Raw genomic sequence first — 144,179 nt, 5'->3', positions numbered from 1 at the left:
CTAAATAATAAGTGCTTTGTACACTTCAACACGTTGCTCCAAAACCTGTATGTACCCTTTCAGCATTAATGGTGCCTTCACAGATGTGTAAGTACCCATGTCTTGGGTACTATTAGATGAGCTCGGGCCCAGTGAAGCCGGCGGCGTTTCTGGGTGTTGTTGATAAATGGCTTTGGCTTTGCGTAGTAGAGTTTTAACTTGCACTTACAGATGTAGCGACACACTGTAGTTACTGACAGTGGTTTTCTGAAGTGTTCCTGAGCCCATGTGGTGATATCCTTTACACACTGATGTCGGTTGTTGATGCAGTACCGCCTGAGAAATCGAAGGTCACGGGCATTCAATGTTGGTTTTCGTCCTTGCTGCTTACGTGCAGTGATTTCTCCAGATATATATATATATATATATATATATATATATATATATATATATATATATATATATATATATATATATATATATATATATATATGTCTTAATAAGGTTATCCAAAAAATAGTGCTCGATACCGTAGTAGAGCGCAATATATATACACATACATATATATATATATATATATATATATATATATATATATATATAGTGTGTACATATTATATTAATATGATGAAAATAAAATATAATTAATATAATGGATGTCATTGGATATTAAGAGTATGTAAAAGTTTGACTCCTACCTTGTTTACTTCCGTAACGACCTCCTTAAAGTATTGTAATCAATCAGAAATATCAAGCAGCTACATGCACTCTAATGGATTTAAACTGGTGTAATTTTGAATTTTTTTTATGGTGTTTGGATGTTTTTCACAATATCCACAATGTTCAGTGAGCAGGTTGTGTGTTGTGTGACTGTGAGTTTTGATATATATATTTTTTTGCACCATGACTATGGAAGGTTGTTTGGATTGTGTCATATAAGTAAAAGCTGTGCTACCATAATAATGTATTTTTAAGGGTCATTGATACGGTTTGCTCACATTATCGACAAGATGGCAGCAAATATGTAGCATTCAGAGACAACCTGGTATTTAGGATACATACATACGGGGGTGGTATAGCTCGGTTGGTAGAGTGGCCGTGCCAGCAACTTGAGGGTTCCAGGTTCGATCCTCGCTTCCGCCATCCTAGTCACTGCTGTTGTGTCCTTGGGCAAGACACTTTACCCACCTGCTCCCAGTACCACCCACACTGTTTTAAATGTAACTTAGATATTGGGTTTCACTATGTAAAAGCGCTTTGAGTCACTAGAGAAAAGCGCTATATAAATATAATTCACTTCACACTTCATTTTTAAAGCACTTTGCAGTGCGATGCTATGCGAACTCAAATTGAAGAGGCTGGCTGGCCGCGCTTGGATTGCAGGTCATAGTTTGGACCATACTTGCCAACCCTCCCGGATTTTCCGGGAGACTCCCGAAATTCAGCGCCTCTCCCGAAAACCTCCCGGGACAAATTTTCTCCCGAAAATCTCCCGAAATTCAGGCGGACTCAGATCCTCCACAATATAAAAAAGCGTACCTGCCCAATCACGTTATAACTATACAATGATGCAGGGCGAGTTCTTGGTTTCTTATGTGTGTTTATTGTTAGGCAGTTTCATTAACGTCCTCCCAGCGCGGTAACAACACACAACAACAGCAGTCACTTTTTTGTATACCGTAAAGCAGTTCGTCTGCCGTAAACAGCAATGTTGTGACACTCTTAAACAGGACAATACTGCCATCTAGTGCATGTGATGAAATGTAAACTGGAGCCTCCGTGTTTGTTATTTTGTAGTTTCATACAGTATAGGCGACATTTATAAACCCTCGGTTACACTTTTTTAAATAGATTCAATCTTGCACGTGGAAAGTTTAAGTGAGTGTTATGTATGTGTATATGTGTAAATAAATGAACACTGAAATTCAAGTATTTATTATATATATATATATATATATATATATATATATATATATATATATATATATATATATATATATATATATATATATATATATATGTATGTGTGGGAAAAAAATCACAAGACTATTTCATCTCTACAGGCCTGTTTCATGAGGGGGGGTATCCTCAATCATCAGGAGATTTTAATGGAAGCATTCACATACCATGGTTTATATAGGGCACAGAGTGGGTGGGTACAGGCTGGCGTAGGGGCGTGGTGATTGGCTCATGTGTTACCTAGGAGGTGTTTCCGTCTATGGCGGCATGTTGTTACAATTTCGCTGCGCTTGTTGAGGGATGACAGGTCTGGACGGTAAATAATAAACAGTTTCTCTTTCAAGCATAGGTTGCATCTTTTATTACCACTATTGTAAGGTGTGCTGGATGCAAGAATTTGCCATGTTATTGAATATTCAACATTATTGTCTTTGAGGTCCCAAATGTGTTTGCTGAGTTCTGTGGTATTTCGCAGGTTTTTCTTCCTGAAAGAAGCCTTGTGATTGTTCCATCTGGTTTTGAATTCTCCCTCGGTTAATCCTACATATGTGTCGGATGTGTTAATGTCCTTGCGTATTACCTTAGATTGGTAGACAACTGATGTTTGTAAGCACCCCCCGTTGAGAGGGCAATCAGGTTTCTTTCGACAATTACATCCTTTGTTGGTTTTGGGGTCGCTCTGTCTGAGGGCCGACGGCTCATTTGCAATTGTTTTGTTGTGGTTTGATATGATTTGTCGTATATTGTTCATGCAGCTGTAGCTCAATTTAATGTTGTTCTTGTTGAATACTTTTCTTAGGATGTTGTCTTTGGGAAAGTGTTTGTCAATCAGATTGAGGAATTTGTGTCCAATGTTCGTTGAGACGTTTTTGCTGTATGGGGGGTTGTACCAGATGATGTCGTTCCGTTTTCTGTTCTTTTTTGGCTGGTTTCCTGGCGTGGGTTCATAGGTGAGGGTGAAATTGTATCCGCTTTCATCAAAGGCTTTTTGGTACGGGGGGGTTGCTTGGTCAAATTCAGCTTTGCTAGGTATATATATATATATATATATATATATATATATTAGAGATGCGCGGTTTGCGGGCACAACCGCGGAGTCCGCGGATCGGGCGGATGAAATTTTAAAAAATTAGATTTTATCCGCGGGTCGGGTCGGGTCGGGCGGTTGAAATAAAAAAAAATTAGATTTTAAATAGATTCAGGCGGGTGGCAGTTAAACCAATTCGGAAATATATATACATAGTTAAATGTTGTTACCCACATACGAAAAACGAGCAGGCACCTGCTGCATATGCCACAACAGAAGAAAAAAAAAGAAAAGAGATGGACACTTTTACGGAGCGGAGAAGGCCCCCGACGCCTCGCCGGGGTCCGGGACCGAGGCCCCTTCCCCCGAGAGGGCCCCACCGGGAGCCGTAGCTGAGGCGAACCGCGAGAAGGGCCCGACGCACGTCCAGGGTCACCACCGCGCCCACCGCACCGACACCCCGCCTCGTCCGCTTTCGCCGCGGCCGGCGTCACGCGCAGCAGGTAAGCAGCTTACCTGCCCGCCACCCCCGTGGCCGGTGGCTCGTAACAGGGGTCACTCCGCGCGCTCCGCCCGCGCAGATTACCTGCCCGCCACCCCTGTTGCCGGGGGCGCGTAACAGGGGTCACTCCGCGCGCAGTGCGCTCACGAAAGGGGTGGGGCTCACCCTGGTTGATATAGACAGCAGGACGGTGGCCATGGACGTCGGAACCCGCTAAGGAGTGTGTAACAACCCACCTGCCGAATCAACTAGCCCTGAAAATGGATGGCGCTGGAGCGTCGGGCCCATACCCGGCCGTCGCCGGCAGCGAGACGCGCTTGGAGGTGCGCTCAGCGCGGCTCCCATATGATTGCGCACTGGTGTGCGTCTGGGTCGTGACAGCGTGGCACGCGAATGTCTGTGCTGCATTGGATCAGTCTCCTTTCTTTAACAGGCAAAAGCTTTATAACCTCACTAATGCCTTGCATCGTCTATATTAGATATATAACAACGGGCGGGTGCGGGCGGATGGCGGGCGGGTGCGGTTCTGATCAAATGTTAGATCGGGTGGATGGCGGATGGTTGACGACTTTCTGATGCGGTTGCGGATGAAATAATTGCCTATCCGCGCATCTCTAATATATATATATATATATATATATATATATATATATATATATATATATATATATATATAGCTAGAATTCACTGAATGTCAAGTATTTCTTATATATATATATATATATATATATGAAATACTTGACTTAGTGAATTCTAGCTGTAAATATACTCCTCCCCTTTTAGCCACGCCCCCAACCACGCCCCCCGACCACGCCCCCCCCCACCCCCCACCTCCCGAAATCGGAGGTCTCAAGGTTGGCAAGTATGGTTTGGACACCACTGGTTTAAAAGATATGTAATTGCATTCAATACATGTCTTTTTATTTATTTTATTTATTTTATTTATTTTATTTATTTTATTTATTTTATTTATTTTATTTTATTTTGTATTTATTATTTTATTTTTATTTCAATTTTTTTTCTGTCAAAATTGAATGATCAAAGACATTTTGTAAGAAAAGTAGTAGTTTCTGGACGCATATTATTTCTAGGCTTTCGCGGGCCACGTTGCATGAAGTTGCGGGCCAAATTTGGCCCCCGGGCCTTAAGTTTGACACATGTGCCTTACGTTCAAGATGGGGTTGCAAACTTAAAACAATGAAAATACAGTGTGGTTGGTAGTTTCAACACTAAGACATTTGAAAAGGTATCTCGGGGGGCCCCCCTTGAAAACGAGATGCTGCACTTTAAGGGCTATCTCAAATCAATTGAAAAATCTAAATCAATTCTGCTTCATAACACAGGTGCCCATCACTCCGGTCACACGTAATTATACATGGCAGAACCGAAGAAAGGCAAAACAGCAAGCGAATGCAGAAAACTGCCGACACGGTGGAAATATTAAAATATCTTTTTCACTGAAGTCACGGGGGGTTGGTGCAGGAGTGCGTTTGTGCTCACAGCAAGACCATTTCAGTTGGGATCTTGATTTCAGTCGCTGATTGCGCCTCTAAAAATTGGAGGTATGGAGCAGTGCATCTTCCACTTGCTATCGTTTACATATTACCAGAGGTGGGTAGTAACGCGCTACATTTACTCCGTTACATCTACTTGAGTAACTTTTGGGATAAATTGTACTTCTAAGAGTAGTTTTAATGCAACATACTTTTACTTTTACTTGAGTATATTTATAGAGAAGAAACGCTACTTTTACTCCGCTACTTTTATCTACATTTAGCTCGCTACTCGCTACTAATTTTTATCGATCTGTTAATGCACGCTTTGTTTGTTTTGGTCCGTCAGACAGACCTTCATAGTGCCTGCGTTTCAACAAATACAGTCACTGGTGACGTTCACTCCGTTCCACCAATCAGATGCAGTCACTGGTGACGTTGGACCAATCAAACAGAGCCAGGGGTTACATGACCTGACTTAAACAAGTTGAAAAACTTATTGGGGTGTTACCATTTAGTGGTCAATTGTACGGAATATGTACTGTACTGTGCAAACTACTAATACAAGTTCCAATCAATCAATCAAAAGTGTGAAGGAAAAAAGACCATTTTTTATTTCAACCGTACACCCCGTCAAAAGCCTAAAGACTGACTGCACAGTTCCTGTCTTCACAATAAAAGTGCCGCTCCATCACGCCTGCGCTTTCAAAATAAGAGTCTCCGAAAGCCTGCGCTAACAAGCTAGCAAGCTACGGAGTTTGCCGCCAATGTATTTCTTGTAAAGTGTATAAAAACGAATATGGAAGCTGGACATATAAGATGCCAAAAACCAACCACTTTCATGTGGTATTAGACAGAAAGGAGGAACTTATTTTCTCCTCCATTTGAAAACGTGGACGTTTGTCATCCTACTGTCTGATTCCAATCAATGCAAGTCATCAGAATCAGGTAATACACCAACTTATATTCTTGTCTTCATGAAAGAAAGGAATCTATATGTGTTAAACATGCATGTATATTCATTAAAACACTATTAACATGTAAACAAAAACGGCAAAAAAAATAAATATAAATTATATACTGTATATATCTATGTATATATATATATATATATACATATATATATATATATATATATATATATATATGTGTGTGTGTGTGTATATATATATATATATGTATATATTTGTGTGTGTGTATATATATATATATATATATATATATAAAATGATATGTGTGTGTATGTTACTCATCAGTTACTCAGTACTTGAGTAGTTTTTTTACAACATACTTTTTACTTTTACTCAAGTAAATATTTGGGTGACTACTCCTTACTTTTACTTGAGTAATAAATCTCTAAAGTAACAGTACTCTTACTTGAGTACAATTTCTGGCTACTCTACCCACCTCTGCATATTACTCTACAATAGGGTTGTACGGTATACCTGTACTAGTATAGTATTGCGGTACTAATGAATAAAAAACGGTACTATACTCTGTTTGAAAAGTACCGGTCACGGCGTGACATTGCTGGTTTTACGAGCACAGGAGCATGTTCGGCAGCGCACAATCACGGAGTACTTACAAGCAGACACAGTGTGTAGACAGAAAAGAGAGAACGGACGCATTTTGGCTTAAAAACTTAAGATAATGGTGAAAATACTTTAATATGGTAGCACAGCATTGACTTATATGACACAATCCAAACAACCTTCCATAGTCATGGTGCAAAAACATTTTAATAAATAAAAATGTAACTAACAAAAGGTCAACACTCACAGTCACACATAACACACTGAAACACCCTCAGGAAGAGGTGCTTTAAGACATGGCTATCTAGTTAGCGGCTAACGTCCGTCCGCAATCGGCAGTGTTTTAGCTACTAATAAATCACTAATCGTCGCCTCCATGGCGACAAATGGAATACGTTCTTTACAAGTATCATCCCTGCAGGACGAGGAATAGCTAAACATGCTTCACTACACACCGTAGGAGGATACGATAGATCAACGGCGTCACAATGTAAACAAATGCCATGGGTGGATCTACACCTGACATCCACTGTAATGATACCAGGTACAAAAGCGTATCTAGTCGATAATACTATGATTACATCGATATTTTTTTTGGCCAAAATTCATATTATATTCATAAACTCAGGAAATACGTCCCTGGAGGACTTAAATTATGACCAATGTATGACCCTGTAACTACTTGGTATCGGATCGATACCTACATTTGTGGTATCATCCAAAACTAATGTAAAGTATCCAAACAACAGAAGAATAAGTGATTATTACATTTTAACAGAAGTGTAGATAGAACATGTTAAAACGGAAAATAAGCAGATATCATACTTGCCAACCTTGAGACCTCCGATTTCGGGAGGTGGGGGGTGGGGGCGTGGTCGGGGGTGGGGCAGGGCGTGGTTGAGGGCGTGGTTAAGAGGGGAGGAGTATATTGACAGCTAGAATTCACCAAGTCAAGTGTTTCATACATATATATATATATATATATATAAAAAAATCTCCTGATGATTGAGGGAACCCCCCCTCATGAAACAGGCCTGTAGAGATGAAATAGTCTTGTGATTTTTTTCCCACACATACATATATATATATATATATATATATATATATATATATATATATATATATATATATATATATATATATATATATTTATTTATTTATATCTCTACATCCTGAAAATATGCAAACAAAACTGTGTTTAGATAATTGATACTTCAAAATTGCATAAATAAATATTAAGGAATATAACATAACTTGGCTTCTGAGAGCTTCAAAATGTAATAATGAATAAAATGCTAAAGTTGTTGATAAACAAGCAATTATTTTAATAATTGAATATGGTCATTTTAAATGAATTATTATGATCATTTAAAATTAATTATTTCAAATATGTTTATTTTAATGTATAATTCTAATGCCTGGATGTAATAAGGAGTCAGAAAAAATACAATTAATTTTGATGTTTTTAGCAAAATATAGTAAAAATGTATTTATTTTTTAAAATTTTTTTTATTAATAAATATATTTATTTGTAGGTAAGATAAACATAATAATACAATTTATCTGTAGTTTGGATGATTTATTTCTTGTCACCCAGTTGCCCTCCCGTCGTGAAAAAAGGCTGTCCTCACTCAGGTCCGCATGGAGCTGGAGGGGGCGTGGCCAGCTGAAAATCGGGAGATTTTCGGGAGAATATTTGTGCCGAGAGGTTTTCGGGAGAGGCGCTGAATTTCGGGAGTCTCCCGGAAAATTCGGGAGGGTTGGCAAGTGTGGCAGATATTAACAGTAAATGAACAAGTGGATTAATAATCCATTTTTACAGCTTGTCTTTACATACAGTACAGACCAAAAGTTTGGACACACCTTCTCATTCACAATACACTTGGGGCGGTATAGCTCGGTTGGTAGAGTGGCCGTGCCAGCAACTTGAGGGTTCCAGGTTTGATCCCCGCTTCCGCCATCCTAGTCACTGCCGTTGTGTCCTTGGGCAAGACACTTTACCCACCTACTCCCAGTGCCACCCACAGGTTTAAATGTAACTTAGATATTGGGTTTCACTATGTAAAAGCGCTTTGAGTCACTAGAGAAAATCGCTATATAAATATAATTCACTTTACTTCACAACACAACTGATGGTCCCAACCCCATTGATAAAGCAATAAAATAGAATACAAAACATGTTTTCAGTTATTTCACCTTTTTTGTTAAGTACATATGTGTTCATTCATAGTTTTGATGCCTTCAGTGACAATCTACAATGTAAATAGTCATGAAAATAAAGAAAACGCATTGAATCAGAAGGTGTCCAAACTTTTGGCCTGTACTGTAGGTCCAGTATGCATTGACGTCAATGCAAACCCAGTTTAAAAAAAAGTCTGTAAAACAGTCGTCCAAATGCACCATTCTTATTATTTGATGCTTTGACATAGTTCGATATTGACAGTCAAACAAGAGGAAAAGCACAATAAGTCAGCATTTATATTATTAGATGTCTGGATTATTTAGATTTTTGATTGTTTCTCATTGTCACGGTTTGGTTGCGGCTTACTGCGCGGTTCGTTCTCCCGGGATGCAAACGGACGACTCCGGACAGGACTTGCAGGTAGGAACTAGGGATGTCCCGATCCAGGTTTTTGCACTTCCGATCCGATCCCGATATTGTTTTTGCACTTCCGATCCGATACCGATACTGACCGATACCGATACTGACCGATACTGGCCTATCCGAGCATGTATTAAAGTTTAAAGTTATTTAGCCTACTTAGTTGTCAGAATCATGTTGAAAAGGGTTTTAGTACTCTTGATAACAACTAGCCAGCTGAATTAGGGGAGTTTGAATAATACACAATGGTTGGAAATGTCAAGACTGGGACTATGGCTTGGTTTGTTCTCCCGAGGTGCAAGTGAATTGGACTGGTCAAGGCTTGAAGGTGGGTACATGATTTATTTAAACTATCAAAAAAAAGAATAAACGAAAAGCGCGCACAGGGGCGGAGGTACAAAACTAGACTATAAACACAAAACTTGCGCCTTGGCAGAAACTATGAACAATTAAACAAAACACTAACTGTGGCTTAATAAACAAAAACTTACTTGGCATGGACATGAAGTGCGCAGAGGTGGACAGAGTGTGACAGGGGGCATAAATGCGGGGATGTCGTCAGGACGAACAACATAAAATGAATGAACTTAAATACTATGGACATGATTAGTGAAAGCAGGTGCGTGACTCAAAACGTGAAACAGGTGCGTGACGTGACAGGTGAAAACTAATGGTTGCTATGGTGACAAACAAGAGTGCACAATGAGTCCAAATGTGGAACAGGTGAAACTAATGGGTAATCATGCAAACAAGACAAGGGAGTGAAAAGCCAGAAACTAAACAAAACATGACTTAAAACAAAACATGATTACACAGACATGACAGGAAACTAGAAACTGACCTGTTTATTCAAGGATAAACACAAAATAGACAAAATTATACATGACAAACAGAAATGGCATCATTGATCTCGATATTTTGCCTTAGCCTTGAATGAACACTTGATGCATATAATCACAGCAGTATGATGATTCTATGTGTTTTGATTGATTGATTGAGACTTTTATTAGTAGGTTGCACAGTGAAATACATATTCCGTACAATTGACCACTAAATGGTAACACACGAATAAGTTTTTCAACTTGTTTAAGTCGGGGTCCACTTAAATTGATTCATGATGCAGGTATATACTATCAGATATATACTATCATCATAATACAGTCATCACACAAGATAATCACATTGAATTATTTACATTATTTATAATCCGGGGTTTTGAGGGGGGCGCCTGATGTAAGTATCAAAAAGACAGCCAAAAGAGTTTGATATGAGAATAAATCTAAAGTTAAAATATAGGGTAGAGATGCACCCATTTGCAGGAAATGTAGTCTTGATTTTCAAAATGTTCTTTCAATGCTTGCATGTCTACATTAAAACATTCTTCTTCTTACTGCATTAATATATGCTACTTTTAAACTTTCATGCAGAGAAGGAAATCACAACTAAAAAAATCACTATTTTTTTCATACGGTGTTGATCTGGAAATTTTTGCCTCGGCATTTTGTTGGTGTGGGCGTGTGGCACCGAATGGAGATAAGCGTCTCGACAGACGTCACAATATTTGAACAATGATGACGAAAACTGTTTTCTCTGTCGAAAATTGTTATGCGCTTATTTTTTTATTTGATTTTGTGCGTGGCATAGATTTGCCGTGCGCAGAGGACGTTTGAGCAGGCGCGCACCTTAGCGGCTGCGCTAGCATCACAGCTAACGTTAGCCATGTTGCTACCTCTCTGCTGGGAGAGGACGTATACGTATGTGACGTGTGTAAGAAGTTGCGCTTGCTGTCTGTGAGAAGGAGACGGAAGAAGGAGTGCGAAGAGCCTGTAGTGCAATGCCAGCAGCTAAAAGCAACTGCGTGAGAATCCATAGACCTGTGGATGTGTTGAAGGTGTGCTGGAAAATGCGGAACGGAAATAGGGAGCAGCAGAAAAGTGGAATGTATTATTTAAATAGGTGCGTTGGAAAACACGGACCGGAGTTTTGTTTAAACTGGATCTGGATCGGCATTTTCCCATGCCTTGCCGATAAGCATTTTTTGGCAAATATCGGCGGCCGATCCGATCCAAATATCGAAACGGGACATCCCTAGTAGGAACATGATTTAATCTTGAGACAAGACTCAAAAGAGGTACAAAACAGAAAACAACCCGACGGGACTAGGTGTCGATCGCACTTGAAGCTAAGTACTTAGCATGGGCTAGGAGGCGAACAAAACTTAGCACTGGAATCGTGAACTAGAAAACTTACTAGGTGTGGCATGAACAAACAAATCTTACGTGACAGTAGCGTGAAGCAAACAAAGAAGCGAGACCGACTGACTGGCAAAGGCAGGCTTAAATAGTGTCTCTGATTAGCAGCAGGTGAGCGTCCCGAACACAAGAGGCAGGTGAAAATAATAGGTAGCCATGGCAACCAACTCAGAGGTGCACAAACAGGAACTAAAGGAGTCCAAAACTAACCGAAAACACAAAACCACGGATCATGACACTCATGGGATACATTGCTTTGGTTTATGCTTGATTCTGTTTTTGAAACAGATTACTAACTAAAACTGTGGTTTGACTGTACATGCACGATTTATTGACTTACTATGTAGTATACACTCAACTCACCACACATCTTTTGGTCAATTCATCGAAATACTGTGTTTATGAAGTAGTGACATGTGTTTTACCCTGTGGCACGAAAATAGTCTCGAAAAGTCTGTCCTTAGAATCAGCACAAATCTGCACAGTGTCAGCGTGTTTTATTTTGCAATAATGTATTAGATTTCTTCAACTCGTTTTTCTGTATGTTGACAGTACGCGGTAAAATCCCCGTGTCATCTTTTTTTTTTAAACCTCACGCACGCACACACAGACCACCACCCACCTTTTGTAGGCCATCCTGGGAGCGGTTCCAATACAATCAATACAATAAAACCAAATATATTGCAGAATATACAGTAGGCCAGGGGTGCTCACACTTTTTCTGCAGGCGAGCTACTTTTCAATTGATCAAGTCGTGGGGATCTACCTCATTCATATATATAATTTATATTTACTTATTTATGAAATATATGTTTTTGTTAACAAATTAAAGGTGTTTAATGATAATGCAAGCATGTTTAACACATATAGCTAATATTGTTAAAAAATTAAAGGTGTTTAAAGGTAATGCAAGCATGTTTAACACATATAGTTAATATTGTTAACAAGTTAAAGGTGTTTAATGATAATACAAGCATGTTTAACACATAGTTAATATTGTTAATAAATTAAAGGTGTTTAATGATAATACAAGAATGTTTAATACATATAATTAATATTGTTAACAACTTAAAGGTGTTTAAAGATAATGCAAGCATGTTTAACACATATAGTTAATATTGTTAATAAGTTAAAGGTGTTTAAAGATAATACAAGCATGTTTAACACATATAGATTCCTTTCTTTCATGAAGACAAGAATATAAGTTGGTGTATTACCTGATTCTGATGACTTGCATTGATTGGAACCAGACAGTAGTGATGATAACATCCGCATTTTCGAATGGAGGAGAAAAAAAGTCCTCCTTTCTGTCCAATACCACATGAAAGTGGTTGGTTTTTGGCATCTTATTTGTCCAGCTTCCATACTCCTTTATATACACTTTACAAGAAATACATTGTCGGCAAACTCCGTAGCTTGCTAGCTTGTGCACGCCAGCTTTCTGAGACTCTTATTTTGTTAGCGCAACTGTGCAACTGTGCAACTGTGCAGTCGGTCTTTGGAGTTTTGACAACAGGTACAGCGCCAGAGTCTGTTGAAATAAAGTGTTTCTCGCCTTCCAGTCGGTAATTTTAATGAGCTGGCAGCAGCCAGCGTCATCTCAGAAGACCCTCGGGTGTCGTGAATGTCAATCAAGTGACGAAAGTGACGTCATAGTGAAGATTTATGATCGCTGGTGATCGACTGACACACCCTCCGAGATCGACCGGTAGCTCGCGATCGACGTAATGAGCACCCCTGCAGTAGGCTGTAATGTTGGTATTAGAGGTTTTGAGTAGGACTACTCTTCGTCTTACCTTTTTGAAAGGATTACAACAAAAACTGAGGTAGCTCTGCATGTGTTTGGGGGCTTCATGGTGGTCACCAATGAAGTACAGTGATGAAAAATAACCTATTTTTGATCACTGTACTACATTGTCCCACATTCTGTAGTTTTGAAAAGACCAGTCAACAAGCATATTTGACACAGCATATATTCAGCATGAGCATACATTCATAGGCAGTAAAATATTCTTCAGTGTATATTCCGTACAGATCTACATTGTCATCATTATAACGGCAACACATTATTATAGGCAAGCGTGGCTTTCCGGTGGCACAAGTATGTCATACGTGGTCACATGCTGTCGGGGTGAGGGCTTTATGTGCGGTTGGAGAGAAAGTGCTTCAGTCATCATGCGTGGTGAAACATGCCAGGCAACCTGCCGTCAGACCTCGTCAGGATTTCAGGATCTTAGTGTTGGTTTGTGTTTGTATGAAGTCAACCAGCAGCTTTGGCAAAAAATATTGACCATGCAAGGAGGTCAATATCCTCTCCTCATCTGATGGATGTTGTGTATAGAAGTGGTAGAGTTCAGTTTAATTTGGAACAATAATCTGGCCTTTGTATCCACAGTAAGGGCTGTGTGTATATCATACCAACCCTAACACCAACCCCAACGCTAAACATAATTCCCACTCAAACTCTAACCCTGACCCCAATCCTGACCCTAAATCCAACCCTAACACTAAAGCTAAAACTAACCCTAACCCTAATTTAAACTCAAACCCGAACCCCAACACTAAACCTAGTCCTAACTCAAACACTAACCCTGATTCCAACCCAAACCCCAACATTGAACCTAGCCCTAACCCCAACACTAACCTTAATTCCCACCCTAACCCCAACAGTAAACCTGATCCCAACTCCAAATCCAAACCCAACACTAAACCTAGCAGTAACCCTAATTTCAACTCCAACCCTAACCCCAACACTAAACCTTGTCCTAACTCCAACACTAACCTTAATCCTCGCCCTGACTCCAACTCCAAATCCAACCCAAACCTATTCCCAACACTAACGCTAACCCCAAAACTAATCCTCGCTTTAATCCCAACACTAAACCTGACCCCAACACTAAATCCAACCCAATACTAAACCCAACCCAAACACTTAACCAATACTTGCCAACCTTGAGACCTCCAATTTCGTGGGGTGGGTGCGGGTGGCGTGGTTGGGGCGGGGGCGTGGTTGGGGGCGTGGTTAAGAGGGGAGGAGTATATTTACAGCTAGAATTCACCAAGTCAAGTATTTCATATATACAGTATATATATATATATATATATATATATATATATATATATATATAAAATAAATACTTGAATTTCAGTGTTCATTTATTTACACATATACACACACATAACACTCATCTACTCATTGTTGAGTTAAGGGTTGAATTGTCCATCCTTGTTCTATTCTCTGTCACTATCTTTCTAACCATGCTGTACACCCTCTCTGATTATGCATTGCTGTGTGGCACGCACAAAAGTGCTTTCATCAAATGCACTAGATGGCAGTATTGTCCTGTTTAAGAGTGTCACAACATTGCTGTTTACGGCAGACGGACTGCTCTACTGTAGACGTTCTTTATATTGTGGGAAAGCGGACTCAGGTCTGCATGGAGCTGGAGGGGGCGTGGCCTCCAGCTCCGCCTGAATTTCGGGAGATTTTCGGGAGAAAGTTTGTCCCGGGAGGTTTTCGGGAGAGGCGCTGAATTTCGGGAGTCTCCCGGAAAATCCGGGAGGGTTGGCAAGTATGACTTAACCTAATTCCCCTTCAAACTCTAACCTTGACCCCAATCCTGAGTCTAAATCCAACCCCAACACTAAACCTAGAACTAACCCCAACACTAACCCTAGTTTCAACTCCAACCCTAATGTCCACACTAAACCTTGTCCTAACCCCAACCTCAACAGTATACCTGACCCCAATTCCAAATCCAACCCAACACTAGCTCTTGATTCTAACCCTAACCCAAATACTAACCAAATTTCTTCCTAACTCTAAACCCAATCCTAACCCTAATTCTGACACCAACTTTAACCCCAAAACTAATCCTCGCTTTAATCCCAACACTAAACCTGACCCAAACACTAAATCCAACCCAATACTAAATCTAACCCCAAAACTAACTGTGATTGAAACTCTAACCCAAACACTAAACCTAATTTATACCCTAACTGTAAACCCAACACTAATCCGAATTCCCACCTTGACTCCAAATCCAACCCAAATCTATTCCCAACACTAAACGCTAACCCCAAAACTAATCATCGCTTTAATCCCAACACTAAACCTGACACCAACACTAAATCCAACCCAATACTAAACCCAACCCAAACACTAAACTTAATTCCCCCTCAAACTCTAACCCTGACCCCAATCCTGACTCTAAATCCAACCCCAACACTAAACCTAGAACTAACCCCAACACTAATCCTTAAAACAACTCCAACCCCGGGTGTTACCACCTAGTGGTCAATTGTTCGGAATATGTACTGTACTGTGCAATCTAATAAAAGTTTCAATCAATCAATCAATCCCTAACTTCCACACTAAACCTTGTCCTAACCCAAACCTAACCCCAACACTAGCTCTTGATTCCAACCCTAACCCAAATACTAACCAAATTTCTTCCTGACTCTAAACCCAATCCTAACCCTAATTCTCACACTAACTCTAACCCCAAAACTAATCCTCGCTTTAATCCCAACACTAAACCTGACCCCAACACTAAATCCAACCCAATACTAAACCCAACCCAAACACTAAACCTAATTCCCCTTCAAACTTTAACCCTGACCCCATTCCTGACTCTAAATCCAACCCCAACACTAAACCTAGAACTAACCCCAACACTAACCCTAGTTTCAACTCCAACCCTAACGTCCACACTAAACCTTGTCCTAACCCCAACCTCAACAGTATACCTGACCCCAATTCCAAATCCAACCCAACACTAGCTCTTGATTCCAACCCTAACCCAAATACTAACCAAATTTCTTCCTAACTCTAAACCCAATCCTAACCCTAATTCTGACACTAACTTTAACCCCAAAACTAATCCTCGCTTTAATCCCAACACTAAACCTGACCCAAACACTAAATCCAACCCAATACTAAATCTAACCCCAAAACTGTGATTGTAACTCTAACCCAAACACTAAACCTAATTTATACCCTAACTCCAAACCCAACACTAATCCGAATTACCACCTTGACTCCAACTCCAAATCCAACCCAAATCTATTCCCAACACTAAACGCTAACCCCAAAACTAATCCTCGCTTTAATCCCAACACTAAACCTGACACCAACACTAAATCCAACCCAATACTAAACCCAACCCAAACACTAAACCTAATTCCCCCTCAAACTCTAACCCTGACCCCAATCCTGACTCTAAATCCAACCCCAACACTAAACCTAGAACTAACCCCAACACTAATCCTTAAAACAACTCCAACCCCGGGTGTTACCACCTAGTGGTTAATTGTTCGGAATATGTACTGTACTGTGCAATCTAATACAAGTTTCAATCAATCAATCAATCAATCCCTAACCCCCACACTAAACCTTGTCCTAACCCAAACCTAACCCCAACACTAGCTTTTGATTCCAACCCTAACCCAAATACTAACCAAATTTCTTCCTGACTCTAAACCCAATCCTAACCCTAATTCTCACACTAACTCTAACCTCAAAACTAATCCTCGCTTTAATCCCAACACTAAACCTGACCCAACATTAAATCCAACCCAATACTAAACCTAACTGTGTTTGTAACTCTAACCCAAACAATAAACCTAATTTCTACCCTAACTCTAAACCCAACACTAATCCGAATTCCCACCCTAACTCAAACCCCAAATCCAAATTTAGATCTAATCCCAACACTAAACCTGACACCAACTCTAACCCTATCTCAAACCCTCATCCTAACACAAACACCAACCTATCCCGAAGCCCAAAAATTCAACTAGGGCTGCACGATTCTGCAAAAAATATGAATCTCAATTTTCTTGCTTGGAATCAGGATGGTGGACAATTATTCTACCACTTTTATCATTATTATTAGAACTCTTAATGTCTTGCGTCAAAAAAAACTTGGGTCGGTGAACTTTTTGAATAGAAATGAGTAGAAATAAAACATAATCCATCAAATCCAAATCACGCCACAGTACATTCATGCATATAAAACAAGTGAAATCAAGAGAGCTCCATGAGTGACAGCCGACCAGGGCAGCGATGCCAACTCGCCCTGACCGGCGAAAGAACAAAGTGGCAACAACGATGAGTTTGTTTTTTTGTAAAATTGTACCCAAAAATGCGCAATTGAAAAAATTAGATTGATCAATTGTATGTGTGGATCTTTTTTTTGTGACATTTTGTGCAGCCCTAAATTGAACAAAGAACTGAGGACAGCAGTTTGTGTTGTTTCTTGTTTATTCCAAGGAGACAGTGGGCGTCATTCAGCAACAGTTCTTACGTTGATACTATTTTTTCGCAATAACTACAGTGTGTCTCTTAAAGGGGAACTGCTTTTTTTGGGGGAACATTGCCAATCGTTCACAATCATTATGAAAGACATGACGATGGACAGATTTTTTTTTTTAATGCATTTTTAATATTAAAATACATGTAAACAAAAGTCTGCCAATATGAGCGCCACTATTTCGCCAATAAAATCCAATAAATAACCATTCAAAAAGCGCCAACAGGACTCAATTTACATTTCGTGACTTGAATATTAACCAAGTATTAGTGATATTGTTATTATAAGCGCTAACGCAGACAAATAATTTATAGCGGTGTGCCCCTATGTTTACATCATCATACTTGCCAACCTTGAGACCTCCGATTTCGGGAGGTGGGGGGAGGGGGTGGGGTGGGCGTGGTCGGGGTGGGACGGGGGCGTGGCTAAAAGGGGAGGAGTATATTTACAGCTAGAATTCACCAAGTCAAGTATTTCATATATATATATATATATATATATATATATATATATATATATAAGAAATACTTGACGTTCAGTGAATTCTAGCTATATATATATATATATATATTTTATTATTTATATATATATATATTTTGTATTATATATATATATATATATATATATATATATATATGTATGTGTGGGAAAAAAAATCACAAGACTATTTCATCTCTACAGGCCTGTTTCATGAGGGGGTTTCCTTCAATCGTCCCCCCCTCAATCGTCAGGAGACGATTGAGGGAACCCCCCCTCATGAAACAGGCCTGTAGAGATGAAATAGTCTTGTGATTTTTTTCCCCACACATACATATATTGCGCTCTACTACGGTATCGAGCACTATTTTTTGGATAACCTTATTAAGACATATATATATATATATATATATATATATATATATATTCAGTGTTCATTTATTTACACATATACACACACATAACACTCATCTACTCATTGTTGAGTTACGGGTTGAATTGTCCATCCTTGTTCTATTCTCTGTCACTATTTTTCGAACCATGCTGAACACCCTCTCTGATCAGGGGCGCCGCTAGGGATTTTGGGCCCCATGAAAATAATCTTTACAGGGCCCCCAACACAGTGTCATTATTTTTTCGGTATTATAATTTCATCATCATTAGGGGCCTCTCTGGGTCCCCCTCCATCATGGGCCCCTAGAATCCGTCTCCTTTACCCCCCCCCTTTTCGGTGCCCCTGTCTCTGATGATGCATTGCTGTGTGGCACGCACAAAAGTGCTTTCATCAAATGCACTAGATGGCAGTATTGTCCTGTTTAAGAGTGTCACAACATTGCTGTTTACGGCAGACAAACTGCTTTACGGTATACAAAAAAGTGACTGCTGTTGTTGTGTGTTGTTGCCGCGCTGGGAGGACTTTAATGAAACTGCCTAACAATAAACCCACATAAGAAACCAAGAACTCGCCCTCCATCATTCTATAGTTATAACGGGATTGGGCAGGTACTCTTTTTTATATTGTGGAGGACCTGAGTCCGCCTGAATTTCGGGAGAAAATTTATCCCGGGAGGTTTTCGGGAGAGGTGCTGAATTTCGGGAGTCTCCCGGAAAATCCGGGAGGGTTGGCAAGTATGCATCATCGAGTGGTCTGCTGCTTCCTTGCTTCCTTGCTCCCTGTAAGTTTATTGTAGATCATAAATCATGCGTCTCGCCTGGACAGAAGAAGTCTGAGGATGTATTCCGACAAGTTAGTACACTCTGACAGCCATTTAGGTCCCGAAACTGGCGAGGACGACACGAAAAGACGCCCCCAAGCCCTATTCTTTGTGAGGATTATGAGACATTCTTCAACTAAATGGGACTATATGAACAACCCTAGCAGTCGGCATCCTAATGACAGCAGACCTTGTACAGTAAGTGATGTTTTATTATGTTTGTTGGCTCTCATAAAGTCTACAGTGAGTAATAATCAGTGATGAAGAATAAACTAAGAAAACATTGTGATGCGTTTTTGAAATGAATGCTTAAAATGATCAAAATACATGAATATTGAATGTTATCATGAATCTGCCTGTTACTATATAACATGTATACTTACATCATGTATTGTATATACAACCTCAATGGAGGTGTTTGGATGTTTTTTTAAGGGTTTTGTAGGCGCGGCACCCATTGGCTCATTGTAAGCAAACTTTTGATCGCATTTATTTAGTATTTAGAATGCAAAAAAATGTATAACATCCGTCGTCATGTCTTTCATAATGATTGTAAACGGTAAACGGTTAAAAAGAAAAAAAAAGTGCAGTTCCCTTTTGGTATCCAATTGGAAGCTTGTCATGATTGCATGCGGCTCAAAAGGGCACATGATTTTGCAATGCATTGTGGGACCGCGGTACTTTTTTTTTTCTCGCAAACTGGATGACAATGGATCGTACAAAAGAAAAATATCAAGGGACCATACTGGAACAAACCGGACCCTGTTTCGAAGGCTCGCTACCTCGGAAAAAAATAGGTACAATCGATGGATTGATCCATATAAGCTCGTCCAATCGACAAGAGTTCTGAATTCACTCATTCATTTCATAAGCAGGTTTCCCTGAGAAAAAAAAACACTTCTACTTTAAAAAAAATACTCATTCATTTTTGTGCTTACCCCATGACTAAAAGTAAACAGACTGCAGGCTTTTTTTTTCCAAAATAGTGTACCGTATTTTCTGGACCATAGGGTGCACCAGAGTATAAGGCGCATTAAAGTGGTCATATTATATATATATTTTTTCTAAATGTAAAACACTTCCTTGTGGTCTACATAACACATACCGTATTTTCCGCACTATTAGCCGCACCTAAAAACCACAAATTTACTCAAAAGCTGACAGTGCGGCTTATAACCCGGTGCGCTTTATATATGGATTAATATTAAGATTCATTTTCATAAAGTTTCGGTCTCGCAACTACGGTAAACAGCCGCCATCTTTTTTCCCCGTAGAAGAGGAAGTGCTTCTTCTTCTACGCAAGCAACCGCCAAGGTAAGCACCCGCCCCCATAGAACAGGAAGCGCTTCTTCTTCTACTGTAAGCAACCACCCGCCCCCATAGAAGAAGAAGAAGCGCGCGGATATTACGTTTCATTTCCTTTCTGTGTTTACATCTGTAAAGACCACAAAATGGCTCCTACTAAGCGACAGGTTTCCGGTTCATGAAAAGACGCAATCTCTCCATCCGCACACGGACTACTATTTCACAGCAACTGCCTAAAGACTTTCAAGAAAAGCTGGCTACTTTCCGTGCATATTGTAAAAACAAGATAGCTGAAAAAAAGATCCGGCCAGAGAACATTATCAACATGGACGAGGTTCCACTGACTTTTGATATTCCTGTGAACCGCACTGTGGATACAACGGGAGCACGTACGGTGAATATTCGCACCACAGGGAATGAGAAGTCATCCTTCACTGTGGTTCTAGCTTGCCATGCTAATGGCCAGAAACTTCCACCCATGGTGATATTCAAAAGGAAGACCTTGCCAAAAGAGACCTTTCCAGCCGGCGTCATCATAAAAGCTAACTCGAAGGGATGGATGGATGAAGAAAAGATGAGCGAGTGGTTAAGGTAAGTTTACGCGAAGAGGCCGGGTGGCTTTTTTCACGCAGCTCCGTCCATGTTGATATACGACTCCATGCGCGCCCACATCACGCTGGTTTTTAATATATTATTAAAGTTTGACTGACCTATCTGACTGTTTTTTTGACATTCCTTTAGCGCAGTTAGATGCGGCTTATAACACGGGGGCAGCTTATAGGTGGACAAAGTTTTGAAATATGCCGTTCATTGAAGGCGCGGCTTATAACCCAGGGCGGCTTATGGTGCGGAAAATACGGTACTTGCCAACCTTGAGACCTCCGATTTCGGGAGGTGGGGGGAGGGGGGTGGGGGTGGGCGTGGTTGGGGTGGGAGGGGTGCGTGGTTGGGGGCGTGGCTAAAAGGGGAAGAGTATATTTACAGCTAGAATTCACCAAGTCAAGTATTTCATATATATATATATATATATATATATATATATATATATATATATATATATATATATATATATATATATAACAAATACTTGACGTTCAGTGAATTCTAGCTATATGTATATATATATAGCTAGAATTCACTGAACGTCAAGTATTTGTTAGATATATATACATACATTTTATTATATATATATATATACATAATAAATACTTGAATTTCAGTGTTCATTTATTTACACATATACACACACATAACACTCATCTACTCATTGTTGAGTTAAGGGTTGAATTGTCCATCCTTGTTCTATTCTCTGTCACTATTTTTCTAACCGTGCTGAACACCCTCTCATTGATGTGTGGCACGCACAAAAGTGCTTTCATCAAATGCAGTGCTGTTTAAGAGTGTCACAACATTGCTGTTTACTGCAGACCAACTGCTTTACGGTATACAAAAACGTGACTGCTGTTGTTGTGTGTTGTTGCCGCGCTGGGAGGACGCTAATGAAACTGCCTAACAATAAACCCACATAAGAAACCAAGAACTCGCCCTCCATCATTCTACACTTATAACGTGATTGGGCAGGTATGCTGGTTGTATTGTGGGTTAGCGGACTCAGGTCCATGACCTGAATTTCGGGAGATTTTCGGGAGAAAATTTGTCCCGGGAGGTTTTTGGGAGAGGCGCTGAATTTCGGGAGTCTCCCGGAAAATCCGGGAGGGTTGGCAAGTATGACATAACATGTCATGGTGGTTCTTTGGTCAAAATGTTGCATAGATTAAGTTTTACAGATCATCTGTAAAAACCGTCCGACCGGAACCCTCTAATAACTAAAGTTCCTTGGGTGAATAATGTAAACTCACTACACCGGTATGTTTTGGCGCTTTCATGGCGAGTTCACTGACAGATATAAGTAAGAACTTTACACTACTTTATATTAGAAATGGCAACAGCGGAGGATGAATGTCCCATAACAAGAAGATCGAGAAAAAGAAGAAGCTTATCGGCTACGGTATCGGCACGGACTACAGTGGCGGACTTGCGCAAATTTTCAGGACTTATGCAGATCTCAAATACAGATCAGCAAGTACCAGAAGGTAAGAAATGTTGGTTTTGCGTAATATTGTGAAACAAAACGGCAGATAATATGTCTGCTAAAGGGTGCCATTTTGCGGTCCTTATACACGCACCATAATAACGGGCCGACAATCCATCAAAAGTGGTGCGGCTTCAAAGTCATACTAAAACATTTTGACCGATTTTTGAGTGCCGTGTGTAATGTTCTAAAAGTTTTAGTTTTGTTTACTGGCGTCATATTGCAGTCTACACACACGTGTACTCACTTATGTGTGACTGCCATCTACTGGTCACACTTAACATTACACCATGTACCAAATAAAATAGCTTCGAGGTCGGTAAGCACAAGCATAATTATTCCGTACATTAGGCGCACCGGGTTATAAGGCGCACTGTCGATTTTTGAGAAAATTGTATTATAGTCCGAAAAATACGGTACTTTATTTGTAGCCCGCAGCGAGTTCGGCTAACGTGAACAGCCTGGTACAAAAACCCAGTCTTTGAATCAAACTTGCCAGATAAATACCACTAAATCGTTTTTTCTGCATGTTTTGAACTTGCCAAAGAAAAGGACACAAATTTAGGACAGCTACCCAGATGCCCATAAAACCCACAATGCATTGCGTTCACTACGTCACCCTTTCAAGCCTTATTGATTTCATTAGTTATCGAATGGGAAAAAAAACACATTTTGTTACAAACTGAACCCAACTAGAAACAAGGTTTAGGTTACTGTGTTTTATTGGTGGTGCGGATGGTGATGCTGATCTGAGTATGATGAGGTTGTCGTATTTTTGTGCCCGATGCCCGTCACTTGTGCTCATGCTGTGAGTTGACATAGGAAGGCGCTGATAGTGGATTTCACTCGGAATTATTTCCCTATGCATGTACAAAAACCCCAAAACCAGTGAAGTTGGCACGTGGTGTAAATGGTAAATAAAAACAGAATACAATGATTTGCAAATCCTTTTCAACTTATATTCAATTGAATAGACTGCAAAGACAAGATATTTAACGTTCGAACTGGAAAACGTAATTATTTTTTGCAAATATTAGCTCATTTGGACCAAAGAGGAAACAATCCAGGATTGTTCTAGGCGCAAAGTTCAAAAGTCAGCATCTGTAATATCATCAAAAGGTTCAGAGAATCTGGAGATGATATTAGTGACCTTCGATCCCTCAGGCGATACTGCATCAAAAAGCGACATCATTCTGTAAAGGATATCACCACATGGACTCAGGAAGACTTCAGAAAACCACTGTCAGTAATTACAGTTTGCCGCTACATCCGTAAGTGCAAGTTAAACCTCTACTACGCAAAGCGAAAGCCATTTATCAACAACACCCAGAAATGCAGCCGACTTCACTGGGCCTGAGCTCATCTAAGATGGACTGATGCAAAGTGGAAAAGTGTTCTTTGGTGTGACAACATTTCAAATTGTTTTTGGAAACTGTGGACGTCGTGTCCTTAGGACCAAAGAGGAAAAGAACCATTCGGATTGTTATAGGCGCAAAGTTCAAAAGCCAGCATCTGTGATGGTATGGGGGTGTATTAGTGCCCAAGGCATGGGTAACTTACACATCTGTGAAGGCACCATTAATGCTGAAAGGTACATACAGGTTTTGGAGCAACATATGTTGCCATCCAAGCAACGTTATCATGGACGCCCCTGCTTATTTCAGCAAGATAATGCCAAGCTACGTGTTACAACAGTGTGGCTTCGTAGTAAAAGACCTGTCTCCCATTGAAAATGTGTAGCGCATTATGAAGCCTAAAATACCACAAAGGAGACCCCCGGACTGTTGAACAACTTAAGCTGTACATCAAGCAAGAATGGGAAAGAATTCCACCTGAAAAGCTTCAAAAATTGGTCTCCTCAGTTCCCAAATGTTTATTGAGTGTTGTTAAAAGGAAAGGCCATGTAACACAGTGGTAAAAATGCCCCAGTGCCAACTTTTTAATGATTATTTGCAAAAACAATTAAATTTCTCTGTTCGAACGTTAAATATCTTGTCTTTGCAGCCTATTCAATTGAATATAAGTTGAAAAAGATTTGCAAATCATTGTATTCGGTTTTTATTTACGAATTACACAACGTGCCAACTTCACTGGTTTTGGGTTTTTGTTAATAAAGCTCAGTGCAGCCATTAACACAGAAAGCACACAGAAGGTCCACCTGTGACTGGTTCAGTCTTTCCTTTGTGTCCGTTGGATCGTTGAAGCAGCAGCAAAGGACAGAGCTCTCCTCTAGACCCAAATCTCTTAACCCCACCCATCCAGGGGGGCTGTTTATCCCTCCTTATCTCCATGCGTCCACCCCCCTCCTTCTGAGTCAATCCCAGATAAGCTCCTCAGTCTCAGCAAATAAGTTAAACATTACAAAAAAGGGAGGAAGTGAACGATGCATTCTAAATGGAGAAGAGATGAGGAATGGGATGCTCCGTGGTCCTCTCAGCTACTCGGGTCTGTTTAGTGGAAGGGTTGGCGGTATCCAGTCCTCAGTGCTCACTCCGGGCGTTGCGTTCATCCCGCGGCGCCATCACCGGCAAGTGTGCATCTCCACCGTTTTGCGGCACTGTTTGCATTTGACGTAACAGCACCAGTGGAACTTGCAGCTGCACCTGTCCACCACCTCCACCTCCTGCGTCTGGAAGCCGCGGCCGCAGCACATCAGCTCGCAGCCGTCTATGGCCTTTGAGGTTCTGTTGCACTGGCGCCCCACCGTGCCCAGCATGCCCGGTGTGCGCGGGTCGCGGTCGCAGAAGTCCGGACTGGGCTCCAAGTAGACCAGATCTTCATCCGTGTGGGGCTTGAACTGGGAGTTGCGAGGCACCAGGAATTTGGCGGAGCCCATTTTGCGCTGCTCCACCTCGGTGGCGCCGTCGAACTTCTCCTTGATGACGTTGCCCACCTTGCGGAAGGGCGGCATGGCCTTCCAGCAGGTCTTCACCTCGCACGAGCCCGACACGCCGTGGCATTTACACTCCACGCGCATGTGAGCCAGGATGGTCTGGAAGGATGACACAGAACTCGATTAGAAGACAGTAACACAACTTTGCTTGGAGAACTGCACCACATCATCAGGAGAGGAGTTTTAAATATTGTAGGGCGATATTATCGGCCGATAAATGCTTTAAAAAGTAATATCAGAAATTATCGGTAAAAAATTCCGACATAATAAATAACAATAAAATATGTTCCTCTGCAACATCGCGTGGACATCGGGGGCGGTACCTCTGGATTGGCAGACCGGGGTGGTGGTTCCTCTCTTTAAGAAGGGGAACCGGAGGGTGTGTTTCAACTATCGTGGGATCACACTCCTCAGCCTTCCCGGTAAGGTCTATTCAGGTGTACTGGAGAGGAGGCTACGCCGGATAGTCGAACCTCGGATTCAGGAGGAACAGTGTGGTTTTCGTCCTGGTCGTGGAACTGTGGACCAGCTCTATACTCTCGGCAGGGTCCTTGAGGGTGCATGGGAGTTTGCCCAACCAGTCTACATGTGCTTTGTGGACTTGGAGAAGGCATTCGACCGTGTACCCCGGGAAGTCCTGTGGGGAGTGCTCAGAGAGTATGGGGTAACGGACTGTCTTATTGTGGCAGTTCGCTCCCTGTATAATCAGTGTCAGAGCTTGGTCCGCATTGCCGGCAGTAAGTCGGACACGTTTCCAGTGAGGGTTGGACTCCGCCAAGGCTGCCCTTTGTCACCGATTCTGTTCATAACCTTTATGGACAGAATTTCTAGGCGCAGTCAGGGCGTTGAGGGGATCTGGTTTGGTGGCTGCAGGATTAGGTCACTGCTATTTGCAGATGATGTGGTCCTGATGGCTTCCTCCGGTCAAGATCTTCAGCTCTCACTGGAGTGTGAAGCGACTGGGATGGGAATCAGCACCTCCAAGTCCGAGTCCATGGTTCTCTCCCGGAAAAGGGTGGAGTGCCATCTCCGGGTTGGGGAGGAGATCTTGCCCCAAGTGGAGGAGTTCAAGTACCTCGGAGTCTTGTTCACGAGTGGGGGAAGAGTGGATCGTGAGATCGACAGGCGGATCGGTGCGGCATCTTCAGTAATGCGGACGCTGTATCGATCCGTTGTGGTGAAGAAGGAGCTGAGCCGGAAGGCAAAGCTCTCGATTTACCGGTCGATCTACGTTCCCATCCTCACCTATGGTCATGAGCTTTGGGTCATGACCGAAAGGACAAGATCACGGGTACAAGCGGCCGAAATGAGTTTCCTCCGCCGAGTGGCGGGGCTCTCCCTTAGAGATAGGGTGAGAAGCTCTGTCATTCGGGGGGAGCTCAAAGTAAAGCCGCTGCTCCTCCACATCGAGAGGAGCCAGATGAGGTGGTTCGGGCATCTGGTCAGGATGCCACCCGAACGCCTCCCTAGAAAGGTGTTTCGGGCACGTCCGACCGGTAGGAGGCCACGGGGAAGACCCAGGACACGCTGGGAAGACTATCTCTCCCGGCTGGCCTGGGAACGCCTCGGGATCCCCCGGGAGGAGCTGGACGAAGTGGCTGGGGAGAGGGAAGTCTGGGCTTTCCTGCTTAAGCTGCTGCCCCCGCGACCCGACCTCGGATAAGCGGAAGAAGATGGATGGATGGATGGATATGTTTCCTAAATAAACTGTTAATATGATTAAACTGCAAATGAACATTTTTTTCACTTGACTTTAGGTCCAGACTTCTTCTGTTTTTAGGGCCCGCATGGCCCATTGCATAAGGACTCCCAAAGGGAGTCCTTATGCAATGGGACATAAGGACCTATTGAATTTGTAAGGTTTTATTCTTTATTATTCTTTATTCTTCCGCCGCCTCTTTGAGCACTAATTTGACCCACTTAACATGCTTCAAAACTCACCATATTTGACCCACACATCAGGACCTGCGAAAATTGTCTTTTAATAAAAAAACCGAACCACAAAACTCAAAATTGCGCTCTAGCGCTCCCTAGAAAAAAAAAAACTAGACTGCCTATATCTCCCACTAGGAAGATCGGAGAGACATGAAACAAAAACCTCTATGTAGATCTGACTTAAACCTAGTTTTTATAATTGTATATTATCGGGCAGAAATCGACAGGAAGTTGGCAATTCCCCCTTCAAGACAAAAAAGTACTAAAAACAATCACTTTTGCCTCTTTGAGCTGTAATTTGACCCCCTTAACACGCTTCAAAACTCACCAAACTGAACGCACACATCAGGACTGGCAAAAATTGTGATCTAATAAAAAAACCTAACCCCAAATTTAAAATTGCGCTCTAGAGCAATTTTTGAATAAAACGGAGAAAAAACTGCTCCTCGGAAGACAAAAATGACAAAACTGCCTGTAACTCCCACTGGGAAGGTCGGAGAGACATAAAACAAAATCCTCTCCGTAGGTCTCACTTAGACCTACATTTCATAAATTGACAACCCCCAGCAAAAATCTACAAGAAGCTTGCTATTCCCCCTTCAACACAACATTTTTGTAAAAACCGGTTCACCTTTCTTCAGACATTATCTCCTCTGAGCGTGTTTGTTGTTTCGGCTTCAAACTAACACAGGAGAGAGATTGAACCCTTTTGATTAAAAGTTATCGAAAGAGTTTTAATACCGGCTCCGGTTTTGATTTTATGACCCTTCAAAGAGCCGCTGCGCTGATGCTGCTGTTTTTTCAAGCAGATGACATGGCACCCCAAACCATCACCCAACCATGCAAATTTTGCATTTCCTTTGGAAATCGAGGTCCCAGAGTCTGGAGGAAGACAGGAGAGGCACAGGATCCACGTTGCCTGAAGTCTAGTGTAAAGTTTCCACCATCAGTGATGGTTTGGGGTGCCATGTCATCTGCTGGTGTCGGTCCACTCTGTTTCCTGAGATCCAGGGTCAACGCAGCCGTCTACCAGCAAGTTTTAGAGCACTTCATGCTTCCTGCTGCTGACCTGCTCTATGGAGATGGAGATTTCAAGTTCCAACAGGACTTGGCGCCTGCACACAGCGCAAAATCTACCCGTGCCTGGTTTACGGACCATGGTATTTCTGTTCTAAATTGGCCCGCCAACTCCCCTGACCTTAGCCCCATAGAAAATCTGTGGGGTATTGTGAAAAGGAAGATGCAGAATGCCAGACCCAAAAACGCAGAAGAGTTGAAGGCCACTATCAGAGCAACCTGGGCTCTCATAACACCTGAGCAGTGCCAGAAACTCATCGACTCCATGCCACGCCGCATTAACGCAGTAATTGAAGCAAAAGGAGCTCCAACCAAGTATTGAGTATTGTACATGCTCATATTTTTCATTTTCATACTTTTCAGTTGGCCAACATTTCTAAAAATCCCTTTTTTGTATTAGCCTTAAGTAATATTCTAATTTTGTGACACACGGAATTTTGGATTTTCATTTGTTGCCACTTCAAATCATCAAAATTAAATGAAATAAACATTTGAATGCATCAGTCTGTGTGCAATGAATAAATATAATGTACAAGTTACACCTTTTGAATGCAATTACTGAAATAAATCAAGTTTTTCAAAATATTCTAATTTACTGGCTTTTACCTGTATATCAATACAGTCTGCAAGGGATACAGTCCGTAAGCACACATGATTGTGTGCTTACGGACTGTAACCACTAATAGTACTAACATTTAACAGTTAATTTTACTCATTTTCATTAATTACTAGTTTCTATGTAACTGTTTTTATATTGTTTTACTTTCTTTTTTATTCAAGAAAATGTTTTTAATTTATTTATCTTATTTTATTAATTTTTTTAAAAAGTACCTTATCTTCACCATACCTGGTTGTCCAAATTAGGCATAATAATGTGTTAATTCCACGACTGCATATATCTGTTTATCGGTATCGGTTGATATTGGTATCGGTAATTAAAGAGTTGGACAATATCGGAATATCGGATATCGGCAAAAAGCCATTATCGGACATCCCTAACAAACAGAACAAATACCTAGAACCCTTTGCAGCACTAACTCTTCCGGGACACTACAATATACACCAAACTCCGCCCACCTCAACCCCGCCCCCCCTCCCCTCAAACCATTATCGGACATCTCTACTCGTAACTTTACGAGCACACGAAGACAAGCAACCATTAACGCTCACCTTGATATTCCAATTTAGAGTCTCCAATTGGCAGAACTTGCAAGTAGCAACACTCTGGTGTTCAAACCCACAATGTTTTATATTCTAGTTTCTTCAAAATAGCCACCCTGTTCTCTGATTACTGCTTTGCACACTCTTGGCATTCTCTCCATGAGCTTTAAGCACACCTGTGAAGTGAAAACCATTTTCAGGTGACTGCCTCTTTAAGCTCATCGAGAGAATGCCGAGAGTGTGCGAAGCAGTAATCGGAGCAAAGGGTGGCTATTTTGAAGACACTAGAATATAAAACATGTTTTCAGGTATTTCACCATTGTTTTGATGCCTTCAGTAACAATCTACAAGTCATGAAAATAAAGAAAACTCATTGAATGCAGCTGAGATAGGCTCCAGCACCCCCCGCCACCCCAAAAAAGGGACAAGCGGTAGAAAATGGATGGATGGATGGAATGAGAAAGTGTGTCCAAACTTTTGGCCTGGACTTTGTATGTTTATTAGATAAACAGTCAATAAAATGTACCTGCAAATGATTATAGTTTTACCACTTTAGTCATAATTTTTGCATTTAAAAAACGTATCTATGACTTTGGCTCCAGACTTTTCTGTTTGATATTGTCATTACTGCCACAAGTGGGGGAAAAGTGTACTACAAGTTTGTGGCCCACAGCTGAAAAAAATAAATATTTTTTTATATTGTTTTGGTTAAAAAAACACTAATCTAGAACACCAAGTACCACCTCAGAAAAAACATGGCTCTCTAAGTACTATTATAACAGCCAACATTAAAATACAGTAGCGTAGTATGCCTAAGTATTCATTGAAAACAAGGCAGAGGTTTTATTTAACAAGTGTAATTAATATATTACACACAGTTTGAACAGTCACACTGGGATTGACGATAGGAATATAAAACACTGTACTTTAATCAAGTGATTCTTTGGCGTACCACTAGATGGAGCCCGCATACCACTGGTGCACAGGTGTCAAACGCAAGGCCCGGGGGCCAGATCTGGCTCACGACATTATTTTATCTGGCACGCAAACACCTGAAAATGATATATATCAATAAAGTACTTAATATTTTCTCACTAAATTGATTTTTATATGTACTGCTTGAAAATGCATACCTTTTCAACTTTAATAGTATCCATCATTGCAACAAATATTACAGTATATTATCATACTTTCCAAACATGTTTTTGTCTGAATAAAAATTTAAAAAAAATACTTAACTTTACAGCAAACTACCCATCAAATTAATAAAAATGACAATAATTTTACTTTGTTCTTCACAGCATATTACTGTAAATTGAAAAAAAAAATACTACTGTTTTTTGCGTTAAAATTCTGTTCACTGAGCTGCCAGTTTTTGACTGTAGAATCTACGGTTGTTGTTTTTTTAAACGGTGTATTACTGTAAATGGAAAGACGGTACATTTGTTTTTACGGTAGAAAAAACTGGCAGCTAAGTTGCCAAAGTAAAAAATAACTTGTACGGTTTTTACATTAACAATATAATGTTGGAAAAACCAATGTACATTTAACACAAAAATTCCCCCCCCAAAAAACAAAACAAAATAAAAAACAGTGGTACTGTTCCATTTACCATAAAATGTTGTAAAAAAAACCCGCAATATTTTTTTAATATCGGAAATTATCGGTATCAGTTTCAAAATTATCGGTATCGGTTTCAAAAAGTAAAATGTATGACTTTTTAAAACGCCGCTGTGTACACGGACGTAGGGAGAAGTACAGAGCGCCAATAAACCTTGAAGGCACTGCCTTTGCGTGCTGGCCCAATCACATAATATCTACGACTTTTCACACACACAAGTGAATGCAAGCATACTTGGTCAACAGCCATACTGGTCACACTGAGGATGGCCGTATAAACAACTTTAACACTGTTACAAATAAGTGCCACACTGTGAACCCGCACCAAACAAGAATGACAAACACATTTCGGGAGAACATCCGCACCGTAACACAACATAAACACAACAGAACAAATACCCAGAAACCCTTGCAGCACTAACTCTTTCGGGACGCTACAATATACACCCCCCGCACCCCCACCACAACCCCGCCCACCTCAACCTCCTCATGCTCTCTCACGAAGAGCATGTCCCAAATTCCAAGCTGCTGTTTTGAGGCATGTTAAAAAAAATAATGCACTTTGTGACTTTAATAATAAATATGGCAGCGCCATGTTGGCATTTTTTTTTTAATTTATTTTGGAAAACCTTGTTACATTGTTTAATGCATCCAGCGGGGCATCGCAACAAAATTAGGCATGATAATGTGTTAATTCCACGACTGTATATGTCGGTATCGGTTGATATCGGAATCGGTAATTAAGAGTTGGACAATATCGGATATTGGCACAAAAAAGCCATTATCGGACATCTCTAATTTATATCATTATTAATGAAATCCAGAGGCGAATTCGTACATTATTCACTGTTACAAGCGGCCCTTAACTGCCACGTGGCCCTCAATGAAAATGAGTTTGACATCCCTGCACCCTTTTCAAAAATCACTCATCTACACCACAAAGAAGTGTTTTAAATGTAGATTAAAATCATCATTAAAAGGTTCTATTTCAAGGCATCATGACGTGGTTGCTACACATGAAAAATGCTGACAATGCAATAAAGACAAGGTGGTGTTACCTTCCTTCCCGCCTCATTGTTGTGTAAGTTCATGAGGGCCCGACTGGAGGACTGGCCTTTACTCCTCTCCCTCACGTCCACGAAGGACTGAGAAAAAGCCACCCCGTAAGCAATGTTGTCGCTGCAGCCCGACCACTGGAATCCTGTGACAAGATATTAGAATTGCTTAAATATGCATTTTTTTTTTGGTTCAAAAACACCATATCAAATAACACTGAAATGTCTGAGGTGATCCTCGTAGTGTCGAAGCAGCAAACCGTTCGCCGCAAGTCAGCAGCTTTGCATTTGACTTATAAGAGGTCTCATTGTTTGGCTCCCTGGCTGCGAGGTTTACCAACCACAGTCTGAGTCAGTGATAATAACCATAATCCCACAAGCACCACTCACTTCCAGCACCTTTCAGTTACCAGGTTGTGTTTTTCAGTTCGGTTACGTAAACAACGATAACATTCCCTAAAAAAAAAAAGAAGTCTGGAGTACTGACTGGTGTCTGTCAGGAGAAGAGATCTGGTGATACGCACCCTCTGGACTGACTCCATGCACGTTGTGGTCACAGCCGCATTTTTCCAGCTCTCCGCTACTGCAGGCCCGTGTGACCGCGAACGCCACACTGGCTGCTGAGATGGCATACACAAAGGCCGCCTCGCGGGTGCCTAACACACACACACACATAAGCAAAGAGTGAAGAAGAGTGTGATGAAGAAGTGGTTGTGCTGGCTGTTTGAGGTAGACAAACATACCCTGGGTGACCACCTTGCCGAACACAGGCATGGTCTCCAGAGTGGAACAGTTCCACCGGCGGTTGCGGAACTGGAACTGGCACTCGTCGATCGCCAGCTGGGCGCCCCGACGTACCGCGTCCATCACCTCCACGCTGCGCTTACAGATTTGAACCTGCGGCGGCAAACACATGGTTTACAGAAAGTCAAGTTGAGGGCACAAGACATTGATACAACCTTGATTATATACACAGTACAGGTCACACCTTTAGGAAGGGGAACCGGAGGGTGTGTTCCAACTATCGTGGGATCACACTCCTCAGCCTTCCCGGTAAGGTCTATTCAGGTGTACTGGAGAGGAGGCTACGCCGGATAGTCGAACCTCGGATTCAGGAGGAACAGTGTGGTTTTCGTCCTGGTCGTGGAACTGTGGACCAGCTCTATACTCTCGGCAGGGTCCTTGAGGGTGCATGGGAGTTTGCCCAACCAGTCTACATGTGCTTTGTGGACTTGGAGAAGGCATTCGACCGTGTCCCTCGGGAGGTCCTGTGGGGAGTGCTCAGAGAGTATGGGGTATCGGACTGTCTGATTGTGGCTGTCCGCTCCCTGTACGATCAGTGTCAGAGCTTGGTCCGCATTGCCGGCAGTAGGTCGGACACGTTTCCAGTGAGGGTTGGACTCTGCCAAGGCTGCCCTTTGTCACCGATTCTGTTCATAACTTTTATGGACAGAATTTCTAGGCGCAGTCAAGGCGTTGAGGGGATCCGGTTTGGTGGCTGCAGGATTAGGTCTCTGCTTTTTGCGGATGATGTGGTCCTGATGGCTTCATCTGGCCAGGATCTTCAGCTCTCGCTGGATCGGTTCGCAGCCGAGTGTGAAGCGACTGGGATGAGAATCAGCACCTCCAAGTCCTAGTCCATGGTTCTCGCCCGGAAAAGGGTGGAGTGCCATCTCCGGGTTGGGGAGGAGACCCTGCCCCAAGTGGAGGAGTTCAAGTACCTAGGAGTCTTGTTCACGAGTGGGGGAAGAGTGGATCGTGAGATCGACAGGCGGAGCGGTGCGGCGTCTTCAGTAATGCGGACGCTGTATCGATCCGTTGTGGTGAAGAAGGAGCTGAGCCGGAGGGCAAAGCTCTCAATTTACCGGTCGATCTACGTTCCCATCCTCACCTATGGTCATGAGCTTTGGGTCATGACCGAAAGGACAAGATCACGGGTACAAGCGGCCGAAATGTGTTTCCTCCGCCGGGTGGCGGGGCTCTCCCTTAGAGATAGGGTGAGAAGCTCTGTCATCCGGGGGGAGCTCAAAGTAAAGCCGCTGCTCCTCCACATCGAGAGGAGCCAGATGAGGTGGTTCGGGCATCTGGTCAGGATGCCACCCGAACGCCTCCCTAGGGAGGTGTTTAGGGCACGTCCAACCGGTAGGAGGCCACGGGGAAGACCCAGGACACGTTGGGAAGACTATGTCTCCCGGCTGGCCTGGGAACGCCTCGGGATCCCCCGGGAAGAGCTGGACGAAGTGGCTGGGGAGAGGAAAGTCTGGGCTTCCCTGCTTAGGCTGCTGCCCCCGCGACCCGACCTCGGATAAGCGGAAGAAGATGGATGGATGGATGGAAGGTCACACCTTCTCATTCAATGCGTTGTCTTTATTTTCATGACTATTTACCTTGTAGATTGTCACTGAAGGCATCAGAACTATGAATGAACACAAGTACTGTCGTGGTCAAAAGTTTACATACAGTTGTAAAAAACATGGCTGTCTCGAGTTTCCAATAATTTTCTACCCTTTCCTCCAGACGGTCTTATCTTTGTCCATGTGATGTCAGATGAAACAAAACATTTAGCTGTTTGGCCACAATACCCAGCTATATGTTTGGAGGAGAAAAGGTGAGGTCTTTAATCCCAGGAACACCATGCCAACCGTCAAGCATGGTGGTGGTAGTGCATATCGAGTCTTTGAAAAGCGCACGTGAATCAGTGAAACTCAAGTCTGTCCAGTACACATGAAACTGTAAAACTTGAGTCTTTGTCGAGCAGACGTGAGACTCGAGTCTTAGTCAAGAAATGAAATGGTGTCTCTGAAAAGCACACGTGAATCAGTTCAACTCAAGTCTGTCGAGTGCACGAGTCACTGAAACTTGAGTCTTTGTCCAGCAGACGTGAAATTTGAGTCTGTGAAATTAATGGCCCGTGCAAGTAAATTGTTTGTTTTGTCGGGCGTGTCAATAAAGCTTTGGCAGGAAGGAATAAAGCTAATTCAGTAGTACAAATGTAGTTAGAGTATTATGTGCACATTTAGTGACATGTTATCTAGTTTCCTTATTTGGATTTAACCAGTGATAACAGGTGTAAGTCAATGAACAGAGACGAGTAGGCTCACTCGTGAATACTGCCCATTTGTGAACGTCCCGTTCACGACTCGCACACCTCCAGTAGACCGTCTACTAGGACGTGTTTTGCAGCATTTTTATATTTTGCATTGGTTATTATTTGCTAAATGTTTAATCAACGCACCTGTCTCTGGATGAGGCCTCGTAACCTCTCGCACGTCTCTTCATCCCGGATGCTTCCCACTGATGACAGCTTGGCCAAGTACCTGACAGGACAGGACAGGACAGAACATGGACTGTTAAGCATCTGGTATTTACATGTGGTGGAAGAACATACAGAGAGGCAAAGAAGACCAAAACAAGTGTGAGTGACTGACTCACAAGCCATAAAGTACCGTGACAGTAGAAAATCATTTAGAATCGAAATTATTCATGGTCATTTCTACCACAATCTGTAGAAGTCAAATGTAAATTTTTAGGGCATTCAATCGATCGCAGATGGACTGTTTGGTTTGTCTTTGAAGACGTTTGGCCTCTCATCCAAGTAGGCTTCATCAGTTCATGCTCATAAACTTGGATTGGTCAGATCTAGACTTAGACTTAGATTGGTCAGATCTAGTCTTAGACTTAAATTGGTCAGATCTACTGTAGTCCTAGACCTAGATTGGTCAGATCTAGTCTTAGACTTAAATTGGTCAGATCTAGTCTTGGACTTTGACTGGTCAGATCTACTTTAGTCTGAGACTGATTGGTCAGATTTAGCATTATAATAAAATTGGTCAGATCTACTGTAATCTTAGACTTGGATCATACTTGCCAACCCTCCCGATTTTCCCGGGAGACTCCCGAATTTCAGTGCCCCTCCCGAAAATCTCCCGGTGCAACAATTCTCCCGATTTCTACCCCGACAACAATATTGGGGGCATGCCTTAAAGGCACTGCCTTTGGCATCCTCTACAACCTGTCGTCACGTCCGCTTTTCCTCCATACAAACAGTGTACAGCCATACAGGTCACACTGAGGGTGGCCGTATAAAAAACTTTAACACTGTTACAAATATGCGCCACACTGTGAACCCACACCGAGCAAGAATGACAAACACATTTCGGGAGAACATCCGCACCGTAACACAACATAAACACAACAGAACAAATACCCAGAACCCCTTGCAGCACTAACTCTTCCGGGACGCTACAATATACACCCCCGCTACCACCAAACCCTGCCTCCCCCACCTCAAACCCCCCACCCCCAAATTTGGAGGTCTCAAGGTTGGCAAGTATGACTTAGATTGGTCAGATCTATTCTTAGATTTAAATTGGTCAGATCTAGCCTTAGACTTACATTGGTCAGATCTACTGTAGTCCAAAGATTTGGATTGGTCAGATCTATTCTTTGACTTAAATTAATCAGATACTGCAGTCTTAGTGTCATGATCCGTTGCCCGGATCATGTTTTGTTCAGTTAGTTTGACTCCCTCAGTTATGTTTTCAGCACCCTTAGGTTTGTTGTGTTTTTGGTTACCACGGGTGCTGATTAGTTTCACCTGCCTCTGATCAGAGTTCGGGACGCTCACCTACTTCCGGGCACTAATCAGAGAGCTACTTATTCCTGTTTTTCGCCACACTGTCTGGCTGTCTTATTTGCTTCATGCAACACGTTACGTTGACTATTTCTATGATTCTTGATTCTTGTTCATGTGCTAAGCTTCGCCATAGCCATCGGCACACTGTTCTGTATTATAGTATCCCTGCCTGATTTATGTAAATAAATCATCTTCTTACCGGCACATTTCCCCCGGAGTTTCCGTCTGCATCCTAGGAGAACCGTCCACGCAGACGTGACACTTAGACTTAGATTGGTCAGATCTAGTCTTAGACTTAGACTGGTCAAATCTAGTGGTCATACCTAGTCCGACCAATGTAAGTCTACTCTAATCTACTTGGATCAGAGGTAAAATGTCCTCTCGACAAACCAAACAGTCCAGTTGTGATCGATTGAATGCCTTGAGAATACAATGACCTGGACGAATAAGAACATCCATAGAAAAGAAAAGATTAAAACCTCAGAAGAAAGCATATGAATAATTTAGAACTGAGTTGTTAACATTTGTAATAGTGTGGGACTTTGGTTTTCCTACCTACAGCATTTCTAGAATTTTTGGGAAAAGTTTGCCCTGATTTTCGTATACTGTGTTGGTTATTCCACGGCCAAACACTGACCATAGCAATTGTTTCCCCGCTTACCATTTCCCAAAATGTTGTAAGAATCTCATTTGTCGGACCTTTCAGAACTGACTAAAACCTGAGGTACCACGGTCTAAATCCTTTGGTGCATCACTCTTAACGCAGCGCTTTGGTTCCCATGACGTTGTGAGAATGTGTTTTGGGTGAAGGACTGCTAGTGAGTACACTGAGAGGAGGGAAAGTGGTTTATCACAAACACCACCTCCAGGCCAGACAGGTCAGGCAGATATACCGCAAACACACACAATGCAGGAAGTGTGAGAGAATGACATCGGTCTCGATGCCCTGACTCCCCAGCACACACACACACCTGCCCCGACTCACTTCACTCCCATATCGCCAGGCCCAGCTGTGGTTTACAGAAATAGGCTTTCACTGAATCGCCCTTTGAGGTCAGAGCCTTGATTGTGTACCGTCTACAACGCTCCTGATGTGTCGTTTTGATCGCTTGTTGAGTCTGAAACCGGTCAAGTGCCGCAATAACAGAATGACAATAAGAAGTGGATTATTGCTTACCAAAGCGTTTACAAAATACAATAGAAATACGTGTACAGTGATACCTCACCTTAGGACAGAGGCGTTAAAGTCGTTTTCACCGAGGGCCACATCGCAGTTATGTTGAAAAGGATTTGCAAATCAATGTATTCTGTTTTTATTTACGAATGTACGAATTACACAACGTGCCAACTTCACTGGTTTGGCGTTTTGTACTTTAACCGACGGCGGGAAGGGCTTGTAACCCAAATTATGCTCGCAAATTTAAAGCATAACAAGCCTAAAGACTGCTCAGATCTCAAATTACTCATACTTTGATTTCCTACTGTAATCAGGATATGAGGGCTAATTGGAGCAAGTCTGATAGAAAAACTAATTAAATTAAATCCCATTACTCTGTTTGAGCGGACATTGTTTTCCCTTGTAGGTTTTTCGAGCCCATTTGATGGGTCTGAGGTTATGAGTTCCCGAGACCACACATAACTCTGCAAAGCCCCCGTGTGTGCGTTTCAGTGGAACTGTGGCACACATCCAAATCTGGGGAGAATTAGAGTGGGATCATTGACAGCACTTTGCAGGGACACTGTAACAATTTTGGGTGTTATATTCCACAGTGTTTGCAACAGCACAACCTGAAATATTCCGACGTTTAATTCCATTTCTGAAGGGAGAACCCTAGCAGACCCCAGTACTGGAATTTGCCAAAGAATGTCAGCTAAAATTTCAACCAATTGATTGGACACCTGTCAATCCTCCTGTTGTCCTTAACAAACACTCTTATCTTGACTATCACTGTTTTAACTTAAATTAAAAAAAAAATGAAATCCTTTCAGTAGCGCCAGAGCAGCAAAGCTTCCGGTCCGCTAGGCACCACCGGGGAAGGATCAGCGTACCTGTCGCCGGTAAAGCCAGGCCTTTAGAATAAAAGCAGAATTCCGAAAATGTTCCTATTATTTTTAAATGCAAATACTGACAGTTATGTTTAAACTACAATAGCTTCGAAAATAAGCGGCCCGGGGGCAAACTGCGACCCGTGAATGACACCATACCGGCCGGCCCTGGAGTTCAGTTCAAAAGTTGGCAGACAAACATTCTTGCAGAAAATTCCTAAAAACACCACAGTGCTCCTGTTGTATCGAGGAACTTGGACCACTGTGAACACATTGGCAGATTCTTGCATTGACATTTTAACCTTGCTAGCAAACGTAGAGAACTGGGGTCAAAACTTGTGATTTACCCCTTTTAAGTCCTCTCCTTTTTGGCAGTTTTTTCAAAGGCGTTCACAGGTGTTGTTGTAGCTTGTTTACTTCAGATGCAGTCAGTAGTCTATTGTTCAACGTCATTAGTTATGAAATACTCGTAGTAGGAAAATGGACTCTGGTTCTGTAGATGATGTCACACCAAGAGGGGACGGCATATCGACTCTGGTGGTGGAAACAGGGTGTTCCAAGTACAGGTAGCTACGACTGCCAGATTCATTTTCAGGAGCAGAGCATACATACAGAATTTGTTGGTGATATTTCAATCGGACGCTATGGGTCCTTTTAGGTTAGTAAAACATTACTCAGTTTTCGGACTTCTTTCCATTTCTACTCCCTCAACTTCATTTTTCTCTTAACTGTAGAATATTAGGTACATATTGTGATATCTGAAGGTCCCGAAAAATCCAAACAGACAGCTTGTGCATGACCTCAGAGGTTCAACTTTACTTGGTGGCATCATATCACGTGTGATTGCCTCATTTGATAACATTTTTCAGAAATGTTCCTATTATTTCGAAACGCAAATACTCACAGTTATGTTTAAACTACAATAGCTTAATGTCGAAAATAAGCAAAGGTGTAACTCAGAGCTATTCAACTGGTGGCCCGGGGGCAAAATGCGACCCGGCCCTGGAGTTAAGTTCAAAAGTTGGCAGACAAGCATTCTTGCAGAAAATTCCTAAAAACACCACAGTGCTCCTGTTGTATCGAGAAACTTGGACCACTGTGAACACATTGGCAGATTCTTGCATTGACATTTTAACCTTGCTAGCAGACGTAGAGCACTGGGGTCCAAACTTGTGATTTACCCCTTTAAGTCCTCTCCTTTTTGGCAGTTTTTTCAAAGGCGTTCACAGGTGTTGTTGTACTTCAGATGCAGTCAGTAGTCTATTGTTCAACTTCATTAGTTATACTCGTAGTAGGAAAATGGACTCTGGTTCTGTAGATGATGTCACACCAAGAGGGGACGGCATATCGACTCTGGTGGTGGAAACAGGGTGTTCCAAGTACAGGTAGCTACGACTGCCAGATTGATTTTCAGGAGCAGAGCATACATACAGAATTTGTTGGTGATATTTCAATCGGACGCTATGGGTCCTTTTAGGTTAGTAAAACATTACTCAGTTTTCGGACTTCTTTCCATTTCTACTCCCTCGACTTCATTTTTCTCTTAACTGTAGAATATTAGGTACATATTGTGATATCTGAAGGTCCTGAAAAATCCAAACTGACAGCTTGTGGTTCAACTTTACTTGGTGGCATCATATCTTGTGTGATTGCCTCATTTGATAACATTTTTCAGAAATGTTCCTATTAATTTGAAACGCAAATACTCACAGTTATGTTTAAACTACAATAGCTTAATGTCGAAAATAAGCAAAGGTGTAACTCAGAGCTATTCAACTGGCGGCCTGGGGGCAAAATGCGACCCGGCCCTGGAGTTAAGTTCAAAAGTTGGCAGACAAACATTCTTGCAGAAAATTCCTAAAAACACCACAGTGCTCCTGTTGTATCGAGGAACTTGGACCACTGTGAACACATTGGCAGATTCTTGCATTGACATTATAACCTTGCTAGCAGACGTAGAGCACTGGGGTCTAAACATGTGATTTACCCCTTTAAGTCCTCTCCTTTTTGGCAGTTTTTTCAAAGGCGTTCACAGGTGTTGTTTACTTCAGATGCAGTCAGTAGTCTATTGTTCAACTTCATTAGTTATACTCGTAGTAGGAAAATGGGCTCTAGTTCTGTAGATGATGTCACACCAAGAGGGGACGGCATATCGACTCGGGTGGTGGAAACAGGGTGTTCCAAGTACAGGTAGCTACGACTGCCAGATTCATTTTCAGGAGCAGAGCATACATACAGAATTTGTTGGTGATATTTCAATCGGACGCTATGGGTCCTTTTAGGTTAGTAAAACATTACTCAGTTTTCGGACTTCTTTCCATTTCTACTCCCTCGACTTCATTTTTCTCTTAACTGTAGAATATTAGGTACATATTGTGATATCTGAGGGTCCCGAAAAATCCAAACAGACCGCTTGTGGATGACCTCAGAGGTTCAACTTTACTTGGTGGCATCATACCGCATGTGATTGCCTCATTTGATCACATTTTTCAGAAATGTTCCTATTATTTCGAAAAGCAAATACTCACAGTTATGTTTAAACTACAATAGCTTAATATCGAAAATAAGCAAAGGTGTAACTCAGAGCTATTCAACTGGTGGCCCGGGGGCAAAATGCGACCCGTGGATGACACCATACCGGCCCTGGAGTTCAGTTCAAAACTTGGCAGACACACATTTTTGCAGAAAATTCCTAAAAACACCACAGTGCTCCTGTTGTATCGAGGAACTTGGACCACTGTGAACACATTGGCAGATTCTTGCATTGACATTTTAACCTTGCTAGCAAACGTAGAGGACTGGGGTCCAAACTTGTGATTTAAGTCCTCTCCCTTTTGGCAGTTTTTTCAAAGGCGTTCACAGGTGTTGTTGTACTTCAGATGCAGTCAGTAGTCTATTGTTCAACTTCATTAGTTATACTCGTAGTAGGAAAATGGACTCTAGTTCTGTAGATGATGTCACACCAAGAGGGGACGGCATATCGAGGCTGGTGGTGGAAACGGGGTGTTCCAAGTACAGGTAGCTACGACTGCCAGATTCATTTTCAGGAGCAGAAAATACATACAGAATTTGTTGGTGATATTTCATCTGGACGCTATGGGTCCTTTTAGGTTAGTAAAACATTACTCAGTTTTCAGACTTCATTCCATTTTTACTCTCTTGACTTCATTTTTCTCTTAACTGTAGAATACTAGGTACATATTGTGATATCTGAAGGTCCCGAAAAATCCAAACAGACAGCTTGTGGATGACCTCAGAGGTTCAACTTTACTTGGTGGCATCATATCGCGTGTGATTGCCTCATTTGATAACATTTTTCAGAAATGTTCCTATTATTTCGAAACGCAAATACTCACAGTTATGTTTAAACTACAATAGCTTAATGTTGAAAATAAGCAAAGGTGTAACTCAGATCTATTCAACTGGCGGCCCGCGGGCAAAATGCGACCCGGCCCTGGAGTTAAGTTCAAAAGTTGGCAGACAAGCATTCTTGCAGAAAATTCCTAAAAACACCACAGTGCTCCTGTTGTATCGAGGAACTTGGACCACTGTGAACACATTGGCAGATTCTTGCATTGACATTATAACCTTGCTAGCAGACATAGAGCACTGGGGTCTAAACGTGTGATTTACCCCTTTAAGTCCTCTCCTTTTTGGCAGTTTTTTCAAAGGCGTTCACAGGTGTTGTTGTACTTCAGATGCAGTCAGTAGTCTATTGTTCAACTTCATTAGTTATACTCATAGTAGGACAATGGGCTCTAGTTCTGTAGATGATGTCACACCAAGAGGGGACGGCATATCGAGGCTGGTGGTGGAAACGGGGTGTTCCAAGTACAGGTAGCTACAACTGCCAGATTCATTTTCAGGAGCAGAGCATACATACAGAATTTGTTGGTGATATTTCAATCGGACGCTATGGGTCCTTTTAGGTTAGTAAAACATTACTCAGTTTTCGGGCTTCTTTCCATTTCTACTCCCTCGACTTCATTTTTCTCTTAACTGTAGAATATTAGGTACATATTGTGATATCTGAAGGTCCCGAAAAATCCAAACAGACAGCTTGTGGATGACCTCAGAGGTTCAACTTTACTTGGTGGCATCATATCGCGTGTGATTGCTTCATTTGATAACATTTTTCAGAAATGTTCCTATTATTTCGAAACGCAAATACTCACAGTTATGTTTAAACTACAATAGCTTAATGTCGAAAATAAGCAAAGGTGTAACTTCAGAGCTATTCAACTGGCGGCCCGGGGGAAAAATGCGACCCGGCCCTGGAGTTAAGTTCAAAAGTTGGCAGACAAGCATTCTTGCAGAAAATTCCTAAAAACACCACAGTGCTCCTGTTGTATCGAGGAACTCGGACCACTGTGAACACATTGGCAGATTCTTGCATTGACATTTTGACCTTGCTAGCAAACGTAGAGAACTGGGGTCCAAACTTGTGATTTAAGTCCTCTCCCTTTTGGCAGTTTTTTCAAAGGTGTTCACAGGTGTTGTTGTACTTCAGATGCAGTCAGTAGTCTATTGTTCAACTTCATTAGTTATGAAATACTCGTAGTAGGAAAATGGGCTCTAGTTCTGTAGATGATGTCACACCAAGAGGGAACGGCATATCGACTCTGGTGGTGGAAACAGGGTGTTCCAAGTACAGGTAGCTACGACTGCCAGATTCATTTTCATGAGCAGAGCATACATACAGAATTTGTTGGTGATATTTCAATCGGACGCTATGGGTCCTTTTAGGCTAGTAAAACATTACTCGGTTTTCTGACTTCTTTCTATTTGTACTGCCTCGACTTCATTTTTCTCTTAACTGCAGAATATTAGGTACATATTATGATATCTGAAGGACTCGAGGAATCCGGACAAACAGCTTGTGGATGACTTCAGAGGTTCAACTGTACTCGGTGGCCTGGTATCGCATATGATCCTTCAAGAGGTCTGGTGGGCCAAACACCTCCTTCCTTCCTGTTAGCCTCTCATCTCATTCTCTCAACAGTCCAGATAATCGTCCTCTCTCTGCCGCTTTGAAGGCCACGGTCTACCCGACCAGACAATGACCGTATTCGCCACTCACCACAGTGATAACCCTGCTCCCCGCCACTCCACATCATCTCAGCCGTACCCGCCAACATCCCCCCCCCCCTTGGTGGTGACCTCACAGTTGGATGAGACTTCCTCTGAAATCCTTCCAAAGCAATCTTTAAAGCGATTGTTTGCAACTAGACAAAGATTGTGTCTTGATACGACTGGCAAAATGTAACCTCCAACAAGTCTACAGCTGGCATTCTTGTGGTCCCAATGATGGTTAGTGGAATGTAGGACGATATCTGTTTCTCATAATGCTTTAAGGGGGATTTTGTCAAGACATTGCCAATGACCTTGACTAGGTCTAGTCCTAAATGCACGGATGGAAGAGAATGCAATACACTGATGAGTGACTTTCTTTCTTTTTTTTTTCTTTTTCTTTCTTTAGTTTATTTCGTACATGAACACACTTACATCGTAATACATCACACAATTTCATATCATTTCATTTTACATCATGCCCGAAAAGGAGTAGGAAGAAGCAAAGCTTATTTAATCCTACCCCTTTCCCACTTCAAAGCGTTTACAAATATATAGAATCATTTACTGACCTTTTTATATAATAAAATAACATCTATGAATTAGTATACAACAGTTTTGTAATATGTAATTAATTAATTAATTCAGTCATTATTAACATACTGAGATGAAGAATATCTTATTTTCAATAAGGTTGAAAGTATTTCTCATAATTCTTCTTTTTTGCACTCTGTAAGCACTATTATTTTGAACAACCTCTTAAACTGGATCATATCAGTACAATTTTTAACTTCTTTACTTAATCCATTCCATAATTTAATTCCACATACTGATATGCTAAAGTGTTGTACGTGCATATAAATGTTTTAAATTATTTTTTCCTTTAAGGTTATATTTCTCCTCTTTAGTTGAGAAGAATTGTTGTACGTTCTTTGGTAGCAGGTTATAGTTTGCTTTGTATATCATTTTAGCTGTTTGCAATTTTACCAAATCACCGAACTTTAATATTTCTGACTTAATAAATAAAGGGTTTGTATGTTCTTCATATCCAACATTATGTATTATTCTAACTGATCTTTTTTGTAACACGGTTAGCGAATGTAGCGCACATTTGTAGTTATTTCCCCATATTTCTGCACAATAACTCAGATATGGTAACACTAGCGAGCAGTAGAGAATATGTAGTGATTTTTGGCCCAGGACATATTTTGCTTTATTCATTATTGAAATGTTTTCTGCCACCTTATGTTGTATGTTTTGTATATGAGATTTCCAGTTCATTTGATCATCTATTAATACTCCCAAAAATCTAGTTTCTTTTACCCTTTCTATGTCTACTCCGTCTATTTGTATTTGTGTATGATGCTCTTTTCTACTATTACCAAATAGCATCATTTTAGTTTTACTGAGATTCAAAGATAGTCTGTTTTTGTCAAACCATCTTTTTAATTTGTTCATTTCTTCTGTTATTATTTGTATTATCTTCTGTGTGCTCTCTCCTGAACAGAAAGCAGTTGTGTCGTCCGCAAATAAAACCAACTTTAAGTCCTTCGTAACCTTACAAATGTCGTTTATATAAAGATTGAACAATCTTGGTCCCAGTATTGACCCCTGGGGTACACCACAGGATATATCTAGCCGTGTTGACATATTTTCACCCATCTTCACATATTGCTTCCTGTTGGTTAAATAGCTTCTTACCCAATTCAATACCAAACCTCTGATGCCATATCGTTCGAATTTTCGTATTAAAATATCATGATTAATTGTGTCAAATGCTTTTGTTAAGTCCATGAATACTGCGGCCGCACATTCTTTACCATCTATTGCATTGGTAATTTCCTCTGTTATTTTGGTTAATGCTATTGATGTTGAGATATTTGCTCGAAATCCATATTGGTTCTCCACAAGCGTCCCACTTTTGTTAATAAATAAATCTAATCGACTATTGAATAATTTTTCCAAGATTTTGGAGGATTGTGGAAGTAATGAAACTGGTCTGTAGTTAGTCAACTGGTGTACGTCTCCATTCTTATAAATTGGTACGACTTTTGCAATTTTCATTATATCAGGGAATTTACCGGTTAAAAATGATACATTGGTGATATATGTAAGAGGTTCTGAAATGTCTTGTATAACCCTTTTTATCGTTACCATATCTATTCCATGACAGTTGGTTGAGGTCTTGGATTTACAATTTTTTTACAATTTTGATTATTTCTTCTTTTGTTACGCTTTTAAGAAACATGGAATTGGGATTTCTGTCTATGAGCTCACTCAAGGCCTCAACTGACCCATCATCTGCATTTGGAATTCTTTGATCCAGATTTTTTCCGATATTAACAAAATAATCATTGAAACGTTCAGCTATTTGGTTCATATTGTCATTTTTTGTATTTCCATCTAGAAAGTACTGGGGGTAATCTTTCTTAGCACCATTTTTAATGATGCTATTTAGGATGCCCCATGTTGCTCTCATGTTGTTTTTGTTCTTGTTTAATAATTGACTGTAGTATTCCTTCTTACATGTTCGTAGTATACCAATTAGTTTTATATTTCTTATACTTATTTTCTGCCTCTATAGATCTCTGTGTTATAAATATTCGATACAATGTGTTTTTTTTTGTGACAGGCATTTTTCAGTCCTTTTGTCATCCATGGTTGGTTGTTTTTCTTTTGCTTCTTACTACGTTCTTTCCATGGGCAATGTTTATCATAGAGTGTAAGAAAGGTGTTAACAAAATTCCCATATGCATCATCTACATCATCTTCATTATATACGTTACGTCGATATTATGACTAAGCTGTAAGAACTAAGGACAGGGAGGATTTAAAGCAGGGATGTCCTGATCCGATATTGATATTGGACATTGGACAAATTAACAGTCCTGCAACGTGTTTATTCGTGAAAATCTTGACAGGCCGTTAACATATGTTCTTGTATTTTAGTGAATTCATTTCCAAAAAGGTGAACATGGTAGACTTTGGGCACGTGTGCTTCAGTCACAGGAATGAGGCCAAACTACAACCTCACCTACTGTAGATTAGTCTTTTTCATACCTACTATCATTTTCTGTTTAGCTATTTTCACTTGATCAAGCCTTTTTTTAAACATACCACACGACAAAAAATGAAAAGTGGGTACTATTTGTGCTGATATTGTATCTGCACTGCAAAAAGTCAGTGTTCAAAAACAAGAAAAAAAATACAAAAATGAGGGGTATTTTATTTGAACTAAGCAAAATTATCTGCCAATAGAACAAGAAAATTTGGCTTGTAAAGACTTTCCAAAACAAGTAAAATTAGCTAACTTCAATGAACCCAAAAATACCTTAAAATTAGGGCTGCAACTAACGATTGATTTGATAATCGATTAATCTGTCGATTATTACTTCGATTAATCGATTAATAATCGGATAAAAGAGACAAACTACATTTCTATCCTTTCCAGTATTTTATTGGGGGAAAAAACAGCATACTGGCACCTTACTTATTTTGATTATTGTTTCTCAGCTGTTTGTACATATAAATAAAGGTTTATTAAAAATAAAAAAATAGAAAATAAATAAAAATGGCCTCGGCGCATGCGCATAGCATAGATCCAACGAATCGATGACTAAATTAATCGCCAACTATTTTTATTATCGATTTAATCGATTAGTTGTTGCAGCCCTACTTAAAATAAGTATATTCTCACTAATAACAAGTGTACTTTTCTTGGGGAGAAAAAAAAGACCTTTTTGCTCAATGTGTTGAAAAATATTCCTAAATGAAGTAAATGCTAGTGCCATTATCTTCACATAATGATATGCACTAGGCATTACGTTTCTTGAAACCAGCAAAAATTACTAAAAACTAATTTATTGTTCTTAATGGAAAGGCAACAAGGCAACCGCTTGTTACTCTCGGGGTCTACTAGCCGCTCAGGCAAATCAAATTGTCTAAAAATGCATTTTTCCATGGATAACATGACATCATCACGCCAAGTGCGTGCTCTTTCAGCCAATTAGTGCCCCCGGCCAAAAAAATTGTAATTGTCATTTTGAAGAATTCATGTGAATGAACTATTTCTGTTCGAAATACTTTGAAATGTTACATGTTAAATGTTTAAATATTAACTGTCAGTTTACCGTACTGTGCCGACTGTACTACTATATGAGTACGTATTTTCTCTTGTTTCATTGAAAATAAAACAGCAAAGTCCATTTGGCTGTCATCTGTTTTAATTATGAGACAAAATTGTGATGATTTTTTTTTTCATGCTTGAAATAAGAAATTATTACTTTAAAAAAAAGTAGTTTTATACTTGTGAGTGGTGATGACACAGCTTTGCAACACTTGATATTCTAGTTTCAAGCATGTTTTACTCAATATAGGTCATCAAATCTCAGTACAAGCTGTAATATCTTACTGAGATCATTTAGGACCAAAACCCTTAAAACAAGTAAAACACTAACATCAAATCTGCTTAGTGAGAATAATTATTTTATCAGACAGAAAATAAGCAAATATCACCCTTATTTGAGATATTTAATTTTACTTAGATTTCAGTTTTTGCAGTGTGATCATTATTGGTAAGTACCCCAATATTGTTATATCGGAAGGGAAAAAGTTGCATTGGGACAACAAGAAAACGTTCACACTTACATTGGAAACAATGTAAGAGAGTCATAGAGTTGATTATGACCCTTTATTGTAACACAGGACATGTTTTTTATTTAACGTATTTCCATGCACGATGATGTTTTCTTTGTGTGAATTTTGAGATTTTCTTTAAATATAATTTTTTCTTTTTAAAGTTGAGAATTAGTTATATAATTTATCAAGTTATTCAAGGAATATTGAAGTTTTGAGGGTTGATTTATCACTTTTACATAATAATCTATCAATAATCACAAATAATGTAGCTATTCAACAGCTTTACTAGGGTCGTAAGGTATACCGGTACTAATAAAATACCGCGGTACTAATGAAGTAAAAAAGGTACTATACTGGCATTGAAAAATACCAGTACTTTTTTTTCTCGCATTTACAAGGCACCTAAACAACAAACTGGCGGGAAAGTATGGCAGATGGGTGGTCTGCCCGCAGGGTCGGAGAGACCCACATGCCCGGACAATGTCGTGGTGGCCCTTGAGTCCACAATTTGTCTGCGAATTCCCCGTTCACAATTCTCTCACCGGCGTCACAATGTAAACAAACGCCATGGGTGGATCTAAACCTGACATCCACTGTAATGATACCAAGTACGGGAGCGTATCTCGTCGATACTACTATGATTACATGGAAATGCCCCCCTCTACCTCAAAGAACTACTCACCCCCAAATCCTGCTCCGGACAGGCTAACCTCCGAGGACAAAGCTCCGAACAATGGGAGACCGGGCTTTCTGCTCCGCCTCTCCCAGTCTGTGGAAAGCTCTCCCTGACCACCTGAGGGTACCACAGACTGTGGATGCTTTTAAAAAAGGCTTTTTTTTAAAGATATATGTATACTAGTTCTAGCTATTTGGCTGTTCTATTTTTATTATATATATTTTTTTTAATTATCTTTTGTCATGTCTGTGTAATCATGTTTTGTTTTAAGTCATGTTTTGTTTAGTTTCTGGCTTTTCACTCCCTTGTCTTGTTTGCATGATTACCCATTAGTTTCACCTGTTCCACGTTTGGACTCATTGTGCACTCTTTTTTGTCACCATAGCAACCATTAGTTTTCACCTGTCACGTCACGCACCTGTTTCACGTTTTGAGTCACGCACCTGCTTTCACTAATCATGTCCATAGTATTTAAGTTCATTCATTTTCTGTTGTTCGTCCTGACGACCTCACCACATGTATGCTCTGTCCATTCTTTCCATGTCCATTCCTCAAGCAACTATTTTTGTCCAAGCCAAGTAAGTTTTTGTTCCATGTTTATAGTCTTTTTGGTTTCATAGTTTGTTCTGCGCCATTGTGCGTGTTTTTTCGTTTGTACTTTTTTGCTATAGTCTTTTGGTTTCATAGTTTATTCTCCGCCACTGTGCGCGCTTTTCGTTTGTACTTTTTTTTGATGTATTAATAAATCATGTACCTTCATTCCCGTCTCGCCCGTGCCAACTTTCCGTTGCATCCCGGAAAAGCAAATACCCAAGACCAAGTCATGACATCTTTTTATTTAAAAAAATGTTTAATACACTGTAGCACTTTGAGGTTGTTTACTCAATATAAAGTGCTTTTTACAAATACAATCTATTATTATTATTACATCAATATTTTTTAACATCAAAAAATGTTTTTTCGTTTAAAAAAATGGATATTATGTTTATAAACTCAGGAAATACATCCCTGGACACATGAGGACTTTGAATATGGCCAATGTATGATCCTGTAACTACTTGGTATCGGATTGATACCCAAATTTGTGGTATCATCCAAAACTAATGTAAAGTATCTAACAACAGAAGAATAAGAGATTATTACATTTTAACAGAAGTGTAGATAGAACATAACGGAAAATAAGCAGATATTAACAGTAAATAAACAAGTAGATGTCATGACTTGATCTTGGGTGTTTGCTTTTCCGGGATGCAACGGAAAGTTGGCTCGGGCGAGACGGGAATGAAGGTACATGATTTATTAATATATCAAAAAAAAGTACAAACGAAAAGCGCGCACAGTGGCGGAGAATAAACTATGAAACCAAAAGACTATAGCAAAAAAGTACAAACGAAAAAACACGCACAATGGCGCAGAACAAACTATGAAACCAAAAAGACTATAAACATGGAACAAAAACTTACTTGGCTTGGACAAAAATAGTTGCTTGAGGAATGGACATGGAAAGAATGGACAGAGCATAAATGTGGTGAGGTCGTCAGAACGACAAACTGAAAAGAATGAACTTAAATACTATGGACATGATTAGTGAAAGCAGGTGCGTGACTCAAAACGTGAAACAGGTGCGTGACGTGACAGGTGAAAACTAATGGTTGCTATGGTGACAAACAAGAGTGCACAATGAGTCCAAACGTGGGACAGGTGAAACTAATGGGTAATCATGCAAACAAGACAAGGGAGTGAAAAGCCAGAAACTAAACAAAACATGACTAAGACAAAAACATGATTACACAGACATGACAGTAGATTGATAATCCATTTTTACAGCTTGTCCTTTATAATTTCGACAAAACAATAGAATGATAAATGACACAATATGTTACTGCATACATCAGCAGACTAATTAGGAGCCTTTGTTGGCTTACTTACTACTAAAAGACAAGTTGTCTCTTATGTTCACTATTTTATTTAGGGACAAAATTGCAATAATAAACATATGTTTGATGTACTGTAAGATTTGTTGTTAAAATAAAGCCAATACTGCCATTTTTTGTGGTGCCCTTTATTTAGAAAAGTATCAAAATACATTTTGGTACCGGTACAACCCTACATTGGACTATCCATCCATCCATCCATCCATTTTCTACCGCTTATTCCCTTTGGGGTCGCGGGGGGCGCTGGAGCCTATCTCAGCTACAATCGGGCGGAAGGCGGGGTACACCCTGGACAAGTCGCCACCTCATCGCAGGGCCAACACAGATAGACAGACAACATTCACACTCACATTCACACACTAGGGCCAATTTAGTGTTGCCAATCAACTTATCCCCAGGTGCATGTCTTTGGAAGTGGGAGGAAGCCGGAGTACCCGGAGGGAACCCACGCAGTCACGGGGAGAACATGCAAACTCCACACAGAAAGATCCCGAGCCCGGGATTGAACCCAAGACTACTCAGGACCTTCGTATTGTGAGGCAGATGCACTAACCCCTCTGCCACCGTGAAGCCCTAGTCCTACATTGGACTAATCATGACCTATTATTAAATAAGTATAATTCTTAAATGTTTTCTAAAATGACCCTAAAACTCCCCAAAAATAAGCAGGGGTGATATTTTGCACAGGTGTTGCACACTCGTGGGAAAGGAACATGCAGACCTTGAGCCAGGCTGTTTCGTTTTCAGCCCTCCTGTTATCTGTTCATTCTGCAACGCAAACCCTTCGCTTCCCTGAGACGAGGTTAACAAAACACCTCGGCCAGGAGACAGAGGAGTCCACCCATAGAAGGGCAGAACAACACACATACACACACCGCCCCAGGTCTCACATCCCTCTGGTGCGTAAATCCCACGGGCCTAAACCCGGTTGGAGCCGGTGGTGTTGCGGAGGCCAGGATGCGTAATGCAACACAAACACGCATTGGCCTGTGATTGCACTGCAGTCCAGGTGGAATGCGCCATGCCTCCCACTTGGAGCCCCCCCGCAGCTACATAGAAATCCCAAACAGGGGAGACATTTATGACACATGGTTGTTATCTTGGACAGGAAGTACAGACAGACAGAAAAAATGGTCGGGCACCAAGACAACATCACTTCAAATCAATGTGATGATTACAAAAATAAAAACTAATCAAATATACCGTATTTTTCGGACTATAAGTCATACTTGCCAACCCTCCCGCATTTTCCGGGAGACTCCCGAAATTCAGCGCCTCTCCCGAAAACCTCCCGGGACAAATTTTCTCCCGAAAATCTCCTGAAATTCAGGCGGAGCTGGAGGCCACGCCCCCTCCAGCTCCATGCGGACCTGAGTGACGTGTTGACAGCCTGTTCACACGTCCGCTTTCCCACAATATAAACAGCTAATGATCGAGGGCGAGTTCTTGGTTTCTTATGTGGGTTTATTGTTAGGCAGTTTCATTAACGTCCTCCCAGCGCGGTAACAACACACAACAACAGCAGTCAAGTTTTCGTCCCCCGTAAAGCAGTTCGTCTGCCGTAAACAGCAATGTTGTGACACTCTTAAACAGGACAATACTGCCATCTACTGTACATGCATATGTGACCCACCCATAATGTGTCACATTTTTGTGTTGATTTATTTATTTTATTTTGTGGTTTGAATTCGTTTTTGGAGCTGTCATTACACATTTATCAGTATTCACATTGGTCAGTAGGGGGCAGTGGGGCGTTTCTTCCCAATTGAATGCTATCACCTGCAGACCGGAAGTGTCTTGTCATTCTGATGAGCGCGACCAGTCTGTGAACAATTGAAACGTCCTGCGTGCTTTTGCCTCCTGTATAACAGGTTAGTTTTGGTGAATCAACTCACTGAATAATATCCATGTGATCTTTATAAGTTTAAGTGCACATTCTGATGGTGGAGCCTAACTCTAAAGTGTTTGTGAGTTGTAGTTCGTATTTGTGAATGAATCCAGTGCACAGCTGCAGTAATCAATACAAAAAGGCGACGTGAGTGCGCAATGTTTATATAGGAACTTCTGATCCTAATTCAGACTCCCAAATTAGAGCTCCCGTTTTCTTATTGATTTTATAATGTATATTTGTATAATGTGTGTGTTCTGAAATAGTGACAGAGAATTGAACAAGGATGGACAATTCAACCCTTAACTCAACAATGAGTAGATGAGTGTTGTGTGTGTGTGTATGTGTAAATAAATGAACACTGAAATTCAAGTATTTCTTTTATTTATATATATATATATATATATATATATATATATATATATATATATATATATATATATATATATATACATAGCCAGAAAGTCAAGTATTTCTTATATATATATATCTTAACCACGCCCCCAACCACCCCCCCGCCCCACCCCCGACCACGCCCCCCACCTCCCGAAATCGGAGGTCTCAAGGTTGGCAAGTATGCTATTAGTCGCAGTTTTTTTCATAGTTTGGCCGGGGGTGCGACTTATATCGTATTTTTCGGAGTATAAGTCGCACCAGAGTATAAATCGCACCTGCCGAAAATGCATTATAAAGAAGGAAAAAAACATATATAAGTCGCACTGGAGCCCGGCCAAACTATGAAAAAAAACTGCGACTTATAGTCCGAAAAATACGGTACTCAGGAGATGTGTGAAATGATTAACACATTAGCGTAAAATATCAAATAATATTATTTAGCTCATTCACGTAAGAATGGGATTTAGCGATTAGGAGTGACAGATTGTTTGGTAAACGTATAGCATGTTCTATATGTTATAGTTATTTGAATGACTCTTACCATAATATGTTACGTTAACATACCAGTTGGTTATTTATGCCTCATATAACGTACACTTATTCAGCCTGTTGTTCACTATTCTTTATTTATTTTAAATTGCCTTTCAAATGTCTATTCTTAGTGTTGGGTTTTATCAAATAAATTTCCCCCAAAAATGCGACTTATACTCCAGTGCGACGTATATATGTTTTTTTCCTTCTTTATTACGCATTTTCGGCCGGTGCGACTTATACTCCGGGGCGACTTATACTCCGGTAAAATACGGTACTGCAATAGAAAGGACCCATAGAAACTGATGGTAAGTACATTTACATACAATTACATAGTGCTAAAATAAAAAAAATTCCGACATAATAAATAACAATAAAATATGTTTCTTAAATAAACTGTTAATATGATTAAACTGCACATGAAAATGCCCCTTTAGTCATATTTTTTTCACTTGACTTTAGGTCCAGACTTCTTCTGTTTGTTTGATATTGTCATTACTGCCACAAGTGGTGGAAAAGCGTATTACAACTGAGTACTGCTACGGCCCGTATTGAACCATACTTGCCAACCCTCCCGATTTTCCCGGGAGACTCCCGAATTTCAGTGCCCCTCCCGAAAATCTCCCGGGGCAACCATTCTCCCGAATTTCTCCCGATTTCCACCCGGACAACAATATTGGGGGCGTGCCTTAAAGGCACTGCCTTTAGCGTCCTCTCTCACCTGAAAAGGAGACTATTATATATGTCTCCGTTATCCATAGGTTTATCTATAACCCATAAAGTACACTGACACACAACATCCCGATTCCCATCATGCATTGCTTCAAAACTAGGGCAAGTAGTAATGTCCAAAAAACATAACAGAGACGAAGCAGAAGAACGAAGAAGAGACATGGCGACGACGAGTAAGAAGAAGAAGTACGCTTGCAAGTTCCAAAATGATTGGAAAAAAATCATTTCAGTCCATCCAGGACAGCTCGAAGGGGAAGGGGTATGCTGCCTGCACATTTTGTAGATCAGACTTCTCCATTAAACACGGTGGCCGAACGAATATACTCATTCATGAACGGATTATTTATATATAATAAATACTTGAAAATATATACACTGATTGGCAACTAAGAACAGGTGTGTCCTGGCTGCCAATCAGGGACAGGTGAGGTAGCCAGCGCCCAGACAGGAGAGATTGAGCGCAGGATGGGAAATAAAACTAAATAACAGAAACTAATGATCATTGTCAAGAGAGATCATGACATATCAAATAACTCTAATTGCATATTACTTACATACACATTTTCTTAGGTGGTACTTGGTGAAAAAATATCAATCTACGCAAAATTGGGACCAAAGAACCACCATTACATGTAATGTAGACCACAAGGAAATGTTTTAGATCAGCGCCTTCTAGAAAGCCACCAAAAATATCTGTTTTTCAGCTGTGGTGCATATGGGCCGCAGCCGTACTCAGTTGTAATACACTTTTCCCCCACTTGTGGCAGTAATGACAATAGCAAACAAACAGAAGAAGTCTGGACCAAAAGTCATAGACAGGTTTCTAAAACCCTTGTGTAATGTTTACAGATGTTTACCTTATCCCAATAAACATCTGTTCAGTATTTTAACATAAAAGTGTTTGATTGTGAGGCATTAAAAGCCCTAAAATGCAACGGGTCCATCAGACCCACAAACGCTGGCTGAGTAACAACAATATGAACGTGGCGCGGAAAATTTTTCTGCCAGTTTCTGCATCCCACAGGGATTCTTCTTTTGTGTTTCTGCACCTGCGGTTCCCACACAAGGTTGCAACATTGTTTGTCAACACTGTCTGCTCTCATTTTCTCGCACATTTGATCCTGTGATGTTCTGTGTACCTACACTCTGTCCTCCTCCTGTCTAGGCCTGCTATGTGTGTGTGTGTGTGTGTGTGTGTGTGTGTGTGTGTGTGTGTGTGTGTGTGTGTGGTACACAGAACATCAATTTCCACACTTCTATTAGCCCCGGGTCCAGTGGACCCGGACATCTTATATGTAATAGAAATGTGTAGTGGTGGTGTATGGTGTGTGGTCATTAAATATGTATTCTGATATATGTTCTTCACAGAAAATGAGCCAAAGCCAGTGAGTCTCAGTTTTAAAAATGTATTGTATCATTTTTCTTTTAATAAAAAATAAAAACGGGTCCCACAGACCCGAACACCACACAAGGGTTAAGTACAGAAATGATGACTAAGGGGCATTTTATTTTGCAGTTTAATTCTATTAACAGTTTATTTAAGAAACATATATCATTGTTATTAATTACGTCGGAATTTATTTATTTTAGCACTGTGTAACTGTATGTAAATTTACTTTCCATCCGTTTTCTATGGGTCCTTTCTTTTGCAGTATATTTGATTAGTATTTATTTTGGTAATCAGCCTGACCTAAGCCTCGTAAGTGTCAATACTTGGTCTTGGGTGTTTGCTTTTCCGGGATGCAACGGAAAGTTGGCACGGGCGAGACGGGAATGAAGGTACATACATGATTTATTTAACATTATCAAAAAAAAGGAATAAATGAAAGCGCGCACAGTGGCGGGGAATAAACTATGAAACCAAAAAGACTATAAACATGGAACAAAAACTTACTTGGCTTGGACAAAAATAGTTGCATGAAGAATGGACATGGAAAGAATGGACAGAGCATAAATGTGGTGAGGTCGTCAGAACGACAAACTGAAAAGAATGAACTTAAATACTATGGACATGATTAGTGAAAGCAGGTGCGTGACTCAAAACGTGAAACAGGTGCGTGACGTGACAGGTGAAAACTAATGGTTGCTATGGTGACAAACAAGAGTGCACAATGAGTCCAAACGTGGAACAGGTGAAACTAATGGGTAATCATGCAAACAAGACAAGGGAGTGAAAAGCCAGAAACTAAACAAAACATGACTTAAAACAAAACATGATTACACAGACATGACAGTAAGTAGGTTAGATGATTAAACATGATTAAAATCCAGAGTAAGATGACTAATTATTAGACTTAGACTTAGACAAACTTTAATGATCCACAAGGGGAATTGTTCCACGCAGTAGCTCAGTAATTCAATGTTAATATTTGAGTGTGGTGGAAAAGTTGGGCCCTAACGTGAAAAAGGTTAAGAATGTATATAATATGACCCCTATTTAGTATTCACATAATACTAGATTGAATGTAAAACTATTACACTGCACCCATTATTGATTCAGTCCACAGTCCCACACCGGGGCTTAGTCAATATCTGTACTGTACATCTGGGGACCTGCAGTGCGGTTGTCCCTAGAACTGGATCTGTGCTCACGTTTGTTCGTGTTGTTTATGAGAACCCTGCTTCAGGTCCCGTGTTTATTTTCTGTTTGTAGTAAAAAAATTCCAAATCATTTCCACTTTTTCCAGTTATTTGTGTTGACAACAAGCAATTGAGTTTTCTCCCTTACCTCGACTTAGTCAGGGTTGCAACAACATGTGCATTTAGTAGAAGAATTTACTATTTTTTTTGTGTTTTAAAGGGGAACTGCACTTTTTGGGGGGAATTTTGCCCAATGTTTAGTTTAGTTTAGTCTTTATTTGAAGGGACAATGCACAGAAACATTAAGCTCAAAGACAGATATGTTCTGTACCAGATTATAGCTAAATAGCTCATTTCCATCTGCAGTCCCTGGCTACCTAAATTAAAGGGCTACAAAAATCATGCAATAAAATCATGACAATAAAATCATACTATAGCATTTAATCAAATTAAGAAAAGTCATAAAATGCCCTTTCATGGACACATACTTAATATACAATACAACCACACCTCATTGACATCGTCACACAAAGACAATACATGCTCTTGTTCACATCTGTCATCATTTGTAAAAACAACCATGATATTAACAGACACACCTCACAATTTACAACAAAAATACTCTCATGGATATATATAAAACCAGAGGTGGGTAGTAACGCGCTACATTTACTCCGTTACATCTACTTGAGTAACTTTTGCGATAAATTGTACTTCTAAGAGTAGTTTTAAGGCAACATACTTTTACTTTTACTTAAGTATATTTATAGAGAAGGAACGCTACTTTTACTCCGCTACTTTTATCTACATTCAGCTCGCTACTCGCTACTAATTTTTATCGATCTGTTAATGCACGCTTTGTTTGTTTTGGTCTGTCAGACAGACCTTCAAAGTGCCTGCCTTACTGGTGACGTTTCACTTCATTCCACCAATCAGATGCAGTCACTGGTGACGTTGGACCAATCAAACAGAGCCAGGTAGTCACATGACCTGACTTAAACAAGTTGAAAAACTTATTGGGGTGTTGCCATTTAGTGGTCAATTGTACGGAATATGTACTGTACTGTGCAATCTACTAATAAAAGTTCCAATCAATCAATCAAAAGTGTGAAGGAAAAAAGATACTTTTTTATTTCAACTGTACATCCCGTCAAAAGCCTAAAGACTGACCGCACATGAGGACGTTCCTGTCTTCACAATAAAAGTGCCGCTCCATCGCGCCTGCGCTTTCAAAACAAGAGTCTCCGAAAGCCAGCGCAAACAAGCTAGCAAGCTACGGAGTTTGACACCAATATATTTCTTGTAAAGTGTATAAAAACGAGTTTGGAAGCTGGACAAATAAGATGCCAAAAACCCACCACTTTCATGTGGTATTAGACAGAAAGGAGGAACTTTTCTTCTCCTCCATTTGAAAACGTGGACGTTATCATCACGACTGTCTGATTACAATCAACGCAAGTCATCAGAATCAGGTAATACACCAACTTATATTCTTGTCTTCATTGAAGAAAGGAATCTATATGTTAAACATGCATGTATATTCATTAAAACAGCTTTAACATGTAAACAAAAACAGCAAAATAAATACATATAAATTATATACTGTATATATCAATGTATATGTATGTATGTGTATATATATATATATATATATGTATGTATGTATGTATGTATGTATGTATGTATGTATGTATGTATGTATGTATGTATGTATATATATATATATGTATGTATGTATGTATGTATGTATATATATATATATATATATATATATATATATATATATATATATATATATATATATATATATATATATACACACACAGTGTCCACCTTATTGACCGTGTGAGCAGCTCATTACAAGGCAAAAAGGCAAACATGTTTTTTTTGTTTTTTTTGCAGTGTAACATGTAAACATCGGCTTGTGCTTCATAGCTAGCAATGCAGCTAATGGGAAAAATCGATTCTGCCTCTAAATCACTTCAAAAATGCGATCAAAAACTGTCAACATTACTTCATTTACATTCCGTAACTTGTATAATAAAAACCAAGCTGTAGCAACATTGTTATTGTAAGAGCGATAACCGAGGAGCTCTTTTTCTCGCGTAGTAACACGTCGGCGTGCTGCGCTATTTGCCGTAAAAGCTAGCTACGGAAAGAGATAAGCTAGCTTCTACGTCAGCACAAAATGCGTTTTGAGTTTGTAATGCAAAACACACTGCGATAGGACACCAATCTGTACTGATTGAAAAACATGAACCATCATAGTATTAGTCCACATTTCATGTTTTGTTTGTACACAGCTAGCCAGACAGCGTTTGTACTGTTGTTGTACTAACACGCATGGCGTGTTGCGTGTATCGTGATCAATATTAAAGTGACTTACTCGATAGACAAGTGATCGTCTGGTACGTTTCCTGTTGATTTTGGGTAAGCACTCCATTTATGTCGAAAATAGCTTGTCTCCAAGTTCCATATTTATAGCATCGTCGCTTCTGTCTGCTTCAACGTCTCACCCTCTTCTTCGTGCTCGCTTCTATTCTATAAGCCACAGTATATTTCGCTTCCAAAAGTATAAGGTTGTAAATCCTCTTTTGTCCAAAAATAGTCGTCTTTGTTTGTTACCAAGTCTGCCATGATCAGAACACACACGCAAACTCAAAACCCGTTTGAGTTTGTAATGAACAACACACTGCGATAGGACACCAATCTGTACTGACTGAAAAACGTGAACTATCATATTACAGTATCGGCAAAGTATTAGCCCACATTTCATGTTTTGTTTGTACACAGCTAGCCAGACAGCACATGCTGTCTGTCATGATACATGCATGATGTGCTACGTGTACCATGATCAATAATATAAAGTGTGACTCACTCGATGGACAGTTTTACAAGGTTTTCCTGCATTCAAAATTGCGTGGCGGCTAATTTTGTGCCGACCCCAGCCAGGGCGATTGATGTCCCTTTGCGGAAGCTACGTATTTTAACTGCCACTATAGAGGTGCTATATTGACAGCGGTGTACCGGAAAGACCTGAAGCAACTACCGATGAAGAAACCGATCGAATTGTGTTTTTTTTCCCGCTACTTGGTGCATAATGTTGACCGCCGTAACAAGTGGATTTCTGCCATACGGAGGGATCAACTGGACTCCTACAGAACACTCCAGACTGTGCTGTGAACATTTTGTCTCTGGTAATTGAACACGGCTAGTAGTGTTAGCTTCGTTTCCAACCTTTTCTGACTAATTAATAATAGAATCGATTGATTGAAGAATTGATTAGAAGTAGAGATGTCCGATAATGGCTTTTTTGCGGATATCCGATAGGTGGCGACTTGTCCAGGGTGTACCCCGCCTTCCGCCCGATTGTAGCTGAGTTAGGCTCCAGCGCCCCCCGCGACCCCAAAAGGGAATAAGCGGTAGAAAATGGATGGATGGATGGATATTCCGATATTGTCCAACTCTTAATTACCGATTCCGATATCAACCGATGCCGATATATACAGTGGTGGAATTAACACATTATTATGCCTAATTTTGTTGTCATGCCCCACTGGATGCATTAAACAATGTAACAAGGTTTTCCAAAATAAATCAACTCAAGTTATGGAAACAAATGCCAACATGGCACTGCCATATTTATTATTGAAGTCACAATGTGCATTATTTTTTTTAACATGCCTCAAAACAGCAGCTTGGAATTTAGCATGAGGGGGTTGAGGTGGGGGGGGGGGGGGGTAGGGGGTAGGGAGGGGTGTATATTGTAGCGTCCCGGAAGAGTTAGTGCTGCAAGGGGTTCTGGGTATTTGTTCTGATATGTTTATGTTGTGTTACGGTGCGGCTGTTCTCCCGAAATGTGTTTGTCATTCTTGTTTGGTGTGGGTTCACAGTGTGGCGCTTATTTGTAACAGTGTTAAAGTTGTTTATACGGCCAACCTCAGTGTGACCTGTATGTGCTGTTGACCAAGTATGGATTGCATTCACTTGTGTGTGTGAAAAGCCGTAGATGTTATGTGATTGGGCCGGCACCCAAAAGCAGTGCCTTTAAGGTTGATTGGCGCTCTGTACTTCTCCCTACGTCCGTGTACCACTCCGTACAGCGGCGTTTTAAAAAGTCATAAATGTTACTTTTTGAAGCCGATACCGATAAGTTCCGATATTACATTTTAAAGCATTTATCGGCCGATAATATCGGCAGTCCGATATTATCGGAGATCTCTAATTAGAAGTTTGCATAGGATCAGGTAGAGTTTCATGACGGTACAGATTGACTGGTGCAAGGTCAACTAAAAGGAGTTACGCCAAGAAAGCAATACAAGCATGTCGCGTTTATTTAAAAAAAAAAAAAGTTTCCTCCGTGTCAGATTAACGTTAATAAAAAAAAAAAAAAACCCCGGTTGTATGTTTGGTCCAGCTGTTTGGGTACATTTTTTTCCCGGTTTATTAGGGTAAGCACCCCATTTATATTGAAATAGCATGGCTTCAAATTCCACATTTTGCAGCTTCGACTCCAATGATCTGCATCTTCCAAGCATTTTTTTTTATCATCTTTAAATTGTGTTTTTGTCTCTATATGATTCCCAAAATTCCCAAAGAAGTGCAGTTCCCGTTTTTTAATATTGCAAAAACCTCCAATGATAGCAGGACCTATGTTCAGTCCATGCCTACTGTACGTTCAGGACTCACTGAGACCTGCAGAGGGTGCAACATCACAAGTTGACTCCCTGCAAAGTACAGTAGTGGGAGAACATCTGCCCTGTTCAAGCAGCAACGCTCTTGAGTTCACTTTAAAAAGAATGATATGTTGAAACGTGTCTACGGTAAAAACAGAGCGGCCACGGTGCAGGTCAGGTGGTGCGAAGGAAAATGTGAGGCAATGCTGGTACTATGGTAATGTGTTTGTTTGTTGGTATGTCTACATGTGTGTCTGGGTGTATTTATACGCCGGCGGCTCCACTGGAGCTCATTGCGCCCTAAAAATAACGCGCTCCACCAACACCACAGCCCTCACACACACATCCACCGTTTCATGCCAGTTTGGGAAAAGGAATGAGAGCGTAGAACCTCCCGCCTGGTATTCAGCGCCCGTCGCCCAATGAGCCGAGGAACCGTCAAGTGTGTGCTTGTGCGAGTTCATGTTCGAGCCGGTAAAGGTCTGTCGGGTGATGTAACTAGACTGTAACCACCTGTGCACGCGCCATGGTGCAGGTCTTTTCCCGATCAGGACCTGATAGCTGGGAACAACCTAACCTATGTCATGTACCTGAGACCGGTTCTGTGAATAGATGGAGTAAGCCGGGACATTTTTGCGTCATTTCCACAAACAATCTGTCACAAGACAGACTATTCAACTAAGGCCTAGTGTCAAAGTCAAGGCCCGCAGGCCGGATCTGGCCCGCGGATGAATTATCTATGGCCCCCGGGATGATATTTGATTAGTATTAGAACGAGCCCGCAGGCCACAGCCACCTAGTTTTTTGCCCATTAGGACCTGATAGCTGGGAACAACCTAACCTATGTCATGTACCTGAGACCTGTTCTGTGGATAGATGGAGTGAGCCGGGACATTTTTGCGTCATTTCCACAAACAATCTCTGTCACAAGACAGACTATTCAACTAAGCCCTACGTGTCAAAGTCAAGGCCCGCAGGCCGGATCTGGCTTGTGAATTAATTATCTATGGCCCCCGGGATGATATTTGATTAGTATAAGAACGAGCCCGCAGGCCACAGCCACCTAGTCTTTTGCCGATCAGGACCTGATAGCTGGGAACAACCTAACCTATGTCATGTACCTGAGACCGGTTCTGTGGATAGATAGAGTGAGCCGGGACATTTTTGCGTCATTTCCACAAACAATCTCTGTCACAAGACAGACTATTCAACTAAGCCCTAGTGTCAAAGTCAAGGCCCGCAGGCCGGATCTGGCCTAGGAATGAATTATGTATGGCCCCCGGGATGATATTTGATTAGTATTAGAACGAGCCCGCAGGCCACAGCCACCTAGTCTTTTGCCGATCAGGACCTGATAGCTGGGAACAACCTAACCTATGTCATGTACCTGAGACCGGTTCTGTGGATAGATGGAGTGAGCCGGGACATTTTTGTGTCATTTCCACAAACAATCTGTCACAAGACAGACTATTCAACTAAGCCCTAAGTGTCAAAGTCAAGGCCTGCAGGCCGGATCTGGCCCAGGAATGAATTATCTATGGCCCCCTGTATGATATTTGAATAGTATTAGAACAAGCCCGTAGGTAACAGCCACCTAGTCTTTTGCCAATCAGGACCTGATAGCTGGGAACAACCTAACCTATGTCATGTACCTGAAACCGGTTCTGTGGATAGATGGAGTGAGCCGGGACATTTTTGCGTCATTTCCACAAACAATCTCTGTCACAAGACAGACTATTCAACTAAGCCCTAAGTGTCAAAGTCAAGGCCCACAGGCCGGATCTGGCTTGTGAATGAATTATCTATGGCCCCCGGGATGATATTTGATTAGTATTAGAACGAGCCCGCAGGCCACAGCCACCTAGTCTTTTGCCGATCAGGACCTGATAGCTGGGAACAACCTAACCTATGTCATGTACCTGAGACCGGTTCTGTGGATAGATAGAGTAAGCCAGGACATTTTTGTGTCATTTCCACAAACAATCTCTGTCACAAGACAGACTATTCAACTAAGCCCTAAGTGTCAAAGTCAAGGCCCGCAGGCCGGATCTGGCCCGCGGATGAATTATCTATGGCCCCCGGGATGATATTTGATTAGTATTAGAACGAGCCCGTAGGCCACAGCCACCTAGTTTTTTGCCGATCAGGACCTGATAGCTGGGAACAACCTAACCTATGTCATGTAACTGAGACCTGTTCTGTGGATAGATGGAGTGAGCCGGGACATTTTTGTGTCATTTCCACAAACAATCTCTGTCACAAGACAGACTATTCAACTAAGCCCTAAGTGTCAAAGTCAAGGCCCGCAGGCCGGATCTGGCTTGGGAATGAATTATCTATGGCCCCCGGGATGATATTTGATTAGTATTAGAACGAGCCCGCAGGCCACAGCCACCTAGTCTTTTGCCGATCAGGACCTGATAGCTGGGAACAACCTAACCTATGTCATGTACCTGAGACCGGTTCTGTGAATAGATGGAGTAAGCCGGGACATTTTTGCGTAATTTCCACAAACAATCTCTGTCTCAAGACAGACTATTCAACTAAGCCCTAAGTGTCAAAGTCAAGGCCCGCAGGCCGGATCTGGCCCGCGGATGAATTATCTATGGCCCCCGGGATGATATTTGATTAGTATTAGAACGAGCCCGCAGGCCACAGACACCTAGTTTGTTGCCGATCAGGACCTGATAGCTGGGAACAACCTAACCTATGTCATGTACCTGAGACCGGTTCTGTGGATAGATAGAGTGAGCCGGGACATTTTTGTGTCATTTCCACAAACAATCTCTGTCACCAGACAGACTATTCAACTAAGCCCTATGTGTCAAAGTCAAGGCCCGCAGGCCGGATCTGGCCCGCGGATGAATTATCTATGGCCCCTGTGATGATATTTGATTAGTATTAGAACGAGCCCGCAGGCCACAGCCACCTAGTTTGTTGCCGATCAGGACCTGATAGCTGGGAACAACCTAACCTATGTCATGTACCTGAGACCGGTTCTGTGGATAGATACAGTGAGCCGGGACATTTTTGTGTCATTTCCACAAACAATCTCTGTCACCAGACAGACTATTCAACTAAGCCCTATGTGTCAAAGTCAAGGCCCGCAGGCCGGATCTGGCTTGCGAATGAATTATCTATGGCCCCCGGGATGCTATTTGATTAGTATTAGAACGAGCCCGCAGGCCACAGCCACCTAGTCTTTTGCCGATCAGGACCTGATAGCTGGGAACAACCTAACCTATGTCATGTACCTGAGACCGGTTCTGTGGATAGATAGAGTGAGCCGGGACATTTTTGCGTCATTTCCACAAACAATCTCTGTCACAAGACAGACTATTCAACTAAGCCCCAAGTGTCAAAGTCAAGGCCCGAGGACCGAATGAATGATCTATGGCCCCCGGGATGATATTTGATTAGTATTAGAACAGCCACCAACTCCATCAGTTTTGGCGCTAGAAATGTTCAAAATGGGGTCCCGTGGACCCCATTGAGTCATAAAAAAGAGTCGGGACCCGGGGTGGACTGCTCGCCTGCGCATCAGTTGGGGACATCTCTGAGCTGCTGACCCATCTCCGCTCGGGATGGTCTCCTGCTGGCCCCACTATGGACTGGACTCTCACTATTATGTTAGATCCACTATGGACTGGACTTTCACAATATTATGTCAGACCCACTCGACGTCCATTGCATCCGGTCTCCCCTAGAGAGGGGAGGTCACCCACATAAGCGGTCTTCTCCAAGTTTTCTCAGAGTCATTCACATCGACGTCCCTTTGGGGTTGTGAGTTTTTCCTTGCCCTTATGTGGGCTCTGAACCGCGGATGTCATTGTGGCTTGTGCAGCCCTTTGAGACACTTGTGATTTAGGGCTATATAAATAAACATTGATTGGGGATAAGTTGATTGGCAACACTAAAATTGGCCCTAGTGTGTGAATGTGAGTGTGAATGTTGTCTGTCTATCTGTGTTGGCCCTGCGATGAGGTGGCGACTTGTCCAGGGTGTACCACGCCTTCCGCCCGATTGTAGCTGAGATAGGCTCCAGCGCCCCCCGCGACCCCAAAGGGAATAAGCGGTAGAAAATGGAAATGGATTGATAAAAATGGGGTCCCACAGTAAAATTTGGGGTCCCACTTTTTTGTAACCATTTTGAAAAAACAATGATAAATGTATGCATAACCCCAGGGTGTCAAACGTACGGCCCGAGGGCCGGATCAGGCCCACGAACAGGTTTTACCCGGCCCGCGAGATGATATTTGATTAGTATTAGAACCGGCCCGCAGGCCATAGGCGACTACTCCATCAGTGTTGGCGCTAGGAATTTTCATAATGGGGTCCCGTGGACCCCATCGAGTCATACAAATGGGGTCCCATAGTACATTTTTGGGGTCCCACTTTTTTGTAACCATTTTGAAAAACAAATGATAAATGTATGCATTACCCCAGGGGCGTCAAACGTACGGCCCGAGGGCCGGATCAGGCCCTCGAACACGTTTTACCCAGCCCGCCGGATGAATTTGCTAAGTATAAAAATTAGGGGTGTGGGAAAAAATAGATTTGAATTCAAATCGCCATTCTCACGTTGTACGATTCAGTATCGATTCTCATTTTTTCAAAAAAAATCGATTTTTTATTTTTTTATTATTTTTTTAAATTTATTTATTTTTACTAATCAATCCAACAAAACAATACACAGCAATACCATAACAATGCAATCCAATTCCAAAACCAAACCCGACCAAGCAACACTCAGAACAGCAATAATATCAACAACAGTATCAATATTAGTAACAGTTTCAACATAGCAGTGATTAAAAATCCCTCATTGACATTATCAAAGACATTTATTGAAAAAAATGAATAGTGTCACAGTGGCTTACACTTGCATCGCATCTCATAAGCTTGACAACACACTGTGTCCAATATTTTCACAAAGATAAAATAAGTCATATTTTTGGTTCATTTAAGAGTTAAAACAAATTTACATTATTGCAATCAGTTGATAAAACATTGTCCTTTACAATTATAAAAGCTTTTTTACAAAAATCTACTACTCTGCTTGCATGTCAGCAGACTGGGGTAGATCCTGCTGAAATCCTATGTATTGAATGAATAGAGAATCCTTTTGAATCGGGAAAATATCGTTTTTGAATCGAGAATCGCGTTGAATCGACAAAATCGGTTTATAATCGAATCGTGACCCCAAGAATGGATATTGAATCGAATCGTGGGACACCCAAAGATTCGCAGCCCTAATAAAAATGAATGAAAGAAACTGTTGTTCTGAATGTGTCCACTAGATGTCACAATAGCAATTCTTTGTATCTTTGTAGATGATGCTATATATGTACAAAATATCACGGTTTGGTTGCGGCTTACTGCACGGTTCTTTTTTCGCGGGATGCAAACGAACAACTCTGGACAAGACTTGTAGGTAGGAACATCATTTAATTCTCAAAAAACACTCAAAGAGGTACAAAAACCAGAAAACCAACCGACGGAACAAGGTGCCAATCGCACTCGAAACTAAACTTAGCATTGGCTAGGAGACAAGCAAAACTTACAGGACGCGAGCATGAAGCAAACAAAGAAGCCAGACCGACTGACTGGCAACCACAGGCTTAAATAATGTCTCTTGATGAGCAACAGGTGAGCGTCTCAAACACAAGTAGCCATTGTAACAAACGCAGGAGGTGCACAAACAGGAATTAAAGGAGTCCAAAACAAACACAAAACATGATCCGGACCACGGATCATGACACAAAATAAACCACATGTCGAGGAAAATGACCAAACTACATAAATAACATACTGTAATTTGATTTTGATATAATTGTTTTATCTTGATAGATTGAAAATTAACACCAATGAGTTGACTGATGAACATTATCACATTATTTATTCAGAGAATATAAATAACGACAAATAAAGTATATATACTATTAACCGCAACAGGTAATTGTAAAAAAACAAAAAAACAACAACATTATAATTTGTACAATTTCAAAATGTGCTTGTTCTATTTTTAAACAAAGAAAACAATCTGAAGTTGTCTTTATATTTAAGTTATCATGCCGTGATTTTACCTGTCCGGCCCCACTTGGGAGTAGATTTTTTTCCATGTGGCCCGCGGTCTAAAATGAGTTTCACACCCCTGCATTACCCTTTTATGTCTCGCATTCTATATTGTGTTTTGGAAAAAGGTTCTTAAGGTACTTAATTCATTAAAAAAATTATACAAAAGAGAACACATTTTTATGCATATGCAAAAGTATTCATTCACTTTCTTCTTTTCTTCATGGATCTAAACTTTACCGCTGCCGGTATTTTTTTTCTATATTTTTATATATATATCCATATTGGTAGCAAAATTATCTCAAAAGGTTAGCATGCTAATGCTAGCAAGCTAATAATGATGAACGTTGAAGTATGAGCAATAATAATAAAGTTGAAGTATGAGAAATAATAATAAAGTTGAAGTATGAGCAATAATAATATGGGCTGCTTGCTTTGCAGCAGGCCCATAATAATAGAAAGTACAGTAGGACTAAAACAATTAAAAAAAACAAAAACATTATGGATGTGAAATGGGTCTTAAATTCTATTCGTTATGGTCTTAAAAAGCCTTCCATTTGACTAGTTCAGGGGTCGGCAACCCGCGGCTCCGGAGCCGCATGCGGCTCTTTGATCAGTCTGATGCGGCTCAGCATAAACACAACAGAACAAATACCCAGAATCCCATGCAGCCCTGACTCTTCCGGGCTCCATTATACACCCCTGCTCCCTCACACATCAACCCCCCCTCTGTGCGTCGGTTGAGGTGACGAGTTAGGGCTGCATGGGGTTCTGGGTATTTGTTCTGTTGTAGTTTATGTTGTGTTACGGTGCGGATGTTCTCCCGAAATGTGTTTGTCATTCTTGTTTTGATGTGGGTTCACAGTGTGGCGCATTATTAGTAAGAGTGTTAAAGTTTTTTATACGTATGAGTCATTACGCAGAACATTGTCGGTTCAACAGAAATAACAATGCCATCCATTCATTTTCTACCGCGTGTCCCTAAATAATAATAATAATAATGATAATAATAATAAGTAGATGATGCATTTCCTGAAGGAATTGCATGTTAATGCTCCAATGCAGAAGTTGAACTGAAATGCTGACAGAATGTAGTATGAATGTAAGAATAGTTTGAATGTTGGAATGGTTTGAATGTTAAAGAGTTTGAATTTCCAGGAAAACCGGAATTTGGATTGGAACTTGGGAAAGTGTTAGTTTGAATGTCCAGGATGAGTGGAATGTGTTGATGTTGGAACGGTTTGAATAGGTTTAAAAATGTGGGGATTGGGGATCTTGAAAAATGTCCCATTCATTTCAATAGGAACTTCCTGAAAATTTTGGGAAAAGCGGGATTTTTAAAAAGAAATGATTAGGAGCATGAATTAGCTGAATTGGTTGGTGTTGGAATTGTTTAAATCGGTCAATAAATGTTGAAGTTGCAACAGTTTTTTAATTGAGAAATGGTATGATGGAATTTCGGGAAAACTGGAAATTTTTCAAGTTCTTAAACCGTGTTTTTTTTGTCCTGACTAAGAGGAATATTTTGACAGTGGAACGGTTGAAATGGGTTGAAAAATGTGAAAGGAGTCATCGCACTCAAAAAAGGTTGGAGATAAGGTTAGAAAAAAACAGGAATTCCTGGAAATTTGTTAAACATGGAAACATGTTTGTTTGAATTTCCAGGATGATTTGAATGTGTTGAAGGTGGAATAGTTTGAATCGGTTGACAAATGTGGAAATTGTGGAAGTTTGAAAAATGCCCAATTAATTTTGAATGGGGAAAATGTCCCTAAAAACCGGGAAATCCACGAAATCCGGGAATTTGTTTTAGAATTGTTGAAGTAGAGCACACAATTCCTGATCAGGCTTAATATTTTGAAGTTGAAACGGTTTGAATAAGATGAAAAATGTATACGTTTTGGAATTTTGAAAAAATGTCCCATTCATTTCAATGGGAATTTCATAAAAATGTGGGAATTCCGGGAAAATCCTGAATTAATAAAAAAAAAAATGGTAAAAAACTTGAATAGGCTTAATCAGTTGAAATGGTTGCTGTTGAAATGTTTCAAATCGGTCGAGAAATGGTGAAGTAGTAACATGATGAATTGAGAAATGGTATCAAGGAATTCCTGGAATTTCAGGAAAACTTTGTTTTTTGTTCTAATTAAGAGGAATGTTTTGACGGTTGAAGTGGGTTGAAAAATGTGGGAGGAGTAATCGCCAGAAAAAAGGGTGGAAATAGGGCTTTGGAAAAACAGGAATTCCGGAAAATCATGGAAAAATGTTTAACTTGTAAAAAGGATATGTTAAATTTCCAGAATGGTGGAATGTGTTGGAGGTGGGATGGTTTGAATAGGTTGAAAACTGTGAAAATGGTGAAAGTTTGAAAAATGGCCAATTCATTTTGAATGGGAAAAATGTCCCGGAAAACCTGGAATTCTGGGAAATCCGGGAATTTTTGGAATTTGTTAAGGGAAACCCCATGATTCCCGAATAGGCTGAACAGTTTGAAGTTGGAACGGTTTGAATCGGATGAAAAATGTGCAGGGTGGAGCGCGCCAAAATCTGGAGAAGAAGAAGAAGTTGTTGGATAATAAATAGATGAATTTTGGTGTAGTTATGTATATATATGTGTGAATGCTCTGGAGCATTCACACAACTAGATGATGCAATTCCTGAAGGAATGGCGTGTGAATGCTCCAATGCTGAAGTTGAACTGAAATGCTGACAGAATGTAGTATGAATGTGAGAATAGTTTGAATGTTGGAATGGTTTGAATGTTGAAGAGTTTGAACTTCCAGGAAAACCGGAAATTTGGTTTGGAACTTGGGAAAGATAGAGAAAAAGAAGAAGCTTATCGACTACAATGGCGGACATGCGCAAATTTTCAGGACTTATGCAGATCCCAAATACACATCAGCAGGTACCAGAAAGTAAGAAAAAATGCTTTTGCATAATTTTGCTGTCACGGCGGGTGGGTCGCAGCTTACTGGGGATGCAGACGGACCACTCCGGACAAGGCGTGCAGGTAGGAACATGATTTAATCTTCAAAACAAAATAAGTAGTTGACAACGAAGTAGAAAAAAAGGTAAAAATAATGTTTTAGGAACTTAGGAATGCCACCCCTGTCTCCGACTGCTAAGCAAAATATCCCGTAAAACCGCCAAAGCCAAAGTGTCAAAGTCAAGGCTCGTGGGCCAGATTCGGCCCGCGAATGAATGATCTATGGCCCCCGGGATGATATTTGATTAGTATTAGAAGCGGCCCGCAGGCCACAGCCGCCTGCTGCTGTTTTGCACGCACCAATACTCCATCAGTGTTGGCGCTAGGAATTTTCAAAATGGGGTCCCAGAGACCCCATCAAGTCATAAAAATGGGGTCCCACAGTAAATTGTTAGGGTCCCACTTTTTTGTAAGCGTTTTGAAAACAAATGATAAATGAATGCTTTATCCTGTTATATCTCACATTCTATGTTGTGTTTTGGAAAAACGGTTGTCATAAACGTTACTTAATTCATAAAAAGAAAGAAAGAAAATAAAACACATTTTTATGCTTATGTAAATGTATTCAGTTATAAACATTCATTCACTTTCTTATTTCCTTCATGGATCTAAACTTTACCGGTATTTTTTTCTATATTTTTAATGTGATATTTCCAGAATGTTTTTGTTCTATTCTTGGCCGAAGTAAGACAAATAAAACAATCTGAAGTTGTCTTTATTTTTTGGTTTTAATGCCATGATTTTAATAGTCCGGCACAGATTTTCCTCCATGCGACCCCTGAGCTAAAAGGAGTTTGACACCGATAATTTGGTTCAGGAAATGTTGACTTTGATTGCACAAAATCCTTGAAATTGCCACAAATTCCCGGTTCGAGTGGAAGCCATGTTTACTTCTGTAAACACTGCAGTGCGTGCGACGTCATGACTTCGTGTCCGCATGCGGGTCAGATTGCGTTCACATTAAAAATCGGGGGTTTTTTAGAATATGAACGGCCACTAAAAAGATCGGAATTGGACATCCGACCCTGCAGTGTGAACGTAGACTAACTAAATTCATGTTCCAGTCCGGTGCATTAAAAATGCTTGATACAAAACTAAATACAAAGGCAACAACAAGAAAAGAGGTACCAAGTCGAACGGTCCTGCCAACAAGTTTTTCAGTTTTCATGGAGTTGACAATAAGGCTGCAACAAATACTTGATTAATTTGGTTAAAGGGGAACATTATCACCAGACCTATGTAAGCGTCAATATATACCTTGATGTTGCAGAAAAAAGACAAAAAAATGTTTTAACCGATTTCCGAACTCTAAATGGATGAATTTTGGCGAATTAAACGCCTTTCTATTATTCGCTCTCGGAGCGATGACGTCACATCGGGAAGCAATCCGCCATTTTCTCAAACACAGAGTCAAATCAGCTCTGTTATTTTCCGTTTTTTCGACTGTTTTCCATACCTTAGAGACATCATGCCTCGTCGGTGTGTTGTCGGAGGGTGTAACAACACGAACACTATCGTTTATAGTTAATATTCTAAATCCCACTTTCTTTATTTTCACGTACATTCTGGGTGTCTCATTCAGTAAAAAAAGATAACATTCCATTCTGTTTTTTTAAAGCGGTCTGTCATAACGTTTTTAGCATTCAATCAGACATTATTGTGAGGTTTTGTATTAATGTTCCCTAAAAATCATCTATACCGGCCCACAGACACATTTTTTTCTCTAAATTTGGCCCCCCCGAGTCAGAACAAATGACCAGGCCTGCTATAAAGTGTGTTTTATCAGATTACGCTACTAATCGAACAAATAAAATAATGGATAGCTGCAGCCCAAGTTGGCATCCTGTGCATTATTGACACTTAGCAGTTACCATAGCAACAACAATGCAACCACACTGTCCCTGCACTAGGTCATCCAGTTGTGTTTAAAAAGTGGAATTTGTGCACTGCAATTGACCTATGACCAATTCTCCTCTTGCCTCAAGTCAGCTGGGATAGGCTCCAGCTCACCTGTGGCCCTAAACAGCATAATACATACAACTCACACTGTCAGCTCCAGGAATGAAAATGTACAAATTGTTTCATGAATGCGACATTTTTTTTTTTTTTTTTTTGCAACATAAAGCTTTTCCGAGGCCGTGAAAGAGTAGCCTTCATTCATTGGCGAGATGAGGAAATCTACTCGCTGGTGCGATCATTCATGCAAAGTGGGCAGGTTAGGACACACACCGTCGCGCTTACTATTGACACAGTTAGCACACGTGTGTAAACTATGTGTTGTACACACATATTTGTATGTATAAAGAGCGCTCTGTTTTCGGAGGCTAGAATACATATTTGGTTCTCACCCCGTCACCACTCAGTCTCCTCCTTTATACTTTTGAACCTTTTTTCAAATCTTCGATCGGGGTGAAATGTGGATGGAGGTCGTGGAAGGGTCAGAAGCTGCAGTACTTACAGAATAGTGCTGCTAGGATCCTGACGAGAGTGCGGAAATACGACCACATCACACCATTTTTTTAGATCTAGGCATAGAAATGCCCCCCTCTACCTCAAAGAACTGCTCACCCCCAAATCCTCCACACGACACCTCCGCTCCGGACAGACTAACCTCTTCCAACCTTCGAGGACAAAGCTACAAACAATGGGAGACCGGGCTTTCTGCTCCGCCGCTCCCAGTCTGTGGAACGCTCTCCCTGACCACCTGAGGGCACCACAGACTGTGGATGCTTTTAAAAAAGGCTTAAAAACCCTTCTTTAAAAAAAAAAAAGCCTTCTTTTTTTTAGATCTATGCGTGCTAGTTGTAGTTTTTATTTTTGTATTGTTATTATCTTTTTATTTTATTTTTTCAATACACTGTAGCACTTTGAGGTTGTTTGCTAAAAAGTTAAAGTTAAAGTACCAATGATTGTCACACACACACTAGGTCAGTGGAAAGTGCTTTTTACAAATAAAATATATTATTATTATTATTATTATTATTATTATCATTATAATTGTTTTTATTATTATTATTATGCGTACTTACACACCAAGGCAAGATTATTGTAGTGCTCATAAAGCCATACTTGCCAACCTTGAGACCTCCGATTGTGTGGTCTGGGGCGTGATTAAGAGGGGAGGAGTATATTTACAGCTAGAATTCACCAAGTCAAGTATTTCATATATATATATATATATATATATATATATATATATATATATATATATATATATATATATATATATATATATATATATTTATTTTATTAAATATATATATATATATATATATATAAGAAATACTTGACTTTCAGTGAATTCTAGCTATATATATATATATATATATATATATATATATATATATATATATATATATATACATATATATAATATATTTATTTTATTAAATATATATATATATATATTTAATAAAATAAAAAAAAATAATAAAAAAATATATATATATTTATTTATATATATATATATATATATATATATATATATATATATATATATATATATATATTGGTGTTAATTGTCATATATATATATATATATATATATATATATATATATATATATATATATATATATATATATATATATATAATAAGAGAAATACTTGATTAAATTTCAGTGTTCATTTATTTACACATATACACACACATAACACTCATCTACTCATTGTTGAGTTAAGGGTTGAATTTTCCATCCTTGTTCTATTCTCTGTCACTATTTTTCTAACCATGCAGAACACCCTCTCTGATGATGCATTCTGCTTCGTCTCCTTGTTGTGTGCGCAGTTGTGCAGTGCACTCTCTAAAAGCCGTAGATGTTATTGTCACATATGCATGTACAGTAGATGGCAGTATTGTCCTGTTTAGGAATGTCACAACGTTGCTGTTTATGGCAGACGAACTGCTTTACGGTAGACGAAAACGTGACTGCTGTTGTTGTGTGTTGTTGACGTTAATGAAACTGCCTAACAATAAACCCACATAAGAAACCAAGAACTCGCCCTCGATCATTCTACAGTAATAACGTGATTGGGCAGGCACGCTGTTTATATTGTGGGAAAGCGGACGTGAAAACAGGCTGTCGACACGTCACTCAGGTCTGCATGAATTTCGGGAGATTTTCGGGAGAAAATTTGTCCCGGGAGGTTTTCGGGAGAGGCGCTGAATTTCGGGAGTCTCCCGGAAAATCCGGGAGGGTTGGCAAGTATGTTATAAAGCACAAATACTTTGTTGTTTGAGAGTGTGTGTGTTGCACGGTTTGCCAGCTCAAGCCAAATTTTGCATGTATTATATCTATTCGTGCTGGGTTTTTTTAATTACAGTTTTTGGTCAAAATGGATCAATAATGGTTCATTTCTGCATAGCTGATATACAAAACCCAAAACCAGTGAATTTGACACCTTGAGTAAACGGTAAATGAAAAACAGAATAAAATAATTTGCAAATCCTTTTCAACCTATATTCAATTGAATAGACTGCAACTGCAAATATTAGCTCATTTGGAATTTGATGCCTGCAACATGTTTCAAAAAAAGCTGGCACGAGTGGCAAAAAAAGACTGAGAACGTTGAGGAATGCTCATTAAACACTTATTTGGAGCATCCCACAGGTGAACAGGCTAATTGGGAACAGGTGGGTGCCATGATTGGGTATAAAAGCAACTTCCGTGAAATACTCAGTCATTCACAAACAAGGATGTGAACAAATGCCTGAGCAAATCGTCTAACAGTTTAAGAACAACATTTCTCAACAGGGAATTAAGGATTCCACCATCTACGGTCCGTAATATCATCAAAGGTTCCAGAGAATCTGGAGAAATCACTGCACGTAAGCCACTTCACTGGTTTTGTGTTTTGTATGATAACGATCTGCAGTCAGACAGATTTGTTTTGGATTGCATTAAAAAGGCATTCAATCAGATTTGCTGATACCTGCAGAAACCCTGAATATGAGCATGAACTATTGAAGCCTGCTTGGACGAGAGGCGAAACGTCTTGTACGACTTCTAAGAACTGAACTGAACAGTCTTGTTACGATCGATTGAATTCCCTAAAAATATTCTCCTTAATATAACCAAGTGCCATACAAAAAGGTGTTTAAAGTACAATTACTTTATGCATGATAGTTAAAGTTAAGTTAAAGTACCCATGATTGTCACACACACACTAGGTGTGGCGAAATTATTCTCTGCATTTGACCCCTTGATCACCCTTGATCACCCCCTGGGAGGTGAGGGGAATCATTTTTGGTGATTTAACCCCCAATTCCAACCCTTGATGCTGAGTGTCAAGCAGGGAGGTAATGGGTCCCATTTTTATAGTCTTTGGTATGACTCGGCTAGGGTTTTAACTCACGACCTACCGATTTAAGGGCGGACACTCTAACCGCTAGGCCACTGAGCAGCTATAGCAGCATTGTCCAATACTGACTTCGGTGTTGGGGACGTTCCACCCCTGTGCCTTTTTATCCAGTGTTGCTTTAGCCCTGCTGAACAAAATGAGTTGGCCCTGCAGACTAGAGATGCGCGGATAGGCAATTATTTCATCCGCAACCGCATCAGAAAGTCGTCAACCATCCGCAATCCACCCGATCTAACATTTGATCAGAACCGCACCCGCCCGCCATCCGCCCGCACCCGCCCGTTGTTATATATCTAATATAGACGATGCAAGGCATTAGTGAGGTTATAAAGCTTTTGCCTGTTAAAGAAAGGAGACTGATCCAATGCAGCACAGACATTCGCGTGCCACGCTGTCACGACCCAGACGCACACCAGTGCGCAATCATATGGGAGCCGCGCTGAGCGCACCTCCAAGCGCGTCTCGCTGCAGGCGACGGCCGGGTATATGGGCCCGACGCTCCAGCGCCATCCATTTTCAGGGCTAGTTGATTCGGCAGGTGGGTTGTTACACACTCCTTAGCGGGTTCCAACTTCCATGGCCACCGTCCTAGCTGCTGTCTATATCAACCAGGGTGAGCCCCACCCCTTTCGTGAGCGCACTGCGCGCGGAGTGACCCCTGTTACGTGCCCCCGGCAACAGGGGTGGCGGGCAGGTAAGCTGCGCGGGCGGAGCGCGCGGAGTGACCCCTGTTACGAGCCCCCGGCCACGGGGGTGGCGGGCAGGTAAGCTGCTTACCTGCTGCGCGTGACGCCGGCCGCGGCGAAGGCGGACAAGGCGGGGTGTCGGTGCGGTGGGCGCGGTGGTGACTCTGGACGTGCGTCGGGCCCTTCTCGCGGATCGCCTCAGCTACGGCTCCCGGTGGGGCCCTCTCGGGGGAAGGGGCCTCGGTCCCGGACCCCGGCGAGGCGTCACTTCTCCGCTCCGTAAAAGTGTCCATCTCTTTTTTTTTTTTTCTTCTGTTGTGGCATATGCAGCAGGTGCCTGCTCGTTTTTCGTATGTGGGTAACACTATGTACATATATTTCCGAATTGGTTTAACTGCCACCCGCCTGAATCTATTTAAAATCTAATTTTTTTTTAACCACCCGACCCGACCCGACCCGCGGATAAAATCTAATTTTTTTTAAATTTCATCCGCCCGATCCGCGGATAATCCGCGGACTCCGCGGTTGTGCCCGCAAACCGCGCATCTCTACTGCAGACATTTGCTGGCGTGTTTATCATATGGACTGACCATAAAAACCTTGTCTACTTCTGATCTGCTTAGCGTCTCATCTCTGGTCAGGCATGATGGTTTTAACTTCACAATCACATATTGGTTCGAGGAAAAACCGAACAGTAAGACTTTTACCTTCGGTTAATCCAGGATTAGTCCAGTCTTAACTATTACTCTACTTTTGGTCGACTTCATCCATTCGTCCAAACAACCTACACGGAATTCTTCTGTTCCACAAGCTGCTCATGTTGTCTGTGTTTCAGTTTTCCTCCATGCCACTTCTGTGTAGCGTACTCGATGGGACAGTGTGACTTGGTCACTTGGCTGCTATTTCTTCTTCTGCTGGGTTTTCTGGCAGCCGTCAGGCTCTGCAACATCTGTCGTCTTGTCGTGGAACTTACACGATCGGTACCGTATTTTTAAAGGCATGGTGTATTAGCAGAGAGATACAAAGGGGAGACAATTTAAATAATCGACTGGGTAGTTTTCCATCTGTTAAAAGCTTTAAATGTCAATTTAGATTATGTTTCTATGAATCGCCCAGCCCTACCTGATAGCTTGTCCGGACTGCCCTCGCGTCACCCTGAAGAACTTGTCCTGGACACCATAATACCTGTGACCTTAGCCTTTGGTGTTCTCCAGTGGACGGTGGAATCCAGATCTTAAGAATAGACCCAGTCCTCCAAAGTTGCCTGTTATTCAGGGGTTACCCGTCAGTCTACCCCAGGGCAGCTGTGGCTATGAAAGTAGCTTACCACCACCAGGTGTGAATGAATGATGGGTTCTACATGTAAAGCGACTTTGGGTACTTAGAAAAGCGCTATATAAATCCCAGGTATTATTATTATTACTCGCACCTTATTTTTTCTGTAGTAGCGCTACTAGTGGACTTCTGTTAATGCTTATACCAAGGTATTTGTGGCCCGTCTTGTCTCCCTCTGGTCTTTGATCCATCCATTTTCTACCGCATGTCCCTTTCGGGCGGAAGGGTCGTACACCCTGGACAAGTCGCCACCTCATCGCAGGGCCAACACAGATAACATTCACACTCACATTCACACACTAGGGCCAATTTAGTGTTGCCAATCAACCAGTCCCCAGGTGCGTGTCTTTGGAGGTGGGAGGAAGCCGGAGTACCCGGAGGGAACCCACGCAGTCACGGGGAGAACAGGTCCTCTATCATTTTCTCATTCCACCAACTCTTTGTTTCCAGATGACCTCCTTCTGGGCATCAAACCGTGGTGTTGCCTCATATCCTTCTCGAAGCTTCCCTCCATCCGTACCAAGACTACTGGCTTCCCACGTTTTCTGTCTTCATGACATAACATTGTCTGGGATCTTGGTTTACGGGTTTTCCTCACTGGTCTAGAAGCCCTTGTAGCAAAGCTTTTGGAGCTTCACACAGCCTCACTTCAGGATATCCTCCCCAGTCTAAAGGCCAGACGAAGGAGACCAACCAGGACCTGGAGGGAGCCTTTCACTGCCCCGATTCTCGACTCGCATCTCTATCCGTGTCCAAACGTCACCAGTTGTTAAAAACTCAACTTTGATAGTAAAACAACTCCTTCACTAGGGTGCATTTCTAAGTTTTTCCAATGCTCAAGCCTCATAGTAAGTCCTCGGCCATTACCGCATTCAACAGGTGGCATGGTGTGCCAGCCAATTGCAATCAGCTGTTCACATCCATTGTTGTCCGAGAGCGCGAGCCCTTCCACGCCGCCACCAGAGGGTGTGTTATGTCTGCGGAAAGCCTCATGCGCTCCCCTGTAGAGTGCCACAATTGTATCTCATCTGTCAGTGAGGACGCCCGCTCCTTTCCCCTGTCAGTCTGATCTGTCCTCGACTAATCCTAATCTGGTCGTCCCGAGCGATCCCCCCCCCCAGCTGATTCAAGTGTGCCACGATAATTGTGCACACGGCGGTGACAAGAGGGCTTGAAATAACATGTCGCAACCTTGTTGCAGTCATGAGGCTGTGAAAGACGTGTGAGGCGCCAGCGTGGACCGCCAAGTTCTCGGCTTTCTCTGGTTACGCTGCCATCTCTTTAGCACCTCACCATCTTTGTCCGGGACATGTGTCGCGGGAGAGACGGTGTTGTCATCGATTGTCATTATTCAGTACGTACAGGGTCCATAAAGTCTCTGAAAATGACAGTACAGGCCAAAGGTTTGGACACACTTTCTCATTTCAATGCGTTTTCTTTATTTTCATGACTATTTACATTGTAGATTGTCACTGAAGGCATCAATGGACTGGACTATGGACTGGACTCTCACATTATTAATTAGATCCACTCGACAGCCATGTGCCCATAGGGTTGAGTTTTTTCTTGCCCTGATGTGGGATCTGAGCCGAGGATGTCGTTGTGGATTGTGAAGCCCTTTGAGACATTTGTGATTAAGGGCTATGTCTAGCATTAAAAGATTACAGTTGGTACAAAATGCGGCTGCTAGACTTTTGACAAGAACAAGAAAGTTTGATCATATTACGCCTATACTGGCTCACCTGCACTGGCTTCCTGTGCACTTAAGATGCGACTTTAAGGTTTTACTACTTACGTATAAAATACTACACGGTCTAGCTCCGGCCTATCTTGCCGATTGTATTGTACCATATGTCCCGGCAAGAAATCTGCGTTCAAATAACTCCGGCTTATTAGTGATTCCCAGAGCCCCAAAAAAGTCTGCGGGCTGTAGAGCGTTTTCTATTCGGGCTCCAGTACTATGTAATGCCCTCCCGGTAACAGTTAGAGATGCTACCTCAGTAGAAACATTTAAGTCCCATCTCAAAACTCATTTGTATACTCTAGCCTTTGAATAGCCCCCCTTTTTTTAGACCAGTTGATCTGCCGTTTCTTTTCTTTTCTCCTCTGCTCCCCCCTATCCCTTGTGGAAGGGGAGACACACAGATCCGGTGGCCATGGATGGGGTGCTGGCTGTCCGGGGTCGGGACCCGGGGTGGACCGCTCGCCTGTATATCGGTTGGGAACATCTCTGCGCTGCTGACCCGTCTCCGCTCGGGATGGTTTCCTGCTGACCCCACTGTGGACTGGACTCTTACTGTTATGCTGGATCCACTATGGACTGGACTCTCACAATATTATGTTAGACCCACTCGACATCCATTGCATTCGGTCTCCCTAGAGGGGAGGGGAGGGGGGGGGGGGGGTTACCCACAAATGCGGTCCTCTCCAAGGTTTCTCATAGTCATTCACATCGACGTCCCACTGGGGTGAGTTTTTCCTTGCCCTTATGTGGGCTATACCGAGGATGTCGTTGTGGCTTGTGCAGCCCTTTGAGACACTTGTGATTTAGGGCTATATAAATAAACATTGATTGATTGATTGATTGATATAATTAAACTTTGATTGATCAAAACTGGATCGGTTCGCAGCCGAGTGTGAAGCGACTGGGATGAGAATCAGCACCTCCAAGTCCGAGTCCATGGTTCTCGCCCGGAAAAGGGTGGAGTGCCATCTCCGGGTTGGGGAGGAGATCTTGCCCCAAGTGGAGGAGTTCAAGTACCTCGGAGTCTTGTTCACGAGTGAGGGAAGAGTGGATCGTGAGATCGACAGGCGGATCGGTGCAGCGTCTTCAGTAATGCGGACGCTGTATCGATCCGTTGTGGTGAAGAAGGAGCTGAGCCGGAAGGCAAAGCTCTCAATTTACCGGTCGATCTACGTTACCATCCTCACCTATGGTCATGAGCTTTGGGTTATGACCGAAAGGACAAGATCACGGGTACAAGCGGCCGAAATGAGTTTCCTCCGCCGGGTGGCAGGGCTCTCCCTTAGAGATAGGGTGAGAAGCTCTGCCATCCGGGGGGAGCTCAAAGTAAAGCCGCTGCTCCTCCACATCGAGAGGAGCCAGATGAGGTGGTTCGGGCATCTGGTCAGGATGCCACCCGAACGCCTCCCTAGGGAGGTGTTTAGGGCACGTCCGACCGGTAGGAGGCCGCGGGGAAACCCAGGACACGTTGGGAAGACTATGTCTCCCGGCTGGCCTGGGAACGCCTCGGGGTCCCACAGGAAGAGCTGGACGAAGTGGCTGGGGAGAGGGAAGTCTGGGCTTCCCTGCTTAGGCTGCTGCCCCCGCGACCCGACCTCGGATAAGCGGAAGAAGATGGATGGATGGATGGATGATCAAAACTGTGAATGAACACATGTTCAAAAAAAGGTGAAATAACTGAAAACACGTTTTATATTCGGGTTTCTTCAAAATAGCCACTCTTCGTTCTGATTACCGCTTTGCACACTCTTGGCATTCTCTCCGTGAGCTTCAAGAGGTAGTCACCCGAAAGGGTTTTCACTTCACAGGTGTCATAGTTTTGATGCCTTCAGTGACATTCTACAATGTAAATAGTCATGAAAATAAAGAAAATGCATTGAAATGAGAAGGTGTGTCCTAACTTTTGGCCTGTACTGTATGACTAATTGAGGTGTATTTATTTTTTTCCCCTAGTACATTTGTCTTTCACCGGAACTCCCTAATAAGTTTATCCCGAAATATGTGTGCTGCTTGTTAATTGGCAAATAAACCTTAGTTCAGTCCCTCCAGGATTTTGCCGGTTGTTTTTTTGTGATTGTTGCGGCCTATAATGCCTGAATTTTCCGCTGTTTTTTCAACAAGTTTCAGCAAGTTGCGATGTTTTGGGGGCTTATTTTTTCCCAAATAATATTTACCGTATTTTTCGGACTAAAAGGCGCACTTAAAATCCTTTCATTTTCTCAAAACTCGACAGTGCGCCTTATAACGCGGTGCACCTAATTTACAGAATAATTTTGGTTGTGCTATTTTATTTGGATTCATGGTGAAATGATAAGTGTGACCTGTTGATGGCAGTCACACATAAGAGATGCATGTAGACTGCGATATGACTCAAGTAAACAACACCAAAGTTTTATATGTTCCATTGAAAATATAGAACATTACACACGGCGCTCAAAAATCTATCAACATGTTTTAGTACGACTTTGGTAAGTTACGAAGCCGCACCGCTTGATGAATTGTACTGTGCTTCAACATAGGAGTATTATTATCGTGTGTGTATAAGGTAAGACAATATCTGGCGTTTTGTTTCGCAATATTATGCAAAATCAACTTTTCGTACCTTCTGGTACCTGCTGATCTGTATTTGGGATCTGCGTTAGTCCTGAAAATGTGCGCTCGTCCGTCTTAGAAGTCCGTGCGGACACCGTTGTCGATAAGCTTCTTTTTCTCTATCTTCTTGTTATGGGACATTCATCCTCCACTGTTGCCATTTCTAATATAAAGGAGTGTAAAGTTCTTACTTATATCTGTCAGTAAACTCGCCATGGAAGCGCTAAAACATACCGGTGTGGTGAGTTCACATTATTCACCCAAGGAACTTTAGTTATTAGAGAGTTCCGGTCGGACGTTTTTTTCACGGGACACATAGTATATGCAACATTTTGACCAAAGAACCACCATAACATGTTATGTAGACCACAAGGAAGTGTTTTACATTCAGAAAAAAATTATAATAACATGACCCCTTTAATGCGCCCTATAATCCGGTGTACCTTTTGTATGAAAATAGACCTGCATAGAGCCGCTCATCAGCAGTGCGCCTTATGGTCCGGAAAATACGGTCATCAACTTCTGATTTGATTAATTTAGTATCAATGTTTTAAAGGGGCCCTATCATGCAAATCCAGCTTGTCTTATCTATTGGTACCTGCTTATGTGTATTTGGGGTCTGCACAAGTCCCGAAAACTTGAAATCAAACCGTGGAGGCATTGCGGAGATATTGACAAAACAATCTCGTCGTCCTTTAAACGTACTCTTAACCACAGGTGTCAAACTCAAGGCCCGGGGGCCACATCTGGCCCGCGAAAGCCTGGAAATAGTATGCGTTAATAAAATGCTTAATCTTTTCTTACTAAATATATTTGTTCTTTCCCTTTTGACATTAAAAATCATGTACTGCATGCAATTGCATGTCTTTTAAAATTCAATATGGTCAAAATCTAAATATTATATTATCTGTATGTATTCCAAAAATATTTTGTTGTTAAAATAAAGATAAATACTGTACTTAAATATCTGCATGACTTATGATTTCAAAACAAATTATCAATCAAATTGTAGACCGTAAAACTGACTGAGTTTTTTTTTACCGTAAAATCAACTTTGGTACTGTTTTTTTCGATATACAGTAAGACACTAAAATATTAAAAAAAAAAAAAAAAAAAACATGAAAACGACAAATTTTACGGTAAAAACAAACAAACTGGCAGCTCTGTTGCTTGAATTTTACCACTAAAAACAGTGGTATTGTTTCTCCATTCCATTTATTAATTTTTTTATATGCTGTAAAAAAAAACACTGATTTTAATTCTGGTGGCTGAGCTGCCGGTTTTTAAAGTAAAATTAAAATATTTTTTGCAGCTTATGTAAAAAAATATTTTGTTAATGTATTATGTATATACCTGTACAGTATATTCATATATATAATATATTACTTATATTTTTTTACTTTAAAATAAACTTTGGTACTGTTTTTTTGTCCACATACAGTGAGACACTAAAATACGGAGCCCATTCTTTTTTTTTTATAATTTTTTTTGTTTGTTTTTTTGTTTTAGACATGTATCTCGTGCACAAGAAACTTTTTATAAAGTTATAAAATAAATTAAAAAAATTATAATTTTTTTTTTCACTATCTCGTGCGCACGAGAAACTTTTTATAAAGTTATAAAAAAATATATATATATATACATAATTTTTTTTCACTATCTCGTGCACACGAGAAAGTTTCTTGTGCGCACGGGATACAAAAATCTTTTTTTTTTTTTTATAACTTTATAAAATAACGAGATACATGTCTAACAAAAATAAATAAAAAATTATAAAAAAAATAATTTCCCCCATGTCCATTTGGGGGGTCCGAACTAAAACATTAAACAAAAACAAAAAATACATTAAAACAAGATTTTACGGCAAAACAAAACAAAACTAGCAGCCCTGTTGCTTGAATTTTACAGCTAAAAACAGTGGTATTGTTTCTCCATTCCATTCAATTTATCAACATTTTTTTATATGCTGTAAAAAAAAACCACTGATTTTAATTCTGGTGGCTGAGCTGCCGGTTTTTAAAGTAAAATTAAAATATTTTTTGCAGCTTATGTAAAAAAATATATTGTTAATGTAGTATGTATATACATGTACAGTATATTCATATATATAATATATTATATTTTTTTACTTTAAAGTCAACTTTGGTACTGGTTTTTTTTTCCATATACAGTGAGACACTAAAATACGGAGCCCCTGATGGGGGAATTTTTTTTTTTTTATAATTTTTTTTTTTTTTTTTTTTTTTTTTTTAGACATGTATCTCGTGCGCACAAGAAACTTTCTCGTGCGCACGAGAAACTTTTTATAAAGTTATAAATAAAAACATTTTTTCACTATCTCGTGCGCACGAGAAACTTTTTATAAAGTTATAAAAAAATATATATATATATAAAAAAATGTTCACTATCTCGTGCGCACGAGAAAGTTTCTTGTGCGCACGAGATACAAAAATCTTTTTTTTTTTTTTATAACTTTATAAAATAACGAGATACATGTCTAACAAAAATAAATAAAAATTATAAAAAAAATAATTTCCCCCATGTCCATTTGGGGGGTCCGAACTAAAACATTAAACAAAAACAAAAAATACATTAAAACAAGATTTTACGGCAAAACAAAACAAAACTAGCAGCTCTGTTGCTTGAATTTTACAGCTAAAAACAGTGGTATTGTTTCTCCATTCCATTCAATTTATCAACATTTTTTTATATGCTGTAAAAAAAAACACTGATTTTATTTCTGGTGGCTGAGCTGCCGGTTTTTAAAGTAAAATTAAAATATTTTTTGCAGCTTATGTAAAAAAATATATTGTTAATGTAGTATGTATATACATGTACAGTATATTCATATATATAATATATTATATTTTTTTTACTTTAAAATCAACTTTGGTACTGTTTTTTTTTTCCATATACAGTGAGACACTAAAATACGGAGCCCCTGATGGGGGAATTTTTGTTTTTTTATAAAAAAAAATTTTTGTTTGTTTGTTTTAGACATGTATCTCGTGCGCACGAGAAACTTTCTCGTGCGCAGGAGAAACTTTTTATAAAGTTATAAAAAAAAAAAAAAAAAAAAAAAAATTCACTATCTCGTGCGCACGAGAAACTTTTTATAAAGTTATAAAAAAAAAATATATATATATATATAATTTTTTTTTTCACTATCTCGTGCGCACGAGAAACTTTCTCGTGCGCACGAGATACAAAAATCTTTTTTTTTTTTTTTTATAACTTTATAAAATAACGAGATACATGTCTAACTAAAATAAAAAATAAAAATTATAAAAAAAATAATTTCCCCCAGGTCCATTTGGGGGCTCCGAACTAAAACATTAAACAAAAACAAAAAATACATTAAAACAAGATTTTACGGCAAAACAAAACAAAACTGGCAGCTCTGTTGCTTGAATTTTACAGCTAAAAACAGTGGTATTGTTTCTCCATTCCATTCAATTTATCAAAATTTTTTATATGCTGTAGAAAAAAACACTGCTTTTGCTGTAAAATTCTGGTGACTGAGCTGCCAGTTTATAAAGTAAAATGTATATATTTTTTTTGCAGCTTATGTAAAAAAAAATATTGTTAATGTATCATATGTATATACATGTATATTCATATATTACTCATTGTTAAAAGCGGCCCCCTGAGGGCAACCATAACTGTGATGTGGCCCTCGATGAAAACGAGTTTGACACCCCTGGTCTAAACGGTTCGTTTGGAATTTTGTTCGTGTGAGGTTTTGACATCAGCGGCTTATCCATATATTGTAGACATTTATCCAAACATCCTTCCCGTGAGTCAGCCAGTAGAAATTGATGTTAAACCGGCTGAGCTACAACTTCATGTCGGCGATGAACAATGAAGAAATTGCTGGGCTGTTTGTTTGCTTTAACCGGCACAAGTCACAACACAAACTTCCAGCCTCATCTGAAGTAAAACGTGCTTTACTTTTAACTTTTATGATTCATGGCAATGTGCTTTCATCTGTGAAGAAGTCGCTTCAAGTTATTAGCCCTCCTTCAACCACAGACCTTCACAAAAAGATACATTTTTCGAGGGCTTGGTGACTACTATTTATAACCAATGGAAGAGACAATGAAACGGTAAGTAATAACAGAAGATTAGAAATGTGTGAACGATACGTTCGCAGAGTCAGCTCGAGTTGTTGTGTAGCTAGCTTCGCCTTCTATTGCGACGATAGCGTCACCCAGGGCCGGCCCGTGGCATAGGCCGTATAGGCAAATGCTAAGGGTGCCGTCCATCAGGGGGCGCCACGCGAGTGCCACAAATGTTGGAGAAAAAAAAAAAAAAAAGTTGGTACTATTATTTCTAAATACAAAAAATAATCCCACGTTAATTAAAATGCAAAGTAAAGCCTATTTAATAGAAATATTATTTGTTACAACATTACGCCCCCCCCCCCCCCCTCCTCCCCCCGCACGGTGCGCCCCCTCCCTTCCCGTATCATGACTCTTTTTGGACGTCACCACATCAAAAAATCAACACAAGATGTCAAAACGGCCAAAACTGTCAGGTCCCCAGGGAAGAAAAAAGAGAAAAGAAGAGGAGGAGAAACGAGAAAAGACAGAGGTAGCAGGTAGGTAACGTTAGCCTACATGAAATTATTTGTCTGTTACAGAATGTGATAGTAACCTGGCTTTTTAGCATTAAGCTAATGTTACATGATTCGGCAATTGCTAATCAATAAAAAGCTAGTTCTGTTTTAACGTCGGGTTAATATTGTGGAGGGGGCTAAATTGTTATGGAAAATAATAATGTAACGTTAGGTAATTACAGTACTCCCACCTTACATTCCTCAGGGACATTTGTATTAGATCTTTTAAGCAGGTGTTTTTTGTTTACATTGTTATTGCCTTCTGGTTAGCTAATGTTTGCCCTGCAGGTAATAGTCACTTTTCCACCCCTTTATATATCAGGTATAGTTGTAAGTAAAAAAAAAAGGTCAAAGACAAAGCTATTCGGGTTCTTGTGAGTATATACACTTCACTGCCGATGTGGGGGGGGCGCCACCTAAAATCTTGCCTAGGGCGCCAGATTGGTTAGGGCCGGGCCTGGCGTCACCGTCCACCGGCAAAATAAATAATTATTTTCCTAAATACTAGTTTTAATTAGATCAGTGCCTACTGTGCTTGGCGATGGACCAGTTAGTATTATAATCCGTTATTACGTTTGCGATGTAGCTCGTAGCGTGGTTTACTTCCATTGTTTACAAAAGTATTAACAAGATATATCATAGAAAACTATTTTACTGTTGATATACACATCTATATGTCCAGGGTTTAGCATTGGAGAGATAATGACTCTGTAGAAGTGTAACCTTAGTGTAAAAGTATACAGACCTTGAACATGCCATTCATGCTTTCATCAGCTCAAGACTGGACTACTGTAATGTCCTCTATAGTGGACTAAACTAGTCACTCCAACACAAGTCCAGTTAGCACAGAATGCAGCTGTTTGCCTCCTTACTACCGCTCCAAAACCTGCCCATATTACCCCGGTTACCATGAATTGATTAACGTGGACCCCGACTTAAACAAGTTGAAAAACGTATTCGGGTGTTACCATTTAGTGGTCAATTGTACGGAATACGTACTGTACTGTGCAATCTACTAATAAAAGTTTCAATCAAACAATCAATCAATTCTCTTTGCTCTTCATTGGCTCCCGGTGTGTTTTAGAATACATTTTAAAATCATTATATTTCTTTTTAAGGCCATCACTGTTGTGGCCCCCCGGCATTCTTGGCTGATATTTTTAACCGTTCGTCTCCCACCCTGGAATCTGCGCTCATCTTTGCACACATTTTCGGAAGTACCAAGGACAAGAGTTAAAAAAATGGGGTGATCAATCTTTTGCCGCATCCACACCCGAGTTATGGAACTCACTCCCTCCTGAGTTGCGAGCCATCACGGAACTAGAAGTTTTTAAATCTCAACTAAAAATATACCGTATTTTCCGGACCATAGGATGCACCGGGTTATCAGGCACAATGCTGATGAATCGTCTATTTATCTATCTATGGATCTTTTCATATACAAGGCGCACCAGATTATAGGGCACATTAAAGGAGTCTTATTATTTTCTAAATGTGAAACACTTGCTTGTGTTCTACATCAGTATTTTTCAACCACTGTAGAACACACTAGTGTGCCGCGGGATACAGTCTGGTGTGCCATGGGAGATTCTCTAATTTCACCTATTTGGGTTAAAAATATTTTTTGCAAACCAGTAATTATAGTCTGCAAACGATGTGTTGTTGTTGAGTGTCGGTGCTGTCTAGAGCTCGGCAGAGTAATTGTGTAATACTCTTCCATATCAGTAGGTGGCAGCCGGTAGCTAATTGCTTTGTAGATGTGGGAAACAGCGGGAGGCAGGGTACAGGTAAAAAGGTGTCAAATGCTTAAACCAAAAATAAACAAAAGGTATGTGCCCCTAAGAAAAGGCATTGAAGCTTAGGGAAGGCTATGCAGAACGAAACTAAAACTGAACCGGCTTCAAAGTAAACAAAAACAGAATGCTGGACGACAGCAAAGACTTACTGTGGAGCAAAGACGGTGTCCACAATGTACATCCGAACATGACAATCAACAAGCGTGCTGCTGGTCCACTAATAGTACTAACATTTAACAGTTCATTTGACTAATTTTCATTAATTACTAGTTTCTATGTAATTGTTTTTATATTGTTTTTGTTCAAGAAAATGTTTTTAATTTATTTATCTTATTTAATTTAATTTATTATTTATTTATTTTTATTTTTTTAATGAACCATACTTGGTTGTCCAAATTAGGCATAATAATGTGTTAATTCCATGACTGTATATATCAGTATCGGTTGATATCGGTATCAGTAATTAAGAGTTGGAAAATATCGGAATATCGGATATCGGCAAAAAGCCATTATCGGACATCCCTACATGAAACTGCTACAGGAAAATACCAAAATAAGAGAAAAAGCCACCAAAATAGGAGCGCAAGACAAGAACTAAAACACTACACACAGGAAATCAGCAAAAAAGTCCAAATAAGTCAGGGTGTGATGTGACAGGTGGTGACAGTACACCTACTTTGAGACAAGAGCTATAGTGATGCATGCTTGGTTATGCTTTAAAGTCATATCCAACAATTGCGACAACGACTTTTTACTGTCAACTGAGTTTTGTTTTTTGATGATTTCTGCTGGTGGTGTGCCTCCGCATTCTTTCAACGCAAAAAATGTGCCTTGGCTCAAAAAAGGTTGAAAAACACTGGTCTACATAACATGTAATGGTGGTTCTTTGGTGAAAATGTTGCATTGATTATGTTTTACAGATCATCTTCAAGCCGCTTTCTGACAGTCGCTTCAGGATGTGCCGTTTTGTCTTATTTACGTGGTTCACCTTCGGCAGCGTCTTCTCCCCGTCTTCTTTGTTGTAGCGGTGTAGCGTGCAAGGACGGGAGTGGAAGAAGTGTCAAAAGACGGAGCTAACTGTTTTAATGACATTCAGACTTTACTTCAATCAATAACGGAAACAACAACAAGTCCCGTGAAAAATCGTCCGACCGGAACTCTCTAATAACTAAAGTTCCTTGGGTGAATAATGTAAACTCACTACACCGGTATGTTTTAGCGCTTTCATGGCGAGTTTACTGACAGATATACTGTAAGTAAGAACTTTACGCTACTTTGTATAAGAAATGGCAACAGCGGAGGATGAATGTGGTAGAGTGGCCGTACCAGCAACTTGAGGGTTCCAGGTTCGATCCCCACTTCCGTCATCCTAGTCACTGCCGTTGTGTCCTTGGGCAAGACACTTTACCCACCTGCTCCCGGTGTCACCCACACTGGTTTAAATGTAACTTAGATATTGGGTTTCACTATGTAAAGCGCTTTGAGTCACTAGAGAAAAGCGCTATATAAATATAATTCACAATTCACTTCACCATAACAAGAAGATAGAGAAAAAGAAGAAGCTTATCGACTACAGTGTCGCCACGGACTACAAAGGCGGACTAGCGCGCAATTTTTCAGGATTTATGCAGATCCCAAATATAGTTCACCAGGTACCAGAAGGTAAGAAAAGTTGCTTTTGCATAATACTGTGAAACAGCGCCAGATAATATGTCTTACCTTATACACACACCATAATAATACTCCTATGTTGAAGCACAGTACAATCCATCAGGCTGTGCGGCTTCATAGTCCAAAGTCGTACTAACTCAACCAACTCAGTGGCCTAGTGGTTAGAGTGTCCGCCCTGAGATCGGTAGGTTGTGAGTTCAAACCCCGGCCGAGTCATACCAAAGACTATAAAAATGGGACCCATTACCTCCCTGCTTGGCACTCAGCATCAAAGGTTGGAATTGGGGGTTAAATCACCAAAAATGATTCCCGGGCGCGGCCACCGCTGCTGCCCACTGCTCCCCTCACCTCCCAGGGGGTGATCAAGGGTGATGGGTCAAATGCAGAGAATAATTTCGCCACACCTAGTGTGTGTGTGACAATCATTGGTACTTTAACTTTTTAACTTTAACTTTAACTTTTTAAAAACATTTTTGATAGATTTTTAAACGCTTTTTGTAATGTTCTATATTTCCAGTGGAACATATAAAATGTTGGTGTTGTTCACTTGAGTCATATTGCCATCATATTGCAGTCTACACATATCTCTTATGTTTGACTGCCATTGGCTTGTCACATGTATAAGTACACCTTGTACCAAATAAAACTGCCTCGAGGTCGGTAAGAAAAACCAGAATTATTTCGTACATTAGGCGCACCGGGTTGTAAGGCGCACTGTTGAGTTTTGAGACTAAAAGTGCGCCTTATAGTTCGGAAAATACGGTACACGTTCGATACCGTCGCACACAACGTATATCCCGTGTCAGCTCCTCAGTTCCACGACCTGGACTCTGCAGCACCCTTGCAGGAAAACCTCCATGACTTGAAGATTCCTGCGCAGTCGTTGCTCTTGCATGACTGAAACAGGGCCCTACAGGTCCAAATTCTTCTTCAGCACAGCTGTTACCTGCACTAGACCCGGTCCACCCCACATTTACACCACCTATTGTAAAAACAACCGAATGTCTTCCCGAGTAAATCATCACATTTTTGAGTGAGCTCTCCTGCCAGTACATTCTCCAAATGGTTGATTTCATTTCAAAGCGCGCCTACGGTGCACGTGTAGACACACACACACACACACACACACACACACACACACACACACACACACACACACACACACACACATACTGGTTATCATTTGGGAATGGGGACCAAGTTTTTGATTATCACCTGTGGGGACCACCCTTTCTACAGGTTGTGGAGGCATAAATTTTTTTTGGTCAAATGGCCACTGCCCAGTTAGCTCATACACGTCTTTAAAGGGGAACATTATCACCAGACCTATGTAAACGTCAATATATACCTTGATGTTGCAGAAAAAAGACCATATATTTTTTTAACCGATTTTCCAACTCTAAATGGGTGAATTTTGGCGAATTAAACGCCTTTCTATTATTCGCTGTCAGGAAAAAAGACCATATATTTTTTTAACCGATTTTCGAACTCTAAATGGGTGAATTTTGGCGAATTAAACGCCTTTCTATTATTCGCTCTCGGGAAAAAAGACCATATATTTTTTTAACCGATTTTCGAACTCTAAATGGGTGAATTTTCGCGAATTAAACGCCTTTCTATTATTTGCTCTCGGGAAAAAAAGACCATATATTTTTTTAACCGATTTTCGAACTCTAAATGGGTGAATTTTGGCGAATTAAACGCCTTTCTATTATTCGCTCTCGGGAAAAAAGTCCATATATTTTTGTAACCGATTTTCGAACTCTAAATGGGTGAATTTTGGCGAATTAAACGCCTTTCTATTATTCGCTCTCCGGAAAAAAGACCATATATTTTTTTAACCGATTTTCGAACTCTAAATGGGTGAATTTTGGCGAATTAAACGCCTTTCTATTATTCGCTCTCCGGAAAAAAGACCATATATTTTTTTTACCGATTTTTGAACTCTAAATGGGTGAATTTTGGCGAATTAAACGCCTTTCTATTATTCGCTCTCGGGAAAAAAGACCATATATTTTTTTAACCGATTTCCGAACTCTAAATGGGTGAATTTTGGCGAATTAAACGCCTTTCTATTATTCGCTCTCGGGAAAAAAGACCATATATTTTTTTAATCGATTTTCGAACTCTAAATGGGTGAATTTTGGCGAATTAAACGCCTTTCTATTATTCGCTCTCGGGAAAAAAGACCATATATTTTTTTAACCGATTTTCGAACTCTAAATGGGTGAATTTTGGCGAATTGAACGCCTTTCTATTATTCGCTCTCGGGAAAAAAGACCATATATTTTTTTAACCGATTTTCGAACTCTAAATGGGTGAATTTTGGCGAATTAAACGCCTTTCTATTATTCGCTCTCGGGAAAAAAGACCATATATTTTTTTAACCGATTTTCGAACTCTAAATGGGTGAATTTTCGCGAATTAAACGCCTTTCTATTATTTGCTCTCGGGAAAAAAAGACCATATATTTTTTTAACCGATTTTCGAACTCTAAATGGGTGAATTTTGGCGAATTAAACGCCTTTCTATTATTCGCTCTCGGGAAAAAAGTCCATATATTTTTGTAACCGATTTTCGAACTCTAAATGGGTGAATTTTGGCGAATTAAACGCCTTTCTATTATTCGCTCTCGGGAAAAAAGACCATATATTTTTTTAACCGATTTTCGAACTCTAAATGGGTGAATTTTGGCGAATTAAACGCCTTTCTATTATTCGCTCTCCGGAAAAAAGACCATATATTTTTTTTACCGATTTTTGAACTCTAAATGGGTGAATTTTGGCGAATTAAACGCCTTTCTATTATTCGCTCTCGGGAAAAAAGACCATATATTTTTTTAACCGATTTCCGAACTCTAAATGGGTGAATTTTGGCGAATTAAACGCCTTTCTATTATTCGCTCTCGGGAAAAAAGACCATATATTTTTTTAACCGATTTTCGAACTCTAAATGGGTGAATTTTGGCGAATTAAACGCCTTTCTATTATTCGCTCTCGGGAAAAAAGACCATATATTTTTTTAACCGATTTTCGAACTCTAAATGGGTGAATTTTGGCGAATTGAACGCCTTTCTATTATTCGCTCTCGGGAAAAAAGACCATATATTTTTTTAACCGATTTTCGAACTCCTAATGGGTGAATTTTGGCGAATTAAACGCCTTTCTATTATTCGCTCTCGGGGAAAAAAGACCATATATTTTTTTAACCGATTTTCGAACTCTAAATGGGTGAATTTTGGCGAATTAAACGACTTTCTATTATTCGCTCTCGGGAAAAAAGACCATATATTTTTTTAACCGATTTTCGAACTCTAAATGGGTGAATTTTGGCGAATTAAACGCCTTTCTATTATTCGCTCTCGGGAAAAAACACCATATATTTTTTTAACCGATTTTTGAACTCTAAATGGGTGAATTTTGGCGAATTAAACGCCTTTCTATTATTCGCTCTCGGGAAAAAAGACCATATATTTTTTTAACCGATTTTCGAACTCTAAATGGGTGAATTTTGGCGAATTAAACGTCTTTCTATTATTCGCTCTCGGGAAAAAAGACCATATATTTTTTAACCGATTTTCGAACTCTAAATGGGTGAATTTTGGCGAATTAAACGCCTTTCTTTTATTCGCTTTCGGGAAAAAAGACCATATATTTTTTTAACCGATTTTCGAACTATAAATGGGTGAATTTTGGCGAATTAAACACCTTTCTATTATTTGCCCTCGGGAAGCAATCCGCCATTTTCTCAAACACATCACAAACACCGAGTCAAATCAGCTCTGTTATTTTCCGGTTTTTTTCGACTGTTTTCCGTACCTTGGAGACATCATGCCTCGTCGGTGTGTTGTCGGAGGGTGTAACAACACGAACAGGGACGGATTCAAGTTGCACCAGTGGCCCAAAGTTGCAAAAGTGGCAAGAAATTGGACGTTTGTTCCGCACACTTTACCGACGAAAGCTATGCTACGACAGAGATGGCGAGAATGTGTGGATATCCTGCGACACTCAAAGCAGATGCATTTCCAACGATAAAGTCAAAGAAATCTGCCGCCAGACCCCCATTGAATCTGCCGGAGTGTGTGAGCAATTCAGGGACAAAGGACCTCGGTAGCACGGCAAGCAATGGCGGCAGTTTGTTCCCGCAGACGAGCGAGCTAAACCCCCTATCTACCCTAGATTCCCTGGCCTGCTGACATCAACTCCAAAACTGGACAGATCAGCTTTCAGGAAAAGAGAGCGGATGAGGGTATGTCTACAGAATATATTAATTGATGAAAATTGGGCTGTCTGCACTCTCAAAGTGCATGTTGTTGCCAAATGTATTTCATATGCTGTAAACCTAGTTCATAGTTGTTAGTTTCCTTTAATGCCAAACAAACACATACCAATCGTTGGTTAGAAGGCGATCGCCGAGTTCGTCCTCGCTTTCTCCCGTGTCGCTGGCTGTCGTGTCGTTTTCGACGGTTTCGCTTGCATACGGTTCAAACCGATATGGCTCAATAGCTTCAGTTTCTTCTTCAATTTCGTTTTCGCTACCTGCCTCCACACTACAACCATCCGTTTCAATACATGCGTAATCTGTTGAATTGCTTAAGCCGCTGAAATCCGAGTCTGAATCCGAGCTAATGTCGCTATAGCTCATACTTGCCAACCTTGAGACCTCCGATTTCGGGAGGTGGGGGCGTGGTCGGGGGTGGGGCGGGGCGTGGTTGGGGGCGTGGTTAAGAGGGGAGGAGTATATTGACAGCCAGAATTCACCAAGTCAAGTATTTCATATATATATATATCTACATCCTGAAAATATGCAAACAAAACTATTTGGATAATTGATACTTCAAACTTGCATAAATAAATATTAAGGAATATAACATAACTTGGCTTCTGAGAGCTTCAAAATGTAATGAATAAAATGCTAAAGTTGTTGATAAACAAGCAATTATTTTAATAATTAAATATGGTCATTTTAAATGAATTATTATGATAATTTAAAATTAATTATTTCAAATATGTTTATTTTAATGTACAATTCTATGGCTGGATGTAATAAGGAGTCAGAAAAAATAAAAATTAAAATACAATTAATTTTGATGTTTTTAGCAAAATATAGTAAAAATGTATTTCGTTTTTTTTTTTTTTTTAATTAATAAATATATTTATTTTTAGGTAAGATAAACATAATAATACAATGTATCTCTAGTCTGGATGATTTAGTTCTTGTCACCCTGTTGTCCTCCCGTAGTGAAAAAAGGCTGTCCTCACTCAGGTCCGCATGGAGCTGGAGGGGGCGTGGCCTCCAGCTCCGGCTGAAAATCGGGAGATTTTCGGGAGAATATTTGTCCCGGGAGGTTTTCGGGAGAGGCGCTGAATTTCGGGAGTCTCCCGGAAAATTCGGGAGGGTTGGCAAGTATGCTATAGCTTGCTGTTCTAACCGCCATGTTTGTTTGTATTGGCATCACTGTGTGACATCACAGGAAAATGGACGGGTGTATATAACGATGGTTAAAATCAGGCACTTTGAAGCTTTTTTTAGGGATATTGCATGATGAGTAAAATTTTGAAAAAAACTTCGAAAAATAAAATAAGCCACTGGGAACTGATTTTTAATGGTTTTAACCATTCTGAAATTGTGATAATGTTCCCCTTTAAATCTCTGGATTGATGAAGTAATGTGCTGATCATTCTTACTGGGGAAAAAGTAGATATGGTTCATGGGGACCAGATTTGAATAAGTTTGCATAATTCACACAAATTTGTATGTGACGACTGAGGACCACTTAAAAATAAAAAATAAAAGTTCAAATGAAATATGACATGATGGTCAGAAAACAGCACTACAGCTGTCCTCTTATAGGAAGTTTCACCATTTAAATGTTAAAGCAAATCCTGCATCTTCTGTGACATTACTGAAAACTGCTATTTAGCAGTAATGAAGTGGTCTGCAACTCCAACTACCATATATAGAAGGATGGAAAATTCTCAATGTGAATCATACTCATACTTGCCAACCTTGAGACCTCCGATTTCGGGAGGTGGGGTGTGGGGGTTGGGGGGCGTGGTCGGGGGTGGGGCGAGGGGCGTGGTTAAGATAGATGTATAAAAAATACTTGACTTTCAGTGAATTCTAGCGATATATATATATATATATATATATATATATATATTGTATTATATATATATATATATATATATATATATATATATATATATATATATATATATATATATATATAATAAATTATTATTTATTTATATATATATAAATAAATTAAATAAATACTTGAATTTCAGTGTTCATTTATTTACACATATACACACACATAACACTCTTCTACTGATTGTTGAGTTAAGGGTTGAATTGTCCATCCTTGTTCTATTCTCTGTCACTATTTCAGAACACACACATTATACAAATATACATTATAAAACCAATAAGAAAACGGGAGCTCTAATTTGGGAGTCTGAATTAGGATCAGAAGTTCCTATATAAACATTGCGTACTCAAGTCGCCATTTTGTATTGATTACTGCAGCTGTGCACTGGATTCATTCACAAATACAAACTACAACTCACAAACACTTTAGAGTTAGGCTCCACCATCAGAATGTGTACTTAAACTTATAAAGATCACATGGATATTATTCAGTGAGTTGATTCACCAAAACTAACCTGTTATACAGGAGGAAAAAGCACACATGACGTTTCAATTGTTCACAAACTGGTCGCGCTCATCAGAATGACAAGACACTTCCGGTCTGCAGGTGATAGCATTCAATTGGGAAGAAACGCCCTGCTGCCCCCTACTGACCAATGTGAATACTGATAAATGTGTAATGACAGCTCCAAAAACGAATTCAAACCACAAAATAAAATAAATAAATCAACACAAAAATGTGACACATTATGGGTGGGTCACATATGCATGTACAGTAGATGGCAGTATTGTCCTGTTTAAAAGTGTCACAACATTGCTGTTTACGGCAGACGAACTGCTTTACGTAGACGAAATGCTGTTGTTGTGTGTTGTTACCGCGCTGGGAGGACGTTAATGAAACTGCCTAACAATAAACCCACATAAGAAACCAAGAACTCGCCCTCGATCATTAGCTGTATATATTGTGGGAAAGCGGACGTGAGAACAGGCTGTCAACACGTCACTCAGGTCCGCATGAATTTCAGGAGATTTTCGGGAGAAAATTTGTCCCGGGAGGATTTCGGGAGAGGCGCTGAATTTCGGGAGTCTCCCGGAAAATCCGGGAGGGTTGGCAAGTATGATCATACTTTAAGGTAATCATGTTTTATAATCATGCTGTGTGAAAATGTCATCCTAAGGAACACTAAACCAGATTTTTTTCATTGATTTTGATTCAATATTATGTTTTGAGCAATGACAGTTTGAAAGAAAAAAAAAACAGCTTTGTTTTATTAGTCAACATTGCAACTTTTTCTAAATTACATTTCACCTTTTAAGCTTTTTTATTTCACTTTTGTTATGTTTTTGTTTATTTTAAAAGTATTTTTAGAATGTGCCGTGGGCCTTTAAAACATTAGCTGCGGGCCGCAAATGGCCTCCGGGGCACACTTTTGACACCCCTGCTATAGATAATAATACATTAAATCTGATAAATCTATGGATAAAAAGCAGAGCCTGGCGACGCATGCGCGTTTATCATAACTCTCTCGCCCTCTCTGTCTCTGCCCCTCACGAATGCAATTTGTTTTGTTTTTAACCCCTTCTTAACCCTGAACGTACATTGAAAATACACGCAACCCTAACTCAAAATGCCGGGTCATTTGAGGCATTTAAGAAACTCCGCCAGGACAGCCCCGCAAAAGAGGACATATGTGGACATGTGGAAACTCGTTCGGTACACCTCCGAACCGAACCGAACCCCCCCGTACCGAAACGGTTCAATACAAATACATGTACCGTTATACCCCTAGATATTGGGTTTCACTATGTAAAAGCGCTTTGAGTCACTAGAGAAAGGCGCTGTATAAATATAATTCACTTCACTTCACTTCACAATTTTGTTTTTGGAAAAATATATATGAGTTTTAACTAGGGATGATATTTGATAAGAAATTATCGAGTTCGAGCTTATTATCGAATCCTCTTATCGAACCGATTTCTTATCGATTCTCTTATCGAGTCCATATAGGTTGTTGTATATGGGAAAAAAACACACAATATTTGGTTTAACAAAAGCTCACTTTTATTATATAAGAAAAAAATAAAATCTAATAAATAAATAAATATTGACTGTTACCCCCCCTAAAAAAAAAAAGTGGGATTTTTCAGAAAAACAAATATATACAGTAACACAAAAACAACCTGTCTCTGTGATCACTATAGGTGTATAAATAATAATATAATATTAAATAAAATCAGTCCCTTGGGCACAAAACTGAAAATAATACAGCTCTCCAAAAAGTGCACTTCTGCTGCTATTGGAACATAACTGTTTGTTATGATGCTTTGACATTTTTCCACTTTATTTCTTTATTGAAAGACAATTCTATGAAGAGAAAAGTTGCTTGCAAATGTGGTTACAATGCTAAAAAAAATTAAAAGTTAAAGCTAAAAAAAGAAATACACTTTGTTGAGTTAACATTATTTCTTTATAGGGGGAAAGATGTGATGTTATGAGCTAGGGCAGGGGTCGGCAACCTTTACCAGTCAAAGAGCCATTTTGACCAGTTTCGCAAATTATAGAAAACAATGGGAGTCGCAATTTTTTTTGAAATTTTAAGTTAAATAACACTGCATACAAAGTTTTCTTTTTGCTTTGTGCTATGTATAAGCCAGGGGTCTCAGACACGCTGCACACGCCTTTATATGGAGTTTGAAAGCTGGTGCGGCACGCGGGTTTTAAATTAATGGCGCTTGTCAGCGTCATGCGTGCCGTGATGGTACAGCATATAGCACCCACTACAACCAGCGTGCCTGATCAGCCACACGTTGTATGGTGTTTCCGCTTGCTCACGTAGGTGACAGCAAGGCATACTTGGTCAACAACCACACAGGTTACACTGACGGTGGCGGTATAAAAAAAACTATAACACTCTTACTAATAATGCGCCACACTGTGAACCCACACCAAACAAGAATGACATACACATTTCGGGAGAACATCTGCACAGTAACACAATATAAACACAACAGGACAAATACCCAGAATCCCATGCAGCCCTAACTCTTACGGGATACATTATACACCCCCGCTACCAAACCCCGCCCACCTCAACCGACGCACAGGGGGGTTGATGTGTGAGGGAGCAGGGTTGGGGTGGGGTCGGGGTTTGGTGGTAGCAGCGGTGTATAATGTAGCCCGGAAGAGTCAGGGCTGCATGGGATTCTGGGTGTTTGTCCTGTTGTGTTTATGTTGTGTTAAGGTGCAGATGTTCTCCCGAAATGTGTTTGTCATTAGGGCCCGCATGGCCCATTGTATAAGGACTCCCTTTGGGAGTCCTTATGCAATGGGACATAAGGACCTATTGAATTTGTAAGGTTTTATTATTATTATTCTTTATTCTTCCGCCACCAGTTTAAACTGTAATTTGACTCACTTAACATGCTTCAAAACTCACCATATTTGACCCACACATCAGGACCTGCGAAAATTCCCTTTTTAAAAAAAAAAACGAACCACAAAACTCAAAATTGTGCTCTAGCGCCCCCTACGAAGAAAAAAAACTAGACAGCCTGTAACTCCCACTAGGAAGGTCGGAAAGACATAAAACAAAAACCTTTATGTAGGTGTGACTTAGACCTAGATTTCATAATAGTATATTCTTGGGCAAAAATCAACAGGAAGTTGGCAATTCCCCCTTCAAGACAAAAAAGTACTAAAAACAGTCACTTTTGCCTCTTTGAGCTGTAATTTGACCCTCTTAACATGCTTCAAAACTCACCAAACTGAACACACACATCAGGACTGGCTAAAACTGTGATCTAATGAAAAAAGCTAACCCCAAATCTAAAAATTGTGCTCTACAGCAATTTTTTAATAAAACGCACAAAAAACTGCTCCTCGGATGAAAAATCTGACAAAACTGCCTGTAACTCCCACTGGGAAGGTCGGAGAGACATGAAACGAAAACCTCTCCGTAGGTCTCACTTAGACCTACATTTCATAAATGGACAACCCCCAGCAAAAATCAACAGGACGTTTGCTATTCCCCCTTCAAAACAATTTTTTTGTAAAAACCGGTCACCTTCCTTCAAAAACTATCTCCTCCGAGCGCGTTTGTCTTTTCGGCTTCAAACTAACACAGGAGAGAGATTAAACCCTTGTGTATAAAATAACAGAACAGAGTTTTAATACCTGCTCCGGTTTTGATTTTATGACCCTTCAGAGACCCGCTGCGCTGATGCTGCTGCGCTGCTGTTTTTTAAGATGGCTGCTTAAAAGCAGGAAGCACCAACGTGCCCACACAATGCAGACAAGGTAGGTACACTAGACAAAAGTCTTGGGACACTTCAGACTAAAAGTAGACAAAAGTATTGGGACACTTAGGACTAGCACCTGCCAAATACGCGGGCCCGACCAATGCTGCTTGCAGCTTTAATTCTTGTTTGGTTTTGGTTCAAAGTGTGGCGCATTATTAGTAAGAGTGTTAAAGTTGTTTTATATGGTCACCGTCAGTGTAACCTGTGTGGCTGTTGACCAAGTATACCTTGCTGTCACGTACGTGTGCAAGCAGAAGATGTATATTGTATAACAAGTATTGGGCTGGCACGCTGTTAATACAGATTGTAGAGAGCGCCAAATGTTGTACCATCATGACACGCCCTTATTATAGCTGTAAGGGTGAAAATCGGTGAATATTAATCCCGGGAGTTTTCTGCGAGAGGCACTGAAATCCGGAAGTCTCACGGGAAAATTGGGGGGGTTCAGCAAGTAAGCTGCTGAGCCGCATCAGAGTGATCAAAGAGCCGCATGCGGCTCCGGAGCCGCGGGTTGCCGACCCCTGAGTGTCATGTCTGTGTAATCATGTTTTGTTTTAAGTCATGTTTTGTTTAGTTTCTGGCTTTTCACTCCCTTGTCTTGTTTGCATGATTACCCATTAGTTTCACCTGTTCCACGTTTGGACTCATTGTGCACTCTTGTTTGTCACCATAGCAACCATTAGTTTTCACCTGTCACGTCACGCACCTGTTTCACGTCTTGAGTCACGCACCTGTTTTCGTTAATCATGTCTGTAGTATTTAAGTTCAGTGTTTTTCAGTTTGTCTTTCTGACGACCTCACCACGTTTATGCCCCGTCCATGCCTGACACTTCTTTCCATGTCGATTCCTCAAGCAACTATTTTTGTCCAAGCCAAGTAAGTTTTTGTTCCATGTTTATAGTCTTTTTGGTTTCATAGTTTGTTCTCCGCCATTGTGCGTGTTTTTCGTTTGTACTTTTTTGCTATAGTCTTTTTGGTTTCATAGTTTATTCTCCGCCACTGTGCGCGCTTTCATTTATTCCTTTTTTTTTGATAATAATAAATAAATCATGTACCTTCATTCCCGTCTCGCCCGTGCCAACTTTCCGTTGCATCCCGGAAAAGCAAACACCCAAGACCAAGTCATGACACTGAGCTAGGGAATATAACAACTACACTACCCAGCATGCAACGGGAGTGACGTGTTGTTGCATGTCGTCACCCGGCAGCTAAGAATGAGGTTATGAGCACGCTGTGAAAGTAAACGTCAAGAACTCAGCCAACACGCCTCGTCTGCATTATCTATAATTAGACAGACAACACACATACAGTGTGATTTTGTTTTGTTTACAAGGAAAGAAAAAGAAAAGTTAAAAAAGGGAGATATGTTGTATATATGTATGTGCTGCGGTTGCTTTAAGAACGTTGCGACAGCTGCCGTAAAGGAGGTGCGTTGCTAGCCTGGTTGCTATGTTTCCGGTTGGTCGTAAAAGTGTTGGTCATGTGTTTGTACCCTGCTCAAATCTCTCAGTAAAGTTATTCTTTGGATTATACCTTTTGTTTTGAACTTTATTACACCTTGGAGAGTTTTTTCCGGTCCATTGTTTTTCCTGCTTTCGCTATCTGCACCTAATGACTGAGCTACGTGACGTCATTTCTTGTGATGTCTCACGTGGGATTTCTGGTCGGGACGGGATTCGTTCCCAGGGATTCGAATAAACAACCAACTCTTTTTCTTTACTCTAGTGGTCTCGATAACGGGTACCGGTTCTCAAAAAGGGATTCGAGTCCAAGGACTCGGTTCTTTTCTTATCGAACAACCGGGAAAACCGGTTTCGAGTATCATCCCTAGTTTGAACTAAGGATGGATACCATACAGAATCACAGTACTATTAATGCCAGGATAACAAATGTTTGACTTTTCACTTGGGCATCTTCAGAATGGATCTGACTATCATTTAAAAAGGTTTCCCTTTAGGGCAGTGTTTTTCAACCTTTTTTGAGCCAAGGCACATTTTTTGTGTTGAAAAAATCCAGAGGCACACCACCAGCAGAAAACAAAACTCAGCTGACAGTAAAAAGTTGTTGTCGCAATTGTTGGATATGACTTTAAAGCATAACCAAGCACTCATCTATATAGCTCTTGTCTCAAAGTAGGTGTACTGTCACCACCTGTCTCATCACGCCGTGACTTATTTTGAGTGTTTTACTCTTTTTTTGTCTGTAGTCTTTTAGTTCTTGTCTTGCGCTCCTATTTTGCTGGCTTCTTCTCTTTTTTTGGTATTTTCCTATCATGTCTTCCTTTGAGCGATTTTTCCCGCATCTACTTTTGTTTTAGCAATCAAGACTATTTCAGTTGTTTTTTTATCCTTCTTTGTGGGGACATTGTTGATTGTCATGTCATGTTCGGATGTACCCCACCCCACGCCTTCACCACCGCTTGATTCCCCTCGGGGTGATGGACGGCTGGCAGCGCTTCATAGCAGCAGTCGACCTCCAGGGTCCCAGCTCCCCGCCCCTCTGTTGCGAGTTGTCGTGATTATATGTAACATGTTTATGTGCATGGCATGGAGGTTTTTTCCCACTCCAGACTAGGCCCCCTTAGAAGCCCAGTCTAGATTGTATTTTTTTACTCATCTTCTTCCCCAGCGTTTTACCTTTTTCTCCTCTTTTACGGGGTGCCTTTGGCGACCCATAAGCGTTCCCGTTCTGTAACCCTGTACACTGTTTGTTTGTCTAATCTTGAACGGGTTTGTGCTGAAAACTTAGTTTCGTTGTACTTGTGCAATGACAAAAAAGTCCTATCCTATCCTACATTGTGGACGCCGTCTTTGCACCACAGTAAGTCTTTGCTGTCGTCCAGCATTCTGTTTTTGTTTACTTTGTAGCCAGTTCAGTTTTAGTTTCGTTCTGCATAGCCTTCCCTAAGCTTCAATGCCTTTTCTTCTTTCTTCTTTTTACCTGCACGCTGCCTCCTGCTGTTTCCGACATCTACAAAGCAATTAGCTACCGGCTGCCACCTACTGATATGGAAGAGTATTACACGGTTACTCTGCCGAGCTCTAAACAGCACCGACACTCAACAACAACACATATTTTGCAGACTATAATTACTGGTTTGCAAAAAATATTTTTAACCCAAATAGGTGAAATTAGATAATCTCCCACGGCACACCAGACTGTATCTCACGGCACCCGCGGCACAGTGGTTGAAAAACACTGCTTTAGGGGACCTGTTTTTTTGTCGCCATACCGTCAAAGGTCCCCTAAAGGTGACTGTGTAAACAGAGTGATGTCCCCATTAAGTAAGCATTGCCAGAACACACACACACACACACACACACACACACACACACACACACACACACACACACACACACAGCAAGTTTCCTCTGTGTAATGTGTGCTCACCTGTTTGCTGACTGCTACTCACAAGTGTTAATTACAGAGTGTGTATGATGGTGCTTAAAGAAACACACACACACACACACACACACTCACTCACTCTCAGACATCTCGGCTGTCAGTCACGCTTTATGACTGGGTGGTAATAATGCGTTATTCATCACTTACAGCTATCATGTTATCGGCCCAAACTAATTATTTGCAACATGCAAATAGACTGCGACACAATGCTTGATGCAAAATTAATGATTTTTTTTTTGTTACAAGTAAAGCATTCTGTCCCTTTTTTCAGTCTAAAGTGCCGTGGGAGATTATGTAATTTCACCATCCATCCATCCATCCATCTTCTTCCGCTTATCCGAGGTCGGGTCGCGGGGGCAGCAGCCTAAGCAGAGAAGCCCAGACTTCCCTCTCCCCAGCCACTTCGTCCAGCTCCTCCAGGGGGACCCCGAGGCGTTCCCAGGCCAGTCGGGAGACATAGTCTTCCCAACGTGTCCTGGGTCTTCCCTGTGGCCTCCTACCGGTCGGACGTGCCCTAAACACCTCCCGAGGGAGGCGATCGGGGGGCATCCTGACCAGATGCCCGAACCACCTCATCTGGCTCCTCTCGATGTGGAGGATCAGCGGCTTTACTTTGAGCTCCCCCCGAATGACAGAGCTTCTCACCTTATCTCTAAGGGAGAGCCCTGCCACCCGGCGGAGGAAACTCATTTCGGCCGCTTGTACCCGTGATCTTGTCCTTTCGGTCATAACCCAAAGCTCATGACCATAGGTGAGGATGGGAACGTAGATCGACCGGTAAATTGAGAGCTTTGCCTTCCGGCTCAGCTCCTTCTTCACCACAACGGATCGATACAGCGTCTGCATTACTGAAGACGCCGCACCGATCCGCCTGTCGATCTCACGATCCACTCTTCCGTCACTCGTGAACAAGACTCCGAGGTACTTGAACTCCTCCACTTGGGGCAAGATCTCCTCCCCAACCCGGAGATGGCACTCCACCCTTTTCCGGGCGAGAACCATGGACTCGGACTTGGAGGTGCCGATTCTCATCCCAGTCGCTTCACACTCGGCTGCGAACCGATCCAGTGAGAGCTGAAGATCCTGGCCAGATGAAGTCATCAGGACCACATCATCTGCAAAAAGCAGAGACCTAATCCTGCAGCCACCAAACCGGATATTTTTAATTTCACCTATTTGGGTTAGAAATATTTCATGCAAAACCAGTAATTATAATCTGCAAATAATGTGCCGTTGTTGAGTGTCGGTGCTGTCTCGACCTTGGCAGAGTAACCGTGTAATACTCTTCCATATCAGTAGGTGGCAGCAGATTTGGAAACGTCGTATCTATTGCTTAAACCAAAAATAAACAAAAGGCGAGTGCCCCTAAAAAAGGCATTGAAGCTTAGGTATGGCTATGGAAAACGAAACTAAAACTTCAGTATTAATGCTATTGGACCTCAGTGCTGCATTTGACACTGTCGACCGCTCAATACTTTTGGACAGGTTGGAAAACTGGGTGGGGATCTCAGGCACAGTTTTAAGCTGGTTCAAGTCATATCTACAAGATAGGAACTATTTTGTTTCCATTGGTGACTTTGTATCAGAACCAACCAACGTAACGTGTGGAGTCCCCCAAGGTTCAATCTTGGGGCCGACTTTATTTAACATCTATATCAGGGGTGCTCACACTTTTTCTGCAGGCGAGCTACTTTTCAATTGATCAAGTCGTGGGGATCTACCTCATTCATATATATCATTTATATTTACTTATTTATGAAACATATGTTTTTGTTAACAAGTTAAAGGTGTTTAATGATAATACAAGCATGTTTAACACATATAGTTAATATTGTTAATAAATTAAAGGTGTTTAATGAAAATACAAGTGTGTTTAACACATATAGTTAATATTGTTAATAAGTTAAAGGTGTTTAAAGATAATGCAAACATGTTTAACACATATAGTTAATATTGTTAACAAGTTAAAGATGTTTAGTGATAATGCAAGCATGTTTAACACATATAGTTAATATTGTTAATAAATTAAAGGTGTTTAATGATCCCGCCTTCCGCCCGATTGTAGCTGAGATAGGCTCCAGCGCCCCCGCGACCCCAAAGGGAATAAGCGGTAGAAAATGGATGGATGGATGGTGTTTAATGATAATACAAGAATGTTTAACACATAGTAAATATTGTTAACAAGTTAAAGGTGTTTAAAGATAATACAAGCATGTTTAACACATATAGTTAATATTGTTAACAAGTTAAAGGTGTTTAAAGATAATACAAGCATGTTTAACACATATAGTTAATATTGTTAATAAGTTAAAAGTGTTTAGAGATAATACAAGCATAATTAACACATATAGATTCCTTTCTTTCATGAAGACAAGAATATAAGTTGGTGTATTACCTGATTCTGATGACTTGCATTGATAGGAATCAGACAGTGGTGCTGATAAGGTCCGCATTTTCGAATGGAGGAGAAAAAAAGTCCTCCTTTCTGTCCAATACCACATGAAAGTGGTTGGTTTTTGGCATCTTATTTATCCAGCTTCCGTACTCCTTTGTATACACTTTACAAGAAATACATTGTCGGCAAACTCCGTAGCTTGCTAGCTTGTGCACGCCAGCTTTCTGAGACTCTTATTTTGGTAGCGCAGGCAGGATGAAGCAGCGCTTTTATTGTGCAACTGTGCAGTCGGTCTTTGGAGTTTTGACGACAGGTACGGCGCCAGAGTCTGTTGAAATGAAGTGGTTCTCGCCATCCAGTTGGTAATTTTAATGAGCTGGCAGCAGCCAGCGTCATCTCAGAAGACCCTCGGGTGCCGTGAATGTCAATCAAGTGACGAAAGTGACGTCATAGTGAAGATTTATGATCGCTCATTTTTAGGACTATTTTTTTAATGGCTGGCTGGTGATTGACTGACACACCCTCCGAGATCGACCGGTAGCTCGCGATCGACGTAATGAGCACCCCTGGTCTATATGCTCCCACTAGGACAAATCATGCAAAATAACAACATTGACCATCATTGCTATGCCGATGACACCCAAATCTATGTAGCGCTATCACCAAATGACTATCGCCCCATAGATCTTCTGTACCAGTGCATTGAGCAAGTCAAACACTGGATGTGCCAACATTTCCTACAACTAAATGAAGATAAAACTAAGATAATTGTTTTTAGTGCTAAAAAAGAAAGGTTTAAAGTCATCCAACACCTTCAATCACTGTCCCTGAAAACCTCGAATAAAGCCAGAAATCTTGGGGTTATTTTAGATTCTGATTTACATTTCAACAGTCACATCAAATCAGTAACAAAATCGGCCTACTATCACCTCAAAAATGTAACAAGACTTAGAGGGTTCATGTCAGCTAAAGACTATGCCTTTATTACCAGTAGGCTAGACTATTGTAATGGTCTCCTTGCAGGTCTTCCCAAAAATACTGTCAGGCAGCTACAGCTTGTTCAGAACGCTGCTGCTAGAGTTCTAACTAAGACCAAAAAATGTGAACACATTACACCAATTCTTAAATCCTTACATTGGCTCCCTGTACATCAGAGAATTGATTTCAAAATCCTCCTGCTCACATATAAATCACTACATGGTCTAAGGCCGAAGTATATCACTGATATGCTCCCACTATATAAGCCCTCTAGATCACTAAGATCTTCTGAGACCAATCAAACCAAGCGGTTCCCAGATCAAGGGAGATCATCATTCAGTCACTATGCAACAAATAGCTGGAATAAACTTCCTGAAGATGTCAGACTTTCCCCAACTCTGACTACTTTTAAAACTAGACTGAAAACTTTTATGTCCACCTTAGCTTTCAGCTAAATCTTTTAATCTTTTAACTCTTAACGTCCTTACTGTTTTTATTTTTATTGTCTGCATTTTAATTTAGCTTTTATTTTCTTTCATTTCACTTTGTTGTCTGTGAAGCACTTTGAGTCTGCCTTGTGTATGAAAAGTTCCATACAAATAAAGTTGCCTTGCCTTGCCCTTGCCTTGAACTGACTACAAAGTAAACAAAAACAGAATGCTGGACGACAGCAAAGACTTACAGCGTGTGGAGCAGCAGACGGCGTCCACAAAGCACACCCGTACATGGCATGACAAATCAACAATGTCCCCACAAAGAAGGATAGCAACAACTGAAATAGTCCTAATTACTAAAACAAAGCAGGTGCGGGGAATAGCGTTCAAACGAAGACATGAAACTGCTACAGGAAAATACTAACAAAAGAGGAAAAGCCACTAAAATAGGAGCACAAGACACCACACACAGGAAAACACCAAAAAACTCAAAATAAAAGTTTTTAAGTTATCGTTTTATTCTTATTTTTAATGTTATTAACGTGTAAATAACGTGTTATTATCCATGAATTTACCAATACTACGTCAAAATCTCCCTAAAACCTGTACAATTGTACTGCAAACATTTTTGCTCTAACTGTTATAGTTTTTTTCAATATTTGTTACCAGCCATTTTTTTGGTCTATCATATTCTTAAATTAACGTTTCACGGTTTTATATTATTAATGTGTAATTACTGTGTTATTAATCATAACTTGACCAAATCTCTCCAAACTTGTCTTATTTGTTTGTGCTACAAACATTTTTGGTGTAAGTATGATAGTTAAGTTATTAACGTTTTATGTTATTAATGTGTAATTAACGTGTTATTAATCATAACTTGACCAAAATCTCCCCTAACTTGTCTTATTTGTTTGTGCTACAAACATTTTTGGTCGAACTATGATAGTTTTGAAGTTATTAACGTTTTATGTTATTAATGTGTAATTACAGTGTTATTAATCATAACTTGACCAAATCTCCCCAAACTTGTCTTATTTGTTTGTGCTACAAACATTTTTGGTGTAACTATGATAGTTTTTAAGTTGTTAACGTTTTGTTATTAATGTGTAATTACCGTGTTATTAATCATAACTTGACCAAAATCTCCCCAAACTTGTCTTATTTGTTTGTGCTACAAACATTTTTGGTCTAACTATGATAGTTTTTCACTTATTAAAGTTTTGTTATCGAAAAACATTTTTTGGTCCAACTATTACTGTTATTAACTTAATGTTTTATGTTATTAATGTGTAATTACCGTGTTATTAATCATAACTTGACCAAAATCTCCCCAAACTTGTCTTATTTGTTTGTGCTACAAACATTTTTGGTCGAACTATGATAGTTTTGAAGTTATTAACGTTTTATGTTATTAATGTGTAATTACCGTGTTATTAATCATAACTTGACCAAATCTCTCCAAACTTGTCTTATTTGTTTGTGCTACAAACATTTTTGGTGTAAGTATGATAGTTAAGTTATTAACGTTTTATGTTTATTAATGTGTAATTACCGTGTTATTAATCATAACTTGACCAAAATCTCCCCAAACTTGTCTTATTTGTTTGTGCTACAAACATTTTTGGTCTAACTATGATAGTTTTTAAGTTATTAACGTTTTATGTTATTAATGTGTAATTACCGTGTTATTAATCATAACTTGACCAAAATCTCCCCAAACTTGTCTTATTTGTTTGTGCTACAAACATTTTTGGTCTAACTATGATAGTTTTTCACTTATTAAAGTTTTGTTATCGAAAAACATTTTTTGGTCCAACTATTACTGTTATTAACTTAATGTTTTATGTTATTAATGTGTAATTACCGTGTTATTAATCATAACTTGACCAAAATCTCCCCAAACTTGTCTTATTTGTTTGTGCTACAAACATTTTTGGTCGAACTATGATAGTTTTGAAGTTATTAACGTTTTATGTTATTAATGTGTAATTACCGTGTTATTAATCATAACTTGACCAAATCTCTCCAAACTTGTCTTATTTGTTTGTGCTACAAACATTTTTGGTGTAAGTATGATAGTTAAGTTATTAACGTTTTATGTTTATTAATGTGTAATTACCGTGTTATTAATCATAACTTGACCAAAATCTCCCCAAAATTGTCTTATTTGTTTGTGCTACAAACATTTTTGGTCGAACTATGATAGTTTTGAAGTTATTAACGTTTTATGTTATTAATGTGTAATTACCGTGTTATTAATCATAACTTGACCAAAATCTCCCCAAACTTGTCTTATTTGTTTGTGCTACAAACATTTTTGGTCGAACTATGATAGTTTTTCACTCATTAAAGTTTTGTTATCACAACATTTTTTGGTCCAACTATTACTGTTATTAACTTAATGTTTTATGTTATTAATGTGTAATTACCGTGTTATTAATCATAACTTGACCAGAATCTCCCCAAACTTGTCTTATTTGTTTGTGCTACAAACATTTTTGGTGTAAGTATGATAGTTAAGTTATTAACGTTTTATGTTATTAATGTGTAATTACCGTGTTATTAATCATAACTTGACCAAAATCTCCCCAAACTTGTCTTATTTGTTGGTGCTTCAAACATTTTTGGTCTAACTATGATAGTTTTTCACTCATTAAAGTTTTGTTATCACAAAATTTTTTGGTCCAACTATTACTGTTATTAACTTAATGTTTTATGTTATTAATGTGTAATTACCGTGTTATTAATCATAACTTGATCAAAATCTCCCCAAACTTGTCTTATTTGTTTGTGCTACAAACATTTTTGGTCGAACTATGATAGTTTTGAAGTTATTAACGTTTTATGTTATTAATGTGTAATTACCGTGTTATTAATCATAACTTGACCAAAATCTCCCCAAACTTGTCTTATTTGTTTGTGCTACAAACATTTTTGGTGTAAGTATGATAGTTAAGTTATTAACGTTTTATGTTATTAATGTGTAATTACCGTGTTATTAATCATAACTTGACCAAAATCTCCCCAAACTTGTCTTATTTGTTTGTGCTACAAACATTTTTGGTCTAACTATGATAGTTTTTCACTTATTAAAGTTTTGTTATCGAAAAACATTTTTTGGTCCAACTATTACTGTTATTAACTTAATGTTTTATGTTATTAATGTGTAATTACCGTGTTATTAATCATAACTTGACCAAAATCTCCCCAAACTTGTCTTATTTGTTTGTGTTACAAACATTTTTGGTCGAACTATGATAGTTTTGAAGTTATTAACGTTTTATGTTATTAATGTGTAATTACCGTGTTATTAATCATAACTTGACCAAAATCTCCCCAAACTTGTCTTATTTGTTTGTGCTACAAACATTTTTGGTGTAAGTATGATAGTTTTGTATTTCTTAACGTTTTATGTTATTAATGTGTAATTACCGTATTATTAATCATAACTTGACCAAAATCTCCCCAAACGTGTCTTATTTGTTGGTGTTACAAACATTTTTGGTCTAACTATGATAGTTTTTCACTCATTAAAGTTTTGTTATCACAACATTTTTTGGTCCAACTATTACTGTTATTAACTTAATGTTTTATGTTATTAATGTGTAATTACCGTGTTATTAATCATAACTTGACCAAAATCTCCCCAAACTTGTCTTATTTGTTTGTGCTACAAAAATTTTTGGTCGAACTATGGTAGTTTTGAAGTTATTAACGTTTTATGTTATTAATGTGTAATTACCGTGTTATTAATCATAACTTGACCAAAATCTCCCCAAACTTGTCTTATTTGTTTGTGCTACAAACATTTTTGGTGTAACTATGATAGTTTTTAAGTTATTAATGTTTTGTTATTAATGTGTAATTACCGTGTTATAAATCATAACTTCACCAAAATCTCCCCAAACTTGTCTTATTTGTTTGTGCTACAAACATTTTTGGTTAAAGTATGATAGTTTTGAAGTTATTAACGTTTTATGTTATTAATGTGTAATTACCATGTTATTAATCATAACTTGACCAAAATCTCCCCAAACTTGTCTTATTTGTTGGTGCTTCAAACATTTTTGGTCTAACTATGATAGTTTTTCACTCATTAAAGTTTTGTTATCACAAAATTTTTTGGTCCAACTATTACTGTTATTAACTTAATGTTTTATGTTATTAATGTGTAATTACCGTGTTATTAATCATAACTTGACCAAAATCTCCCCAAACTTGTCTTATTTGTTTGTGCTACAAAAATTTTTGGTCGAACTATGATAGTTTTGAAGTTATTAACGTTTTATGTTATTAATGTGTAATTACCGTGTTATTAATCATAACTTGACCAAAATCTCCCCAAACTTGTCTTATTTGTTTGTGCTACAAACATTTTTGGTGTAACTATGATAGTTTTTAAGTTATTAATGTTTTGTTATTAATGTGTAATTACCGTGTTATTAATCATAACTTCACCAAAATCTCCCCAAACTTGTCTTATTTGTTTGTGCTACAAACATTTTTGGTTTAAGTATGATAGTTTTGAAGTTATTAACGTTTTATGTTATTAATGTGTAATTACCATGTTATTAATCATAACTTGACCAAAATCTCCCCAAACTTGTCTTATTTGTTTGTGCTACAAACATTTTTGGTGTAAGTATGATAGTTAAGTTATTAACGTTTTATGTTATTAATGTGTAATTACCGTGTTATTAATCATAACTTGACCAAAATCTCCCCAAACTTGTCTTATTTGTTTGTGCTACAAACATTTTTGGTCGAACTATGATAGTTTTTAAGTTATTAACGTTTTATGTTATTAATGTGTAATTACCGTGTTATTAATCATAACTTGACCAAAATCTCCCCAAACTTGTCTTATTTGTTTGTGCTACAAACATTTGTAGTGTAAATATGATCGTTTTTATGTTAACGTTTCAATATTTGTTATCGTTTTCAATATGAGTTATCGTTTTATTCTTATTTTTAATGTTATAAACGTGTAATTAACGTGTTATTATCCATGAGTAAACCATTACTATGTCAAAATCTCCCTAAAACCTGTACAATTGTGCCGCAAACATTTTTGGTCTAACTATTATAGTTTTTGAGTTATTAACGTATCAATATTTATTACCAGCCATTTTTTTGGTCTATCATATTTTTAAATTAACGTTTCATGGTTTTATGTTATTAATGTGTAATTAGCATGTTATTAATCATTACTTGACCAAAATCTCCCCAAACTTGTCCCATTTGTTTGTGCTGCAAAACTTTTTGGTATGACTATCGTAGTTTTTAAGTTATTTAACGTTTTATGGTTTTATGTTACTAAGGTGTAATTAAGGTGTTATTAATCATAACTAAACCCCGACTATGTTAACATTTCCCCAAACTTGTACCATTAGTTTGTGCTGCAAAATTTTTTGGTCTAACTATCATAGTTTTTTTTTTAACTTAATGTTTTATGTTGTTAATGTGTAATTACTGTGTTATTAATGTGTAATTAACATGTTATTAATCATAACTTGACCAAAATCTCCCCAAACTTGTCTTATTTGTTTGTGCTACAAACATTTTTTTGTGTAACTATTATAATGTTTTGTGATTCACCCATGTGAAGTAACCATTATGTCAAAATCTCCCCAAAACGTTTGTGCTGGTTTGTGGATTTGGACGAGGTTAAAAACACGTAACGGCACAAACGGACATTTTTGCGGCACAAACGTTCGGGACATTAGAGACTTTCATAAAGATTTCGATAATTTTGGAAAATAAAACCAAAATCATTTTTAATTTGTAATTTTTACACATATTTTTGTTGATGTTTTTTTAAATTTACTATGCCATAGCACTTTAATCACAATGATTTTATTTGGTTTATTAGGGACCGAGTCCCTTTGGGACAGAGGACCCTATTGTATTTCTAGCGTTTTATTATTATACCGCCGCCACTTTGAGCTGTAATTTGACCCCTTTAACATGCTTCAAAACTCACCAAATTAGACACACACATCAGGACTGGCGAAAATAAAATTGCGATCTAATCAAAAAACCAAACCCCAAAACTGAAAATTGCCCCCTAGGAAGAAAACACAGACAAAACTGCCTGTAACTCCCAGTAGGAATGTCGTAGAGACATGCAGCAAAAACCTCTATATAGGTCTCACTTAGACCTACATTTCATACACTGACAACCCCCAGCAAAAATCAACAGGAAGTTTGCAATTCCCCCTTCAAAACAAAAGTTGTGTAAAAACAGTCACATTTTTTCCAACATTATCTCCTCTGAGCGCGTTTGTCGCGTCAGCTTCAAATTAGCACAGGAGAGAGATTGAAATCTTCTGATTAAAAATTGATGAAAGAGTTTTAATTACTGCTCCGGTTTGGATTTTATGAGCCCTCACAGACGGGCCCGTCCATCGCTGCTTGCAGCTTTAAACAAAAACCTCTATGTAGGTCTCACTTAGACCTATATTTCATACACTGTCAACCCCCAGCAAAAATCAACAGGAAGTTGGCAATTCCCCCTTCAAAACAAAAGTTGTGTAAAAACAGTCACCTTTTTTCAAACATTTTCTCCTCTGGACGCGTTTGTCGTGTCGGCTTCAAATTAGCACAGGAGAGAGATTGAAATCTTCTGATTAAAAATTGATGAAAGAGTTTTAATTACTGCTCCGGTTTGGATTTTATGAGCCCTCAAAGTCGGTCCCGTCCATCGCTGCTTGCAGCTTTAAACAAAAACCTCTATGTAGGTCTCACTTAGACCTATATTTCATACACTGACAACCCCCAGCAAAAATCAACAGTAAGTTGGCAATTCCCCCTTCAAAACAAAAGTTGTGTAAAAACAGTCACCTTTTTTCAAACATTATCTCCTCTGGACGCGTTTGTCATTTCGGCTTCAAATTAGCACAGGAGAGAGATTGAACCCTTCTGATTAAAAATTGATGAAAGAGTTTTAATTACTGCTCCGGTTTGGATTTTATGAGCCCTCAAAGTCAGTCCCGTCCATCGCTGCTTGCAGCTTTAATTAGGTATTATATTTTATTTGATTGTTCTACAGTGTGCTTGTATACTGGTGTTCGTTTGTGGATTTTTAAAATGTTTTTATGTTTTATATGATTTGCGTTTGCTTGCTTCATTCTGTCTTGACGCTGAATTACAAATGTCTGCACAACTATTTTACCTCCAGGTACTATTAAAGAAGCCTTGACCTTGAAAAAATTCAGCGAAAATTCGGGGTCCATGGCACGCTCGCGTTATTTCGGACCGTGTTATATCGAATTTTGACTGTACATGAAATAGTTATGCGGCGCTGAGGTAATGCTCTCCAGTGAATTTAAAAATAGTTACAAAAAGAGACAACTAGAATTATATCAAACTGATTTTTGATTTTGATTGGACATGTCATTTTGAAAATGGCTTAAACGAAAATTAAAAGTATGTTGGAGTTGGGGTGTTGGTGGGGGAACAGTGATAAAGTCATCTAAAATAATTTGTGTTAAAAAGGGGGCAGATAAATATAAGATTTGTATTCCTCCATCTGCTCCTTTCTGATCATGGAAATATATATAAGAAACACAAAAACAATGAAAGTGTCAACTGTATATGGCTTGTATATATGCATTTTCGTGATAGGAATAAAAAAAATAATTAAAATAATAAAATAAAAAAAATTGTGTGTGTTAGTTCTACCCGGAGGTAGAAATGTGCGTACGCAAATTTCCCCGCAAACGTTGGTATTCATAGAAAAAATCTATGTATTAAAGATTACGCACTCTTTCAACCATGCGTAATTCTCACGTTAAAGGGGTTTTATTATGATTTTTTTTTTAAACATGTAATGGTAGTTCTTTGGTCAGAATGTCGCATGGTTTATGTTTTATAGATCATCTTCAATCCGTTTTATGGCCGCTCTGTAGGCCTCCACTTTGACTGCGTCTTCTTCCCGTCAGCAAATTTGTAGTTTTTAGCACTTCTGACAGATATATTGTATGTTCAAGCTAAATGCTACTTTGTATTAGAAATGTCAACAGGGGAGTATTTTAGCATGCATGTGCATGTACGAGCCAGTCTGCCCCACAACAAGAAGATAGAGAAAAATAGGGAACTTATTGATTACAATGGCGGACTCGCGCAAAGATCTTCGGGTAAATTTCTACCTTATATGGAGATATATGGAAAAACGTCACAAATGGGGCAAATTCCAAACGGAATGAATGAAGGAAATCAAGATGCTTTTCTAAATATCTCTGCCATGCCATTTCAGGCCAAATACAGAAAAAACGGTCCCAATAGGTTTTTCAGCGACGCCTGAAGGCTTATTACTCACACGAAAAAGCACATGTGCACAATAAAATACACAGCAGCACATATAAAGAGAGCACAGTCTACCAAGTCAAATTCCTTCCCTGGCCAATAAAGCTGATTCTGATATTTCACAAAGTTTAAGCCTTCCTCTAAGGGCACATACTTTACACCAGGGCTGGCAAACTGGTTTTCATTGAGGGCCACATCGCAGTTATGGTTGCCCTCTGAGGGCCGCTTTGAACAATGAGTGATATATGAATATACTGTACTAATGTACATATATACACACATATATATATATTATATATATATATATATATATATATATATATATATATATATATATATATATATATATATATATATATATATATATATATATATATATATATATATATATATATATATATATGTGTGGGAAAAAAATCACAAGACTATTTCATCTCTACAGGCCTGTTTCATGAGGGGGGGTACCCTCAATCGTCAGGAGATTTTAATGGGAGCATTCGCATACCATGGTTTATATAGGGCACAGAGTGGGTGGGTACAGGCTGGCCTAGGGGCGTGGTGATTGGCTCATGTGTTACCTAGGAGGTGTTTCCGTCTATGGCGGCATGTTGTTACAATTTCGCTGCGCTTGTTGAGGGATGACAGGTCTGGACGGTAAATAATAAACAGTTTCTCTTTCAAGCATAGGTTGCATCTTTTATTACCACTATTGTAAGGTGTGCTGGATGCAAGAATTTGCCATGTTATTGAATATTCAACATTATTGTCTTTGAGGTCCCAAATGTGTTTGCTGAGTTCTGTGGTATTTCGCAGGTTTTTGTTCCTGAAAGAAGCCTTGTGATTGTTCCATCTGGTTTTGAATCCTCCCTCGGTTAATCCTACATATGTGTCGGATGTGTTAATGTCCTTGCGTATTACCTTAGATTGGTAGACAACTGATGTTTGTAAGCACCCCCCGTTGAGGGGGCAATCAGGTTTCTTTCGACAATTACATCCTTTGTTGGTTTTGGAGTCGCTCTGTCTGAGGGCCGACGGCTCATTTGCAATTGTTTTGTTGTGGTTTGAGATGATTTGTCGTATATTGTTCATGCAGCTGTAGCTCAATTTAATGTTGTTCTTGTTGAATACTTTTCTTAGGATGTTGTCTTTGGGAAAGTGTTTGTCAATCAGATTGAGGAATTTGTGTCCAATGTTCGTTGAGACGTTTTTGCTGTATGGGGGGTTGTACCAGATGATGTCGTTCCGTTTTCTGTTCTTTTTTGGCTGGTTTCCTGGCGTGGGTTCATAGGTGAGGGTGAAATTGTATCCGCTTTCATCAAGGGCTTTTTGGTACGGGGGGGTTGCTTGGGTTGCTTGTATATATATATATATATATATATATATATATATATATATATATATATATATATATATATATATATATACACACACACACATATATACATGTATATACACATATGTATATATACATACATATATATTATATATATATATATATATATATATATATATATATATATATATATATATATATATACATTATATACATACATATATACATATTATATATACATATATATATATATATATATATATATATATATATATATATATATATATATATATATATATATATATATATATATATATATATATATATATATATACAATAACAATATATTTTTTTTACATAAGATGCAAAAAATATTTAAATTTTAATTTAAAAACCGGCAGCTCAGTCACCAGAATTAAAAGCAGTGGTTTTTTTTTTACAGCATATAAAAAAATTTAATAAATGGAATGGAATGGAGAAACAATACCACTGTTTTTAATGGTAAAATTAAAAAAACAGAGCTGCCAGTTTTTTTTTTTTACCGTAAAATCTTGTTGTTTTAATGTTTTTTTTATTCATTTTTTAATATATTTTAGTGTCTTACTGTATATACAAAAAAACAGTACCAAAGTTGATTTTATAGTGAAAAACTCGGTCGGCGGAATTTAACCATAACACCTATTGTCAATTTTACAGTCTACAATTTGATTGATGATTTGTTTTGAAATCATAAGTCAAGCAGATATTCAAATACAGTATTTATCTTTATTTTAACAAATAAAAAAAAAATATTTGGAATACATGATAATATAATATTTTGAAGACCCAACCTCCGGGCTGATGATTTTAGGTTGTCCTAAAGAATTTGGAGGTAATCCTCCTTTTTCATTGTCCCATTTACTCTCTGTAAAGCACCAGTTCCATTGGCAGCAAAACAGGCCCAGAGCTTAATACTATCACCACCATGCTTTACGGTAGGTGTGGTGTTCCTGGGACTAAAGGACTAAACATATTGCTGGGCATTGTGGCCAAACAGCTAAATTTTTTTGTTTCATCTGACCACAGAACTTTCCTCCAGAAGGTCCTCCTTTGTCCATGTGATGTCAAAAAATAATTCTCAAAAGAACCAAACTTCATGAATGTTTTTTTTGTGACCAACAAGTAATGTGCTCCAATCACTCTATCACAAAAAAATCTGAGTTGTAGAAACTAGAGATGCCCGATAATATCGGACTGCCGATATAATCGGCCGATAAATGCGTTAAAATGTAATATCGGAAATTATCGAAGTCGGTTTTAAAATGATCGGTATCGGTTTCAAAGAGTAAAATGTATGACTTTTTAAAACGCCGCTGTGTACACGGACGTAGGGAGAAGTACAGAGCGCCAATAAACCTTAAAGGCACTGCCTTTACCTGCCAGCCCAATCACATAATATCTACGGCTTTTCACTCACACAAGTGAATGCAAGGGATACTTGATCAACAGCCATACAGGTCACACTGAGGGTGGCCGTATAAACAACTGTAACACTGTTACAAATATGCGCCACACTGTGAACCCACACCAAACAAGAATGACAAACACATTTCGGGAGAACATCCGCACCGTAACACGACATCAACACAACAGGACAAATACCCAGAACCCCTTGCAGCACTAACTCTTCCGGGACGCTACAATATACACCCCCCGTTACCCCCTACCCCCGCCCCACCTAAACCCCAACCCCGCCCACTTACACCTCCTCATACTCTCCCAGGGAGAGCATGTCCCAAATTCCAAGCTGCTGTTTTGAGGCATGTTAAAAAAAACAATGCACTTTGTGACTTCAATAATAATTAAAGCTGCAAGCAGCGATGGACGGGACCGACTTTGAGGGCTCATAAAATCCAAACCGGAGCAGTAATTAAAACTCTTTCATCAACTTTTAATCAGAAGAGTTCAATCTCTGTCCTGTGCTAGTTTGAAGCCGACACGACAAACGCGCTCAGAGGAGATAATGTTTGAAAAAAGATGACTGTTTTTACACAACTTTTGTTTTGAAGGGGGAATTGCAAGCTTCCTGTTGATTTTTGCTGGGGGTTGTCAGTGAAAAATATAGGTATAAGTGAGACCTACATAGAGGTTTTTGTTTCATGTTTCTACGACATTCCTACTGGGAGTTACAGGCAGTTTTGTCTGTGTTTTCTTCTTAGGGGGCGCGAGAGCGCAATTTTGAGTTTTGAGGTTTGTTTTTTTGATTAGATCGCAATTTTCGCCAGTCCTGATGTGTGTCCCCAATTTGGCGAGTTTTGAAGCATGTTAAGGGGGTCAAATTACAGCTCAAAGAGGCGGCGGTATAATAATAAAACGCTAGAAATACAATAGGGTCCTCTGTCCCAAAGGGACTCGGTCCCTAAATATGGCAGTGCCATGTTGGCAATTTTTTTTTTCCATAACTTGAGTTGATTTATTTTGGAAAACTTTGTTCCATTGTTTAATGCATCCAGCGGGGCATCACAACAAAATTAGGCATAATAATGTGTTGATTCCACAACTGTATATATTGGTATCGGTCATACTTGCCAACCCTCCCGGATTTTCCGGGAGACTCCCGAAATTCAGTGCCTCTCCCGAAAACCTCCCGGGACAAATTTTCTCCCGAAAATCTCCCGAAATTCATGCGGACCTGAGTGACTTGTCGACAGCCTGTTTTCACGTCCGTGAAGCAGTTCGTCTGCCGTAAACAGCAATGTTGTGACACTCTTAAACAGGACAATACTGCCATCTACTGTACATGCATATGTGACAATAACATCTGGGGCTTTTAGAGAGTGCAGTGCACAACTGCACACACAACAAGGAGACGAAGCAGAATGCATCATCAGAGAGGGTGTTCAGCATGGTTAGAAAAAATAGTGACAGAGAATAGAACAAGGATGGACAATTCAACCCTTAACTCAACAATGAGTAGATGAGTGTTATGTGTGAAGTGAAGTGAAGTGAATTATACTTATATAGCGCTTTTCTCTAGTGACTCAAAGCGCTTTACATAGTGAAAACCCAATATCAAAGTTACATTTAAACCAGTGTGGGTGTGCACTGGGAGCAGGTGGGTAAAGTGTCTTGCCCAAGGACACAACGGCAGTGACTAGGATGGCGGAAGCGGGGATCGAACCTGCAACCCTCAGGTTGATGGCACGGCCGCTCTACCAACCGAGCTATACCGCTATATATGTGTGTGTATATGTGTAAATAAATGAACACTGAAATTCAAGTATTTTTCTTATTTATATATATATATATATATATATATATAAATATATATATATATATATATATATATATATATATATATATATACATATATATATATATATGTATATATATATATATATATATATATATATATATACATATATATATATATATATATATATATATATATATTAGAGATGCGCGGTTTGCGGGCACAACCGCGGAGTCCGCGGATTATCCGCGGATCGGGCGGATGAAATTAAAAAAAATTAGATTTTATCCGCGGGTCGGGTTGGGCGGTTGAAATTTAAAAAAATTAGATTTTAAATAGATTCAGGCGGGTGGCAGTTAAACCAATTCGGAAATATATATACATAGTTAAATGTTGTTACCCACATACGAAAAACGAGCAGGCACCTGCAGCATATGCCACAACAGAAGAAAAAAAAGAAAGAGAGATGGACACTTTTACGGAGCGGAGAAGGGACGCCTCGCCGGGGTCCGGGACCGAGGCCCCTTCCCCCGAGAGGGCCCCACCGGGAGCCGTAGCTGAGGCTATCCGCGAGAAGGGCCCGACGCACGTCCAGGGTCATCACCGCGCCCACCGCACCGACACCGCGCCTCGTCCGCCTTCGCCGCGGCCGGCGTCACGCACAGCAGGTAAGCAGCTTACCTGCCCGCCACCCCCGTGGCCGGGGGCTCGTAACAGGGGTCACTCCGCGCGCTCCGCCCACGCAGCTTACCTGCCCGCCACCCCTGTTGCCGGGGGCGCGTAACAGGGGTCACTCCGCGCGCAGTGCGCTCACGAAAGGGGTGGGGCTCACCCTGGTTGATATAGACAGCAGGACGGTGGCCATGGAAGTCGAAACCCGCTAAGGAGTGTGTAACAACCCACCTGCCGAATCAACTAGCCCTGAAAATGGATGGCGCTGGAGCGTCGGGCCCATACCCGGCCGTCGCCGGCAGCGAGACGCGCTTGGAGGTGCGCTCAGCGCGGCTCCCATATGATTGCGCACTGGTGTGCGTCTGGGTCGTGACAGCGTGGCACGCGAATGTCTGTGCTGCATTGGATCAGTCTCCTTTCTTTAACAGGCAAAAGCTTTATAACCTCACTAATGCCTTGCATCGTCTATATTAGATATATAACAACGGGCGGGTGCGGGCGGGTGCGGTTCTGATCAAATGTTACATCGGGTGGATGGCGGATGGTTGACGACTTTCTGATGCGGTTGCGGATGAAATAATTGCCTATCCGCGCATCTCTAATATATATATTGCTAGAATTCACTGAAAGACAAGTATTTCTTATATATATATATATATATATATATGAAATACTTGACTTGATGAATTCTAGCTGTAAATATACTCCTCCCCTCTTAACCACGCCCCCAACCACGCCCCCCCGGAACCCCCCACATCCCCCACCCCCCAACCCCCACCATCTCCCGAAATCGGAGGTCTCAAGGTTGGCAAGTATGGTATCGGTTGATATCGGAATCGGTAATTAAGAGTTGGACAATATCGGAATATCGGATGTCGGCAAAAAAAGCCATTATCGGACATCTCTAGTAGAAACTATTGGAAACTCAAAACAGCAATGACATCATGTTCTTTACAAGTGTATGTAAACTTTTTGACCATGACTGTAAGTACATGCTGCGGTGTTTCTCTTTTTATTTAAAATTCATGGTCACTGATACGGGGGTAGAGGGTAACGGGGGGGGTGTATATTGTAGTGTCCCGGAAGAGTTAGTGCTGCAAGGGGTTCTGGGTATTTGTTCTGTTGTGTTTATGTTGTGTTACGGTGCAGATGTTCTCCCGAAATGTGTTTGTCATTCTTGTTTGGTGTGGGTTCACAGTGTGGCGCATATTTGTAACAGTGTTACAGTTGTTTATATGGCCACCCTCAGTGTGACCTGTATGATATAGATTTTTCTCATGTTATCTCTGGTTGGACTGTCCAGTATTTAAAACAAAGCTGTTGGCACGGGCCGCACTTGGTCTGGACACCCCTGCTAAATATGGTCATATACTTGCTCTGTACCCGCTCGATACCAGCGTTCCTAGTATTGCCCACCCATGGCTTACAGTCCACAGCTCCGTGGCAGCAGAGTAATCCCAGCGAGCGGCCTGCCCGTACACGCCCGCTGTCACCACGCCTCCCGTCACAAAACAGCACAATTACTCTGCACTCTCCGACAAGAGTTCACCATGCACGCCAAAGCTCTCGCATGACTCCTCCTGTGGGGAATCTGTGCGCGGCGTCTTATCTCCATGTCAGCGTGAGATAAGACGAAAAGCACCGCGAGCTTCCAGGAGAACCAAGAAAAAGTAGGAATAATTCACAGCAAATCACAGGTCATAAGGTCACAGGTAGGCAGCGTTTAGACTGAAATTGTGTTATTGATTAAAAAGCGGCGTGCTTTTCACTGAATGTAAGCGTAACTCGTCAAATGTGAGGAAGACAGGTTGGTTGAATGGCAGCGCAAAATGGAGCGAAGCCGGAGGAATGCACCTCGCCGCCTCCCACAGAGGAGGTGGCACCGTGCACGCCGCTCACGATGCAAAGTACTACCATCACACGCATAATACTGCATAGAACCCCGTTTCCATATGAGTTGGGAAATTGTGTTAGATGTAAATATAAACGGAATACAATCCTTTTCAACCCATATTCAGTTGAATATGCTACAAAGACAACATATTTGATGTTCAAACTGATAAAAAAAATTTTTTTTTTTGCAAATAATCATTAACTTTAGAATTTGACGCCAGCAACACGTGACAAAGAAGTTGGGAAAGGTGGCAATAAATACTGATAAAGTTGAGGAATGCTCATCAAACACTTATTCGGAACATCCCACAGGTGTGCAGGCAAATTGGGAACAGGTGGGTGCCATGATTGGGTATAAAAGTAGATTCCAAGAAATGCTCAGTCATTCACAAACAAAGGATGGGGCGAGGGTCACCACTTTGTTAACAAATGCGTGAGCAAATTGTTGAACAGTTTAAGAAAAACCTTTCTCAACCAGCTGTTGCAAGGAGTTTAGGGATTTCACCATCTACGGTCCGTAATATCATCAAAGGGTTCAGAGAATCTGGAGAAATCACTGCACGTAAGCAGCTAAGCCCGTGACCTTCGATCCCTCAGGCTGTACTGCATCAACAAGCGACATCAGTGTGTAAAGGATATCACCACATGGGCTCAGGAACACTTCAGAAACCCACTGTCAGTAACTGCAGTTGGTCGCTACATCTGTAAGTGCAAGTTAAAACTCTCCTATGCAAGGCGAAAACCGTCTATCAACAACACCCAGAAACGCCGTCGGCTTCGCTGGGCCTGAGCTCATCTAAGATGGACTGATACAAAGTGGAAAAGTGTTCTGTGGTCTGACGAGTCCACATTTCAAATTGTTTTTTGGAAACTGTGGACGTCGTGTCCTCCGGACCAAAGAGGAAAAGAACCACTATCAGAGCAAGGCCACTATCAGAGCAACCTGGGCTCTCATAACACCTGAGCAGTGCCAGAAACTCATCGACTCCATGCCACGCCGCATTAACGCAGTAATTGAGGCAAAAGGAGCTCCAACCAAGTATTGAGTATTGTACATGCTCATATTTTTCATTTTCATACTTTTCAGTTGGCCAACATTTCTAAAAATCCCTTTTTTGTATTAGCCTTAAGTAATATTCTAATTTTGTGACACATGGAATTTTGGATTTTCATTTGTTGCCACTTCAAATCATCAAAATTAAATGAAATAAACATTTGAATGCATCAGTCTGTGTGCAATGAATAAATATAATGTACAAGTTACACCTTTTGAATGCAATTACTGAAATAAATCAAGTTTTTCAAAATATTCTAATTTACTGGCTTTTACCTGTATATACATATACACATATAACATTATTGCACATTGTAGTCCGAAAAAATAAAAAGACATGACACATGAGGACATGACGGACTCATTGTGCTCACTCAGGCCTGTTTAATGCTACTATGGCTCTTGTGTAAAAACAGTTTTTTAGTCTATTTGTGCCCTATAGCGTCTGCCCGAGGGTAGCAGTTCTAGGTGGCAGTGCCCGGGGTGGAATGGGTCTTTCAGGATGCTCTGTGCTTTCCTGAGACAGCGGGAGCTGCACAGGTCATCATCATGGCGCCGATCACGGCTGCCTCGGTGCTCTCGTGCGCTCTGTTTTGTTTGTTTTTGTGCGTAAATTGTGTGTCCGCATGCTCTTACACCCGCGAAGAGCTACTGAACATCAGATCAATCACCCCTACGGACTTATTACCGGTCATCTTAGCATCAGCCCTATTACCTATGCATTTGATTAGTAAACAATATTTTATCTACACTGACCCCAAAAGGGACAAGTGGTAGAAAATCATACTTGCCAACGCTCCCGGATTTTCCGGGAGACTCCCGAAATTCAGCGCCTCTCCCGAAAACCTCCCGGGACAAATTTTCTCCCGAAAAACTCCCGAAATTCAGGCGGACCTGAGTGACGTGATGACAACACACAACAACAGTGTCTACCGTAAAGCAGTTCGTTTGCCGTAAACACCAATGTTGTGACACTTTTAAACAGGACAATACTGCCATCTACTGTACATGCATATGTGACCCACCCATAATGTGTCACATTTTTGTGTTGATTTATTTATTTTATTTTGTGGTTTGAATTCGTTTTTGGAGCTGTCATTACACATTTATCAGTATTCACATTGGTCAGTAGGGGGCAGTAGGGCGTTTCTTCCCAATTGAATGCTATCACCTGCAGACCGGAAGTGTCTTGTCATTCTGATGAGCGCGACCAGTCTGTGAACAATTGAAACGTCCTGTGTGCTTTTTCCTCCTGTATAACAGGTTAGTTTTGGTGAATCAACTCACTGAATAATATCCATGTGATCTTTATAAGTTTAAGTACACATTCTGATGGTGGAGCCTAACTCTAAAGTGTTTGTGAGTTGTAGTTTGTAAATGAACACTGAAATTCAAGTATTTATTTTGTTTATATATATATATATATATATATATATATATATATATATATATATATATATATATATATATATATATATATAGCTAGAATTCACTGAAAGTCAAGTATTTCTTATATATATATATCTTAACCACGCCCCCAACCACGCCCCCCGCCCCATCCCCGACCACGCCCCCGCCCCACCTCCCGAAATCGGAGGTCTCAAGGTTGGCAAGTATGTAGAAAATGGATGGATGGATGTAAGAAAAAAAACAATCTGTGGATTTTGCGGTCCAAAAAATGGCAGAATTTGACCAAAAAATCAACTCTATTTTACTTAAATATAGTTGCTGTTTTCACAGTGTATTACTGTAAACGTAAAAATGGTACCACAGTTTTTTTCTTACGGTAGGATTCTGAAGACCGAGCTGTTTTAAAAAATATATATTTATATATATTGTCATGTTTACAGTGTAAAGTGGATCACTTGCTTTGAAATCATAAGGCTAAGTAGATATTTATGTATGTTTTTACCCCAAAAATATTTTGAATGTATGATGATAGATAAAGTTTAAAATATATATAATTGCATGCAGTACATGTCTTTTTTTCCCCTGTCAAAATAAAATAAAAAGAGAGAAAGATAAACTACTTTATTGATGCATATTATTTCCAGGCTTTTATGGGCCTTTCAAAATTATGTGGCGGGCCAGATCTGGCCCCCGGGCCTTGAGTTTGATACCCATGCCCTAGTGTGTGAATGTGAGTGTGGATGTTGTCTGTCTATCTGTGTTGGCCCTGCAATGTAATGTAACTTGTAATGGGTGTACCCCGCCTTCCGTGCCCATGTGCAGATGGGATAGGCGCCAGCACCCCCGCAACCCCCACTAGTGTGCCGTGAGATACAGTCTGGTGTGCCGTGGGAGATTATCTAATTTCACCTATTTGGGTTAAAAATATTTTTTGCAAACCAGTAATTATAGTCTGTAATACTCTTCCATATCAGTAGGTGGCAGCAGGTAGCTAATTGCTTTGTAGATGTCGGAAACAGCGGGAGGCAGGGTGCAGGTAAAAAGGTGTCTAATGCTTAAACCAAAAATAAACAAAAAGTGAGTGCCCCTAAAAAAGGCATTGAAGCTTAGGGAAGGCTATGCAGAACAAAACTAAAACTGAACTGGCTCTAAAGTAAACAAAAACAGAATGCTGGACAACAGCAAAGACTTACTGCACAGCAAAGACGGCGCCCACAATGTACATCCGAACATGACATGAAAATCAACAATGTCCCCACAAAGAAGGATAAAAACAACTGAAATATTCTTGATTGCTAAAACAAAGTAGATGCGGGAAATATCGCTCAAAGGAAGACATAAAACTGCTACAGGAAAATACCAAAAAAAAGAGAAAAAGCCACCAAAATAGGAGCGCAAGACAAGAACTAAAACACTACACACAGGAAAACGGCAAAAAAGTCAAAATAAGTCAGGGCGTGATGTGACAGGTGGTGACAGTACACCTACTTTGAGACAAGAGCTATATTGATGCATGCTTGGTTATGCTTTAAAGTCATATCCAACAATTGCGACAACGACCTGCAATCCTGCGTTTCGTTTTTTAATGTTTTCTGCTGGTGGTGTGCCTCCGGATTTTTTTCAACACAAAAAATGTGCCTGGGCTCAAAAAAGGTTGAAAAACACTGCCATAAGGGACAAGCGGTAGAAAATGGATGGATGGAACATTACAAAAAATACAGTAAAAATGTTAGAAAAATAAGGAAAACATTTAAAATGTGATGAGAAAAAGCTGAAAATTCTAAACAAATAATTAGTAATAATATTATACTTAGTTACCTACAACACAAAGTTTTGTTTTTAGATATATATGATGTATGTTTTTTTTTGTTTTTTTTTACTAAAAAATATCAATTTGCCCCCGCCCATATGTGACTTTGAGGTTTGCGGCCCTTGGTGGAAAATATTGATCCAAAATATTGGAAGGTTTTGAAATAAAAATATAAACAAAGTCTAGTTAGTAAATTGGAAAATAAAATATTATTAATTTGTGAATTAAATTGAAAAAAATTCAACAACCATAATAAACATGAACATTAAATTTTCGTACAGGCAGAATGTTTGACACACTAGATTATGCAGTGTATTATTTGTATATGGATGCTTTTAAAAAAGGCTTAAAAACCCTTCTTTTTTTTTTAAAAAAGAAGTATTTTTTTAGATATATGCATACTAGTTCTAGCTATTTGGCTGTTCTAGTTTGTTTTTGTTTTTTTTTAATTTTTTATTATCTTTTTATTTTTATTTTTTTAATACACTGTAGCACTTTGAGGTTGTTTACTCAATAGAAAGTGCTTTTTACAAATAAAATATATTATTATTATTATTATTATTATTATTGTATTCTATTCTTACATGGGGAAAAAAACGATTGTAAAAATGTAAGAAAAAGAGAAAAAAAATCGGTATCTAATGAGAAAAAAGCTGCAATATTGTAACAAATTATTATTAATTATGTACTCATAATACATATCTGACACAATATATGTTTTTAAAATAGAAAAATAACAATATGGGCCCCGTATACTTTGACTTTTCAGTATGTGGCCCTTGGTGGAAAAAGCTTAGACACCCCTGATCCAAAATATTGGAAGCTCTTAAAATAAAAATTAAATGTACTTTAAGTATAAACAAAGTCTAGTTAGTAAATTAAAGATAAAATATTATTAACTTGTGAATTAAATAGAAAAATTACAACAACCATAATAAACATGAACATTATATTTTCGTACAGGTAGAATTTTTGACACACTACATTATGCAGTTACACAATTGTATTATTTTTATTCTATTCTTACATGGGAAAAAAACTATTGTAAACATGTAAGAAAAATGCAAAAATGTTGTTATCTAATGAGGAAAAAGCTGAAATGTTGTAACTAATAATTAATAATTATATACTTAGTCGCCTATAATACATATCTGACACAATATCTGTTTGTAAAATAGAAAAATAACAATAATATACTTTGACTTGTCAGTATGTGGCCCTTGGTGGAAAAGGTTTGAACACACGTGAACTTAAGTATCAAAGGTATTGATATTTTGATTTGAGTATCGATATTTGAGCATAAAGATCTGGTATCGGCGGCATCGATATTTCAGTATCGATCCGCACATCCCTATCAGGGATAGACTGATGCATGTATTATTAGTTCAGTCATTTCCCATCATTGATAGGAGTGTCAAACTTGTTCCACTGAAAAAAATCAAAGGCGAGCCACATTTATATTTGCATGTATAGTTTTTAAAATTTGGTAAAAAGGTTAAAAAACATTTTCAAACTAAGGCTGCAGTTAACATTAGCTAACTAATGTGATTACTCACCAAAAATGATCGCATTAATCATGTATACATGCAGATTAATCACGCTATTTGACGAGTGAGGAGACTCCGACTATAGCACAGGTGTCAAACTCAAGGCCCGGGGGGCCAGATGTGGCCCGCCACTTCATTTTATTTGGCCCTCGAAAGCCTGGAAATAATATGTAATAATAAAGTACTGTAACTTTTCTTACTAAATGTATTCTTTCTTTCTGTTTTGGGAGAGAAAAAAATAATTGTACTCCATGTAATCGCAAATTATGTTGATTTAAAAATGCAAAAATATAGAATTAAACATTCAAACCATTTTCGAATAGAAATAAATACTAGTAATAATGATTTCAAAGCAGGTTATCCATCAAATTGTGCAATATATTTCATGGTAAAATTGTGAAATTTACTGGGGTTTTTACAATGAAAAAAAAAACTACTTTTTTTACAGTAATAAACTAGGGTGCCGTTTTGGCATTTACAGTAATACACCGAAAAATCTACAGTTGTTGATTTGTGGTAAAAAAACAAACAAACTAGCAGGTCAGGAGCCAAAATTTTACTGTAAAATTGCAGTTTTTTTATTTACAGTAAAAAAACAAATGTAAACTTTACAGTAAAATTCTGGCAACTGAGCTGCCTTTTTTATTTATTTTTTTACCATATTAACAGCAGTACTATTTTTCCATTTACAGTAATAACATTTTGAGGTGAAATTATTGCAATTTACCATATTTTTTTTTTCATTTTAGTTTTTCAAAAATCGACTAAAAAATGCATTAAAAAAATGGTGTAATAATAGTATTTACTGTTAGATGCGGCCCTCTGGGGCCAAACATAACTGTGATGTGGCCCTCAGTGAAAACGACTTTGACACCTCTGGTCTATAGGGACCTGTTGACCTTGTTTGACAGACGCAGAAAATATGACATCGCAAATACGAGTTTGGTGCTTTTGTGTGACGCGCTTTAAACAACCTTGTCTGCGAGGGACGTTACACACAAACAAAATGTTGGGTTAAAAAATAACCCAATTGGACGAACCCCTTATTTTAGTTATTTGAACTCAACATTTTGGGTACATTTTTTCAACCCATCTTTTGGGTTGAATTATTTAACCAAAAGGTTGAGTTGTTATAACTTAATGTTGGCGTAATTCCCAACCAAACTATTGGGTTGCATTATTAACCCAGAAGTTAAGTTATGCTAACTCAATGTTGGTTGATTCAAAACCCAACTAATGGGTTGAATTTATTTAACACAAAAGCTGAGTTATGATAACTTAATGTTGGGTTATTCCCAACGTAACTATTGGGTTGAATTATTAGCCCAAAAGTTGAGTTATACTCACTAAATGTTATTTGATTCATAACCCAACAATTGGGTTGAATTTATTTAACACAAAAGTTGAGTTATGATAACTTAATGTTGGGTTATTCCCAACCAAACTATTGGGTTGAATTATTTAACCCAAAAATTTAGTTATGCTAACTCAATGTTGGTTGATTCATAACCCAACTATTGGGTTGAATTTATATAGCACAAAAGCTGAGTTATGATACTTACTGTTAGGTTATTCCCAACCAAACTATTGGGTTGAATTATTAACCCAAAAGTTGAGTTATGCCAACTCAATGTTGGGTGATTGTAAATAATGTTTACGAGATTAATCCATAATAAAATTCCTTTTAAGAAAAAAGTAACTTTTTAATTAAAAAAAAAAGCCTTTTACTCGTTGAAAAACAACCCAAAAGTGGTTCATAATTTTGAAAAATTTATTTATTATAACTCAAAAAGGTAACTTTTTAATTACTGAAAATGCGTTACTCGTTGAAAAACAACCCAAAAGTGGTTCATAATTTTGAAAACTCAGAAATTGAGTTATTTTAACTCAATGTTGGTTGATTCATAACCCAACTATTAGGTTGACTTTATTTAACACAAAAACTGAGTTATGATAACTTAATGTTGGGTTATTCCCAACCAAACTATTGGGTTAAATTATTAACCCAAAAATTGAGTTATGCCAACTCAATGTTGGTTAATTCATAACCCAATTATTGGGTTGAATTTATTTAACACAAAAGCTGAGTTATGATCATTTACGGTTGGGTTATTCCCAGCCAATTTATTGGGTTGAATTATTAACCCAAAAGTTGAGTCATGCTAACTCAATGTTGGTTGAGTCATAACCCAACTATTGGGTTGAATTTATTTAACACAAAAGCTGAGTTATGATAACTTAATGTTGGGTTATTCCCAGACAAACTATTGGGTTGAATTATTAACCCAAAAGTTGAGTTATGCCAACTCAATGTTAATAAGATTAATCCATAATAAAATTCCCTTCAATAAAAAAGTAGCTTTTTAATTAAAAAAAGCCTTTGCCCGAAAATGCTTTACTCGTTGAAAAACAACCCAAAAATGGTTCATAATTTTGAAAACCCAGAAGTTGAGTTAATTTAACTCAACGTTGGTTGATTCATAACCCAACTTTTGGGTTGAATGTATTTAACACAAAAGCTGAGTTATGATAACTTAATGTTGGGTTATTCCCAGACAAACTGGGTTGAATTATTAACCCAAAAGTTAAATTATGCTAACTAAATGGTGGGTGATTATAAATCATGTTAATGAGATTAATCCATAATAAAATTTTCTTCAAGAAAAAAGTAATTTTTTAATAAATAAAAAAATAAAAAAATCTTTCACCCGAAAATGTGTTACTTGTTGAAAAACAACCCAAAAGTAATTCATAATTTTGAAAACCCAGAAGTTGAGTTAATTTAACTCAATGTTGGTTGATTCATAACCCAACTTTTGGGTTGAATCTATTTAACACAAAAGCTAAGTTGTGATAACTTAATGTTGGGTTATTCCCAACCAAATTATTGGGTTGAATTATTAACCCAAAATTTGAATTATGCTGACTCAATGTTGGTTGAGTCATAACTCAACTATTGGGTTGAATTTATTTAACACAAAAGCTGAGTTATGATAACTTAAGGTTGGGTTATTCCCAACCAATTTATTGTGTTGAATTATTCAACCCAAAAGTTGAGTTAACTTAATGTTGGGTTGTTCCCAACCAAACTATTGGATTGAATTATTAACCCAAAAGTTGAGTTATGCCAACTCAATGGTGGGTGATTGTAAATAATGTTAATGAGATTAATCCATAATAAAATTCCCTTAAAGAAAAAAGTTACTTTTTAATAAAAAACAACAACAAACTTTTACCCGAAAATGCGTTACTCATTGAAAAACAACCCGAAAGTAATTCATAATTTTGAAAACCCAGAAGTTGAGTTATGATAACTTAATGTTGGGTTATTCCCAGGCAAACTGTTGGGTTGAATTATTAACCCAAAAGTTGAGTTACGATAACTCAACGTTGGGTGATTGTAAATAATGTTAATGAGATTAATCCATAATAAAATTAGGAAAAAAACTTACTTTTTAATAATAATAAAAAAAATCCTAAAATACGTTACTTGTTGAAAAACAACCCAAACATTTTTCATAATTTAGAAAACCCAGAAATTTAGTTATTTTAACTTAATGTTGGTTGATTCATAACCCAACTATTGGGTTGAATGTATTTAACACAAAAGCTGAGTTATGTTAACTTAATGTTGGGTTATTCCCAACCAAACTATTGGGTTGAATTATTAACCCAAAAGTTGAGTTATGCCAACTCAATGTTGGGTGATTGTAAATAATGGTAATGAGATTAATAATAAAATTCCCTTTGAGAAAATAGCAACTTTCTAATTGAAAAAAAAAGCCTAAAATACGTTACTCATTGAAAAACAACCCAAAAATTGTTCATTATTTTGAAAACCCAGAAATTGAACTAAAATAATACCCTTATAACCCAAAAAAATTATTTTTGTTAAAAAATATTACTCCAAAATGTAACCCAACCCTAGCAACTCATAATTTGGGTTATCAAAATAACCCAGTATTTTTTTAGTGTATAATTCCTTTCAAGAAAAAAGTAACTTTTAATTAAAAAAAAGCCTTGTACCCAAAAATGCGTTACTTGTTGAAAAACACCCCAAAAATGGTTCAGAATTTTGAAAACCCAGAACTCAATAGTGGTTGAGTCATAACCCAACTTTTGGGTTGAATTTATATGACACAAAAGCTGAGTTATGATAACTTAATGTTGGGTTATTCCCAGACAAACTATTGGGTTGAATTATCAACCCAGAAGTTGAGTTACGATAACTCAACGTTGGGTGATTGTAAATAATGTTAATGAGATTAATAATAAAATTCCTTTTAAGAAAAAAGTAACTTTCTAATTAAAAAAAAAAAGCCTAAAATACGTTACTCGTTGAAAAACCACCCAAACATTTTTCATCATTTTGAAAATCCAGAAATTTAATTAAAATAATTCCCAAAGATCCCAAAAAATTGATTTTTATTCAAAACAATTACTCCAAAATGTAACCCAACTCTAGCAACTCATAATTTGGGTTATCAAAATAACCCAGTATTTTTTTAGTGTGTAATTCCCTTCAAAAAAAAAGTAACTTTTTAATAAATAAAAAAAAGCCTTATTCCCAAAAATGCGTTACTTGTTGAAAAACACCCCAAAAATGGTTCAGAATTTTGAAAACCCAGAACTCAATAGTGGTTGATTCATAACCCAACATTTGGGTTGAATTTATATGACACAAAAGCTGAGTTATGATAACTTAATGTTGGGTTATTCCCAGACAAACTATTGGGCTGAATTATCAACCCAGAAGTTGAGTTACTCAACGTTGGGTGATTGTAAATAATGTTAATGAGATTAATAATAAAATTCCTTTTGAGAAAAAAGTAGCTTTCTAATTAAAAAAAAATGCCTAAAATACGTTACTCGTTGAAAAACAACCCAAACATTTTTCATAATTTTGAAAACCCAGAAATTGAATTAAAATAATTCCCTTATATCCCAAAAAATTTAGTTTTATTCAAAAAAATTACTCCAAAATGTAACCCAACCCTAGCAACTCATAATTTGGGTTATCAAACTAACCCAGTATTTTGTTAGTGTGTAATTCCCTTCAAGAAAAAAGTAACTTTTTAATTAAAAAAAAGCCTTATACCCAAAAATGCGTTACTTGTTGAAAAACACCCCAAAAATGGTTCAGAATTTTGAAAACCCAGAACTCAATAGTGGTTGATTCATAACCCAACTTTTGGGTTGAATTTATATAACACAAAAGCTGAGTTATGATAACTTTATGTTGGGTTATTCCCAGACAAACTATTGGGTTGAATTATCAACCCAGAAATTGAGTTACGATAACTCAACGTTGGGTGATTGTAAATAATGTTAATGAGATTAATAATAAAATTCCCTTTGAGAAAAAAGTTACTTTCTAATTTAAAAAAAAGCCTAAAATACGTTACTCGTTGAACAACAACCCAAACATTTATCATAATTTTGATAACCCAGAAATTGAATTAAAATAATTCCCTTACATCCCAAAAAATTGATTTTTATTTTAAAAAATTACTCCAAAATGTAACCCAACTCTAGCAACTCATAATTTGGGTTATCAAAATAACCCAGTATTTTTTTTAGTGTGTAATTCCCTTCAAGATAAAAGTTACTTTTTAATAAAAAATAAAAAGCCTTGTACCCAAAAATGCGTTACTTGTCGAAAAACACCCCAAAAATGGTTCAGAATTTTGAAAACCCAGAACTCAATGTTGGTTGATTCATAACCCAACTTTTGGGTTGAATTTATATAACACAAAAGCTGAGTTATGATAACTTAATGTTGGGTTATTCCCAGCCAAACTATTGGGTTGAATTATTAACCCAAAAGTTGAGTTATGCCAACTTAATGTTGGGTGATTGTAAATAATGTTAATGAGATTAATAATAAAATTCCCTTTGAGAAAAAAGTAACTTTCTAATTTAAAAAAAAGCCTAAAATACGTTACTCGTTGAAAAACAACCCAAACATTTTTCATCATTTTGAAAACCCAGAAATTTAATTAAAATAATTCCTTTGATCCCAAAAAATTTATTTTTATTCCAAAAAATTACTCCAAAATGTAACCCAACTTTAGCAACTCATAATTTGGGTTATCAAACTAACCCAGTATTTTGTTAGTGTGTAATTCCCTTCAAGAAAAAAGTAACTTTTTAATTTAAAAAAAAGCCTTGTACCCAAAAATGCGTTACTTGTTGAAAAACACCCCAAAAATGGTTCAGAATTTTGAAAACCCAGAACTCAATGTTGGTTGATTCATAACCCAACTTTTGGGTTGAATTTATATAACACAAAAGCTGAGTTGTGATATTTTAATGTTGGGTTATTCCCAATCAAACTATTGGGTTTGAATTATTAACCCAAAAGTTGAGTTATGCCAACTTAATGTTGGGTGATTGTAAATAATGTTAATGAGATTAATAATAAAATTCCCTTTGAGAAAAAAATAACTTTCTAATTTAAAAAAAAAGCCTAAAATACGTTACTCGTTGAAAAACAACCCAAACATTTTTCATCATTTTGAAAACCCAGAAATTGAATTAAAATAATACCCTTATATCCCAAAAAATAGATTTTTATTCAAAAAAAATACTCCAAAATGTAACCCAACTCTAGCAACTCATAATTTGGGTTATCAAAATAACCCAGTATTCTGTTAGTGTGTATTTCCCTTCAAGAAAAAAGTAACTTTTTAATAAATAAAAAAAAGCCTTGTACCCGTTACTTGTTGAAAAACACCCCAAAAATGGTTCAGAATCTTGAAAACCCAGAACTCAATAGTGGTTGATTCATAACCCAACTTTTGGGTTGAATTTATATGACACAAAAGCTGAGTTATGATAACTTAATGTTGGGTTATTCCCAGACAAACTATTGGGTTGAATTATCAACCCAGAAGTTGAGTTACGATAACTCAACGTTGGGTGATTGTAAATAATGTTAATGAGATTAATAATAAAATTCCCTTTGAGAAAAAAGTAACTTTCTAATTAAAAAAAAAGCTTAAAATACGTTACTCGTAGAAAAACAACCAAACATTTTTCATCATTTTGAAAACCCAGAAATTGAATTTAAATAATTCCCTTATATCCCCAAAAATTTATTTTTATTCAAAAAAAATACTCCAAAATGTAACCCAACTCTAGCAACTCATAATTTGGGTTATCAAACTAACCCAGTATTTTGTTAGTGTGTAATTCCCTTCAAGAAAAAAGTAACTTTTTAATTTAAAAAAAGCCTTGTACCCAAAAATGCGTTACTTGTTGAAAAACACCCCAAAAATGGTTCAGAATTTTGAAAACCCAGAACTCAATAGTGGTTGATTCATAACCCAACTTTTGGGTTGAATTTATATGACACAAAAGCTGAGTTATGATAACTTAATGTTGGGTTATTCCCAACCAAACTATTGGGTTGAATTATTAACCCAAAAGTTGAGTTATGCCAACTCAATGTTGGGTGATTGTAAATAATGTTAATGAGATTAATAATAAAATTCCTTTTGAGAAAAAAGTAACTTTCTAATTAAAAAAAAAAGCCTAAAATACGTTTCTCGTAGAAAAACAACCCAAACATTTTTCATCATTTTCAAAACCCAGAAATTGAATTTAAATAATTCCTTTATATCCCAAAAAATTTATTTTTATTCAAAAAAATTACTCCAAAATGTAACCCAACTTTAGCAACTCATAATTTGGGTTATCAAAATAACCCAGTATTTTGTTAGTGTGTAATTCCCTTCAAGAAAAAAGTAACTTTTTAAAAAATAAAAAAAAGCCTTATTCCCAAAAATGCGTTACTTGTTGAGAAACACCTCAAAAATGGTTCAGAATTTTGAAAACCCAGAACTCAATGTTGGTTGATTCATAATCCAACTTTTGGGTTGAATTTATACAACACAAAAGCTGAGTTATGATAACTTAATGTTGGGTTACTCCCAACCAAACTATTGGGTTGAATTATTAACCCAAAAGTTGAGTTATGCCAATTTAATGTTGGGTGATTGTAAATAATGTTAATGAGATTAATAATAAAATTCCCTTTGAGAAAAAAGTAACTTTCTAATTTAAAAAAAAAAAGCTTAAAATACGTTACTCGTAGAAAAACAACCCAAACATTTTTCATCATTTTGAAAACCCAGAAATTGAATTAAAATAATACCCTTATATCCCAAAAAATGGATTTTTATTCAAAAAAAATTACTCCAAAATGTAACCCAACTCTAGCAACTCATAATTTGGGTTATCAAAATAACCCAGTATTTTTTTAGTGTGTAATTCCCTTCAAGAAAAAAGCAACTTTTTCATTAAAAAAAGTATTTTACCCAAAAATGCGTTACTTGTTGAAAAACACCCCAAAAATGGTTCAGAATTTTGAAAACCCAGAACTCAATAGTGGTTGATTTATAACCCAACTTTTGGGTTGAATTTATATGACACAAAAGCTGAGTTATGATAACTTAATGTTGGGTTATTCCCAACCAAACTATTGGGTTGAATTATTAACCCAAAAGTTGAGTTATGCCAACTTAATGTTGGGTGATTGTAAATAATGTTAATGAGATTAATCCATAATAAAATTCCCTTAAAGAAAACTTACTTTTTAATAAAAAACAACGACAAACTTTTACCCGAAAATGCGTTACTCATAGAAAAACAACCCAAAAGTAATTCATAATTTTGAAAACCCAGAAGTTGGGTTATGATAACTTAATGTTGGGTTATTCCCAGGCAAACTGTTGGGTTGAATTATTAACCCAAAAGTTGAGTTACGATAACTCATAGTTGGGTGATTGTAAATAATGTTAATAGGATTAATTCATAATAAAATTAGGGAAAAAAGTTACTTTTTAATAAAAATAAAAAATCCTAAAATACGTTACTTGTTGAAAAACAACCCAAACATTTTTCATAATTTAGAAAACCCAGAAATTTTGTTATTTTAACTTAATGTTGGTTGATTCATAACCCAACTATTGGGTTGAATGTATTTAACACAAAAGCTGAGTTATGTTAACTTAATGTTGGGTTATTCCCAACCAAACTATTGGGTTGAATTATTAACCCAAAAGTTGAGTTATGCCAACTCAATGTTGGGTGATTGTAAATAATGTTAATGAGATTAATAATAAAATTCCCTTTGAGAAAAAAGTAACTTTCTAATTAAAAAAAAAAAGCCTAAAATATGTTACTCGTTGAAAAACAACCCAAAAATTGTTCATAATTTTGAAAACCCAGAAATTGAATTAAAATAATTCCCTTATATCCCAAAAAATTGATTTTTATTCAAAAAAATTACTCCAAAATGTAACCCAACTCTAGAAACTCATAATTTGAGTTATCAATATAACCCAGTATTTTTTTTAGTGTGTAATTCCCTTCAAAAAAAAAGTTACTTTTTAGTAAAAATAAAAAGCCTTGCACCCAAAAATGCGTTACTTGTTGAAAAACACCCCAAAAATGGTTCAGAATTTTGAAAACCCAGAACTCAATGTTGGTTGATTCATAACCCAACTTTTGGGTTGAATTTATATAACACAAAAGCTGAGTTGTGATATTTTAATGTTGGGTTATTCCCAATCAAACTATTGGGTTTGAATTATTAACCCAAAAGTTGAGTTATGCCAACTTAATGTTGGGTGATTGTAAATAATGTTAATGAGATTAATCCATAATAAAATTCCCTTAAAGAAAACTTACTTTTTAATAAAAAACAACGACAAACTTTTACCCGAAAATGCGTTACTCATAGAAAAACAACCCAAAAGTAATTCATAATTTTGAAAACCCAGAAGTTGGGTTATGATAACTTAATGTTGGGTTATTCCCAGGCAAACTGTTGGGTTGAATTATTAACGCAAAAGTTGAGTTACGATAACTCATAGTTGGGTGATTGTAAATAATGTTAATAGGATTAATTCATAATAAAATTAGGAAAAAAAGTTACTTTTTAATAAAAATAAAAAATCCTAAAATACGTTACTTGTTGAAAAACAACCCAAACATTTTTCATAATTTAGAAAACCCAGAAATTTTGTTATTTTAACTTAATGTTGGTTGATTCATAACCCAACTATTGGGTTGAATGTATTTAACACAAAAGCTGAGTTATGTTAACTTAATGTTGGGTTATTCCCAACCAAACTATTGGGTTGAATTATTAACCCAAAAGTTGAGTTATGCCAACTCAATGTTGGGTGATTGTAAATAATGTTAATGAGATTAATAATAAAATTCCCTTTGAGAAAAAAGTAACTTTCTAATTAAAAAAAAAAAGCCTAAAATATGTTACTCGTTGAAAAACAACCCAAACATTTTTCATCATTTTGAAAACCCAGAAATTGAATTAAAATAATACCCTTATATCCCAAAAAATAGATTTTTATTCAAAAAAAATACTCCAAAATGTAACCCAACTCTAGCAACTCATAATTTGGGTTATCAAAATAACCCAGTATTCTGTTAGTGTGTATTTCCCTTCAAGAAAAAAGTAACTTTTTAATAAATAAAAAAAAGCCTTGTACCCGTTACTTGTTGAAAAACACCCCAAAAATGGTTCAGAATCTTGAAAACCCAGAACTCAATATTGGTTGATTCATAACCCAACTTTTGGGTTGAATTTATATAACACAAAAGCTGAGTTATGATAACTTAATGTTGGGTTATTCCCAGACAAACTATTGGGTTGAATTATCAACCCAGAAGTTGAGTTACCATAACTCAACGTTGGGTGATTGTAAATAATGTTAATGAGATTAATAATAAAATTCCTTTTAAGAAAAAAGTAACTTTCTAATTAAAAAAAGCCTAAAATACGTTACTCGTTGAAAAACAACCCAAACATTTTTCATCATTTTGAAAATCCAGAAATTGAATTAAAATAATTCCCTTATATCCCAAAAAATTGATTTTTATTCAAAAAAATTACTCCAAAATGTAACCCAACTCTAGCAACTCATAATTTGGGTTATCAAAATAACCCAGTATTTTTTAGTGTGTAATTCCCTTCAAGAAAAAAGTAACTTTTTAATAAATAAAAAAAAGCCCTGTACCCGTTACTTGTTGAAAAACACCCCAAAAATGGTTCAGAATTTTGAAAACCCAGAACTCAATGTTGGTTGATTCATAACCCAACTTTTGGGTTGAATTTATATAACACAAAAGCTGAGTTATGATAACTTAATGTTGGGTTATTCCCAGACAAACTATTGGGTTGAATTATCAACCCAGAAGTTGAGTTACCATAACTCAACGTTGGGTGATTGTAAATAATGTTAATGAGACGAATCCATAATAAAATTCCCTTTAGGGAAAAAAAAGTAACTTATTAATAAAAATTTAAAAAAGCCTAAAATACGTTACTCGTTGAAAAACAACCCAAAATTTGTTCATAATTGAGTTAAAATAATGGATTTGTATTCATAACAAAATAACTCCAAAATTTAACCCAAGCCTAGCAACTCATAATTTGGGTTATCAAAATAACCCAGTATTTTTTTTTTAGCATGTAGTAAATTATTCATTCTGGGTGTGTGTGCGAGTTTAACGATTAACCTGGTGAAGACGAGGAAGGAAAAGGACAGAGTGAAAGTGACTTTTTTGGGAGGGGGGAGAAAGTTGCACTTACAGCCAGTTGCTGGCGTTGGCGGAGAGGAGCGCGCAGCAGAGCATCAGCACGCACCGCAACACACACTCCTCCGTCATCTCGGCGGTAAATGTCGTGGAAATAATCCCGTGATGGAGAGTCGGTGTCAGAATTGGCGACTAAAAAAAAAAAAAAAAAAAAAGAAAAAAAGAAGTGGAGGTGGAGGAGTTGAGAAATGAGGCTGCTAATCCATCGCATCCAGCGGTTCAGGCGCGCGGCTTCTCGGTGCGTGCGCCCGCGTCCCCCCGGGTGCGCCGTCAAGATGATGCGGCCAAACACTTCACGCCTCCTCGGAGAGAAGTGACGCGCTCCGAGGGGGTTGGAGACATCCAGCGCACCCAAGAACCATGCATGCGCCGAGCGTAATTACGCACGGGGGTCTTAATTCACACACACGTATGCGCACGCATGCACACACACACACACACACACGCACACACACACACACGCCACCGTTCGTCGCCGCGTCTGGCGGAGAGGAGAGTGTGTATGCTGTGTTCAGTGGAGGGGCGGTGCGTGGATGTGGAGGTATGGCAGAGGGATGGGAGTTTTAGGGGGGATGAGGGAGGCGGGTTCGTGTGTGTACGAGTGTGTGTGTGTGTGTGTGTGTGTGTGTGTGTGTGTGTGTGTGTGTGTGTGTTCTGGCAATGCTTACCTAATGGGGACATCGCTGTGTTTACCTTTAGGGGACCTCTGACAGTATGGGGCCAAAATAAAAAGGGAAACCTTTTTAAATGCTAGTCAGATCCATTCTGTATTCTGAGGATCATGTCATATTTAATTTGAACTTTTTTTTTTTTTTTAAATTGTCCTCAGTAGTCACTACAAATTTGTGTGAATTATGCAAAATTATTTAAATTTGGCCCCCATGACCCATATTAACTCTTTTTTTTTTTTTTACCTCCCAGGGGCCCCAGTAAGAATGATCAGCACATTACTTCATCAATCCAGAGATTTAAAGACTTGGTCCCCATTGCAAATGATAACCAGTAGGTGTGTGTGTGTGTGTGTATGTGTGTGTGTGTGTGTGTGTGTGTGTGTGTGTGTGTGTGTGTGTGTGTGTGTGTGTGTTCTGGCAATGCTTACCTAATGGGGACATCGCTGTGTTTACCTTTAGGGGACCTCTGACAGTATGGGGCCAAAAAAAAATGATGCTAGTCAGATCCATTCTGTATTCTGAGGATCATGTCATATTTAATTTGAACTTTTTTTTTTTTTTTTTTTTAAATTGTCCTCAGTAGTCACGTATAAATTTGTGTGAATTTTGCAAAATTATTTAAATTTGGCCCCCATGAACCATATTAACTCTTTTTTTTTTTTTTACCTCCCAGGGCCCCCAGTAAGAATGATCAGCACATTACTTCATCAATCCAGAGATTTAAAGACTCGGTCCAGGGCCGGCCCGTGGCATAGGCCGTATAGGCAAATGCTAAGGGCGCCGTCCATCAGGGGGCGCCACGCCAGTGCCACAAATGTTGGAGAAAAAAAAAAAGAGGAAAAAAAAAAGTTGGTACTATTATTTCTAAATACAAAAAATAATCCCACGTTAATTAAAATGCAAAGTAAAGCCTATTTAATAGAAATATTATTTGTTACAACATTACGCCCCCCCCCCCCCCCTCTCCCCTTGCACGGTGCGCCCCCTCCCTTCCCGTATCATGACTCTTTTTGGACGTCACCACATCAAAAAATCAACACAAGATGTCAAAACGGCCAAAACTGTCAGGTGCCCAGGGAAGAAAAAAGAGAAAAGAAGAGGAGGAGAAACGAGAAAAGACAGAGGTAGCAGGTAGGTAACGTTAGCCTACATGAAATTATTTGTCTGTTACAGAATGTGATAGTAACCTGGCTTTTTAGCATTAAGCTAATGTCACATGATTCGGCAATTGCTAATCAATAAATAGCTAGTTCTGTTTTAACGTCGGGTTAATATTGTGGAGGGGGCTAAATTGGTATGGAAAATAATAATGTAACGTTAGGTAATTACAGTACTCCCACCTTACATTCCTCAGGGACATTTGTATTAGATCTTTTAAGCAGCTGTTTTTTGTTTACATTGTTATTGCCTTCTGGTTAGCTAATGTTTGCCCTGCAGGTAATAGTCACTTTTCCACCCCTTTATATATTAGGTATAGTTGTAAGTAAAAAAAAAAAGGTCAAAGACAAAGCTATTCGGTTTCTTGTGAGTATATACACTTCACTGCCGATGTGGGGGGGCGCCACCTAAAATCTTGCCTAGGGCGCCAGATTGGTTAGGGCCGGGCCTGCTTGGTCCCCATTGCAAATGATAACCAGTAGGTGTGTGTGCGTGTGTGTGTGTGTGTGTGTGTGTGTGTGTGTGTGTGTGTGTGTGTGTGTGTGTGTGTTTTAGAGGTCCCCGGGGAGGATGCAATAGCACAGCCATTCACTAATGGCCTCCCCAGCCATCCCCGCTCCTCTCCAACACTCACATAAACAC

The 144,179-nt window shown here is 39.1% G+C and overlaps 1 protein-coding gene across 1 annotated transcript; it reads right to left on the bottom strand.

The window, feature by feature from the left end:
* Positions 1–23,352: 23,352 nt before the first annotated feature.
* On the bottom strand, positions 23,353–141,835 carry wnt4 (wingless-type MMTV integration site family, member 4). Its single transcript, XM_061924010.1, has 6 exons — positions 141,704–141,835; positions 35,725–35,806; positions 33,233–33,386; positions 33,014–33,145; positions 32,493–32,635; positions 23,353–25,740 (listed from the first exon to the last, which is right to left on the bottom strand). The coding sequence occupies exons 1-6, from the start codon at positions 141,778–141,780 to the stop codon at positions 25,270–25,272; spliced, it is 1,059 nt and encodes a 352-aa protein (XP_061779994.1). The 5' UTR covers positions 141,781–141,835; the 3' UTR covers positions 23,353–25,269.
* Between the last annotated feature and the right edge of the window lie 2,344 nt (positions 141,836–144,179).

This window comes from Nerophis lumbriciformis, linkage group LG28, assembly GCF_033978685.3.
Source record: "Nerophis lumbriciformis linkage group LG28, RoL_Nlum_v2.1, whole genome shotgun sequence".
NCBI lineage: Eukaryota > Metazoa > Chordata > Actinopteri > Syngnathiformes > Syngnathidae > Nerophis > Nerophis lumbriciformis.
This window is presented reverse-complemented; position numbering and strand designations above follow the sequence as displayed.

Bases quoted from the DNA above. Each gene is read 5' to 3' on its own strand.
- wnt4 (XM_061924010.1), bottom strand. From the start codon at position 141,780: ATGACGGAGGAGTGTGTGTTGCGGTGCGTGCTGATGCTCTGCTGCGCG. The intron at 33,387-35,724 runs GTGCGTTGATTA...TTGCCGCCGCAG, and splicing joins GAGGCCTCATCCAGAGACAG to GTTCAAATCTGTAAGCGCAG. The intron at 33,146-33,232 runs GTATGTTTGTCT...TGTGTGTGTTAG, and splicing joins CGGCAAGGTGGTCACCCAGG to GCACCCGCGAGGCGGCCTTT.